The sequence below is a fragment of the Arvicanthis niloticus genome, chromosome 22, assembly GCF_011762505.2.
Source record: "Arvicanthis niloticus isolate mArvNil1 chromosome 22, mArvNil1.pat.X, whole genome shotgun sequence".
NCBI lineage: Eukaryota > Metazoa > Chordata > Mammalia > Rodentia > Muridae > Arvicanthis > Arvicanthis niloticus.
The window spans coordinates 16,834,508-16,978,686 of record NC_133429.1 but is presented as its reverse complement, the minus strand read 5'-3'; the positions used below and the strand labels follow the sequence as shown (position 1 = coordinate 16,978,686).

The following is a 144,179-nucleotide window of genomic DNA, read 5'->3' as shown; positions in this document are numbered from 1 at the left end:
CCGTTTAAAGCTAGTAGAGCAAGGGGCTCCCATTTAGTCATCAGTCTGAGAGGAATCATGGGTAGGTGTAAAACACAAGCATCTAGATGTATTTTCTCAAGACTGGTTAGGACAGGGCTCTCAGTAATAGAAAGCAAAACCAACCAACCAGCCAACCAACTAACCAACCAACCAGCCAGCCAGCCAACCAACTAACCAGCCAACCAACCAACTAACTAGCCAACAAACCAACTAACCAGCCAACCAACTAACCAACCAGCCAGCCAGCCAACCAACTAACCAACCAACCAACCAGCCAGCCAGCCAACCAACTAACCAGCCAACCAACCAACCAGCCAACCAACCACCAACCAACCATCCAGCCAACCAGCTAACCAACCAACTAACCAGCCAACCAACCAACTAACCAGCCAACCAACCAGCCAAACAAACAAGCAACCCAAGAACCTTGTTATTATTTTTGACCTTAATGGAGGAGAACAGGTATGGCCGAGCACAGTGTGTACATCTTTGGCTCCAACACTTGGGGCATAGAGGCAGGCTAACCTCTATGAGTCTGAGGCCAGCCTGGGCTACATAGTGTCTCAAACCAAAAAAAAAAAAAAAAAGGTCATTGACTTACATACATTTTAACATAGAGATCTTAAGTATAATTGTATACATCCACGTATCTACCTTCTCTGAATGAAGAATATTTATATTCCCATCACTTCAAAATATCCTGAGTATTATTTTTTATTCCAGTGGGGACAGTGTCATGATTCTGCCAAGCAGATTCTTGAACTCCAGAATGCCTTGATCAAATGCTGCAACACTTTTATTTGATTGGTTAAACATAAATCAGTAGGATATGTGGATTTCTTCATCATGCAGGAAAAGGGAAGGCCTCTTCTAGTTTATTTGATGCAAAAAAAATTTTTTTAACCAGTGTTATAGGAAAAATAAAAGTATTGCGTTAAAACTAACTGGGTTCATAGGAAATTATATAATCCATTCTGTGCCTCAGTTTCCCTGGCTGGATGGCAATGGGCTGAAGCAGAGAGGCTTGATTCTCCATCCCAATTCCTCTAGCTTTCTGAGGAGGACATACTTGACCTTGTGGAAATGTGATCAGAATTTTTGCTGTCACCTTAGGAACAAATGTGGCCATTTAAATTTCCCTTTGGCTCTCACTTGTTCCTGGACTGAATTAGGAGGGCCCAAAGGAGGCCCATGCCACCTGTCCAGCTTCCCTCCTTTCTCCAGAGCTCAGGACAGAGTGTTTCACCCATTCCTAACAACCTTCTGCACTCTCATTCTCGGGGGCCCAGGGACTGATGTGGGTTTGGCCCTGCACACTGTTGAAGTGATCCACGTCAACATATGGTCCTTTCTCCGAGGGCTTACTGAACCCCTTGCCACCGGGCATCCTCCTGGGAATCTGTTCTTCAGAGGATCGCAATCGATGGTCATCCTTTATTGATTTTTATTTTTGAAGTAAAGTTAATAATTATGTTTTACTGCTTTTTAGCTTACAGATAGTTGGTATCATCTCGTTGTACTCCTGCACAGGAACCACTGTACCGTTATTACCTTCCCCTCTCCTGCCTTCCTCCATCCTCTTCTGCATCACCTAGCCCTCCTCCCAATAGTATCTCTTCTGCTTTCTTTTCCCTTGCCCTCCAGTTAACATTCTGCTTATGAAAGAAAACATGATACCTTGCCTGTTGCTCCATCATCCTCCCTTCCCTCCTCTTCTTTCTTTAGCTTTCTTTTAGTTCACCTGTCACATCTGGGGAAGGGTATACTGGCCCTCAGCCTTTCCCTGGGCCTTCTGAGCTTCTCGAGAAGCTTTCTTTCCAGATTTTCTCATTATCCAAATTCTGACTGTCTGAATCCAGGGGCTAGACAGTTTTAGGTATGTGTTTCTGGAGACAGTCTATCCTTCCTAATTACCCATTACTGTCTCTTACCCTAAACTCCAAGATCAAAGATATATAATAGATTGTCCAGACCCAGGTAGCTTCCGAGAGTGAGGGATACCCACGTTTGTGTGTGTGTGTGTGTGTGTGTGTGTGTGTGTGTGTGTGTGTGAATGATGCCTTCCACATCTGTGGTGCCCATCCCGCTGCGAGCTCTCTCTGGGTCCACATCTGTTTTTTTCATCCTTGTGTCTACCCAGCACTGTGTACCACACCTGGCACTGGGTGAATTAGAAACAGAAGAATGGGAAGAAGACTTATCTGCAGGGCCTGGACTGGATAAAGGGTCTTGTTGTGTATAACCCAGCCCTTACTAGAAAGTGCCCTGCTGAATTAATAACAGGCAGGTCTCCTGGTTAGTTGTCTATGTCGTTTGCTGTAGTTTTTATTTAGACTTCCAAGAAAAGTGTATGTTCAGAAATCGGGTTTGTTTATTGGTATTGAGACAAACTTGGCTCTGATTTTCAGATCAGTGTCAGACCGAGAAGGGCTGGCAACAGCTCGAAAGACTTTCCTCTGGAGCACTTTCTTGTCAGAGCCGATCAGTTCTAAAGCCACTGTAGTCCTCTATGGAAGATTTCAGTTGACAAGCTTCTCACAGTTGCCCTGGATAAACCATTTTGAGTCGTGCATGTTCGTTGGTTTGAAAGTCTTTCTTCCCCTGGAACAGCTGCATATGCACTGTTTGTCTGTAACCTTTTGAAATCAAGGATGTTTTTGCTGGAGTTTAAAACAATAGAAGAGATGGCTAAAGACCAGCTTGGGGTTGTTTGTCTGGTTGGTTTTGGCAGAGGAAAACTAGTTATATTAACTAGTTTCATCTGGGTTTTGCCAAGGAGCCCTTTGCTGGGGGCAAGTCTGGCTTAACCAGAGTGTCTGATCATCTGATCAAGCAGCTAATCCCCCAGCTCAGCCACCATGTTCTTAATTATCAGGAAAAAAGTGACCAAAATAATAACAAAACAAGCCTCAAGATTTACCCCAGGCCTGGCTCACTAGTAAGTGTGTGGATTGACTGGGAGACTGGACTGCCCACACCTGTAGCTTGTCATCCTATAAATGATGTCACGGACACTCAGAATAGAGTATTCACCTAAGGAATACTGTAAACAAAAATAATAATAATAATAAAATAAGGGGTGGGGGAGGGGGTGTTGATGTCGAATGCCTATCTAACACTTGAAGTAATGCCTTGCTGGTAGGCTTCATTGAACCAGGACTGGAGTGTTCTCATCAGAATACAGAAGATTTGCCTTCTGAGGCTGAAATACAAGCGCAATGTATTGGGATTTGCTTTTAGAAATGAAGGAGATTAGAGTGGAAGGGGGAGGGGGTATGCATGTGTGCTTGCCTAGGTAGACAGTGACTAGGTAGAGGAGATGCTTGAGTCTTAAGAGAATCGGAGCAGGATGTGACCTTAGAAAAGGTGACCAACCAAAACAACTCCTCTGCATAGCGGGGCAAACCTGCCTGGGTGGGAGTGGAGTCGTCCTTCTGTACCTAGGGTGGTGCCTGAGGAAATGTTGTTTACTGAGTTTCTCCACCCGGAAGAATCATTGTTTCAATATAGGAAGTCAGGAGAGAGCCTGGATTTACTCTGTCATTTTCAGGAAAGGAGAAAGCTCAGATTCCCAGTAATGCCCTCGAGTCCCATCACAAGCATATAAAGCACCCAGGCAGCAAGTGCTGTTCACTGAGGCGATGCACTGACTTAGTTTCCTTGTATGATCGTGGACATGAACACTTAGAATCCAGGACTCAGGAGTGTTGTTGAAGAAGACATCGCTGCCAGCATCCATCTCTGTTCTCCAAGCTTCACCCTCAGAGGTTGTTTAGACCAGAGGCCATTAGATTCTGACTGTCTCTATCTGTCTATCTCTCCTCAACCCCACTTTCTTCCTCCTTTTATTCTCTTTTTAAAAATATCTTTTAGAACTGTGACTTCAAATGCTCCTAGGTAGGAGTACGTGCTCACACCTGGACTGCATGTCCAGTGCCTTAGAGATGGCCTTGGGCAGACACCCTTCATCTTTGATGGCTGAGGCAAAAGCCATCAATGGGGTCAGCTAGCCACTTGGTACCCCTAGGTTTTGCTGAATTCACTTAATTCATCACTTTAGTTTTTCTGAATTTGTGATGCATGCATAGAGTAGTGTACATAATATTGAAATTGTCTTAAAGTTAGTTATTTTAATCAAATTATGTATGTGTGTGCATACACATATAAGTATACATATATGCATATATAAATATGCATATATATAATATTTATGTATATGTGAACAAATAGCCAAGATGCTGGAATCAGGAATTAAGTAGGATGATACAAATGCTCTGTAGAAGGCTGAGAGTTGGGTTAGGATATACGTCAGTTGGGAAAATGCCTGCCTAGCACACATGAAGCCTAGGGTTTCATTCCTAGCACCACATTAACTAGGCATGGTAGCTCAGGTCTGCAATCCTGATGCTCTGAAAGTGAAGGCAGGAAGAGCAGATGTTCAAAATCCTACTGGGCTTCGTATTTACTCCAAAACCCGCCTGGGCTACCTGAGACCCTATTGTAAAAACAAACAAACAAACAGACAAACAAACCCCACCAGATCAGAATGATCGAAGCAGCACAATCACCACCAACAACAAAATAATAGACCTAGCATTTTGTCCTTAAAGAGCAGAAATTGTCCTGGGAGTGTGGCTCAATAGTTAAAATGCTAGACTTACAACCAAGAAAACCTGATTTGATCCCCAGGTCCCACATAAAAAGATTAGGTGTGGCTGCACTTGCTTGTAATCTCAGTGCAGGGGAGGCTGAGACAGGCCAATCCCTGGGGCTCACTGACCAACCAGTCCTCAGTCCAGGAAGTGGACACTGTTGCCGAGAATGACCTGAGGTTGCCCTCTGGTCTCTGGCCTGTGCGCATGTGCGGACACACAGAAACTTTAAGACCTTTTTGTAGAAGATTATAAGTTTGCTATGGGATTAGACTCTCTCACTTTTTAAAAGAGGATCATTTTCTTGAGGAAGGAGGAAATATAACACAAATCCAGAATGTGGCTGCTATTTTTATAGCTAATATATTCATCCTGTAAGAAGAAACAGCATCAAGTTGTGTGTGGTGTTTCAGAAAGGGTGAAACCCCATGGATGGCAGATCCCTGCATAGGCGTTCAAGGAGGTGAAACCACTCGGGATGTTTGACGCTGGTGTCATCTCGTTCATTAGACGCTTTGGATGAAGTGAGTGGATGGGCCGTTGGCAGCAGAACATTGTTCTCTTAATGAATTTGGATGACTAATTTTTGAAAGGTTTTAAGAATAAGACACTGGAGAAGGCTTAGGTTTTGAAATCACACACACACTGTGTATTTTGCAGCAGTCTTCTTAGAAATAACAATGTCTACTTGCCAGGCAGTGGTGACGTACACCTTTAATTCCAGAACTCGGGAGGCAAAGGCAGGCAGATCTCTGAGTTTGGGGCCAGCCTGGTCTATATAACAAGTTCCAGGCATGTGCCAGGGAAGCCAGGGTTACACAGAGAAACCCTGTCTTGGAGAAAACAAAAACCCAACCAAACAAAACGGCATCTACCGAGATTACCAAGTTATTTTAAACATGTCCCATTAACTGTCCTAATTCACTTACTGTTGCTTCTCTATGTGCCACTCGTGGTTTTAAATAGAAATTCACGAAGAATTGAGTGGCCTCTGATTTACTTTTACCTCAGTGCCATTGGGGTCTTTACTTTCTGTTAAAAAGCATTTTGTTAGAAGTCATTTACCATTGGAAGGAATTCTCTGCTTCAGAAACAATTGCCAGGTCACATCTGGTGAGATGTGCTGTCCATGCTGGGACATGGAAGAGAAACTCGTGCATGTGCCGGGGAAGTGGATGGTGATGGTTTCCACCTTCCTGACTTCAGATGCGACCAAGCCTACACACATGTCCACCACATGAGCAGGCGACGACACACTGAAAACTCAAGCTGCACTGCCAAAGAGCATCCGCAAAACAGACTGAGGTCCGAGCATCCGTACCTGGAATTTGCATTTCCTGAACTATGAAGGGGCTTTGCTTTGAGCATAATACCAGAACTGAATAGTCAGTGCCTCAGCATCTGGAAGCACCCAGCTCCTGGCACAGATAACCACTCTGTGAGGGGATCACTGTGCTTCTCAAAAGTCCAAACACAGTGTCTCCAGCCACCTCTTGTTCATAAACACCAGGGGCACGTAACCATTTTCTGTGAGAGAACTGTGAAGCAACACCAGAGATCAGCTAATGTCTGCTCTACCTGTTTCAGTCTTGACGCTGGCAAGTGTTTTACTTAAGCAAAAGTAAAAGAATTATACTACTCCTAAACCTCCTGGAACTACTGGAAAAATATTGGTGTTCTGGGGTGCTATATAAAATCATTTTCATCTTAATCATATACTTCTAAACACAGACAAGATCAGCCAGCTGATATTTTTTTTTCTGTACCTTTTTATTTAGGTACCATTAAGAACCAAGAGCTTTAAAATAGTTGCAGTGGAGTTAGTCCCAGGAGAACAGTTGCTGCTATTCTAGGAGAGCTGGTGTTTGTCTGAGACGGGCTTCTGGTTATTCCATTGATGTTGATGATAGTGGTGGCGATGGTTGTGGTATGGTGTGTGTGTGTGCACGTGTGCGTGTGCACGAGGGGGTCGGGGAATGGATCGGTAGATACTTGGCCATTGAGAAATTGCCTTAACTTCTATGGAGAAGACAAGAGAGTTCTAATCTTCCCTGGTAGACATGGCCTTTCCCCTTTGCCAGGTCTTCTGTGGAGGAATCTGGGAGGATGTGGTCAAAGATTCCTAGGGCTTAGTCCATTCCCTAGAAAACTGTGGTAATGCATCATATGTTTGAGAAGCAGATCCCCATGCTTTGGTGATGGCAGTTAAGAACATGGAGATTAACAACCTGTCTGTTGGCTGTGACACCCAGAGAGGACAGGGGTAGTCGTGTTCATATAGAGACAGGACCCAGGAGAAAGGAGAGGACATAGAACTGTCTCCAGGAGTCTCTAGCTGTACATGTTAGAGGTGGCCAGACCAGGTGCATCTTGCCAGGAGAAGAGGAAGACACCCAGATGGCTGGCTGGCTGGCTGTCTGTCTCTCTCTCTCTCTCTCTCTCTCTCTCTCTCTCTCTCTCTCTCTCTCTCTGTGTGTGTGTGTGTGTGTATCTGTCTCTGTCTCTCTCTGTCTCTCTCTTTCTATCTGTCTGTCTGTCTGTCTGTCTCTCTCTCTCTCTCTCTCTCTCTCTCTCTCTCTCTGTCTCTGTCTCTCTCTGTCTCTCTCTCAGGAAATGCCTGACTGTCTCTGCATCAGATCTAGGATATCCCGCACAGCTGTGCAGGCTTCCCATACCCAGAATCCCTTGAGGTCCTTTAAAGAGGAAGGGACTGTGTGACAACTCATACCTAACCACACCTGGGACCCCTTCCTTCCTAGGCTTGCACCATGTTTCCTGACCCTGCTCAGCCTGTGCTGTGCATGCACAGGAGAAAGAGGGGGCAGATGAACAGGGAGAGATCACTTGTAAGCAGGGTGCCATCCATGGGGAAGGAACAGCAATGGGACTCAGTGCCTGGACTTTTAGCTGGAGTAGCTGACAGGACCACTTTCACACACTCCTGCTCACAACTACCCCCTCCCCGCTTCCCCACCTCTCCCCCCACCATGTTTCCACTGGGTGGTGCTGTAAGAATTCCTACCTCTTTGCCGCAGGAGTTTCCCCCTTCCCAGAAAGCCGCCTCTGCAACATAATAGAAGGAAGTCCTGATTTAGAACGGTTTTACAGTTTCAACACAATGAGAGAGCTGGAGGATGCTCTGGCAGGAAGTGCCCCAGTTGCTGGATGTGGAAAAACCACCATCATAGTGTGTCCTGCAGAAGTGTTCTCAGCGTGCATGCAGGGTTTGTGTTTTTACCTCTACCATTTGCCTCTGTAGCACAAAAAGTTTTCAAGTTTATCTGAAAGATTCCAGTTTTCTGTCTCCCAGAAGTAGCCTTGGAAGATTGCCTTGATTTTTTTTTTTTAAACATCTTCAAGTATCAAAGTGAATAAACCATCCCTAATCTTAAATCAAGCATAGATGTCCCAATGTTCCCCCTGAATGCACAAGATTGAACTTATTAACATTATAAGCTTGAAAATCTGGGAAAGGATTTGCCATTCCAGCCAAGCTCTCTGAAATACAGAGTGTTGTTGGGGGTTTGGGGGGGGCGTGCCCTCTGCTTTACATTGAAGCTCAAATTTAAGGGACAGCTGGCAAGATTTCATTAAGTTAAATTGTTTGTATCTGTGTGATGGAAAGTCACCAAGGCCGCCCTGGGTGCCAGGTCCTTTCCAAGGCCTGCCATACACAGGCCAGTGGCTCCCAGGCTGCCCCTCTCCACAGAGGGAACAATTCTCATGATTCATTTCTGAGTACCACGAACACATTCATGTTGGGGGATGGGTTTCCGTTTCCATCTTCAGGTTCCGTAGTCCTTGTGTCAACACACGGCAAATAAAAGAATCAATCCCTCCATGTCTGAGCTCTGGAATTCACAGAGGCTCATGTCCCAAGTTTTCATTAAGAGCCAACCTTGAGGTAGGTCTGGTGGCACAGGCCTGAAATCCCAGCTACTCAGAAGGCTGTGTCAGGTACCTTGCAAGTTCAAGGTCAACTCAGAATCCATAGAGAATTCAGGATCAGCCTGCATCTTACTCAGATTCTGACTCAAAAATTTAAAAAGTGAACAGAGCTAGGTTATAGCCCACCTATCAACAGTTGTTGGTCCAGTGTGACTCCTAGGTTCAATCCCCCATTAAGAAAATCCTCTTGGGTGAAACTGGCATGTCTATCTGTCTTTCTCTCTGTCTGTGTCCCTCCCATCAATCAATCTGTCTGCCTGTCTATTTCTATCTCTGTTCACTAAGGGAATTGGCCAAAAGAAATGTGGCAGAATATCTCATACTAATTTAATTTAATTTTAGTTTTTGAGACAGGATCTCTGTGTAGCATAGGCTGTCTCAGAACTCACTCTGTAGACCAGGCTAGAACTGAGATTTGCCTGCCTCTGCTTCCACGTGCCACTATGCTGAGCTCAGATTCATCAAACAGAACCCAGTCCGAGGGCCTGGAGTCACAGAGTGGTGAACTTGGAAATGGAGGACACTTCCTGACTTTATCCTGCTGAGAATGTCACTTTGCCTTTTGACTTAACTCCCACCCTGGCAGCAGAGAGGTGTAGGAAACAAACCTCTATTCCAGTGGTTCTCAGCCTTCCAAATGCTGCGACCTTTTAATACGGTTCCTCACGCTGTGGCCACCAGCAACCACAAAATCATTTTTGTTGCTACTTTCATAATGCTTTTGCTACCGTTAAGAATCGTAATGTAAATATTTGTGTTTTCTGATGGTCTTAGACCCCTGGTAAAGAGGTCGCCGGCCACATGTTGAGAACCGCTGCTTCAGTGTGACAATGTGCATTGTGATTAGGGACCTGGACTTGGGAACAGAGATTCCTGGGTTGGGGTCTGTTTGTTCTTATTGCTGGGTCCACACACATCTGTCTTCATGTTTTTAAGTCATGGCTTCACGGTGGCTGGAGATGGCTGAGAGTATAAACTCTCAGTGAACTAAACTCAATGCTTGGTGCATTGAGTTGAATTTAAAGGGAAGGCTCCTGTAAGGGTGGAAATTTGGGTGTTAGTCTTGTTCTGGAGAAGTCCCTGAAATCTCAGCATTGGCAGAGGTGGAGAATGTGGCTAGGGGTTTCTCAGACTAGGACTCTTTTTTTTTTTTTTTTTTTTTAAATGATTTGTTTATTTTTATTTTATGTACCTTGGTGTTTTCCCTGCTTGTGCGTCTATGTGTTGGTGTCAGATCACTTGTAACTGGAGTTAGAGACAGGTCTGAGCTGCCATTGTGGGTGCTGGGAATTGAACCTGGATCCTCTGCAAGAGCAGCCAGTGCTCTTAACCGCTGAGCCATCTCTGTAGCGCCCCAGACCAGGAGTCTTGATTTGGAACTTAGAGATTGCCCGGAGAGCTTTACAAACCTATTGACATGATATGTTCAAACATACACATGTTTATATCTATATGAATAGACATGTATAGAATATTTTTTCCCCAGGGAGTTCTCAAAACGGTTCATGGGTCAAATACACAAGGAAGATCCTTCCCTGTGGTTGGGATGATGTGTGTATTCACATTTATTTTAGATGCGTGATTCTATGTTTTAGGTGGAATATACAAGCTTGTTGCTGTTTAACAGTTTTGAGCCATAAGAACAACACTTTCATGTCCTCCCACCTAGTGATCTTGGTGCTGCAAGAAAACATGACGTGGAATAGCTTCATGAGGAGACTGTTTTTGTTTTTGTTTTGTTTTTTGTTTTTTGTTTTTTTTTTTTGATGAGGTGCACATTTACAGCTTCCTTTTCTGTTGTGCATCAAAGCCTGGCAAGTTAAAATTCAGCAGGCACTCCGTAAATCTGTTTACCCAGAATGACTTCTGTTGTGTCTGGCGTTATGAAATCATCTTGAATTTTCGCTGGAGACTCGATTGAATTCGTGGGATCGATTGCTTGGGAGAAGCCCAGATCCTACAGGAGCATCCTAACCCATAAGCTCACGGGGGTGTTCTTTCAGAGAGCTGCCGCCGTCGCGTGGAGGGTTAAAATCGAGCTGACACATAGACCGAATGAAACCAGAGCTGCAGTTACTAAGTGGGACAGATGTGGGAGGGCCAGGTTTCCTGTGGCCCATTTTCCAGTTTCCTGCCTGCAACCTGCAGAAGAGGAAGCCCAGTGTTAGCGAAGGCCGAGAACCCTCCTCGCATGGGGGCTGTGCAGCCAGCCAGAAATGAGAGTCGTGCAGAGAGGTCGGACAATAAAAACAATCGCATAGAAAGTCAATGCTCAGGTTTTCTTCCAGAAACGTCTGGAAAGGAACAGCCCTTCTGTTTAAAGAAAAACATGCTCTACATCCCTGAGGCAGGGGTGGGGGTGGGGCGCCTGTACCCACCTCGCGGGAAACCGCTGTGCTTTATGGCTTTACAGCTCAGCTTTCAAGACGTGGTCGGGTTTTGTTAATACAGTTGGTTACCTGGAGTGATTTCCCCCCAAGCACCGTGGTTTTCTACTCTGTCTCCTAGACTTATTGATGCACAGAGAGGTAGCCTTAGATAGCCCAGGGGCCACAGCCTCTGGTTGGAAATATAGGCGACTAGTTGGTTTCTTTCTTTGCTCTTTGATCTAGCTGTCCCGGTAACATTGTGGTCTGATGTTTTCAAGTAAGAGAGTAAACAGAGGTCTGCGTGTTGAAGATACCTTGCGTGCTCTGTTTGCGTGGTTGGCTACCTAGAGAGCCGAAGGGAACGGTGCACAGAGCGCTCAGATGATTAGAAGACACTGGAAAAGGTGGAGAATGCTGTATTTCTCCCAAGAGAGTGATTGCTAAATGTCTGGAATCTTTAGCTTTTGTGAGGCATCCATAAAGCCAAAACACTTCAATCCCACCAGAAAGAATTCAAGATTTAAAAAAACAAAACAAAACAAAACAAAACCAAAAAAACATGGGAGCGCTATCCACCTGTTTAGTGAGTGCCTGTTTCCCATCCTGGGCTGTGTTGGAATTGCAGGGGATGCTAGTGGAATTCTAAGAATACTTAGCCCGTTTGTGCAAGCCTTGCTTCCTATACGGCAATATCATAAGATATGATACGAGCTTTGCTGCAGCTGGATAGCAAGCAAAATTCTGAGCTTTCCACCGGGCTATCCCAATTAGAATTGACTTGCGTCTTTGAGGTACACAGAAGGTGTGTGCTTCTGGGACACCAGATATTTATTTATCTGCTAGGTGGCGCACCTTTTCTCCAGGCCCAGAAAGAACAAGTTGTACCTTGAGGAAGCTTTGGGACGTTGCCAGGTTAGAGATCAAAGAACCACGTGAGGCCATCTAGAGAGGTCTGAAAAGATGGGATAAGATAGGGTGGGGTTGTGCCCTGCTGGGGTGGGGTGGGAAGTGGATGAATTTGCGGATGTTGGAGGAAGTAGAATGGTCCATAGACACCGTCCCAACAGAGGCAATGTAGCCATCTACTTAGTTTTCCAAAGAAAACACGCTTGTATGTGAGCCACCGGCAAGCCAATCGAGTCGCTTCTGATTTACCCACAGATGACTTCGTTCCAGGAGAGTTGGGCAGTTTGTGTACACAATGAGTTACAATTCTGTCTGGCCGTCAGGTCACTAATTTCTCCTGAAAAATCGTCTCCTCAGGTGGAAGATTCAGTTTGAAAACGTGGCGAACTGCCTTGCATGGCCTTAAAGGATAAATCACTAGCTCGAGCAGACCTCACTTCTCTTTGCTCTTCTCTTGTTCATTTTGAAAACATGAATCTGTAGATTGTTTACAGAACAAATGAAAGCACAGGCATTGCTTATCTGACGGGAAGAACTTTGAGGAACACAGACCCTTTGAAAGATGCCGTACATTTGTTTTTCACTTGTGACAGCCAGCAATGACTAAACTGTTTCTTGAAAATAAATCATAATAATCTTAGGTTCATCTCAGAAAAAAATACACACCAGAGGTTCTCAACCTGCAGGTCATGACCCCTTTGGGGACTAAATGACCCTTTTGCTAAGGCCATCAGAAAACACATATATTTATATTATGATTCACAAGAGTAGCAAAATTATAGTTATGAAGTAGCAATGAAATAATGTTACGGTTGGGGGTTAGCACAACACAAGGAACTGTTGCAGCATTGGGAAGGTTGAGAACCAACCAACCACTGTCTTGAAGATAAAAAGACTTCAGAATTTTCTGCTGTTGTGTGTTCATGTACTTAGCAAGTTACCCTTGCATGCCTAAAAGTTGCCTGTCCTGGGTTCCGGCAGATCCCAGCTGTCTTCCTGTTCCTTGGTTTCAGTGGGTTTGTGGGTTTTGCCCGTCCCCTTGGACAGCAATGAAATGCTCTGAACCCTTGGACAAGGAGCTGCATCCAGGAGAGAGGTCAGCAAAAGCATGGGTTTTTCCCCCTCATTTCTGGATCCACACACATTTTAACCAAAAGACGCCATGCTTACTGAGCCTCTCCTTTGTGTGCCCTTCACACAGGAATATCCTTTGTTTTCAGACAGTAGGTGTGATGATGCACGCCTTTAATCCAAGCACTTAGGAGGCAGAAGCAGGTGGACCTCTGTGGGTTCCAGTACAGCTAGGGCTACATAGTGAGACTCTGTCTCTAATCAAAGCTGGAAGAAAGAAAATCAGAGGGTCCATTTACCTGCTTAGCTGCCACCTCTGTGCAATCCCAGAAGCAAAGCTGACTGTGCAAAGAGAGCATCAGGTGTCAATCAGTAGGAGAGAAAAAAAGAAAGAGAGAACAGGCAAGTGAAGTTTTGGATTTCTAAGAAGCAGCTCAAACCTCTGGCTCTGGGTGAAGAGTCTGCAGCCAGCTCACAGGAGGATATCTGGCGCCACCTTGTGGCAGATGGAAGGTAGAGTGTCCTCTAATAAGAGGACCCGAGTTTCTGAGAGGGAGGGGAGGATGCCAGGGAGATGGGAACTCTGGAAGTCCAAAGACCACTTCTCAAGTAGGCAGTCTCCTGGTGTGTGGGAGATGGTAGCAAGAGCAGCCAGTCTGTTCCATCTACAGCATCTTTCGCTTTGTGGTTCTGTCCTTAGGTTTTTTTTTTTTTTTTTTTTTTTAAAACAAGAGAGAAGATTGAGAAGAACAGAAAACTGTCTCCTGTTTACATATGTAAAAAGCTGAGCATTGAGAACACAGAGGCAGGAGATGCTCGCTTGGAGTCTATGAAAGCATCCCTACTCCACAGTGCCAATGGCCTCCTTCCACTTTGCTCTGTCTGTCGTCCTAACCAGCTGGCTTGGTTATGTCATCCACAGACAGAGATTTGTTATTCTACATCCTCCTCCGCCTAACTCAGTAGCTCTTTCCACTTGACTCCCTGGCCTTCTCCTGGAACACAAGATCCATGGGAGCAAAAGCATCCCAGGGGCAGTGTGAACAGCAGGGGTCGCTCTCTGCTGATCTGTCCAACTTGGAGGCCTCGGGAATTATTGTCTTATGCTAGCAGGGAAGGATGGGTGCTATGTTGCCTATAAGGATATCAGACAATAGTCTTAACAATGTATACAGTTACATTCCCAGTTACCTTGTAAGCCAACACAAATGTCGTTCAACATTCACCTGGACATCGGTAACTGTGTTGAAGCCATTGCCTAATGACAAAGACCACAGTACATACAGCATCTGAATGATGCCTTTGAACTGGGGGGAGGCCATCTGATGTCACAGCAGCAACTGTGAAGAGCTGTCCTCGTATAAGAAGTAACAACAGTACTTGCTCTGTCCCAGATGTAGTATATTAGCGACTTTGTAATATTTAACAATAACCCTGCAAAGCAAGGACTTTTATGCTCCGTTCCACCATCCCCATTAAACCCACCTACACCATCACTTTACCTCTGAGGACATACATGTACAGAAAGGTGAATGGCAACCCTAAAATCCTATAGGCAGGCAGAGCAGATGCTCAGATATGAACCCAAAGATGCTCCAGAATCTTCTCACCTGCCAAGCAGTCTTCTCAGTGCACATGGGTACTCCTTAAAGGTGTAGAAAAGGAACCCTGCTCCAGTCAAGCCGGCACAGCATGTAGAATCTGGAGGAGACCCCTCTGGCCTGTGGAATTCTGATTTTTATGGAAGCTAATTTATAGCTTTGTCCACTATAGAGAGCTGGCTGTGAAATACTTCTGGTCCATAGACACCCAGCCCCGTTCTACAATGCTTCTTTGTTCCCCACCCACCCTCATCTTTTGGTCTCCATTTGCTTATTCATTTCATTATTCCTCATCTGTAAATGTCCCATTATTCATATTTTAATGCCATCATAAAATCTACCTAGTTCCTTTGTCCTAATAGACATAGTAAGTAGACAATAGGCTTACTAGACAGTAGTGAGTAGAAGAATATCTTTGACCTGTGTTCACTGTAGATCCGTCTGGAAACTATGATTTTTTTTATCCTTGTTTGAAAATTCCATTTTTAAACAAAGAAATGCCTTCATTTTCACCATCTCAGCAAGACCTTCTCTGATCCCTGTCCCTCTGCCCAAGCCCTCATGCACATCCTGCTCCTCCTGTCCCCTCGTCCAGCTTCAGTGACTTTCCATAACCCCCATCTTCTGACACACTGTAACTTAATTCATCACGCGTTTTGTTGTTCACAGCCTGTCTCTTCCACTGGCATGTGAGGCTCAATACGGACATAAGTCCTTTTGTTTACTGATGTATTCCAAATAGCTAGACAGCATCTTGGCATAAGATAGATATGGGGAGGAGGGGAAAGAGAGAGAGAGAGAAGAAGAAGAAGAAGAAAGCAAAGCAAAGGAAGCAAGAGCTAGAGAATGTAGAGATTGATGTTTCCAGTTGGTTATAGTATAATATATAATATAATATATGTTATAATAATATATAATACTATACTATATATTATATACATCTTATTTTAAAAATCTACATTGATGTTCTCAGTATCATAGCTTTTAATTAATTTTTATTACATTTATTCTTGTTCTCTCTCTCTCTCTCTCTCTCTGTGTGTGTGTGTGTGTGTGTGTGTGTGTGTATTCACGTGTGCACGCACACACACCTTGCATGGACACATATGTATCTGGGAACACCAGTTATGTCATACATGTGGAGGTCAGAGGGCCATTCGTTGGATTTGATTCTCTCCTTTCACTCTGTGGATCTTGGCGATAGAAATCAGGATGCCAGGATGTGGAGAAAAGTGCCTTTATCTGCCTTGCTGTCTTGTTGGCGTGGTCTCATTTTGTTTTGTGAGATGTGGACAGGTTTCAGCAACCATCATCTGTCACGTGTGACGCTAGCTGTTAATCTGAATGGGCTGGGAGAGGATTGGCTTTTGCTTCTGAATTTCATATTCCTCTTCAAGAGCTGCCTGTCCTGAGCCTTTTGTACCCAGCTTTGCCTTTTACGTGGAAGGGAAGATGACAGTAAAAAGGGTAATAAAGAAAGATAGGCTGTCAACACGGGCCAGTCTGTCAGTCTGCTTCCTGCCTCTTTAAGGGAGGTTTTCTTTTTCAGATCTGATGAGCCATTTTATTTTATTTTAATCATTTAATTGACATGGTAATTGTATGTATTTATGAGGTGTGATGTGATGTTTGGATACTTGTGTACTGTGTACAAGCAAATCAACAACATTAGTACATTCGGTACATAAACATTTACAGTCCCTGCATGATGAGACTCAACCTGGTAAGACAGTCTAGCAGACAGTGTGCTTGCAGGCAAGACTGGAGACTGGAGTTTCATCCCTGAGAACCGACTACATGCAGCTTTCCTCTGACTTCCGTTTATGGGCTCCTATGCTATGATGTGCATATGCCCCTCCCCTCATAATAATTATTTTAAAGGATGGCATTAAAATACCTGATAAAACCCCCATCCATCCAAAACAAGATCTGGGCAGGGCAAGAGAAGCATGTTCTAATTAGCAAACAAACAATAACAGAGTGTGTTGTGGATGCTTTTATAAAGGGACTTTGAATGTAGTCAATACTAGAGGCTGGAAGGGTGGGAGGGTTGGATGGAGGGGGGGGTTCAACAGCAGAAACCAATGTACACGGGGTGGGGGGAGCAAGTTCTGTTTTAAAAACCTATACTTAACAATAACCTATTGTTTATCTTATGAAGATCTAGAAGACAGAGGTCCGAGGCTCCAAAAATAAAGAGAGGAAAGAACCCACCATCCCGATTTCATGGGTGCCCTTTGTGCGTGTTGACACGTCCCAAAGCAACAAAACTCAAAGTGGGGTAGAGAAGAACATTAAGAGCCCAGACTACCAGGGGAATGGATGTGGGTGCATTTGTCCCGTTTCTAGCGTTGCTCTCAAGTGTTCTAGTCATTGGAAGCCAGCAGGTCTGGGCCACCAGCCAAATGCATGTCAGCTGATGACACATTGTAACTTAAAGCCGGGCTCACTACCAGGACATTGTATCAATTCGGTATTACAATTGGATACAGTCTCATAGATACAATGTATCCATATAAACACTTGCTGCAAAGACGGAGCCGCAGCCTGCCCAAGTGGCAAGGCTTTTGGGAATTCTTCCTCCTGGTTAAGTCACACAGTAAACTGAGGGAAGCACAGCAGTCACAGTTATTAGAACACACCCTCAGGTACATGAGTTATTACTTCTCTCTTTCTGGACATTCTAAATGACAAGTATTGACAGGTATTGGGGATGGAGGTGGGGTGACGTGCTGGATGGTTGTATATGAAAACAAGTTACAAAATTTGGCGCAGCTGTAATTAAAATGAACAGTAGAAATGGAGTCAAAGGAGCATAGTTTGTGCCCTGAGCCTGATCTTGGCTCCATGGCTCCATGTAATACCACTTGATGTGAGGGCAGGGGGTCAGAACCACCTTCTGCTTCTGTGACCCACTCCTCCCACAGGATGGCTTCTACCGTGGGACTGTGAGCTGGCTCGAGGAGAAATATGTCTGATAGTCACCATTGAGTATGTGTTACTTGGGCTTCTGACACAAAGTAGAACTTAGTGTGACTCAGTCATCAAAACTGGGGCATCGAGTAGGATAGTGCAGTGGCTGGTGTGAGCTTGGAGGACGAGCAAGTCTGCGCTGGGTGGACCGCTTTCCACACATGAGGCCTGAGCCCTTAGTCACCTCCAGGGAGCACAGTTGCTCACAGCAACACTGAGTGATCCGTGCTGTAGCTTGCCACCTCACAGACTGGACTCTGTCCTAAGAGTTGTTGGGTGACTCTGAGGTCCTTATCTCCCACCCTGGTCTTCTGTGGGTCCATTCCCTCTGTTTCAGAATGTTCCAGAAATGTGGGAGTCCCTGAAGCTGAGTGCCCCATCCCCACCAAAGAGCTGTTCTCTTTCTGCCCTTTCATGCCTCCTTGAGCTCCTGAGGGCATCCTAATAAAGGGAGGAACAAATATGTGTGATGTTGTAGCAGTCAGCTTTTGCTGTGGTGATGCTATGTAACAAACGGTCCCAAGAGTCCTTGGCTGATTGTAGCATTTATTTTACTTCTGCTTCTTCAGACTGAATCTGTGCCAGGCTTTGATAAAACTGAGGTCAATTCTATGTATCTCATCACTTCAACCCAGTATTTCACTGACTAGATCAAGATGCATAGATAAGCCCAACTCTCAGGGTGCTGAGGATGTACGGACCGCCTCAGTGCAGTGCTGTCTGGCCCCTTAAAGGTGGGAAGCCCGGAAGAGAGAGGTAGGCTGAGTACTTCCCTCTCTGCAGAACTCCAAACTGGCTGGCATCTCTCTGCCTCTCCAGGAAGGCTCCTCTGAGTGACCACTACATTTCAAAGATATTTTAAAAACTCATTGCCAGAAGGTTTGGCTGGAGACACCCATGAATTTGAAACGTGTGTGGCTTATTCGAGCTCATTAGGGGCTGGAGCCAAATGCTTGCACGTCCTGCCAGGAGCCCTTTCAGAGCTCAGGAGTTGCTGGTGTGGTCTGAAGTCAGCAGTAACAGGGCTGACTCTTACAGACCCAGTGACCCACTGTGGTAAAGGGTGATCTCTTTTTCAGATACCTTCTTTAAAGAGTTATAAATAAAACACCCCGTGGGGTTTTGTAGCATGCACTTAGTCTGGATTGTCTTTAACAGAGACACCCGGGTGGCACCCACAGTTCTCAGAGAAACAATAGGACTCTTTCTTCTGGCTGGGCCTGTGAGGAAACAGGAAGAGATTGCTTGTTAGGGGTGACTAGGGGTTTTCATACTGCAATGGGGGGAGGGGGGTTGCTGTCAGAATCCCAAAGCTCCTTCTTGTGGTGGTGTGGTGGAACCCAGGGCTCACGCTGGCCAAGTGCTCGATTTGAGCAATATTTTGGCCCTGTGAGACCAGTCTGAAGATGCAGAAAGATGTCAGGCAGTTTGAGATCTATCAGAAGGGAATTTTCCTAGCCTGCTTTTCTCTGGCTCCTAGGCCACCTAGAAGAACAATGAGAACAGGTGCTGAGGGGGACTCACTGTAGAAAACTCTACTGGTGGCCATTATTCTGTCTTCCAGGCATCTTTCTCACTGTCCTCATTGTTGTTACCCTGGGCTGTTCCAAACGGACCCCAATGTCTCCTTGCCCTAGATGGAGTTTCCTCATCCTGTCAAGCTTGATGACATTCTCACAGCTTGGCTTTTGTATGTCTTGACATAGAACCCCCAAACTCCTCCTAGACTCAGCACCCAAATCTCAGCTCCATTTGCCCAGATCAAAACACCCGCAGTGTTCACTCTAACTTGTAGGAAGGCTTTTCCTAATTACATGGGCGTTAGTAAAATAAATGGATAAAGCTGGCTAGCTGGCTGGGTGGGTCTGAAGGTGCCTGCCAGCAAATCTGACTTCCTGAGTTCAATCCCCAGAACTCGATGGAAGAAAAGAATGGACAGCTGCAAGTTGTCCTCTGACCTTCACGCACAAGCCATGCTTTGTACGGGTGCACACATACTCAATACATAAGTGTAATAGAACAAAGGGGGTAGTTTCTTATGAATATACTCAAGTGATCAAAATTCAGATCAGACAGTTCAGTGATCCCACCTGAACTGCGTCTGTATGGAGAAGCGGAGTCCACCAGGGTCTAAGAAGTAGCGAGCAGCATGTTAGGAGGAAGGAGAAGCAGAGTTCACGCTACAGGCAAAGATGAAGGATAACATTGTCTTATGGGCTTTCCTCTCCTGGTGGGAAAGCCACTTCCTGCTGGCGTGCTTGAGACGGTGAGGTTTGGGTGACTACATGACAAGTGCTTGGGAAACTGAAGTTCTCTTCCTTCAGTTGGCAACAACTGATTCTTTAAACCAGCATCTACTGACTGGATATCTGCTCCACGCAAGCACTTGTCCTGGGTTCTGAAATCATTGGCAGTGCAAAGAGTAACTGACTTCCCCTCCCTGCAAAGCAAGGCTGGCTCTATAGGGTGAAAGGACACTTCAACCAAGGGATGCTATGGCTTCATGACCCCAGACCCCCGAGTGACGTCACTTGGCTCTAGCAGGCGCTCATGGCCACACCTCAGCAAGGATGACTGACCAAGATGCAGTTGAGGTGATGGGCGGAAATAGATGAAGCTAGCCAATGGAAACTTACTACATTCCTTTAGTCAGTTTATTCTACGTAGCTCCCTGCGAATTTCAGGACCTCCAGGGCACCGCCATTGTGTTCCTGGATCGCAGCTGCTCATAACTGTGCAACCAGAAAGCCTGTGTGTGACTAGGCAGTCCATTGGGATGGGGTGCAAAGTACTCCCTCTTAAGCTCTGTGGAACAGAGCCATAGAGAAGAGCCCTGCACAGCCCCTGGCCTGCAGACCCACGTTCTGACCTGCCTGCCTCCTCCCCTCCACCCCAGGTATGGAGAGTGCAATCACGCTGTGGCAGTTCCTTTTGCACTTGCTGCTGGACCAGAAACATGAGCACCTCATCTGCTGGACATCTAACGATGGCGAGTTCAAGCTCCTCAAGGCGGAAGAAGTGGCCAAGCTGTGGGGCCTCCGCAAGAACAAGACAAACATGAACTACGACAAGCTGAGCAGAGCACTGAGATACTATTATGACAAGGTAAAGCAAGCCTTAGCATCATTGGGGGTGTGGGGGGGAGACAGGGGGGATCCTATGTGGAGTGGTAGGGTGGTGAGGGGGTCTCCTCTTAGTTCATTGAGGAAGGCAGATGAGCCTGTGCTGTGCATCCAATCAGAAGACAGAAGCGGTGACCTGGAGGCAGCTCAGTTAGTGAAGAGCTTGTCCTGCAGGCACAGGATCTGAATTTAATCTCTGGAACCCATGACAAAGGCATGGTGTGGTAGAATATGCTTGCTCTTGGTATCCCAGAGAAAGACAAGTGGAGACAGGAGGATCCCTGGGGCTCACCAGCCAGCCAGCCTTGCCTAACTGTCAAGTTCTGGACCACATAGAGACCGTGTTTAAAAAAAAAAAAAGGCTGATATGTGGGACCTGGTGAACGATGATTCAGGTTGTCCCCTGGCTTCTCTATGCACATGCCTACACATGAACATGTGTACAAACAACTCACAGAAAACACAAGAAGACAGGGGCAATCTATACCTTTAATTTTGAGAAAAACCAGCTGAGGATTTCCCGCCCAGTGGGAACCCTTGGGGGCTCGGTTCTTGCACCCTCCCCGCTTCATATGTAATTTGCTGAAGACGGGCATCTACTCGTGTCAGGCTGTCAGCAGGGCTAAGATGTCCACTGGCTCTGGGGACAATAAGAATTACAGTCTGAGCCGGGCATGGTGGTGCATGCCTTTAATCCCAGCACTCGGGAAGCAGGTGAATCGCTGTGTTTGAGGTCAGCCTGGTCTATAGAGTGAGTTTCAGGATGGCCAGAGCTACCCTGAGAAACATTAAAAGCTAAAAAAAAAAAAAAAAAAAAAAAAAAAAAACAAAACAAAAAAAAAACCCAAAAAACAAAACAAACAAAAAAGAATTACAGTCTACAAAGTCTGTCCATTCTTTCTGGTCAGGAGTTCAGTCAGAAGGACTTTTCCAGGGGAATGGTAGTTTGGGGGTGCAGTATTTCAATACTTGTGTGCTGGGGATTGTGTCCTGGGGCCTTGTGTATGCTAGGCAAGTTCTCTAACACTGAGTTACACTTCCAGCCCTGGACACAATATTACTATCAAGGATCTGGCACCTCAACATCCCTTTCTGTGAAATGGGAAGCATAGCAATACCACAGTCAGGGTCCCTGTGAGGATTTGCTGAGCCGATTCTGTGCCTGGTGTGTGACATTTGGCTTGTTAGTAACTTCTTGAATTAGAAGCAAAGCCAGTCTCATTTTTACATCATGGAGGTGAGGGACAGAGTGTTATAACTAAAAAAAAAAAAAAAAAGTGTGTTTATTTTATGTATATGGTGTTTCACGTGCATGTGTATGTGTAACGTGCATGCAGTACCCATGGAGGCCAGAAGAGGGCGTTGGATCCACTGAGACTGGAATTACAGCAGTTGTGAGCGGCCATGTGGGAGCTGGGAATTGAACTGGGTCTTCTGGAGGAGCAGCCAGTGCTCTTAATCATTAACCTGTCTCTCCGTCTCCTAGAGTGGTTTTAAAGGTGAATCACAGCAAGGACAACTGGCATGAGCTTATTTCATGTCTTGCCAATGAGTTAGAATGCTTGGTAGGGCAAAATTCATTCTATTTAGGATAAATATATCAGACCCGTAATTATTGTCCATTTCCGTTTGAACCCATGCTTGCTGACTATTCAACCTGACGGACAAAAAGGCACAGAATCCTAGAAACCGAAGTGAGCTCTTGTTCTGGGCTCACTACTCTCATGGAAAGGTGAATTTTAAAGTGATTTAAATATTAGTTCCGGATCTATATTTAGTGCCTTCTGTCTGCAAACCTCTTTGGAATTGAGGACAGAAGGATTACACGTTTCAGGAAGTGAAGACATCATTAATTATAAAGGGCTCCTTTCTAGGCTCCTAATTGTATGTGATTATGTCATTGGAGTGCTAAAGGTGCTTCCCATTAACACAGCAATTAATTAATCCCAACTTAATGCGGTCCTACGACGATGTAAAGGCACTTCTCAGCTAATTGCACTGTCCGGAAGCCAAGCAGATGGCGTCTTGCTTTGCATTTTTCCCCAAGTTCTGTGTTCTGCCATGAGAACTGGGGGCCCGGCAGGAGAAAACAGTTTGTCTTGCCTGCTGGCAGAGAGCCTGGAAACATGGCCTTTCTATTGTTTTAAATCAAGGTGTCAAAGAAAAGAGGGCTTGCCTCTGTGCCTGGGACTAGAGTCACCTCTTTAAGTCTTGGGCATAAAGCCCGAGCATGAAGGGACCTGTGTCCTGGGCTGGGGATTGATTGTGGCTGACAGCCTTTGTTTAGACAAGCATGCGTTCTCTAGAGCAAGCAGCTTCAGGCTGGAGAGACGGACAGTAAAGTGCCTTTCCCACAAGCAGAGGGCCCTGATCTCATGGAACCTCTGGAGAAATGCTGGACATGATGGTTCATGATTATAATTCTAGCACTGAGAAGGCAGAGACAGGTACATCCTTAGGGCTCACTGACCAGCTAGCCGAATAGGCGAGCTCCAGGCCAAAGAGAGACCCTGTCACAAAGGATGTTCCTGTTACAAAGGTGTTCCTAAGGGTGACATCTGAAGTCCTCTGGCCTCTACATGCATGCACATGCTTGTACACACACACACACACACACACGTGCATATGCACTCGTTCACATATATATGCACACACAGAAGCACACATACACAGAAGTACAATATACATATTCATAAGCATACCTACATATGCATACATGTACACACAAAAGTGCAGTTCACATACATTGACAAGTACACACGTATGCACACAAACACATGTATAAGCAAGCACAATATACATACATACAAACACACACACACACCTATACACAAGTATAATTCATATATACACAAACACATACACGCACACACACATTTTTTTTTTTTTTAAAGGCAGTGTTGCAGCTGTTGGTCTGTTAGGTGTCTAGGACCCTGTCCTGTCCTGGGGACTTCCTGTTGTATCTTTAAGCTAGATGACAGTCCCATTAGACAGGTTCTGCACCAGCCCTCCTATACAAAGCAGAATATTCAGATTTGGTTGGGAGACCACTCAAGCCCATGCAGCCAGTGGGTGGCAGGGCCCAGGGACCCACCTGCCCTGTGCTGTTCTTTAAGACACAAACCTTCACTTCTGCCTTGGAACCTCTGAGGTCAGGTGGGATGCCCATGTGCTGTTCTAAGCTCAGGAGTTTTTATTATCAAAGGTCTTAATACTGAAACAAGTCCAAACAGATGTCACTATAGACTCTGCATTCGCCTGTTTTCTGTTGCTATGACACAACACACCAGGCTGAGTGTATAAAGAAAGGAGTTCTGGAGATTCAGAAGCACAGCAGTGGCTCTGGTAAGGGTCCCCTTGGTGGCTGTGTCGTAACAGGAGGATGGCGTCATGGCTGAAGCATGTGTGAGGAGACTGAGGTGGGGCTCGCTGTTTTCCAAACAACAGTCCACTCTCATAAGATCTATTCTTGCAAGAGCATCTCTCCTACACCCTCAGTGACATGACACATGATCATGTGACACAGTCTCCAACTCTAAAAGGTGCAGCATTGCCACACTGAGGACTTGGGAACTCTGGGGACATGCTCCAGTCATGGCTGACCACAGAGTCTCAATACAGTTAGAAAAGGAAAGAAGAAGGGGGAGGAGGGAAGAAAAGGGGAGGATGATGAAAGGGAGGAGAGAAGGGAGGAACAGGAGAGCCAGGAGGGAAATGTAGGAAGAAAGCGGCCACTGCGGTATTAAGATCATTTATTTTGCATTTTTTTTGGTTTTGTTTTTGGTTTTTTTTTTCTGGTCAACGCTTCCAGCTTTGCCAGATGCACTCTGGTGAGCTCCTGCATTCATTAAACTGGTTTAAACTATTTTAACTCTTAACAACATTAGGCTGGCAATCATGGTTGACATAAATGTCCGACCTCTCACTGGAAGGGCAGCTTGGATCAGAGCCTCTATGGATATGAAGCCCTTGGGTCACGTGGGCCTGGGCGCGGTGATGTCCTGCCCTGGTTCACTGGTCCCTGCCACTTCTCAGTGTGACAGTCATTGACATGCTCTTCTTCCCCCTCCTCCCTCACCCTCAGCCTGTGAGTGGGATAACTCTGTGGCTGTCTTACTCTGCAAGCCATGGTAATTTTGTCTGCTGTCTTCTCTGGCCTTCTCTTGCACGCGTCCTTTCCCTGGTGGCTGAAAATGCGCATCCTTTGGTTTGTCCTAATAGGGAAGTTTCTCTGCCAGAACAGACAAGCCTGAGAGAAGCATTATTTTTATATGGTATATGTTGTATTTTTAGCTTGTTCCAGCATATTAAAAGTGGGCAGAGGAGAAATGTGTTAAAAAAAAAAAAAAAAAAAAACTATACTAGAAGACATTGAGGTAAAATATGTGTTCATGACATCTGGCAGGATGAAGGGCCCCTCAAAACATGTACCCTCCAGCCCACAGATTGTAACAGAGAGGTGGGCATGGTATGGCCTTTGGACTAGATGTCTGGGTTAGAATCCAGCTGCCGGAGAAGCAATCACTCTGGGCCTTAGCCTCCTTTTAAAATGTATTTATTTATTGAATACATTTGTATGCATTCATGTTTTGTGCGCATGCCTGTGGGTGCATGGGGAAGCCAGAGGTCAGCGTCAGGTCTCTGAGACAGGCTCTCTCGGTGAGCATCAGGAATCCTCCTGACTCTACCTCTCCAGCACTGAGATTGCAAACACACACCAGAGATCAGACCTGAGGTTGGTCCTCTTGCTTACAGCAGAAGCACTTTACTGACTGAGCCATCTCTCCAGCATCCCCGCATCCCATTTCATTCTGTGAACTGAGGATTGGTCCCAGCACCCTCACATGCTAGGCAAGTACACTCTCCTTTTTATGGACATTGAAGATGCCAGCAGAATCAATTCGAGGGCCCAAGGTGAATCGTCTCAGGGGCACCTGTACCCCTTTGACATGGTGCCCACTACTTGAAAAATATGATGAAGCCTTGACCAGAATCATAATGTGGGTGATCATATTTCTCTACCACTGGTTTTAAAACTTTGGGTGAATGCAGAGAAGGAAAATCAACCTTTGTCCCAACCTTTACAATGAGCATGTGGGGAAGGGAAGATGGTCCCCTTTGCCCTGCTGTATAAATGTCTGAGCGTGGCCAGCAACTTTTGCCAGTTAACTTTTTCTATACAGTTAGGCTGTTCTGAAAATTCTCCCACCTTTCCTGAGTCAGAGCCAGCACACTTTCCCCGCGCACTCAGAGGGAATGAGCCATCCATCTCCTCATGCCCTTTAGAATCAAGATTTTGGAATCAGGACCAAGGAGGTTGGAGGGCGGCCTTTCACTTCCACTACCACAAAGCACTCAGTCTTAGCAGTGCCTCCCCTTCCTGGATCACATGAGGATCTGGAGTTGAGGATGCATGCCCAGGTACCCAGCAGGGGTCAGCCCCTTGTGGCGTACATGCTCAGGAGTACGCGCCATTTTACCATTCATGTTTGTGAATCTTAATGTGTTGGGTGACAGAGGCTGGTTATTTAGAGGTCTTCCTCCCTCCCAGAACCACACGTTACTAGTATTATTGATTGTCGAGATTGAGTCTAGCCATGCAGCTCAACAAGGAACATAATGCTATGACAGGGATGACACTAGATTCAATGGCACGTGTGTCACACCGTGTCTATGACAGCAAGGGCTTTAAGAGGTGACTGGGCTGAGAGGAAAACCATGCCTGATGGCTCAGATTCTGGGGTGGTCACAGCATCCACCCTCACATCTCTGTATTCCCACATGGACACATGGGAAAGTCTGAGGTGGGGGCCGTCGGGGTTTGCAGTAATGAGCTCCAGCAAAAGCCCATCCGAAGCTTTTGAAGAGGCTACTGGGCAGACCCTAGTCCTAGGGGACACCCAGTTCAGGGAGCAGCATGCTTTACTTCTGGGAAGGCTGGGGGGGGGGGGTCCTGGGGGATAGGGCAGATAGGTAATGGCTGAGGGATCCCTGGTCAGAAACTCTTAGGCATTGAGGGACCACTGAGGAGTCTTAGGCAGTGGAAGGCAGAGGTGGTAGAGTGACCAGGGCTCTGGGTGGTACTCACCTTCTTGGGATAGCTTGCCTTCCCTGGTGTCGAATGACTCTCTGGATGAGCTTCTCAGCTCAGCTCAGATGAGTTGATGAAGGGTTTAATAGGTTCCCCACCCCCAATTAGTTTTAAACCATCACAGCAGAAAGGCAGACTAATGATGTCATCATAACGATGTCTTTCGGAGATTTTGTTAGTAAGCTGACATTTTACTCCTTCACGGTACTGAGCATGCGTGGTTTTAAATCAAGGAAGGAAGGAGAGACTGATGAACAGTCAGTGTAGCTGCCCTCCCACTCCATGGACCACAGGGCACTGCTGCTTTCATTAACTTAAAAATATGAATTTATTTCATGTGTATGGGTGTTTGATGTGCATGTATGTCTGTATACCATGTGCATACCTGGACCCCGAAGCGGGCGTCAGTCCCTGGGACTGGAGTTACAGACGGTTTTGAGCTGCCATGTAGGTGCTGGGAATTAACCCCTTTCCTCTGGAAAAGCAAAGACAAGACTTTTAAGCACTGACCGCCTCCCCAGCTCCCTGCATTCACTACATAACAACTCTTGGGTGCTTACAGCTCGACATGGACAAGATCCTTCTCTGTCACCTCTGTTCCCATGTCCTCAAGTCCCTCAGCCATTTAGTTGAAAATGTCCCTCCTCCTCCTTGCACGGTTTGGCAACTCTGGGGCTGGGGACAGACATGTAAATCATTCCCACACCCCAGATTATGGAAAGTGCTACAGTGATGTGGTGCTGGGCCTTCTGGAGGAGGGAAGAAGGGGGAGTAGAGATGGAGAGAAGATTTCTGGGGGGTCAAGATACTTGTTGACCAGGGGCTCCTGGGCTGGACCTGAGTTCAGCTGGTGCCAGGCTGGGAGACATCAGGAAGGAACACCAAGCGGAGACCAGCGATGTGGGCAGATGGGAGGTATGAGCATTTGACCTTTCCAAGAGCAGAGTATTTATTTAGGGAAAGAGGCTGAGACGAGACCAGGAGAGAAGCGTAGAGCAGCAATTGGCACTTTCTCTCGAGAGCCAGTAAAGCATGGGAAGCAAGAAGGAGCCATGATTCGATTTGAATTTTTGGAAAAATAAAACTCCGCATCCCCTGTGCTTCTTAACATCGGTGGCTTCGTGCTCAGATGCCACCGCTCTGATCCTTTTGGCCAGTTATTGAGAAAGCATAGTCCACACTGAGTGGATTGGTCACATCATGACATCAGAACTGAGGCCTGCAGCCCACCCCCCACTCCCACTCCCAGCAACCCCAGAGACAGGGAAGGAAAGTGTCACTACCTTGCCCTCCTGCAGGTGCAGTTGCTCATGGGAAGCTGATGACATCATCGACCTAGGTTGCTACAGAGACCAATCCGGAAGCTTACTTAATCCCTTACCCTTTTCCACCAACAGACCTATTGTCTCTGCCTTTGGCTGTGAGCATTCCTCCCAGGGGAGCCTGGAATCTTTGCCAGCTCCCTTCTCAGCCACAGACGAAACTGGCAATGGGATGAACGGTCCTTCCGTCTCCACGGCAACATGCCAGCTGATCCTCGCGGGGGTGCCTTGGGATCCTTACCTAATTGGAGGGAAATTAGGGGAGAGCAGTCAAGACAGAGTCACCAGCACCAAATCCCAGGAAGTTGAACGCATCACCTTCTTAGCTTAATTGGGTAATATTTTTTTTAAATCGGGTATGCAATCGCACTGAGAAAATGTGAGTATTAATAATGTGTACCTGAAGTCAGCTGTCTGTGCCGAAAAGCCTCGGCTCTGGTGGGATCCTTTAATACCCCCAAAATTAAATTTCTGAGAAGATAAAATGATATCTCTTCAGAGTGGAGAAAGAATGAGTCCAGCAGGTGCTCCTACCCTGGAACTTCCTCGAATGCCCATCTGAGCTGTTGTCATAGTGCTCTGTGTATGGTTGGGAACCTTTCTGCCTGGCCCTAGAGAGTCTTGGGCCCTCTGCTGGGTGTCTTTTTGTATCATGTCAGCTGTTCAGATTGTTAGAGGACAGCAGATGGCACCTGGGCTCTTGTCCAGAGGCCAAGGGTGTAAGTAAGCAGGACTTCCCTGCATGAACTTGGCCCTGGAGGCTGCCTGGAGACCTGTTTGGTAGCTGAACATCCCCGTGGAGGGCTTCTAAGCTGGCCACCTTGCCCCAGGAGATGGCAGCCAGCATAAGGTGGCAGGCCGTGGGAGTGCAAGGGGTCGGAGGCGTTATTTGGGGGTGCTTCCTGTCTTGCACATGCTTCCAAGCTGGTGTCCCCCGTAGCCCTCCAGATTCCTCCAAATAGGGTGGTTGCTAAGAAACGGGATGCGGCAGTCTTGAGAGCACAGTTAATGTGTTGATGGGGCTGCTGCGTGGTACTCAGATGCCGAGGCTCCCACAGCCCTGCCAAATCGCTGCATCAGGCACTTGCCCTTGCCCACACCGAGTCCCCCTTGGCAGGCACCAGCATTCCTGCTCCGGGATCTTAGCTGCAGGGAAAATTTAAGGATTGTGTAGACAAACTGACAAAAACCGCCAACATTCACATCACACCTCCCACCACCCACCAGCCGCCAGCTGCTCCTCTAGGCGGCCTCTTCCCACCAGCTCAGCTCTTACCCCAGATGGTGACGCCAGGAGGGAAGGAAGCTCACGTGTATGGGGCATGCTGTGTAGGGCTGTGTGCTAGGCACTGAACATTTGTTAACTCCTAAGGCATCTGGCCTCATGGCCAGTGATGGACCCATTCTAGAGACAAAGATGCTGAGTCTTAGGCACATGGGTGTTAAACTGCACACCCAAGATGAAGCAGCTGCTTAGGATCAAGCATTCATCCTAGAAGTTTGACCTTGGCTGTGTAGTTTGTGCAGATCGCTGGGAGCCCAGGCTGGAGTTTTCATCCTTCATCATTATCTCTTATATAGGCCAAGAGAAGGAGAGGCCCCAACATTGACTGCTCTAGTGGTCAATGGAAAGACTGTTCTGAGCTTTGAGTGTTAGGTGGTAAGGTGCTCTGAGCTGGCTGTGGATAGGGGGTGGGGCAGGGGGGGTGGTTGGTTGGTCGCACCAGAAAACGCACACGGTTCCTGAAGGAAACCAGGCTGAGGGCTGGAGAGGAGACAGAGACACAGAGACAGACAGAAAGAAGACAGGCGGGTACACCCCTCCTGTCTGGTTTTGTACCACCGTAACCACCCAGTGGCCCCAGGGAAAACCCCAAACTCTCCTTACTATCTGGCCTCCCTCTACTGGTTCTGAACATTCCTGCCTTTCAGCTTCATCCTTAGCCCTGCCTACCTTGCCTACCTGCTTCAGGCCACATCTACTGCTGACTTTGTACCTTGTCAGCCCCTGCTTCGAGTCTGCCTTCCCTGTTCTGTGCCCCCTCCTATTTTACTGCCACCTCCACCCCTTCCCCATGGTTTTTCTTAACACCACTGTAGTTAGTCTCCGAAGTGCCTGCTGTGGTAGCTTCCTGTAACTGTAGAATTGTAGAATGTATGCATGAGGAGTTAGCATAGGAGGAAATCTGTCACTGTGAAATGCCAGCACTGGAAAGGCCCAAAGAAACCACCTTGCCTGCTGTCTGCACCTCGAACAAGCAAGGATCCCAAAAGGAGAGAGAGTACTTTTTATTAGTTTTCTTTTCTTTTTCTTTCTTTCTTTCTTTCTTTCTTTCTTTCTTTCTTTCTTTCTTTCTTTCTTTCTTCTTCTTCTTCTTCTTCTTCTTCTTCTTCTTCTTCTTCTTCTTCTCCTTCTCCTTCTCCTTCTCCTTCTCCTTCTCCTTCTCCTTCTCCTTCTCCTTCTCCTTCTCCTTCTCCTTCCCCTTCCCCTTCCCCTTCCCCTTCCTCCTCCTCCTCCTCCTCTTCTTCTTCCTCTTCTTCCTTCTTCTTCTTTTTGGCTAGGTGCTTGTCCTTAGTGTGCTTTCAATGGCTGTTATAAAGCACCATGACCAAAAGCAACTTGAGGAGAAAAGGGTTTATTTCTGTCATGAAGGGAAGGCTGGGCAGGCAGGAACCAGGATGCAGGAGCTGATGCAGAGGCTATGGAGGAGCTCTGCCTACTGGCTTGCTTCCCATGGCTTGCTCAGCCTGCTTGCCTGTACCACTCAGGACTTTCTGCCCACGGGTAGCACCGCCCACAGTGGGTGGGGCCCTCCCACATCAATCACTAATCAAGAAAATGCCTTGCAGATTTTCAACAGGCAATCTGATGGAGGCGGTTTCTCAATTAAGGTTCCTTTGTCCCAGACAACTCTAGTTTGTGTCAAATAGACAAAAAAATAAAATCAGAATAGTGCCAGAGACTGAGCCCAAGGTTCTGTCTCCAATATAGGATGTCAAAAATCCATACGGCAAAGACAGGGTTGGAGTGTATTTCTGTCCACCTGTGGTCCTGATATCCCCATGCCGACTGGCATCATTAGAGTTGGCCACTCAAAATGGAGAACCATTGTAATTCCCCAACCCAGCCCGGGAAGGTTTATGCTGGCGGAACAGTCTTATGGTTCAATTTATTGAGGACAAACACTCTTGGAGAAATGCTTCAGGGAGTCAGGGTAAAATTAGAGCTGAACCCAGGAAGAAGCAGCTGCAGAGAGAGTAGAGGAGAAAGATGCCTTCAGCATCCAGCTTGAGTCTCTCAGGAAAGGGTGTCCTGCCAGACCAGCAAGAAGAAGAGTTTCCCATTTGTAGCACCCTCAGGGTGCCACGGTGGCTCAGGCAAGTCTGAGGAGCCCTCTCTCTGTCAAGTGACCACATTTGGTAAGCTGATTCACACTGCAGTTTGCCAATGGCAAAAAACAAAGAAATCTTAACCCAAACCACAAGAAAACTTCTTGTGGAGCAAGGCCAACTCGGAGCCAAACTTAGGGTGTGTTATTCTTAGAAGTTTGGGGTGGTGTGTGTGTACATGCATGTGTGGGTGTGCTCCAAACTTAAGATTTAGACAATGGGTGTTCCAGCTCGGCCTAGCCTGGTGCCTAGACCAACATTCAGTGCAGAAGGCATGCTAGGAGCTTCATGGAGGCCATGGTTCTGCTGAGCAGAGGCAGCTTTAAGAGCTGCTGTAACAGATAACACCAGACTTGGTACCTCAAAGTAACAGAATTTTTATTGTCCCCCAGGAAGCCAAAAATCTGAAGCTAGGTGATAGCTGGGCCCCTGGATGGCTTCAAGGAAGATACTCTGCCTCTCTCCCTGGTAGCTCCCAGCAGTCCTTGATGTTCCATTGCTGTATCCCCCATTCTCTACCTCTGTCTTTACGTGTCTTTCTTGAGTGCCCCTCCCTGTGCTCTTCTTACAGGACACTAGTCATCCTCGTACCTCCTGCTTACCCTGAATCTCAACATCTCTTGGCCAATTTCATCTGCAGAGATCTTATTTCCAAATAAGGCCACATTCTGAGCTTCAGAGGAGGCATGAGTTCTGGGGGAAAATACCGTCCAACCACACTGTGGGAGTAGAGAATGCTGCCTTGTTAAAAGTAGCTCAGGTGGATGGGGTCAAAGAGCCTTTTAGAAGTGCTCCTTGGGGGCAAATGTGATGCAACCTTACCTGAAACATTTAGAGCTGACTCCCAAAAACCCATCTGCAGCTTAGAGCCCCTGCCAGCCCACAGGCCCCAGGCTGAGAAGAGGCAGGGCTTACGTTGTTCATATACATTAACACTGGGAGGCTTACCGGACTCACACTGGCTCTGTTTTTGCAGAGCCTGGACACTTCCAAAGCAAAGTGTCTCTTGGGGTTTGTGGGTAGTTTGCTGGTTAACGGACAGGGTGCACTGAGCATGGGTCCTGTGGGCATTATATTCTAACTTTGGAGAGGGGACACTTCAGGATCTATGTCAGGAGAATGAGTCAGCCTCCAGTCTGGACATGACCTCAGAGGATGAACTTCTGTGGGGTGTTGGCTGGGAAGCCAATGACTTGGAGACATGCCACCCCTGCTGCTGGAGACTGTGGGAACTCAGCTCAAAGCTTTGGGTCCCCCGTCTGTAAAATGGGTGTGTAAGTGGCGTGAGGCTTCCTCATAGGCTTTAGAGTGAGTTGCCAGCTAAGGAATTCTGATTGCCCCACAGCAGAATAATAGAACAGTGTGTTATGATGATCACTGTTGGCTATGCAGAACCCAGCAGTGTCCAGTCTTGTTTCAAGGACTCTATGAGCTGAGTATAGACACATATGAGCCTCTAAGAGCCAACCATCTCATGAGCTATTTTTCTTTCTGTTTTAGAGATGGCAATCCGAGGCCTATGGAAGTTAAATAACGTTCCCCGGCAATACTAAGTAGAAAGACTGGGACTTGAACCCAGTTCTGTCATCCCAGTGTTATTTCATATAATGCCGGTCCATTGGTGCTGGTCTTTGTTGTGTGAACTGCTGATTCCACACCAAGCCATGTGTAGTTTGTTTTCTGTCACTCTTCTTAGGTGGCATACCACTTACAGGTTGGCTGTTGATGGCTAGTCAAGGTCGGGATTATAGGGTCCAAGTGCTTCATGCCAGGGTGTCCCATCAAAGCAGGTACCTCCTTGCCCCAGGGATGGGCAAAATGGTCACGAATGTTTGTGGTTATAAGAAGTGAGCCTTCTTACAAGGAAACAGAAGGAGCCTTTCTTCAGAAAGGACCTTATTTCCTTAGCAAGGACCCACCCAGTTCCTGGGCCCTCCTCAGCCAACCCCACTGCTGTTCTGGAATGTAAAAACTCTGGATTCTGGTGTGCTAGTAACCACCTGTGGACCAGAGCAGTTGCCTTCTGGAAGGCGATGTGGTCACTGAACAGAAGTGTCTCAGGCCTATCTCAGACAGTCCAGTTTAGACTTCAGGTACAGTTCACAAGCCACGTGACTTGAGGTCAGTTTCAATTTGACAAGTAACATGTAGTAATTACATACCGTGTAGAAAATGCAAATTGAAGAAAATACTATAACCACTATTATGTTTTATTATCCATCTTAATTAATTTCTTTCTCTTTTAAACATGAATTTATATATATGCATATATTATGTATATATGTATACATGTGTATGTATATACGTATGTATACATATATACATATGTGTATATTATGTATATATGTGTATGTATACATATACATATGTATACATATATATGTGTATGTATACATATGTATATATATATATAGTAAAATTCCATTGAGATGATGGAATATCCCATGCATACTATAATTTTTCACCTAAGGTATATGTAAAGACATAAGGAAGTCAGAACACTATTGTTCTCTGAAATAATGACAGCACACTCCATTCTATGGCTGCCCTAATATTTAATGCACTTCTCTATGGCGGAGGATTGGACCAAACCTCCCTCCCTGTCTACACAGTGACTCCTGACAGCTCCATCTTTGAAGCAGCTGGGTGGTGTGTCCCTTGTAAGGTGGCTGTGTTCGCGGCACACAGTGGCTTGCACGGGTGCTGGCTGTGGTCCGTTAGCCTTCTTTCCCACGGCTCAGTTCGTATGAAATGGTTACTATGAGAAGATGCCCCATGGAAACCCATCATCCCATGTCTGCCAGCACTCAGGCTCCTGGTTCCCTATGCCAGGGATCTTGGTGACAGGCCCTGGGGCCAGCAGCCTCTAGCCATCCTCCTTTGGAGCCAGAGTCACCATCAGGAAGGCAGGCTATGCCTCCTTGTCTGGCAGCACAATTTCTACTTCAAGAGGTATGAAGCAGCAGTTGGCATCATCTGGGTGTCTGGTTCTCATCTGTCCCTCTGCACAGGATCTGATGTGCAGTGCCTCTGTCACAGGCTGTGATCCCTATCTCTGGGAATCCCGAGAGTCCTCAGTTTATCAGTGGCTCCCTGAAGGCCACTGCTCTTGTCCCTTCCCCTGCCCCCAGCCCTGGGAATTAATTGGGTCCTGTGAGGTTTTCTTCTTGGTCAAATGTCAGATGCTGGCTACGTTCAGCATTACACACCACAAACCTCACATCTCTTCCTCGTCTGGATCTAAATCAAGCATCGTGTTTGCCCCGCTTGGTTGAGATATACAAACCAGCTATAATCTGCCTGCTGAGCCATGGGTCATTTAACTCAGAACTGTGAAAAAAAAAATCTGGAATATGTATAAGCCACCTAGGAGGTTCATGTTGTCTATTAAACTGTCATCCAGGCCAAGAGCAGGTAGCGCTAATGGATTAATACTGGCTAAATGGGGATAGAAAATAAGGACAATAATTTAAAGCTGATAAATGACACAGGCTTTTCGTGTGTGGATTTATTGGGTATCTGGTTACAAGCTTTAGCTGGGCTGGGCAGTCCCATTCTACAGATAAGAACTTAATCCGAGCACAGCCTTGAAATACTATCAAATAGATATTTCTGGGAAAGGTCCTCCTATATTGTCCCGTTTCCCAGCACAAGGCTGAGAAAAGCCCCAGCTGGTGCAGGAAGCGTCTGCACAACTTTCCCTGCAGGCTGTGTGAATGACTGACATACATGTCTCAGGGCTGAGCTCAGGGCAAGGGCGTGGCAAGGTCAGAGGGCAAAAGGCTGCAATTCTAGGGAGTCTTCAGAGGATGGAGTGTTAGCGAGCTGGACCAGGGAGAAGGATGAGAAGCCCATTGAGAAAATGAGAGTTGGCTAAGAAGTTAGCCTGAGCACATGAAAGTCGGACATTCAGCCGAGATCAACACTCAAGTGCCAGCCAGGAAAGCATGTTCCACACATACATGATGAGGATTTACGGAGTCGACAAACCGGTGAGACAGAAGTTCTAGAAGCTCTCAAAGGAGGTGTAATATTGTAGGGGCGTGCATGTATCTATGTAGATAGCATCTATGTAGAAGGTTTTTAGCTTAAATAAGCTGTCATGGTTTGAATATGCTTGGCCCAGAGAGTGGCAGTATTTGGAAGTGTGACCCTGTTGGAGAAGGTGTGGCCTTGTTGAGGTAGGTGTGTCACCTCAGGCTTTAAGACCCTATTCCTAGCTGCCTGGAAGTCAGTCTTCCACTAGCAGCCTTCAGATTAAAATGGAGAAATCTGAGCTCTGCCTACATCATGACCCCTAGATGCTGCCTTGCTCCTGCCTTGAGGATACTGGACTGAACCTCTGAACCTGGAAGCCAGCCCCCATTAAATGTTGTCTTTATAAGAGTTGCCTTGGTTGTGGTGTCTGTTCACAGCAGTCAAACCCTACCTAAGACATAAGCCATGGGGTGCTGGGTATGGTGGTACATGACTTTAATTGTAGCCCTCAAGAGGCAGAGACAGGCTGATCTCTCTTGAGTTCCAGGCCTGTGCCATCTACACAGCGAGTTCCAGACCAGCTTAAGACACAGTCTCAAAAAAATGTTGGAAGCAGGGGGTGTGTGTGGGGGGGTGGAAAGACTGTAAGAGCTAGCGTTTGGAGAACATCGTTGCCAAAGTGTCTCCTGGTCATGGCCGATACACTCAGTACCTCACCCCAGCTGTAGCTACCTGTACAAGATCGGCCTGTCAACAATTCCTCATGAAAGAGAAAAGGATCACGAGGCCTCACCCATCCCTGAGGGACTGTTGCTAGTTACCATTGGCTGGGGAAAAGGGTGTTGCATTCTTCAGTGGTATAACCTCTGATATGCTACCCATCCCCAGTTACTAACCTCCCGCCCATCGCTCAGGCAGGCAATCCTGTTACACTCGGTAGACTAGGTAGATCACACACGTATACGTATACAAGGCCTGACAGTGGGAGAAGGGTTTCAATAGGAGAAAGAGGGAGGATGAGAGGGTAAGAGGGAAAGGGGTGGACTGAAATTCATTATATACATGTATGAAGCTGTCAAGTAATTTAAATACATAGTTATAAAAATCTTGGGGCTAAGCATGTGACCATATATATTCAAATTCATATACTATACAAATGCTTAGTGAGCTTATTTGAGTATTATCCTAATATAACTAGGAATGCAAATTCAATCCCCAAAGCATGTTACCTAGTACTGTGTGTGCATATACATGCGCGCGCGCGCGCACACACACACACACACACACACACACACACACACACACACACACACAGTAGATGTGTATATGTATATATGCATATGTATTCAAGTCATAAAAGTTTAGGAAAATTTTCATCTGTCTGCTACACTTAGACATGATTTTGAGAATTCAGCAGATACAGAAGAAAAGGCGTGCCTGTGTTGAACACCTATACATTTCTTGTCAGTACCCAGTATACCGACCGTGTCTGTAATATTAACATTCTGTTAGGGATAGAAGGAATATGGAGATGGTTTAAAGTCTACGGGAAGGTGTGCACAGGCCATCTGTGAATTCCGTGTCACTTTATATAAGAGACTTGTGCATCAGAAGGGTGCAGATGCCAACTCCCCACAGACAGTGAGCTACGAGAGGGCCATATTTGGGATTACTTACACAGCCCTGTCCTCTTCAAAGAGAGGAGCCAGTGTCCACACGGACATATTTAAGCAGTTACTGACACACCTGATCTTGCAGGTGAGCCTTTGGCCTGTCAGGGTTGCAGACAGTTCTGGGGAAACGGAAGTCAGTTTATTTGTGATATTTTTCTTTCTATCATGGTGAACTATCTCAGGGAGGTGGGAAGTGAGTTGGGAGAGGTGTCTGCTCTGACACCCTGTCAGACTGCTCACACTTGAGGTTTCTGCACCGCTTGTGTGATAGTGTCATGTGACAGTGAGGGTGTCATGTGACAGTGATGATATCATGTGACAGAGTATCATGTGATAGTGAAGGTGTCATGTGACAGTAAGGGTGTCATGTGACAATGAGGGCATCAGGCGACAGTGAGGGTTTCATGTGACAGTGAAGGTGCCATGTGACAGTGGGGTCATTTCCAACCCCAACCTTCATTTTCAGGGAATCACTGTTGTGTGTCTGCTGTAGGGTAGTCTTACTCTCCTTTCTCTGAAGCTGTCCTTGTCCTTGCTGCCTGAGGCTCACTGGAAAGGGTGCAGAGTTGGTCTTGCTCAGTCCACATTTCATGGGAGATTACACAGTGGCTGCTTCCCCACATAGAAAGGAGGCAGATGTGCACAACTTTCTCCTTCAAACCACAGAAAGTTACTTGGCTCAACTGCATCAGTGTCTGTCAGATTACCAGGCAACAGGGAGTAATAAATACTTGTGAGTCTGGTATTGAAAAGGTAAAAAACCCAGACTCTTTTAAGATATCTCCATCACTTACCATAATAAGAGCCCTCCTTACCCAAGTGCTGCTCTGCCTTGGTCCTGGCTTAAGTAGCCTTCTACCCTGGCCAAGAGCCAGATGTTTCCAAGTTCGGCTTTCTGACAGTGTGTAATTTACAGACCATGGACCTCAGTTTCCACATCTGTCACATGGAGCAATAACCTCACAGATGATTAAATGAGTTACTAGCTCTTAGCACAGTGCCCAGCAAATACATGCTCAACAAGCCCTAGCTATTCTGGTTGCCTACACTACGTTCCTGCCGACTTAGTAGGAGATGTTCTTTTGGAATGGTAGAGAGGTCAGCAAATATTCACGGTCCCTCTTATTCCCAGGATCTGCCCTGGAAGGAAAGAGCGCTGCTGTTTTAGCTGTTCCATGGCCCACCTTCCTTTTCATGGTCTACCTGTGGCTATCTGTATGCGGCTTTCCTTGCTAGTGTCTGTCGTGTAAGCAGACATCCCTCGGGCTGTGTTGAGCCCATGACATGCTGGGAAGCATCTCTCTGATGCTCGTACCCTGCCCTTCCTTCCTCACCCCTGCCTGCTTCCCTATAAGTCTTCAGCCCTTGCAGAACTTACTCCTGGCTAAGGAGCCAGGTGGAACCCACAAGCTATTTCCAACAGTCATCCTTCCTCCTTGTGGCTTCTTATCCAATCAGGGCCACCCCCAGTGCTGGTGAACTTTCCTCAAAAGCCCTTTTAAAGCCCTGCCATGGGGCTTCTGGGGCATCAATTGACACAGCCTTCCCAATGCTGATTGGAATATGTGCACATGCACATGTGTACATGGGTAGTGTGTGTGTGTGTATACACAGGTAGGTGCATGTCCATATAAGGAGGCCAGAGGTTGACTTAAGGTGTCTTCTTCTATTGCTTCCCACCTAGTTTTTTGAGGCAGTGTCTCTCAGAACCTGCAACTTGCCAATTTGGCTAGACTGGTTGGCCCGTGAGCTCCAGAGATTCTCCTGTCTCTGCCTCCTCCCCTCACACTGAGGTCACATGTGCCTCCATGCCTGGGTTTTTACACAGGTGCTGGGGATCTGAACTCAGGTCCCCATGCTTGCCCAGCGAACCCTTTACCCAGTGAGCCTCTCCCCAGCCAGTCCCAACCCTTGCTTCCACTTCTTTTATCTGCACGGCAGAGTTGAGCATGTAAGGGTATTACCATGAAGCAACAGGACACGCCCCCTGCCTTCTAATGAGCATGCGCAGAGAGCTCTTCTTGTGCTCTTCATAGAAAACAGCTTTACTGAGACATATTCTCCATGCTGTTCACCTGACCCATGAACGCTGTTACAGCTCAGTGGTCAGTGGAGAAGGCTTGTGCCCAGAGTGACCATTGCTGTGGTCAGTTCAAAGCGCACGCTGAAAGAAGCCATCTACTCCCTCCCCGACCTCCTCAGACCTGGGTAACTGTAATCTACATTCTGATTAAAGGGTCCTTTTCCTTTCCTTCCCCTTCCCTTCCCTCCCACTCTGCTTCCCTCCCTCCTTCCTTCTGCCTCTTTCTTGGTTTCTTTTCCTTTTTAGCTTTCTGGGACAGTTTAACTGTGCAGCCAGGCTGGTCTCAAACCTCCCATCCTTCCACCTCAGCCTCCTGAGTGCCAGGATTACAGGTGCCACCACAGCAGCCTATGATGAGTATTTTCCGTTCCACACATTTCATATAAATAGACGATACGATATCGTCTTTAAAGTCACTTAGCACAGTGACTCCTCTCCCTGTTGTAGCATGTCTCTGCCCTTCTTTTTTGGTGTTGCATAATACTCCATTCTAAGTCTGTGTCACAGTTTCCTGTCCTTTGTCAGCAGGAAGGCACATGAGTCAGGGCCCGGCAGCTCTCCATTTGTGACTGGCTTTTAAACCCCAACCAGTTTTTTTTTTTTTTTTTTTTTTTTTTTTTATTATGTCTGCATGCCTGTGTGAGTATGTTCCCTATGTGTGGGTGTCCAAGGAAGAGGGCATCAGATCCTCTGGAATTGGAGTTACAGGCAGTTGTGAGCCACCCAACATGAATGCTAGCAACCTAACTCAGGTTTTCCCAAAGAGCAATCTATGCCCTTAACCGCTAAGCAGTCTTGTTAGACCCTAAAACTGTCATTTTTATAACGTCCCTAATTACTTGTTGGCTAACTCACAAATATAGTAATCATCTCTCTGATCCAGTCATTAAAAAAAAAAAAATTAGTTTGTGGGACTGGTCAGTTGAAGCCAACAGTTTATCTGTTCCTTCTGTGTAATTACTCAGGCTTAACAAATTCACTCAATTTAGGTAAGTATTCAAAGTGGTTGAGAAGGGAAAAAAAGTCTTCAGCCGAATAGTATTCCAAGCTATAAATAAGATAAAATGTATAGGATATAAATATAAAGACCCAGCAGTTTTAGCAGAGGAAGCTCCATGGTACACACTCCTTTATGAAATAGGAATGGCTTCGGATTATCCAGGTCCTGGACTCCCTTATTTAATCTTTTCCTGTGGGGAGTTGGTTTTCCTGGCACAGTCTCTACCCAGGCCTGGTGCTCTTTTCAGCAGAGATGTTGTTCCCCAGAAGCAAGTGGAACCTTTTTTGCTTTCCCCCATGCCTCTGAAGATTTGCCAACATGAGGTAAGGTCAGCTAGAGTCACCATGGGACCAGAGTCACGGGATTTGGTGGGGCGAGTTGCAGCCCAGAACCCTAGCACACCCTGAGCCATGGGAGTGTTCAACCAGGTTCAGTCTGACTTGTTCTGTGGCACAGGCATCCGTGTGCTTTGCTGGACAAGGTCTCTTTCTGGGGCTCATGTGGTGGGATTTCCTTACACGCCTCTTGTGAAATCCCGCCCCAAGGAATGTCTTCTTGAAAATCTCAGTAACATGGCAACTAGGTTCACTCTTGTTATAGTAATGGATAGAAAAAAAAACGTAGTAAGGTAGCAAGCAAAAACCTAACATGGTCATATTTACAGCAAGCCATAAGCACCCAAGGAGGGTCAGAATTTACAGAGCTCCCTCTATCAGGGGGTACTGTGCTTTCTTCCAGCCTGTGGGGAAGTGTGGAAAGGCTCTGGCTTTAGTTCCAGTAGATCTTGGCAGTCTGTGGCTATGGCTCCTGCTCCATGCTTGTGTTGGCAGTGGAAGGATGTTACCCTCCTCCCTCCATGGAGGCTGCTGTGGGATTTATACACCAGATGGCTGGACTTGTAGGGCACTCAGTCCATAAAGTGCTTCTCCCTCAAATGATTGATTTTTACAAGGTTTAGGAGGAAGAGTTTGTAAGGAAACGTATAGGGTTCTTTCTCATAGAATAATGCTGGCTTTTTGAGCCAGAGGGAAGCCATCTTTTTTTTACTTAGGACTTTGAGTCAACCACAGGGTGAGACCGGCAGCAAGCATTTGCCAGACAGACATGGAACTGGGTAGGTTCTACGGGGACTACTCTCCCAGCTTAATTAGCCGTCCACATAAAACCCACTCTCTCATGGGCTGAGAAAAACTTTTGCCTTCATAGCGATTTTCATTTTCCATTTATATCCTGAGGCCGCTGGAGAGTTGAGGCCTTAACTGAAGAGCCAGGAGCAGACACCAGCAACTAAGAATATGAACCAAATGCCATAAATATCCTAGCAGGCAATTTCTTTTTCTCCAGCGGCTTTCTTGCCAGAAATGGCTGCCTGACTGAAGAAAACGTTGCATTCCTGGGTGGCAGTAACTTAACATTTCCCTGATGCTTCCCAGCAGAGGGCTTTCCTGTTAGTATTTCATTGTACTGTCTCCGTTCCCAGAGGCAGGTAAGACAGTGCCGTGTTGGGGTGAAGGAAATCCTACCTTACCACTTCTTGCTCAACCTTGGCCACGTGAGACACTGCAGTGCTGAAAGTTTATCTCCTAATTCTTAGGCTTTTTGTTTTTTCGCATGTGTTATGTGGCATGCACCCATGTGTGTGGGTGTACGGGGTGTGTGGTTGCCCACGTGTGCATGTGTGTGTAGAGCCACAAGACTGGCATCAGGTCTCTTCTTCAGTTACTTTCCTCTTTACTTCCTGAGACAGGAACGCTTGCTGAACACAGAGCTCATGGATTCAGGACGATCTAGCTAGCCATCCTAGCCATCCTAGACTTGACATCATCTAGCTTGTCCTAGAGATACCCTTTCCCCTTTCACATGGGTGCTCTTGATCCAAAGTTTGGGCCCCATGCTTGCAATCTATTCACTAGGCCATCTCCCCAGCTCTCTCCCCTAATTGCAAAACAAAAATGACAAAACCTGCTTGTAGGATTACTGTGCAAATTACATGCACTAAGGTCTGAATCATTCCAGCCACGCAGTAAGTGCTAGCTCAGTGGTAGCTTTTGCTATTACGAAATTATCACAGATAATAGATGAGAGCGTTGCCATAGGCTAGGGACCTCACTGCTCCTCCTGGCCAACAGGACCAGAGTGTAAATGTGAGCCTTCAGTCTCTGACTTCATTCCTCGTAGGCACCCTGTGGGCGTGAGGAATATGGTGGTGCTTCGGTTGCCAACATTTGTCACTCTGGTGTACCCTCCTTCCGTGTCTCTGGCTCACCCGTTTCAAATGTCTGTTTTTGCATCCACAGAACATCATCAAGAAGGTGATTGGGCAGAAGTTTGTGTACAAGTTCGTCTCTTTCCCGGATATCCTAAAAATGGATCCTCACGCAGTGGAGATCAGCCGGGAGAGCCTCCTGCTGCAGGACAGTGACTGTAAGATGTCCCCAGAAGGCCGGGAGGTCCACAAGCATGGCTTGTCCTCCCTCAAAAGCACGAGCCGCAACGAATACATCCACTCAGGCCTATACTCGGCCTTCACCATCAACTCCCTGCAGAACAGTCCAGAGGCCTTCAAGGCCATCAAGACAGAGAAGCTGGAGGAGCCATGTGATGACAGCCCCCCTGTGGAAGAAGTCAGGACTGTGATCAGGTTTGTGACCAATAAAACCGACAAGCACATCACCAGGCCTGTGGTGTCCCTGCCTTCCACATCCGAGGCCGCAGCGGCATCCGCTTTCCTGGCCTCGTCTGTCTCAGCCAAGATCTCCTCTTTAATGTTGCCAAATGCTGCCAGCGTTTCGTCTGCGTCACCCTCTTCATCTCGGTCCCCATCCCTGTCCCCCAACTCTCCCCTCCCTTCCGAACATAGAAGCCTCTTCCTGGAGGCAGCCTGCCATGACTCGGATTCTCTGGAGCCCCTAAATCTGTCATCGGGCTCCAAAACCAAGTCTCCATCTCTTCCCCCAAAAGGCAAAAAACCCAAAGGCTTGGAAATCTCTGCACCCCAACTGCTGCTCTCCGGCACCGACATCGGCTCCATCGCCCTCAACAGCCCAGCTCTCCCCTCAGGATCTCTAACCCCAGCCTTCTTCACGGCACAGGTAAACACTATTCCCTTGATCCTAGTCGGAAGCAGGAAGAACCACCTGTTCTCCTTGAGAGATATCCCTTGGCCAGTGTCCCAACATCACTATGTACACTGAGAGGCGCCCACGAGGCAAGGCTTGGTATCCTGGTAACAAGAGGGACAGTTGCTTTTTGTGACCAGAGTAACCAGGCTCTGAGGGTGGGGAGACCTCCAGGGGCATGGCACTTGAGGGGGCATTTAGGCCTTAGGAGATTTTTAAGGCATATTTTTTTTGGAGGCACTCATAAACCATGTGCTTCCTGATAAGAAAATTTATGTTCACGGATTGTCAGTGTGGAGCTGTGTGGGTCAGGTTGACCTTTAATAAGAAACATAAGGGTGACATGCAGAAGGAAAGTCCCCACCAAAAGCAGGGTTGCTATGGGGAAGCTCGGGTCCCATGAGGAAAGAAGGGAAAACTCATGGTGCATTTAAGTCTTAGCTGCTATGGGCCTCTGGAAAAGGTGGCCTTTTCCCCTTCACAAGTGTCATAGTGGTGTCTGGTTCAGCTTCAGGGCAGATGTTAGGTCCCAGATCAAAGCAGATGCAAGCTAGTGGTAGAAGTTAGCACTGTTAGGCTAGATTCTGCTTCTGCCTCCCTAGCTTCCTAGGTATGGGAGAGTGGGCAGCTCCTTTCTAGGTGATGCTGTATAGTTAACAATACATTAGGATGGTGGACATGCTACCCTACCCAGGCAGCTCCAACAAACTGGCAGGCACCATCATCCTCGGACAACTGCCATACATCACCTACCTTGCCACCATGTCATAGCCCGCCCTGGTGTGGATACTGTTGCCATTACAACTGCCTGGCTGTGGTGACTGGGGTTCAGAGGTAAAGTACCTTGACCCGAATCTAAAGCTGTAAGTAGGAAAATGAGTTTGCATCCATATCCACTTTGAGCTAAAAAGTCTCTGCCGTCCCTCAGGGAGAAGACCCAGCTGCTCTCACCCTGACAGCAGCCCATGGGGGTCTGCAGACCAGCGGCCAGCAACTCCTTGCTACTTTGCTTTGCAAGGCATCCCAGGGGTCACGTGACAGCTTATTTTTGTAAAGTGGCTGTAAGAACAGCATTCATTACTGAAGAGAGAGGCCCAGGACTCCTGTGATAGGTTGGAATGGGCACAGGCGCTCCCAAATTAGCATTCCCTAACAAAGCAAGGCTGCCTGGCAACAGGCAAGAAATCTGCCTCTCAAGTAGCAGCTCACACTGCAGCTCAGGCAAGTAAGAAGAGTTAAAGCTGCCAGGAGGAGAGTCTGGGCTTTAGTGTTTATGACTGTTAGGTTGAGACTGGTCTAAAGTCAGGCCAAGGTCATCCCCAGTTTCGGCATCCGTGTTCTCTATGAGTCTGTATCTGCATCCTCTTCTCTGAGCAGAGTGGGGCTGACACCAACCCTGTCTATCTCAAGGAAAATTGCTACCTTGGCTTTGGTCCTAGTTACTGTGAACTCAGTGGGGGTTGGGGGTGACAGGGCAGGGGATAGGAGGGGAGGGCCCTTGACCTGAGGAGTAGAGGGATCCCAACATGTGGACAAAGAGTTAATTCCCAGAGATAGAACCTACCAGAATGGCCTAAAACCCTGGAGAGAATGCTTAGGAAGCCTGGCTTCTGGAACTGAGGCTCAGGCACTGGGGGGGGGGGGGGGGGGGGGGGGGAGGGAGAGGAGTAGTCAAGCTGAGAGGATACCACTTGCATTGAATGACTATCAGGAACTAAAAAATGGAGCTTAGGCTTTCTGGGGGGGGGGGGGGGAGGGACGGAGGGACAGAGAGTCAAAAAGAGACAGACAGAGAGAGACAGAGAGAGAGAACAACAGAATTTGGAAAGAGGTGTCATACAGGTAGTAAAAGAGGTTCCTTGGGGACATAGTGTAACCTCAGAACCTAAATGCCACCAGAGACTGCATGCTCCTGAAATGTGCACCCTGCTCCTCCTGTGGCTGTTGATGGCTGACAGAGAGGGAGAGAAGGGCAGAGATCTGGTAAAATTCAGTCATACATGCCTCCTTTCAGTCATCAGTGGTTTAACTAGACCAGACAGGCCACTTATGGGTTAATCGTGACAGGCTTCCTGTTCTACAGGATTAGGCTGTGCTTGAAGTCAGTATAAGACTTAGATCACTACTAAAGTTTCCCCAACAGGTTGATCCAGGGGTCCCCCAGAAGCTTACCCATCCACCCTTACTTAGCTCTCCCATTCACCCTCAGTGCTCCCTCCTGGGAGGGTGAGGTTCAGAAACAGAATAAGCATCCCTGGTGAAGGCATCATAAGGGAGTGCTCACTTCCTGCCTCATGGGCTTCCCTGCCTCCCTTAGCACTTCCCCTTAAGCATGGAAAGAATCCTTTCTCCTGTAGGGCACGCTTTGTGAAGTGGCACACAGCATTTGGTCTTCTGTGAGAACACTCTAAACCTTTCCGCTGAGGGTGAGCGTCCTTTACAAGAGAGGAAGTATGTGCTCTACCAACCCAGTCCCCTGGCATGTCACATGACCGCTGTCCTTTCCCACATGTGTCATGGGGTCCACATTCAGATTTGAAAATTTCATCTTCAACTTGATGGGCAGAAAAAACAACAACAACAACAACACCAGCATGAGTGTGTCGCTCCTGCAGTACCAGAGCTGCCTCCTGTCAGGAACACCGGCAAAGCCTCTGACAGGAGCTGTAAAGAGCCGGGGACATCACTTTTGGTGTTAAGTTTATAATAAATAGTGTCCAGGCAGGGACTTCTCCAACAAGGGGCTGGAAAACTCAAACAGAAGTCAACTAGGTACAGAGAAATGATGACGTCAGAGCAAATGATGTCAGAGCTCAGTTACAGAGGTCCCATCTGAATGTTGCTGAAAAGCAAGGCGCTTGCTGTCCCTGTTGGCACAAGCTACCGAATGGAAGGCAGAGGGGGAAGGAGCTGGGGTATGAAGCCCTCCTGGCCTCTAGCCAGGCACCTTGGCAGCCGAGGTGCCAGCTGAAACTTCTGACTCCTCTGCATGCTGGTTTCATCTGTCTCTCTTCCTGCCATGTTCCATCTGTGTTCTGTCGCTCCTGTCCCCGCAAGGTGAAGTTAATTTGGAATCCAAGGCATTGTATTTCTCATTTCTGCCAAGACTCCTGTTCGTCTCACCTGTGCTGTGCACGATGCTGAAATCTGAGATGATTTAGCACCGGGCACCATCAGAGTCTGAGTATGCATGCCTCAGGCTGTTTGCTCAGCAGTAGCCTGGGATTAGTGGCTGAGTGGAGACAGCCTGCTCGGTTTGAGATGCTGAAGCCTACTTCCTTTATTATGGGGTGGTGAGACAGCTTTGAGGCCAAGGCAGAAAAGTGGGGGGTCTGGAGCAGTGTAGGAGAACCAGAGTGTGGGCATCCTGTCCCCCACACCCCACTTCTGGGGTGGTTTCCATCTTTCTGTCTCTTGCCATTATCATCAGAAGCAAAACATCCCCCCCCCCCCACCTTCCCTCCAGGGTTGTTCAACTTCCTTCTTATTCTGTTGACATTTCCCCAGCCAGGCCTCCAGCTCTGTTCATAATGACCTTTCCTACAGGCAGAGAACTTCCTTGTAGGTCTTTGCAGTAGAAGATATGATGGTTCTTGGCTCCCAAGTTGTGGGTTGCCCCAGATAAACAATTTAAGGAGTGCCTTCTCTCCTTGTGCCCTGGGGTCCCCTGCTGCCCCTCTCCTAGCTTCTATTGACTGCCCATGGTTCGTCCATCTCTTCTGGTCTGCCCTCCATCACTCTCAGTACTTCTTTAGATGTGTGAGACTCTCCTTACCTCATTCCTTCGGACTGGAGCTGGACAAAACTCTTGGAGGATTCTATTCCTTTAGTGAAGTCTTTAAAATTGTGTTTTTATCGAATTAAGACAACTCTGTGGCTTTCTAGAGATTCTGTGACTTCCGAGATATATATAACGTTTACTAATTTTGTGCATGATGGTGGCACATGTGGGCCGTGGCGCATGTGTGGAGGGCAGAGGACAACTTGTAGGAGTTGGTTCTCTCCTTCTGCCATGCGAGTCCCAGAGATCAAACTCTGACTTGGTGGCAAGTGCCTGTACTCCTGGCCCAGCTGTTGAAAATGTTTAACTCTGGAGTGCCATTATTCTGGAGTCTGTTGGCCTCTATACCACTTTTAAGGTATATGTGTTAGGGTTTTTTCCTTTACTTTTCCTGAAGTCTGGATGATTTCCTAGTGTCTTCAGCACCCACTCAAAACATCAGCTCATTGCCAGTGAGCAGGCCACACCCATTGTCTTCTCTGCCTCCTTTCTAATCGGTTTGCTTGGAGCTAGTCACTGAACACCCAGGCACTTGCTTGCTGCTCCGGGGATACTAAGATTAGTATTTAGACATGGTTCTTGTTCTCATGAGCTTACAGCTGCTGCCCAGAAGGTAAAGAATAGGCGCCAAATATAAATTCTGGTCATGAAAACTGCCCGAGAAGTTGAGACATGGTTTGATAGGAAATTAACAACTTCTAGAGGCATAAGGCAAGTGGAACACGGACTCCTCGCGAGAGTTAATAAATGACCACTGAACATAAATTTTTACAAGACATAAAAAAGGGACATGAGAAGTGACCCATTTTACAACCTTAGGACCTATCCCCGATGAAGTGCATACATGCATGCACACCAGACAGTTATGTCCTGCAGAGGAGACCCGAGCAGCACAAGCAGGTATATTTGGCTTAGTTCCTGAAACCTGACAGGAGCACCCCCTCCCCACCTCACCCGTGTAAGCCGCTGTGGTTGGCGCTAGGGATACAAGCCTGGGTGGTAGAGTCCCTGGGAGCTAGGAGGCACAAATGGAATGCTAAGGAAGAAAGGATGAACTTGTCCAGAGGAGTGAAATGTCGGGAGGAGCTATGGAAAGGGCAATCACAGTTGAGTAAGGAGCTGAGGGGCAGCAGAGGTCTTTCTGACAGACAGGATTGAAGCACCATGGGCTGGGAAGAGCACGAGGCAAGGATGAGAAACAGCTGTAGAAGAAGAGTTGGAGTTTAGTCAGATGGGGGTTGGGTGGGATTAAGGCAGCAGTGGGCTGAGGCAGGAGGAAACACTGGAAGGGCATGTGGGACAGTATGAACTGTGTGGTAGAAAGTCACCCTAATAGCTTGGATATAGAAGGGGCCACTGTATTCAGCTAGGATACCTTGTAACACTTCAGCTAATCGGACAGCGAAGATGCCGGGCTGTAACAGACACAGCCAGAGGAGCTGGATCTGAGAGAAATTTAGAGACCATCAGCCATAGGGCATGGTGACTAACTTGAGGGTTGAGTGAGAGCCAGTAGATGAACACGAGGATGATGGGAAGGTGCAGGAGAAAAGGGTATATGCTTGGACCATGGTAAATCAGGGAAAGCCATGATACATTCAGCCACCAACATGAGGGAAGGTTAAAACCCTGGGCACCATGGCTGGGGAGTGAGGGAGGTTGAGTGTGGAAAGATTGAGGAGTTGTAAATCTATGAGTCTCTAATGTGATTAGCCCAGGACACATAATGCCAAGCAGGAGGGTTGACAGTGAAGTGACGAGATGTGTAACAAATTATAGGGGATTTAGCATTGTGGCTGAGGCCTCTCTCCTGACCCCCTAAAAACGAATGGATTTTTGAATAAAGTGTTTTAGAGTGACTATGTACTGGATAGGGGATGTGAGGCAGATGGATTTGTCCAGTGACTTATAGAATGTCTCTAGTGGTAAGCTGATTGGATTTAAATGCCGCCCAGATGAAAGTGGAGAGATACGTTGAAAATGAGTCCAAGGAAGGTACTATTTCTTCTGTCTTGGTGCCTGGGATGCTGAGTGGTAGGTAGGGCCATGTGTGCAGAAATCGTGTCTTATCTTGTTCTTGTTTCTGCAAATATTTTCGGTCTCCATCAGTATAAATGTTGAGATACACAGCTGATGGTACTTGCTGACAAAATTGGGAAGTCTTAAGAAGAGGTGGATATGAAAAACGAGTTCAGTTTTGAACATGCAGGAGAAGATGAATAAACAAATAAAATAAAAGGAGGAGGACATGGTTACTCCTGACGGATGGAGAAGATTTTTGTTGTAGATGTAGAGAAAGCAGGCAGAAGGAAAACTCTAGGCTGAACCTGCCGGCAGACCAAACAGGACCATGAGAGGAGAGACAGGGAGGGGGAGCAACAGACAGGACCAAGAGACCAGTTAAAATATGTGGTCTGTTAGAATGACTGAGTTAGAATAGGAATCAGAGGCAGGAGGTAAAGGGGAGGGAAGAAGGGAAGCGAAGCCCAGCCCCTCAGAGGGAGGGGCTTAGGGTAAGGGGCGGAGCGAGAAGTGCTGGGAGGAGCCACAGGTACTGAGTGAGACTTGTCCTGGGTTTGAGACCTAACAGAAGTCAGACTCCTGAGAGGGGAGGTCACTGGGCTGAAGGTCATCAAGCACTGGGGGGCTGAGAACAACGAACAAATTCTCCAATGGCCATGAAAAGAGGAATCAGAAGAATGCGCACAGTATGTGGCAGAGCGTGTTTAATGTTAAGGGGAGAATGGAGTTCCATAGTATTTTAATGATTCAGCAAAATAAAAGAAATCCCATCGGTGTGAGGGGAAGGCCAGGCGTCTGCTTCCGGGAGGTGGCATTTCTGATGGGCAGAGAGAGACAGGAGAGGAAAAGGTTGGTGCAGACAAAGGGCCATGGGCCACAGCACACAGCTGCCACACATCTGGATGAGGTCAGCTGCTCTTGTTAGAGGTCACATGCATACGCTCTCTAGGAGACCCAGAATTAAGTGGAGTTGAATGGGGAGGAAGAGAAAGGAGAGCCTAGTGGGAAAGCCCTTCTCCTTGCAAACGAATGCCCACTGACAGGGGGCATGTCTTTCACTGACATCAGGAACAACTATGGCCATTTGTTAATTCCCTGGCTCCCAGCAAAGTCTGAGCTATGCAGGTGGTCCTCCCTCCAGGAGGTCACGCAGAGGCACCTCGGAGGCTCTGCATTGTCCTGAGATAACCCAGGCAAGGCTCTTTTGGAAGCTTCCAATTCGAAGTTCCCAAACAGTCCTTCCTTTAAGGCCGCAGGATCTCCGAGGAGCACAGCAGTTGGAGGGAGAGTTAATGAGGTCATTTCACAATGTTTATTGGCATATATTATAGAAGACATTTCAAACGTATTAACCATGAGAAATGGAAGGCCACTGCATTCTAGGTCCATCCGGTATTCCTCAGAAACAAATGGTGTGCACCTCAAATCCAGAGGGGATGTAAATTGTAGACTATGGAAACAGAAACCCTGTACTTTACATACTGCCCAGACATGTGAGTTTGTGGCCTTGGATAAGAAAAAGGTAGCTGTCCTTTATGGTTTAGAAGACCATGCAGACTTTGAGAAGACCCTGAAAGCCCTGACACTGGTTATTATATATTAGTAACACTGTGGTTTGAACCTGGCTCTGCAGTATCTCAAATCACCCGGGTCTGTGAACTGGGGCCCAACCCACCAGACCTTTTTAGTACCTAGATGAGAATTCTCTCCTGAATGGATAAAGTCCATTTAATGAATATGTCAGGTACATTTTATATTCATTACTGATTTACAAATGACCAGAGTCACTTAGACTTGACATTTCTATGTATTGGTCATATATATGTTATATACTTTTATAATATACTATATATAAGTATTTATTACACCTAGTATGCTATAATATGTAAAAGATAAAAATATATAAAATGTGTATTATATTACTATATGAAATTAATATAATTAACATATAGTAATATATTAAGAGTGGTAGGTGAATTAGCTGTCTTCCCACAACCCTGCAATAATAGCATGCATTTTCATTTCCCCATTTAACAGATTAAGACTGAGGCCTGATCAGAGGTTGCTCGTCCGAGGTTGTCTAGCTAGTGAGTAGAGGTTCTGAATACAGGAATCCTGACAGAGCGCATGCTTAGCCATTCATTTTAACAGTGAGGCCAGCTGGCCTGCACACTTGTGAAATTGCCCCCAACTTTAAAAAAAAAAAAAAAATGGGAGTACTGACTCAAAACAAAACACGTATTTATCCTAGTAACCTCGTAGGCCATTTTAATATGTAGAAGGAAATGCCGGGGAACCAAAGACTCAAAGAACTGGGTTTAAATTTGTTTACCATTCAGCACTTTGGTTGGAAGACCACTGGATGTTTGTCTCTCTCCCGCTGAACAGAGCAAACCTTTCAATTTCGGTTTAAGCCCAAATGCTCTGGATAATTACCGAGGCTGCCGGGGCCAGTTCTAGGAAAGAATAACACGGCCGCATCCAGCATGATGCAATCTTTAATGCTGGCGCCTTTGCTGTGTTCTTACACAAAGAGTCTTATTGAGGGGCTCCTTCTGGTCACCAGAGGTGCAGACACCCTGGGCCAGGGAGCTTGCCTCTGCTGAGAATAAAAGCTGTGCAGATTTACTGACTTGGGTGGGTTGTTTCTCCTGCCCTTTAGCTGGCTTGTGGGCCAGGCCTCCTGCCGAGTGTGGGCAAGCAAATGCCAGTCCCATCACTTCTAAGAAACACTGAGTTCTGGCTCTACAACCCTGCTTTCCATTGCCAGGGCGATGAGTTCTTCCCAGCCCCACGTCCAGAGTGAAGTCCGCAAAATCAGCTCAGGGCTTCTGAACAAGTGGCCGCCATCCATGCTAAAATAGAATTTCAATTATTACAGGGCTGTTGGTAATGGAGCGAGATGACCTTTTTACAAATGTGTGCCCGTGGCGTGGGGGCTGTACACTTTGTACACGGTTTGATCAGAAATGAAGCCCCTTCCAGGGATCCTGTTCTGTCTGTACATCTGTCTACTGGGAGCAGGGGGAAGGGGTTGAAGGAACTGTTTGACAAGCTGCTACAGACCTGACTTCTCCAACCAGAATGTTTAGGCAGGGTAGCTCGCCTAAGAATTGCACATCAAATTAGTCCCGAGGAGAATTAAATGATCCCTACTCATGTAGACAGCACTGACGTTGCCCAGTTTTCCCCGAGAAGCCAAAGCTAGGTTCACTGTCTGTGGCCCACACACCTAACCACTCTGCTGCTTTTGGTCACGGCTGGTGTTAGGTGAACCCCTGTCAAGACCTGCCTGTTGCCTTGTCTTCTAGACACCAAGTGGACTGCTTCTGACCCCGAGTCCGCTACTTCCCAGCATACATTTCTGGAGCAGCCTTAGTCCAGTCGCCCCACTGAGTCCTGCCAGGCTGCAAGGGCCAAACACACTTTTCCAGGTAAGTGCGGATGAGCTTCTAAATACGAGTCATCCAAAGGATGCCTTTTCTCTAAATTCCACACCGGCTCTGACGGTGCCTTCTGCCCCTGAGCTACTAAGTTCAAGTTTCGAAGGGGAATTCACAAGGATTGAGTTTGCACAGCCTTTTAGAGGCAGACATTTACACGGAGACAGCAGAAAAGAAAGCACTTATATTAGGAATCCAAACATGAATTCTTTAAGTGTTCCGGACACATCCACGAGACTAGGAAAACTGGAAACTGACTGCAGAGACGATTTAAAATTAAAATATGATTTTTATAAAAGCCCAAGACTTTAAAATAGGAACCCAACTAGTCAATATATTCCCATGAAAAAACACTGAGAAATAAAAAACGGTGGACAGTTTTTCCAAACTGGAGTAGAACCGTTACCCGCATCAATCTATAGATTATAACCAAGCTCGAATTTTGTAACAAAATACTGTGCGGCATATAGTTAAAGAATAACGAGGAGCTCTGAGTTTAGGTGAGTACATCCCTCATGCATCCTTCTTCTGGAATCTTCCAGAAGCCTTACTCACTATCCCGTGGAGATCAGTATTTCCTGAGTCTCAATGGTACTCACCAACTCAAGGTGTTACTGTCTTGAGGGTGGGAGTACAGGCAGGGCAGGAATAAAGCAAAGGTGGATACCTTGCCAGCTCCGTGCTCCTCTCTGTCCAACTTGGTCCTACTCAGCCTGCTTCCTCTGACCTAGGATAGCTCACTCCAAACTGGCTGTCACTCCTTTATTCCCACTGCCCTTAACATTTTATATTACAACTGCCCATTGATCTGGCCAGCTTCACTAGAGAGTGGAACCCCAAAAGACAAGAACCATATCCTGTTCACTGTGCTGTATCTCCCACCTTCTAGCACAAACGTCAGTCGTTACTGATGGCCTAGCAACAAGATGCCAAAGCACACATATCAATAAAAATTGTTATGAGCTTCAGTCTGTCCTCTAAGGTGGTCCCGTTGCTTACCTAGTTATTTGCCGAGCACCTCTCTGCAAGAACACAATGTATACACAATAAGATTTAGGATCTCACTGGAAGGATGGAGGAGCTTCAGAGGTTCAGATTGCTATCATGTGCTTCTGGTTTCCTGGCAGGCTTGGAGTAGGGTGTCATGATATGACTACTCCCTGGAGTAATCGAGTTTCCTTCTCTTCCTGGCCCTAAGTCCCATCGCAGCTCAGTTCTGGTCAGACACAGTGAACACGTTGGTTGTTACCATTTTAACCCAAAGTGGTACAGTCTAGAAGAAGCACAGCAGGAGCGGGTTGTATGGATACATCAGCCCCTTGGGGGTAGGACCACACTACTATAGCATCTAACGTGGAACTTCTGCAGAGCTCAGTGAATATTAGCTTCTCATTTCTATGGTTTTGGGGAGTTCTGCCATCTGACTGGTACGGAGGTTAAAGATCTTCTAGGAAAGCCACAAGGAACCAGTTTGTTTCTATTCCAGTATTCCCAATAGTAAAGATAGTTCATTCCACAGCAGACTGACAGCCAGGATCTATGGAAGATGTCCATACCACATAGCCAGCGGTTCTTCGAAGTCAGCATGTATCAGGGTCGCATGGATAGTGTGTCAAGTAAAGATGCCAGGCCCACCCTGAGGCTTCTGATTCATGGGGTCTTGAGCATGGTCTGATAAAACGTTTACATTTCTAATAATGTTCTAGTGTAGGAACTACATTCTGAGAAGAGCTGCAGACAAGCGGTTCCTAATACATTTAGAATTTTGCAGACTACTGCATACAAAGGCCATCTGCAAAGAGATTCTATTTTAACAGATCTGTAAACAGATCTGTTTTCGATCCAAGAGCCATTTAAAAAGCAGCCAGGGAGGTCAGAAGGGGGCTACAACTTAGCCTGGATGGCTGACAGGTTGCACAGCCTAGAGGTCTCAAGTTATGGCTGGATCCGCGAGCAAAGGGAAGCAACTCCATACCTTTTAAAATAAGAAGGCTCTTTTCATAAAAAAGGGCAATGGGGCATGTAAAAGTTGGAGGCGGCAGTTTTAAAAATGGAAATCAACAAACACCCTAAGAGGAACAAGGCTAATGATGAAAAATATTAAGACATCGAAATGGACTTCTCAGAATGCAGATTAGCACTGAGCCCCTTCAAAATGAATACAAACAATAAGCCACATTTACGTACACTGGGTGTTGGTGAATGAAAGAGAATGTGACCTACATCACATTTTGAGCAGAGTGGGCATGTTACCTGTGTGAGTTTTGGAAAAGCAAACTGAAATCCTTAGGGAGAGAATTGGTGGAGCTAAGGCATTGCTGCATAGATCTCCTGAGACAATTTGTCTGTCTGTCTGTCCGTCCGTCCATCTTAGAGGGAGAGTGGTTGGCACAGAGTCATACACTGTAGATCTGGCTAACTTGGAACTCACTTTGTAGCCCAGGCTGACCTTAAAACTCACAGTAGTCCTCCTGCCTCGGCCTCCTGAATGTTGGGATGACTGACAGGTCTGTACCAGCCTACTTAAGACCATGTTTATACCAGATTAGAACAGATATGGCAGAATTTCAGCAAAGGAGAGAGAAGGCAAGGCACTAACCTTTCTGGAAGAGGTATGCTTTCTATTTGCAAAATGTTTCAGTAAAGAGAGAGAGGTGCCAAAGATACTGGCCGAGCATGAATCTAGAGCCTTTTCTACAAATACACTGGGATCTACAAATACACAGGCAGGTGCGTGTGGAAACAGGGTAGAAGAGACTTGGCCTCCAACTGAGAACGCGCTCTATATAACTTTTTAGCTTGGCACACTTTTATAGCTGTGCTGAGAGAAAACCCAATAAACATTCCATGTATGGGGGGAACCCAAGCTAATCAAGTATGGCAAATAAGTGTAGGCACAGTGGGCAGCAATCCATCTTCACACACGGAAGAAGCTGATACTAAAGACGATTCTTTCATATCATAGGCACCAATAAAATGGAGGGAGGGAGGGAAGAAGAGAGAGAGAGGCAGAGACAGAGACAGAGAAACAGAGAGAGAGAGAGAGAGAGAGAGAGAGAGACAGAGAGAGAGAGAGAGAGAGAGAGAATGTGTGACCTTAAACAAAAGCTCAAGCCTGGTTCTTCTGCAGTTCATCTGAAGTCACCTTAAGAGTGGGGACAAGGACAAGGGCCTTGGTGTAGAAAGGTTTAAGTGCATGCAGATAGATTTGGGAACTCAACAGAAACAAAGTCCCACAAAATGTGAAGACCCCAAAGCTCTAGGAAAGACAAGAAACCCCTAGGAGCCTGGCAGTTGAGTACAGCCGGGGATAAGACTTGCTTTTGCTTAGGATCCATGACCTTGAGCTAGTCAGAACCTCTCTGGGTTGCTTTTCTCACTTACAAAGTGGTGATAACAAAGCTTACTTTATAATCCTAGTGAGCCAACCAAACAGAGGCCCCTGAGAAGCAAAGGCGTTGAGTGTGTTACCGAAATAGTTTAGGGGGGAAAAAAAGTATTTGCTCATTCTACAAATATTTATTGTACTTCCAGCATGTGCCAGGCTCTGCAGTTTGATATTTAGTGCTCAGGTTTAATATTTAACTTTCCTGAACTAAACAGGGATTAAGCCACCAGAGTACCTGGGGGATCAGCTGGCCACACTGCATGTCTGGCAATGTGGAACGGGAACTCTGAGTGGGCAGTCACAGATTACAAGGATGCTTTTGCTCACTGTTCTTCGTAGGGGATCACAACTCAAGTATTTGTTCCAGCTATGAAATTCAGTGCTTTCGTTCTGCCAGCTACCATCTTAGTTACCAACACAGAAATCTCACTGTTTGCTTGTGCAAGGGTGACCTAATGCATTGATATTAGATCAGAGGAAAGTACTTTCCCACCTCCTGGAAAGGTTAAGATCATCTTTCTTTTAGAAAAATGTACAGAGGCCAGGACAACAGATCTCCAGGAGCTGGGATAGTTTTGAGCCATGCGACATGGGTGCTGGAATCCGGCTCAGGTCCTCTGTCAACAGAGCAGTCAACACTGTTAACTGCTGAGCTGTGTGTCCAGCTCCCCAGTCCTCAGTTTGAATAGGAACTGACAGACATCTCTGTTGTGCTAAAGGAACCTGGCAGCAAATTTCAAAATTTGACACTGCTGACCCATATGTAAAGAATCTTGGTTTCCAGTTTCACCCCTCGATAGTTAAAGCAAATCAGGAAACTAGCTTAAAACCTTTAAAAAAAATAGCAGTAGAATAAACTTTACTGCAACATGTGAAGGACAGGTTAGAGCCTTAGGCACACAGGACAGGGGCATTTTCTGGGCCTCTCTCTGTTGTTCTAGGTAACCACTGTAAAGCAGCTCAGCAGCCAACTCCCATCACTGGGCTCAGAGAACAACTTCCATTGGTCTGTCTATACATTAAAGGGATGCAAGCTCCTCAATGGCTTTGTCACAGTTACTAAATGCTTCTTGTCCCTTCCAGTTCCCCACACTGCTCAACGGTCACATGCCTCTGCCGCTCCCCAGTCTGGATAGAGCTCCATCCCCAGTCCTGTTGTCCTCCGGCTCCCAGAAATCATGATGATGGCCACCACCACTGTCAGCCACTAAGGACTCAGAACTGATTGACGCCAGTTTGTCCCCATGGGCTAGTTTACCTGTGTCATGAGAAGGACATTGTGAAACCGGGTTAATTTGGTTTGCACTTTTCGTAACACGGATAATCTAGATGTATGTTAGCATTTTAAAAAAAAGTTTTGGATATATATATATATATATATATATATATATATATATATATTCAGCTCTCTATGAAAGTCTGCTTTGCATTAAGTGGATTTTAATGTTTGTGTTTTTTTATCCTGTTAGCTCTGGAGTGTTGAACACTGACAGTGAAGAGCCTTTCTTAATGTTCTCAATGTAACTAATAAGGATGTGAAGCTTTTTATCGCTTTAATTCTACATATGCTGAACTCTGCTTGTATACATGATATAACCAGCTGTGCCTTCCTTTGCATTTAGTTTTATGTACATGAATTTATGTATTTCTAGTATTGAGAGGAAATGTTTGAAGGACACATTAGCATCAAACAGCTCTCTGTAGAGTGTTATTTTCTCACGTAGACACCATCAAAGTGTGCTTCCATCACGGTAAGAACTGCCTTAGGACCTCTTTTGAACTGAAATCTGGTAAATGTAATGTCTAAGTAATGTTTTTTTTTTTTATATAAGAATGAACGAAGCCATATTTAGACAATAAACATCCTTTAAAGAACATGTTCCAAAGTGCATTTTTTTTTTTTTTTTAAGAAGAACTTTGAGAAGCCAGCCGCTTAGCCATTTACAGAAGCCTTTCTACTCCTAGCAGAAGTTTGGGATGCTAAGACTATGTTCAGTCCACGCCAGCCAAACTCTCAAGGGGACTTCCCAGGTCTGTGTTTCACTTTAAGAGACTAGCCCTGCCCTCCTCGTTCCCTACAGCCACAACCATCTGGCATCTTTATCACTACTGGGAGTTAAGGTTTCTTTAGATTCCTGGCATGACAATTAATATTTAAAGCCTAATGTTTTTTAGGGCTGAGGACATAGCTCAGTAGAATGTGTGCCCTGCACGTGTTGAGGCTGTGGATACTCTCCCCAGTAATCTGTCTCCCCGTCTCTCCCAAAAGGAGTGGTTGGGAAACAAACTAAGCATGTTTTGGAAGATGCTTGCAGACAGTGAATTCAAACAAATGTTTATATAACACCAGCTATGTATAGATAAGCTTCCTGTGTATAGATATAATTTGATGGATTAAACCAAATGCACTACTAAGAACTGGAGAAACTGAAGGCCTTGCTTCTAAAGATGAGCACCCAAGAGACATCCCTTTCTGTATTAAAGAATAAAGGGAATCGGATGAAGGAAAACTCTTCAGGAATCTCAGTCTGAACCGGATGCAGCAGCTCCTTGGATGCTCTGCAGGAAAGGCTTCAAGTGATGTGGGCTGGGGCTGTGAAGGCAGCACACCTGTGCTTAAGGGCAAGTCCTAAGCCTATGGGGTCAAAGTACTTTCAAGTCAAGATCAGGGGAGCTGAAACAATACTCATTTACAAGTATTTAAAAAATTGTGCCTCAACAGACTAGATAAGTAAATAAAGGATTATAAGGGGGTTAAAAAATAAAGCTTGTGCAAAAAATTTTTGAATTTTACACAATCTAAAATTATGTTTAGCTATGTACTACTGAAATTGACTGTCTTTCTAAGAGGTGTGTGTCTTTACTAAGGGGAGATAAAGCCTCTGACTGTAAAGCCATGAAGACAGTTCCAAGCCCATAAATAAACACCCTGCCACTCCCTCACGGCAAAGAATAAATGTGTGCTAAAATAAAAAGGAGCTGGTTCAGGGGACTGTAATTACTGAACACAGAGTCAGAGCCAGGAGGAGGGGCTTTGAGAGTGCTGGCTTCCAGCTGTTCTCTGGTCAAGACAGGCACACAGGACCAGGTGGGAGAAGCCGGGAGCTGCCTGGGGCCACAGCATTCACTGAGGGCAGAGTAGGAGTGGTTCAGAACTTAAGGAAACATAAGGCCGACTGTTTAAAAATGGTGGATGAGGATGCTTTTGATAGGCAAGATTCTTAGGAAGAAACAAAGAATTAATGTGCAGGGATCTCAACAAAATGACCTTCTGTAGACTTTTAAACTATAAATGCTGGTTGAAAATGTCCACATGACTGTAAGTCTGCTTGTTGGTTCCTTTTCTTCCAGCTACAGTGATTATCCTGTATTCTAGATTAGAAATGGGAAAACACTGTATGTCCTTGGTGTGTCCAAATGCTGAAGTGAGAACTGAAGGATGGAGAGTGACAGCGTCACCGTCTTCTGTGTTAGCAGGGTTAATTCAGCCGGAAAACGGGCACCAAAGAGCTTTCTTTCCTATGCTTGCTCATCAGTGGTCAACCCTGCTGCTGAGGCTGGAGCTCTAGAACCTCCATCCCTGCACAGCTCTCCTTCAGCTGCAGAGCCTCCTGCACTGCCACACGGAAGTTGTTTTTACAGTAATATTGTTTCACTGAATAAATACTTTGTAATAAAAAAGTGTTTAAGAGGCAAGTGGGTTTGTTCACTTCCATTTACTTACAGGGACTCAAATATCGTTTTTTCTGTGTCAACAAGTTGGGTAAGTACAGTTTCCTATCTCTGTATATGGCACATCGAGTGCTTTACGTATAAATAAGGATTACAGTGCAGAAGAGTACTTGCCTAGCATATGTGAGACTCTAAAGCCCAATACAGCAGATGCGAGTGTGCACACGTGCACACACAGACACACACAGACACACACACACACACACACACACACACACCACCACACAGGTCCTGTCAGCTGCTTTGTACAGAGGTGAGAAAATGAGGAAAAGGAGAGAAACTAAGTTTTCCTTTTAACCATTTTGTTGTAATAGTAATATTTGTCTTAAATCAACAAATACAACTATTTCTCTATCTAGTTCACAGGAACATATAAACTAAAGACTTGTTGGCAAAGGTTATTCTTTGTTTTACTCCCAATGAGCTCAGTGCAGTCACCAGGTGGGTTGGTTCACAAGATTGGGGTACGAGTGCGTGTGTGCGTGCGTGCGTAGGAAGGAAGAAATAGCAGATAAGCAGAGACCCAGACTGATGTTCAGTGTCACTACAGTTTCAAAAGGGACACAAATTCACAGCTATCTAGGATACAACATATTTGTAGGTGTGGTGGTAAATTATTCACTTACTGAAGAAACATCTGAAAGCCAACTGTTCTCCAGGAAGCACTGCAGAAATGCTACTTCTACCCAAGAAGATGTGATGCCCGCGCCCTTTGTTTTAATATTCAGGCATGGCATCTCTGCATCTAGACTCTCTTGTTTGGCCCCATTGCAATATAGGGCTGATGCTGAGTTCTGGTACCCTCTCCCAGATGACTCTGAAAGCTAGCTCCATTTTCATTTCATTGCATCACATGACAGGTTCGGTTACTGATGGGAACCATTTCTAAACCATGTCACACGCGCTCAGCACTGCTCAAAGCTCCACGTCCAGAGCACTCACACCGCCCCACGAGGGAAGTACTACACATAATTTTACAAGTAAGAAAACTGAGACCTACTGTAGTTAAATAACTGACTCAAAGAAACAGCTGGAGTCCAGAGCTCCAAGTCTAAGCACACAGCCCTCTGAGGGAAGTACTATTATATATAATTTTACAAGGGAACTGAGACCAACTCTAGTTAAGTAACTGACTCAAAGATCAGCTAATCAGCTTTCAAAATTATACTTTGATTTCAGAGGCCGTGATGCTGGTCAATATGCTTAAAAGATAAGTCTTTTAAGTCTAAGAACTAGCAATCTACGTTTTTACACTGTACCGGGCACACATCACTGTTGCCCAGGAGATTCCCAGTAATTATAGTGTGTCCTGCCTGGGCTTCTCCTGTATTGACTTTATTCCCAGTCCTGCATGAGATCTCTCACTATCTCTTCGTGTGTGTGTGTGTGTGTGTGTGTGTGTGTGTGTGTGTGTGGCCGGTGGCGGGGGTGGGGGGGGTGGGGGGGAGAGGGAGGGTAGAGGTAGAACAACTTGATTATGAGTTAGTTCTTAGGTTTCTAACATAATTCACTGCCGCACTCATCTTTAGTTCAAAGAGAAGAGACAAGGGCAGGTAATTAAGTGGCGAGTTTTACTTACAAACAAGGGTTTCTTCACTCTGTGTCTTCATCAACAGATACTACTGTTTCTTTATCTAGTCCAAGACATAGTAATCCTTTCCTTCACAGGGCTTATTGAGTGATGGTAAAAAAATGATTAAGTATTATTATATTCTGAAGTACAGAGACAATAGATAGGAGGGCGGTAAAACCGGAGGACTCATAAGCCAATCTAGTGGGGTAGGGTACAGAGAAGGACTTCTAGAAGAAAGAGCTGAGACTCAAACGTAGGCAAGAGAAAAGAAAACATTTGGGTAACTCAGGATCAAAGACTAAATCGTGGTACAAGACATCAATGTGGAATAATTAGTAGCAATAAAGCATAAGTTTAAAAGGAAGGGTGTGTGTGGTGGTGGTGGTGGTGGGGGGGGGGGGGGTGTTGTGGTTCCAGGTAGCTAAGAAGTCCAGAAAGAATGGCTGGCGGGGTCTGGATGAGCCAAATGGCTAGAATGCTTCCAAGGCAATCTTTCTAATGAGTTCCAATGTTTCCAGAAAAAAGCAAAAGACACATGAACACCATTCCACAATGATCCTGTAGCCCACGCCATCACCATTTCACTGAGTCATTATGTAATAGCCCAAGGGAAACTGAAAGATACTGTAGTAAGAACTGTCACGAGAGCTACAGAAGGGGCTGGAGAATGTCTACTTCTTCACTAGCACTGTTCTAGGGATTCAGTCTTGTGGGAGTCAAGTCTGTGCTAAGACTCCATGTCCTGGTCACAGACCAGCAGAGCATCTTTCAGCTGCTGAGCTTTCTTCACAGAGGTGTGAGGAGCAGGCGCTCAGCAGCTCTGTCTTCCTGCCGCTCCCACATATCCCAGCAACCCTGCATCTACACTGCACTAGGGACAACACCACAGTTGCTATGAAAAGACTTGTCTGTCTGTCTGTCTGTCTTTCTCACAAGTGTACACTTTAGTCTGTCAAGTAGTAGCTTTGAAAGAATGTTAGTTTACCAATAAATTAATTTCTCTTAGGGAGAAGCCAGGAATGAAAAGACCTTCCAATCACCATAGGTCAAGATCTTACATTCTTTTCACATTGCAGTAGTTTTATAACTGGTAATTTATTCTTCCCATTTTGGATGGACAGATGTCGTCAGTAGTTTCCTTAGGTCAGAAGTGAAAACTCTAGATGAGAAATGATGGTAACAAACTTCCTGACATCCAAGTCCAGGGCCTGAACTTAGCTTTAGAAAACATTCCAGAAGGAAAACATGCATTTTGTTGTGTAAAGGAACACATTAGAAAATTTTAATTCTACCAAGCTTTTGAGCTTGTATTGCCACATAACATTTTGATATGAATGGACATGTAAATCAAAGAAAGAGTTGATTTAACAATCTAGATTAGAATACTTAAAAACTAGAGCCACTGACAGAATAATAAAAAAGAGATGACATTTGGGAATAAATCTCTTAAAACCACATAAACTTAAAATAATATATATCAATTATGAATAATATATTAATAAAATATTAATATGTATTATCAAAACTACACACACACACACACACACACACACAAACACACGAGAAAGAAATGAAGGAAATCAAAATGGTTTACTATAAAAAGTAACTAAATACACAACAGTACGGTGTTAGGAGAATTAAGACGACGTCTTGAGCCACTTCACGTAACTGGAGAGGTGGATATGCCCTATACTCCATCTCAGATGCCAGCACCGCTAACACTAAATCGAGATAGATGCTGCAAGCACAGAGTACAGGCCAAACCCATTATGAATTCAGGCAAAAATTCTCAACAAAAGACTAGCAAACTGGATAGCATGTTTACAGAATTACAACTTAAACATCCCTAATATAAAATCTAAAGGGCGATGGCACCTGAAACTTTTAGAGTAACAATGATCCAAACATTTTTAGATTTTGTAGCATTTCAGAGTTCTTAGTTTTGAAGCGGGGATTTTCAGCTACCAGAGGCTATGCAAATATTCCAAACTGGGGGCAAAGAAACTTCCTTGAAATATGAGATACTTTTGGTCCTAAATGTTTTCATTAAAAAAGATGCTTAAACTTTAATTCATCTTTCCAGAAAGGCAGCGCTGATGTAACATACAAAAATCAATCAAGGTAATGAACGAAGAAAACAGCATGATCATCACAAATGACAGCAAAAACATTTTAGAAGATAAAGCCCCCCGCCCCCCATAAAAATACACACTAAACTAGGAATGGAGGAAGCTAAGTCCTTAAACATAAGGGCTGTGTACACACCCACTGCTAGTTACACAGGGGTGGGGTGAGGGATGGTGTATGTATGAACTGCTGAAAGCTTTTTCCCCCAAGACCAGCAACACAAGTTACGGGTCTTTATTCACTACTCAGTAATACTGGAGGTCTAAAGACCAATTATGAAAGGAAAAAAAAAAAAAAAAAAAAAAAAGTAAAGGACAGAGAAGAGAAGAAAGAAATGGCATCCAAATTATAAATGAAAAAGCCAAACTATTTCTTTCTGCAGATGATGTAATTTTATATGTAGAAGATCACGAGCAACTTAAAACCTTGTGAGATTTTTGTTTGTTTGTTTGTGATTCATTTTATGTAACTTGGTAACAAAACAAAAGAAAACAAAACCCAACCAAACAAAAGACACTCGGCATAGGTAATCATTAGTAAATGTCAATACAACCTACAGTGAACTACATCTTCATCCCTATGAGAAGAAACATTTTCTTCTCAAATGGTACTGACAATACCAGGTACTGAAGGATAAAGAATTCTCATGCATCACTAGGAATGTGATGGTGCAGCTGCTGTGGAAAATAATTCAGAATGTGAAATACAGGCTGAGGTCTGAGCAGCACTTTTACTGCTAGGGTATACACTCCAAAGAGACGGAGGTGGGGACTGAAGCATGTGTGTAGACATGTGTAATGTTCACTGCAGCAGTATTTACACTGGTCAGTCACAATGGAGCATCAGTCAGCCATGAAGGGAAACTCTGAAAATATTATGTTGGAAGAAATAATTGAAACATAAAGTATAAATCTGGTAATGGTTGCAAGGACAGAAAGTATCTAGGATAGGAAAATTCATAGATACGGAGAGTAAATTAATAGTTCTGAGAAGGCTGGCAGGAGAAATGGAACATTTTAACTAATGAGTTCAATTTCTGAAATAGGAAGACAATTCTGGAAAGAAATCAAGGTAACTGTTATGAATGCAGTTAATATCATAAAGAGGTAAAAACAATATGAATGGTCGTGAGTCTAAAAGATAGATTATAATATGGTATTAAATATTCTTTCAAATTAAGCTGATAAAATGCCCTAGTGAAGGACCCTGGATATGCTGAGTGGATACAGCACCTCTTACCTTCAGAATTCTTGTCAGTTTAAGGGGCTTGTGAGAGCTCCAGGTTCAGTCTTTCCAAGTGTTAAGTCTCTTCTCTGCAGTTTCCAGGATCAGGATGAGGCTGAAATGTTAACAACAAAAACAACCTACACATGCCTATTTGTTTGCTAAATTTCTTAACAGAAAGTCCTTAGACCCCCCCCCCCCAGAAAGAATTTTAAATAATGCCTGCATGTATCTCTTTACTTTTTATATGCAAGAATCAAGCTTACTGACAACTAAGGCCAATTTGCAAATCAAATCAACAAATCTGATACTTCATAAGAAAAATATCTCAGGAGATCACATAAGACACTCGCCAAACAGTCGCACAGACATAAAGCTGCTGTCACTTTCAGCACAGTGACATCTTGTTACTTGATAATGATATCATGAAAGGAAGATGACCCCAAATGTGCACAGCTTTCCTTCCCAATAAAGAACAGTGACTCCACAAAAATCACATTTTATATAACACAGAGATTTAGTTATTATAAATTTCAAAACAAATGAAGGAATTTTCACATAATATTTATAACCTTCAAAGTACAATATTAATACATGTCTGTCAGTTAGAAATAACAGCAGTTAGGCTACAGGGCTTAACATAAAACCAGCTGACAACTGTGAAAAGCAGCAGTGGTCTGATATTCACCATTACACATGAATCTGTTTCTTCCAGAACTTTCTTTTAAAAAAAAAATTAAAATTTCAGTATTGTGAAATATTAAAATAACATCCCCAAACATGCCACAATCACTATTCACAAATAAAGTTAAAAATGAAATTTACAAAAACTCACTTAATACTGTTAAATAACAAACAATAAACTACAGGATTTCCTGAACAGAAATGAGAGGACCCTGAATGTTTACAGTGAATGGCAGGACAAAAATTAAGTTATAACTATTTTCATGATATAAGGCAAAAACTTACATGACCATTTCAGAATATACCAATTAAGATTTATAGTTGTAAGATGCATTAACCAATAGTCCTTAACAATGAATGCAAGTGCCTAAGACACTGTTACCAACACCAAGTGTTTGTGATGTTCAAGGAGATGCATGATTCCAGTGACACTGCTGGTGTCTCTGAGGAGCAGACAACACCCACGAATGCTAACGCAGGCCTCTGGGCTCCTCTCTCTCATTTCTAATTCATCATGGCTCCATTTGAGGAGAGAGTACAGCTTTCAGCTGATTCCAAGTGAATGCTACTGAAACACACACAGCCCCCAAATCAAAGAAACGGCTCCTCAAAATGAAGTATCATCTAATAAAAGAAATGTGCTTAAGACAAACAGCAGCAAGGCCTTTCCTGTTTGGATGACTTATGCGGTTAAATTTTAACTGAAAGCACAGTGTAAGAGAGTTAATCAAGTGTAGGAACACACAAATATGCAGTAGACATTTCAAGAGAAGGAATAGGTAAAAAATAAATAACTCGGTGTTTTAGTTTATTGGTGTCTGATGTGGGAACCCAAAATGTCTGCTCTCCATTTGCCTGAATCAACCCCGCATTACATGCTTCCAAAACACACTGTGCAGTTTGCCTCTCAGCTACGCTAGTGGCCAATGCTCCTAAGAAATTATGTGTAGCACGAACTTCAAGTGTTCACGATGGCTCACTATTTTACTGCTAAGCAAAGCTAAATATACATCCCAGGAAACACTGCAGTTTAATTTTTTTTTTAAAAAAACAAACAAACAAACAAACAACAACAAAATGCAGCAGTCAAACAATTTGTGAGGAGAACCAGATGCGTTCACATACACTAAAGCCACTGCAGCTTCTTTAGGCGTTCAACTGTTGTGTTAAATAAACAGACAGTAGTTATTTAGCAGCACTGATTCCGTAATAAATAATGCACTGTGTTTCTCAGTCCTGCACAAATCTGCAGCTACAGTTACATTGATAGCTGTAACCTACTGGCTCTACTGGCAGAGAAGACCTTAAAACCAACTGTACAAAAAAAAAAAAATTGTCACACTGTGACAACAAATATAAAAACAATCTGTAGGTCTGAAATAAAAAGACTCCACTGGGAAGAGGACAGTGCAGACACACGGAGATCCCAAGTCCAGCACAAGAAATGACCGCCTTCAGCTCTGAGTCCATGGCTGATAAGAAAGGCTGGGGCTGGGCTTGAGACCAAGTTACCAGACTTAAAAGAGCATGCTCTGTCTTCTGTTCTTCCCATGTCCTAAAATATAAAGTCATCTTATGAGGCAGTTCAAGGTTCAGTTTTTTTATCCCACATACAGTATTTGGTGAGTCTAGGAAACTAACGTTCCCACCAGCAAACGCTAACATTCCACGGTAAGAGTGATCAGCACTGTCTTAAGTGACCTTTGTGTTGATGGGGTCAGTCTACAGCTTCTAGGCTTCCAAGTGATGAAGCTGACGACTAGGCAAGCACAAGAGGTGTCTTCTGCCTCGGGCACCAGGGGTGGCGTGTGCAGAGGTCAAGCCAGGTCACTTGTGAAAGGTCTCTGTGCCATCTGCAGCTTTCAGGATCCCTGACTTGACTGAATCACATTTCTCTGTGAAGATTTACTGAGCTGCCCACATCATACAGAACAGCAAGTATGTGCAATTCTAAACACACAGAGTTGTGGGGTGCACTGTACAGTTTTGTTTTTACATCAATAATTTGACTGATCAATTTATAAACCCAAACCTTGGTTCCACGCAAAAAAAATTCATGATCGACATGTGAAATGGTTTATGACAAACACACCTGTCTCTGGATAGGAAGAATTTCGAAAACCCGGGTCCTTTTGCAACTGAATCTCTTTCAAACTGAATATTGATACGCCTAAAATGAACAGACAGAAATCACCAGATATTAATGACATATCTAGATCAACTGTAATTATTCAAAAGGTGCATAATGATTCAACAGCAAACATACATACTGTGCCCCACAGAAACATTTCCCATCTGTCCCTACGTTCTAAACAGAAAACCAAATTCTATGCAAGAAGTTTTGTGGATTTTTCTGATGGGTTTTGCTACTGACTGTTCCGTGACTCTCAGTTAACAAGCACTACCTAGTGAAAGGGAATGGGGAGGTAGTAATAGCTTTCATAGCTGAGTTCCCAAACACTGTCTCTCCCCCCAACCCCCGCTCAGCCCACTTTAAACACTGGACTAATTTAAGACAGCATGGACAAAATTAAAGAGTTACCGCAGGCCTGGGAAATTTTCTACTCTAGTGATTTTGATAATAGACTCACTAATTTCTTAGGGCTAGGACAGCTACAGGGCTAGGACAGCTACAGCAACCACAAGAAAGGGAAACTTTCTTTGTATCTTCTCAGGAAGGAAATCACTTTCATGAGGAAACCATCTTGTTACTCTGACTGTGCTTCACTCATCTTTACAGAAAGCCGTGTGTGTGTGTGTGTGTGTGTGTACACTCACTATTCTGACTAGGCTGACCAGTGAGCTCTTGGGATCCCCACCCTGCCAAGTCCTGTGGTTACAGTTGTGCAGGTCACAGGAAGCTTGGGGACCTGAACTCAAGTCTGTATGCTGCTTGGCAGACACTTTACTCATGGCACCACCTATCCAATCTAGAAAACCACTTTTAACAGAGAAATTGAGCCACATTAGGGCTACGGATGATGTTGCCAGCATATTCTAATTTAAATTAAGGAAGATTAATGATTCACACTCAAATATGACTGATTTCTTAGTGAGTAGAGACAATGTACTCAATTTACAAGACATGAAGAAGAAAAACAAGCAAGAAAAACTTCCTTGGAAAAATTACGATCTGATTACAAAAAAGGACTAAAATCTTAGGTATAAAAATCAATAACCACTTCTTTTTAAACTCATAACCCTCCCGATACTCAATCCTAGACAAATGAATAGAAGGAACAAACATGAGGGCTTCTTACTTTCTGGTAAAGCATGTATTCTCGGTCCTAGACTGCGGAAGTACACATGTTTCATGGCCTCTTCTGCTGGAACCCTTTTCTTAGATTCATACTGTGAAAAAGCAAAAAGCACTTCATTAACCTTCTGTCTAATTACTGTAAAGAGGTGGAAAAAGATAAATTAGTATTTAGAACTATTTTAAAAAAATTCCTGATAACTCAATTTGACAGTTTTCTAACATTACTTTAGAGGACTGTGGACATGCAAAGTATGAGAATAATTCTATCTCAATTCCACAGTTCCTAACTGAGCCTCCTAATAAAAAAGTAGATCCCTTTCCTAAATGATACAACATAGATTTGCTCAAGATATCCATGCTTCCAACTCCAACAGACAGATCACGAATCACGGCTGTTCTAGGTTGAGGCCAATTCCCCAATTCCCAGACTCTCTTTGTGTTGTTCTGGTTCTACAATGAATGTTCTGGTCAGTGAGACTTGGGAAAAGCCTGTTCCTTCGAGATGTAAGAGAGTTAATACAGCCATTGCCACCCTGTCATCTCTTCCTGCTCTGGAGAAAACCGAAGAGTGCTATTTGAAAATGCAGCGGCTCTGGACTGCAAAAACCACCCTGAGCTGGCTCAAGTATTCTCAAAAGATCATAGTCATCTTATTGTTGCTAACAGGATTTAAGGGGTTACTACTGACTCGATTTTTCCTATGAGGAAAGAGACACTTAATGATCCATTTAACTTTAGAAAATAAGATGTGACTTACCTGAAGAAATTTTGTTATCAATTCAATTCCTTCAGAATCTAACCTAGAAACAAAAATAAAAAAATAAAAAAATAAAACAAATCAAAACAAGTGTCCACTTACTCTTTTATGATAGAAACTTTCCAGATAAAATTATTTTCCAAATGCTTCCATTTGCCAAATCTAAGTGCCCCAAAATAGCTATCTTTACTGCTTTCAAAGACCCAAATCTGTTTATTCCTAAAAAACTCATCTTGTCATTTGCTTGAGAACAAAGCACGAATGGGCTGCCATTTACAATTTCAATATTCAAGAAAAATCTTTAACACTATAGAAATTTTGAAGTTAGCACTCTATCCCCAAAGTAACCTCTATTATGAGGAAAGTTTAAACAGGGTACAAATATTCAGTGTGCAGGCACGCCAAAATATCACTGTCATAGCATATAGGTAAAAACACTGAGACAATGACCCCAAAATATATCAATGGGGTTCAAAAATAGAGACAAGCCATCAAGAAAATTATATAAAACAATCTGCTAAGCAATGGGAACTATAAAGTATTAAGTTCAGAAAAACCTCAGTAATAGGGCTATGAGACCAATGACATAACCAGTGCAGCCCCTAGGCAGGAGGCTGTCTGGGTCTCTGTGGATCTATCTACGTATGCTCTGGAATTCTAATATATGCATTGAATAAACTTGGACATCAAACGAGTGCACTGAGTCACAAGAGTCTGGCCCGCCCTTCCCACGTAAGAAACAAATACCTGGGTGCATGATTAATGAGGGGCTGTGGCTTGTATTTTGGGAAGTTGTAGTTCTTGAATTCATCATTTGAAGAAACACCTGGCCAAGTTTCCTGAGACGGAGTTCCTGAATTAGAAGAATAAATTCATGATAAGCATTTAAATTATATATGTGCAAACATATATCAACAGGCATAGTAAGAACTATCCTTAAGAACATAATACTTTTATTAAATGATTTAACTTTTTCAATTGAAATTAAAATAGTGTGTGTGTGTGTGTGTGTGTATACGTACATACATACTTAGGGATACTACATACATATATGTGGACTGAGGCCCATGCAAGTATGTCCTAACTAGGATAAAATCCCCTTTCTATCCACATGACATCACCTACACTAGGAATAGTTCTTAACAATATGTATAAGGTCAGCTCTTCTCTCATGAAACCTTTGTGAAAGGAAGCTAAATGAGTTAGCTTGGAAGATCCCCCCAACCCAGCTGCAGTTCTTATCAGAAGAGCTACGGCTTCGTGTACACACATATGCTTTACAGACGCAGACGCAGTCCTAATTTAACTAGTCAACTGCAGGCGTGAATCATGGGAAAAGACTTCTTTCTTACCTAGTAGTCGAAATATTAAGTGCAGCTCATCTTCCACAGTCGACCCTGGAAACAGTGGTCTTCCTGAAGCCATTTCAAAGAAAATACAGCCAACTCCCCTTTAAAATGGATCATTTAAAGAGAGAGAGAGAGAACATCAATTTATTTACACATTGGTTAGCACAAAATATTTGTTCTTAAGATTGCCTTTCTGGAGCATTTTAGATCAGGCTCCCAAAAAATTTTCTGTGCAGATACTTTTGAATCCAATGTATTCAAATTTATTAAATTTACAATCTTGACTTACATGCTACTAATCCTTTTCCCCACTTTTTTTTTTTTTTTGGTTTTTTGAGACAGGGTTTCTCTGTGTATCCCTGGCTGTCCTGGAACTCACTCTGTAGACCAGGCTAGCCTCGAACTCAGAAATCCACCTGCCTCTGCCTCCCAAGTGCTGGGATTAAAGGCGTGCGCCACCACTGCCTGGCCTCCTTTTCCCCACTTAAAACTTCTAGCTTTCTTTTATGTAAGATTCTCAAAGAATAAAACAACACTAGTGATGGAGCGCTGACTATTGCTATGGTAATCTGGGAGGTAACCGTGGCTACGGCAGCTCACGGATAAGTGAATGAATGATTTGTATAGAGAAGTGAATGAGTGATTTACACAGAGAAGTGAACGAGTGATTCAGAAAGAAGTGAATGAATGATTCACTCAGAGAGAAGTGAATGAGTGATTCTCTCAGAGAGAAGTGGGTAAGTGATTTGTGACTGATGCAGGAAGCAGTGACTACAGCAGAGTGCTAGGGACTGTGTGTAAGGGTGGGAAGAGGAGGATGAGGCTCAGATATCAGGCATTGTCATTTAGGAACTATATGGTACAGGCAAGGTTACGATGCAGTACTTCCCAAGGGCCCACAGCCAGGAAAACTGCACAGAACTGAAAACAGCACACAGGAAATAAAATGGCACATGGTTATAAGAAGCAATATGATGGTCCCTCAAACATTTTAAAATACAGTTGCTATCTCACTTTTGGGTACATAGCAAGAGAGCCCCACACAGCATCTTGAAACACTTAAGTACATCCCTGTTAAAGTAGCATCGCTTACAGTGGTGAAAGATGGAAGAGACTCAAACACCTACCATTGCTGAACAAGTAAACAAAGTGTGGTGTGCACGCACAAGGACCCAAGGAGACAAACTACAGACAGTGCTAATGGATGGTGAAGATACCATGGTAACCGAGAAGAGATGAGTAAGTCAGTAACAGACAGACAGATACAGCAGGATCTCACTTGCATGAGGTACTTGTGACAGGTAAATTCAGAAACAAGAAGTGGTGTGCTGGTTACTAGGGACCAAATAAAAATGTTAAAATGGTTTGTCTAACAAGTAAAATTTCAGAGTTTTAAAACAATTTAAAATAGTCTGTGGATGCCCTCAGAGGTTCTGGGAATACCAAGCTTGATTTCCAGTACCCATGTCAAGTGGCCCAGAAAAAGAAAAAAAAAAAATTAAAAGAGTTAAAAAGTTTCGAAGTTCTAAAGATGGATGGTGGAGACAGTTGTACAACAATGAGGAGATGAAGGTGGTAGACTTGATATTTAAATTTAAATAGTTTTATTTCCAAGCCTCAATTCTTACTCACTGCTCAAAGGCATATTAACTCTTTGAAATAACTCTTTAAAAATAAATATTTGTCAGTATGTCCTGTTAACAGCTATACACTCTCAAAACTGCAAATGGCAATGGTGTATTTACCACATGTCGATCTGTGTGGAGTATTCTGAGGAACCAAGAAGTACATCAGGTGGTCGATACCACAGCGTGACAACTTCATTTGAGTAGGTCTTTGTGGGAACTGACTTGGCTCTGGCTAGTCCTTTATGGAGAAAAGAAAACAAAAGAATTAAATATACTGAGATCCATTAATATTCTGAAGGTCTTAGCCCCTACTGTCACCATGACTCATTCAAAGAGATGCCAACTCTATAGCATCCTGCAACTTCAAAAAAGTAGTTTACAATTTTTGTTGAGTGTATGTAGTCCTGGGCCAAGTCAATATTATATACAATTAAACTGAACACAGTAATTATACAAGAGAGACTAAGCTAGTGCAGTGTCTGTCTGAGTTCATCTAAACTTAAGATATTTTCTGTTGAGTCATGAGGCCAGAATTATTTCTGACTGGAATTAACCCAAAATAGTTCACTGACACTGAGGCACAGTTTTCTTGCTACAGTTATAAGCTATCTATCATCTTTTAAAGTCCAATCACATTTATTTGCTATACTATTTTTTTAAAAATTCAAATCTCAAAAATCACTGGTATAGGACCACTTGGATTTTACTGGAAATTTCCTTGAACCTATTTGGAGATTTCCCTGGAATAAAATTCAGCAGTCTTTGTCCTTTTTTAATGACATAAGTGAAATGAATAACTTCAGAAAAAGAGGCCTTGATACTTTGGGATAATACCAACTGCTGTAAACAAAAGTGTGCCTTGACAACCTCGTGTGGACTCCACTGTGTCCAAAAAGATAGAGCGACTCACAACCTTCTTGCTTGGCACTGGTGGAGAGTTGGCTCCCCATCGTCTCTAGACTGCGGTCACTGAGTTTACATCTAAAGAAACATAACCTTATTTTTACCATACATTTTGTTTCAAGTAACGAGGGTACTTAGGCTAAGATTTTTGTTATATAAGACTTTATGTATCTTATTAAAAATACTGAAGAAGAAAAATGTCATAAACAGTATTTCAACACATCATTAAATTGGTGTAATGCAGACATTTTATTAATTACAAATTGTTACCCTAGCATTCCAGCTTGATATAGTCATGTCCAACAAATTATTTTTCCACACATTTTAGCAATTAGCAAGGTGTAGGGCAGCTCTCTGATTCCTCTTCCCTGGTTTTTTGAGTCACTATACTATAGTGACCGTAGTTTTTTTGTGTGTGAATTCTACTGACTATAATATTAGAATTCTCAGAGGACTAGAGAGTAAGTGAAAGAGGCAGAGATGTAGTTCCCTGACATGGCTTGCATATCATATTTAATTAAGACTCTGACTTTGATCCCCAGCACAACCAAGGGGGGAAAAAAGGAAGAATCAACCAACAGTGGAAATATTCAAAATTAAAGAACAGTCATTACTGGAATGTATATATGTATTTGCTATGCAACAACAACAACAACATGCCATGGACCAGAAACATGATGACTGTGCTGTGAAATTTGCTTTGTGGAGGTTAAAAGCAAAAATTTAAAGTATTAGATTCAAAGTATTGCCAGATAAAAATGTTCTGTGGTCTTTAACACCCTTTGCATAATTCCATGAGAGCTGCATGAGAAGCAACCTGGCAAAGAAATGGACGGGGAGCAGGGGCAATAATAAGAGAAATAACATGCACGACGCTCAAGAAGTAGTTATGTAATTTATATAAGCAGACAAAGTTAACCTGTAGCGTGTGCTTCGATCTCAGGTAGGCAACGACAAATCCCTTTCAAACAAACGACAAAGTACTAAATAAACAAATGTCCATGAATAGCCAGGGCAAATCCAGTATTCAGTAAGAATGAGTTTTTAACTTGTTACTAACAGGACACTTGGGGAAAAAATCTCATATTTGTAAAATGTAGCAGACAGTCCTAATGCAAAGCTAACATCACTTATTAAAATAATTCAAATTCTAAGTATACAATTCAAAAATCAAAGCTACTCTAAAAATGTTCTTCCAATAGAAAAAGAGTTTACTTCCTAGAATCAAAAAGCATGTTACTGCACTTTATTTTCAAGTCCCATAAAATCAGATTAGCCAAAGGGAAATACAATTGCTAGTTAAATCCTCAAGCAGATAATAAAAGCAGTCAAATGGTGGTTGGCAGATGGGGGTGTGTGTGGGGGGGGGTCACCTTTCAGAGGCAGCTTCCAGGCCTCAGGGTCTGGCATAAGCATTTCAAAATTAAGAACCCCAAGTGCTTTTAGTTACTTGCATCATTGATATTTACCATATTTGTAAGCTAAACGTGAGAAAACTTAAAGCTATTTATTTACAGATTAAAAACAAGACACAATCAGGTGCAAAGACCCTGTCCTATAATCGTGTAATTCAAGAGACCTCGGCAGGGTGCTCATGGGTTTGAGGACAACATGGGTGCACAGTGAGACCTTAACTCAAAACCAGAAACACTCCCGACCTCCAATGCTTACCATCACAACAGGCTGTCTGCAATACTATCTTTATAAAAAGTGATTTTCCAAGGCAAAAAAAAAAAAAAAAAAAAAAAAAAAATCTTAGATTCCTATTAATTATTTTAAATTTCATGTTAATAAAGGACAACTGGATACCATTTTCTTTGATATACATGGTATATACAGGACATCACATCAAATTTGTAATTGCTCACATACATATGACAAGAATAAACGGCACAGAGACCAAGAGAGAAAGGAGGACTCTGTACATGGCCCCCACATGCCACCTGATCCATCTATAACACCTGCACCTAAGGCTCAGGGAACATTTCCACAGAGGAGTCAGAAAGACTGAAAGAGCTGGAGGAACAGGAAATCTGCTGAGAGGACACCTCCCAGAAATGTCAGGGAAGATACACCCATGGAATAGCAACAAAGAACTGCCTAACTCAGGCCTGAAGGACAACAATTCATTTTTTAAAAAAAACAAATGTCAAAGTCTAAATAATCACTCTATTGGTGACTTAAAAAACCGGTGTTTTTTTTTTTTTTTTTTTTAAAAAAAGGACCCTCTAATAATCTTTCTCTTTAGATTACCATTGTTTCTGTGTGAGGTCAATGTCTTCATTTTATCACAAGAAATACTGTAATGACTTATACTTTAGGCTGAAGACTTAGGAAAATAGACTTTACTGCAGCACCAAGTATCCAAGTATAACTGACACTTCCCCTGACGATGTTAGCAGTGAAGACTACACATGTTCTGCCCTGAGCTCCTCGAACACACCAAGGAACCAGCCATGCTACTTCTTACTGGTATTCCTTGGGGCAAAGAGTGACCCAGGAAGAAGCAAGGAGCAACACTGTGATTCTGAGCGTGAATTTATCTTTAGAGAGCCTGGAAAGTCTTGGAAGCTCTAGAAGTCTAAGCATGCTAGGAACACATGCATGTTAAAGTTCATCACTAATAAACCAGTCACCTAAATTCCATCACGCATCTCTGAGCTACAGAGAACAACAGTGGACGTATTTATGAATATCTTATCTCTCCATACCAAAGTCAGCCAGCTTTAGTTCCCCTCTCTCATTAATGAGGAGGTTCTGTGGTTTCAAGTCCCGGTGCAATACTTTTCTTCTATGGCAATATGCCAAACCACGGAGAATTTGGTACAGGAACAGCTACAGAAACAAATGAAAAGCAGTCTTAAAGATAATGTAATGGGTCTTGCTATAAAAAAAAAAAATCAAGTAATTAAAGCCAATGAATGTGACATCTCTTCCTCGTACAGCTATTTTCTGAATTTGATTGCTCACTGTTCAATTTAAAACATCAACTAGTTTTTAACCTAATGAGAATCAGGAAAATAAATACTACACATAAAACTTAGAATAAAAGCAGTTCATTGGTTGGAGACCTATAGTTTGATTATAGGATTCTGTTGTAACAACCAACCAAACCCTGCCACTGATTTCCTCTTTCCAACACACGCATGCACACACGCACATGCACACGCACACTTCCCTGATCTGGGGCAGCATCAACTTAAAAGGGCAACACATTTAATGGTTTTCTGAAGAGTCAATCTATCAGAAGAGAAAGATGCTGTGTAGCTCTGGCAAGCCATTTGCTATAGAAATAAGCGGTTCCTCACCCACCTCCTGAGCGCCTCCTACTCACTCTTCAAACTCCACTGTGATTCAGAAAGGGACCCTGGCACTATTGTACTCTGAATGATGAGAAAAGGGACTAGCTTTTGTGTATTTTAGAAGAAGGAAAGCGTTTTGAGTCTTTGTGGTTAGAAAAAAAAAAAAAAAAGAGTCTGCATACAGAAGATGCAGTGTCTTTAGGTCACTGCGCAGGATTCAGAGAGGCCTGAATGAGTTCTCAGAAGCAGTTTCCAGAGTTGCCATTGCTATGTTCTGAAAACTCCAGAATTATGATCTCAGTATCTGTCACACTCCTTGGGAAACGGTAAGTAATTTTATCAGACAAGAGAATGCTTTCCACCTTACAACCGCCATATGGACCTAACTTAAAAAGCACAGACTTTGCAAACCTTTATCAAATTATGACAGCTAGACTCTACTTTCTTGCTATAAGTAGAGAAAACAAAATTAGCAGAACAAAAATATACAAATGTTATTCATAACATATTATAAAATATGATGACATATTAAAAAAAAAAAAAACCCTCATAGAATGCATAGAAATCCATTCAAAGTCCCGGTGTTAGCAATGAATTGGCTCAGAACAATGAATTAGTTCAGAGCACTCTGTTAGTAACAAAGTGGCTTTCCTCTACTTCCACCAAACTACCATTTAAAGAGAAAAAGTTAAATTTACTATCTACAGAATTAGAAATGTCTCAACCACACATGACACACACTGCCTCCTTCCTAAATAGGTTTCCCGGAACTGTTAATTTTGCATAAACAATTCTCTTTGATAAATTTAGGGTATGCCAGTCAGGCCAAAGACATCTACTGTGAAAATTCAGCCATGTTAAATGCTCTTACTTAAGTCACTTTTGAGTTTCATCCGATACTGTCTGTCTTAGCAAGCCTCTCCAGCGTTACTTGAATTCTTAGCTAGCCAATGCTAAGAAAACGTACTGATATTCTTCTGATCACACACATCTATTTCTAGCACAGCTATGAAGAGACCTGTAAGTCTCGGGCCTTGTAAGTGTCTGACCTTGTCCAACTGATTATCTTAAACACTACTTTAAATATATCAGTGAAGTGGATCCTCAGCAGGGTCTTTCACAGCGTGTACCCATGATTTGTATTTATTTTAAGGGCTTTTTATCCTGAATAGACTTGGATATCCATCCTACATATATATAAAGGAATGAATTGTTGTCCAAGAAAATGTCAAAAATGTAAAAGACCTTTAAAGTGGAGCAGCACTCCAAATGATCTGGTTTTTAACAGCTCTAGTACAGTCAACAGACACTGAGTAAATATGCTTGGACAACAGTAGCCTAAAAACGCCAATGGGAAATTACATATGAGGCCAGTCTAGTTGCTTGGGCACTACAGTCCAGCTGTGCTTTACATAAGGCTTAGAAGTACATGGAAAACAAACCTTGACGTTGTGCATGCTCATGATGTTCCCACAGTCATCCATGTACTGCTTCAGGTCTTTGTCCTGAAAAGATACGGCACTTTACCACATGACACGATTCTGGGAAGGCATGGCTGGTTAACTTCAGAGGTTTTTTAGTATTTATTCTATATTGGAGGTGCACACATATGTGCCATGGACAACCCCAGGGAGTTGATTCTATTCTATGTAAGTTCCAGGTATAGAACACAAGTCATCAGTCATGGTGGTCAACACCTTTATCCATGGGGCCATCTGCCCAGCCCAATGGTGTTCAATTTTTAAAACTAAGTTGCTTTTCAAGGAAACATACAGAATTCATTACACCACATTTAAACACCAATAGTTAAACAACAATGTCCTTGAGGCTGTTAAAAGGTCCATCTTTCTATTATATTAAAGCAAAACAGAATGCTAAATTGTATTAAATGCTTACCAGGTACTCAAAGACCAGAGTCAAAGATTTGTCTGTGTGAACAATGTCATGCAACGTTACTATATTTGCATGTTTTAAATCCTTTAACAGTGAAACTGAAAAACAAAAAAGAAAGGGAACTTTTAGTCTGCGGTAGCCAATCTATAAGAACCCGAAGTTTTAAACCAAAGTTGACTGTGTTTAAGATAAAGCCCAAAGTTTAAAGCAGACAGCGAGGGTGCAGGCCTGATGGTGGAGGCAGCAAGGTTCTGATTCCTTCTTTGGTTGTGTGGTGTAGGTCTGAGACTGTACTTCCTGAAACCATCCCCGAAAGTACAACCCAGCCTCTCCTAACTTCATGTCCGCTGTTGAAGCGCTGACACTTACTGCGATACAGAGCACAGGGTGCCTTTTATTCGATGATTTTTGTGCTTTTTGTTTTGCTCTTTTTCCCCTTCCTGTTTGTTCTTAATTTCATCTTATTATTTTTATGTCTACTGGTATTTTAATGAGAGACAGAAAACCACAGTGTGGAAAAAGTGGGGAGGTGCTGGGAGGCGATGGGGGGGGAGGGACCATAGTCAGAATATACTGCATGTGCTGTGTATATTTTCAATTAAAAATCTGACTGTTAAAAACAAAATGGTCATGTTTATATGCTATTTGTTTCTTATATTTAGTAAAATTTATTGATGTAGCTAATTTATAGTTGCCATGGTCTCTCTACAACAACACAGAAATTTTTCCTAGGTCAATATTTATCTGTCAGAGATTTTTAACAGCTTTGTAAGTTTTTCACTATAAGTTACACAATAATACAATTGACTACTTCCTTTCTGTTGAGTATTTTGGTTTTAAAAACTAACATTTGCAAGATCCAAAAAAATGACTTCCAGTCACCGATTGTGTCTATACCCAATCACGTCTTACAAACAGTACTCTTAATACAGTTTGGAGCAAAAGCTCTATGTAACACTGTACCTTCTCTTATGGCTGTACAGGGCGCACCTTCCTCGTGTTCCAGGCGGATCTCTTTTAATGCCACCAAATTCTCTGTCAATTTACTTCTTCCTTTATATACTGTTGCATATGTGCCCTATAAAATATATTTTGAAGAACATGTTTAAGATGTGACAGCTGCCAGCAAGGTACTGCATGCCTTTCTTCAAGCACTTTGGGGACAGAGGGACTTGGAAGCCGAACTAGACAACACAGTGAGTTACAGGACAGCTGGGGATACGTGGTGGGACTCTGCTCAAAAAAGAATAAAGAGCCTTAACCTCAATTTCTAACTTCCAAGCATATTAAAGTCTGTCTTATAAAAAAAATCATCTTATTTGGTTTTTCTTACAGCAATGACTTAGTTCCATGCATACAATATCCATACCCTACCATACTATGGTGGTTCCAAAATAGAAAAATACATTTCCTATATATACTCTTGTGTTATTTCAGATTAACAACTGGATCAATGGATTTAATACCAAAGGCACTTAGGTAAAGATATATAAAAACCACAGGGCATGGAGCACTTTCAGTGAAAATGCAATGATAATGTTTTCTCACAAAAACCCAATCCACACCTTCACGCTTCTCAAAATCTGTGCACCTTAGCTCTCCTTAAAAAGCTCCCTGAAGGCTTGCCTGCTGGTTCCTGCCCTTGCTTACTGTGGCTCACAGGCCATTTATAAATTAACAGCAGTACAGGCCAAGACATAAGCTCAGGAAGCCAGAGCCTTGAGAATTTTCTCACCTTTGGTGAAGCACCTTCATTCCTACAGCCAGTCTTTGAAACTCATAAAACTTCCAAGCTGCCAGAGACTCTGTGAGTAGACAGTAGACACCTATCCCATTACTCACAGAGCACACAGCATTTGTGCTTCCTCAAAAGATTACACGTCTACTAAAAATATTAATTCCATCTTACCTGATGGAAGGTTTCAAGGACTAAGACAATTGTTCCATCTCGTTGTGTGGTCATTTCAGAGTCAGGTATATAATCTTTTAGGTAATAGCGGTCATTTCAGAGTTCAGTATATAATATTTTAGGTAATAGCAGTCATTTCAGAATCAGGTATATAATATCTTAGGTAATAGCGGTCATTTCAGAATTTGGTATATAATCATTTAAGTAACAGAGATCATTTCAGAGTTCAGTACATATTTTAGGTAATAGCGGTCATTTCAGAATCAGGTATATACTCTGCCAGGTAATAGCGGTCATTTCAGAATTTGGTATATAATCATTTAGGTAATGGTAATCATTTCAGAATTCAGTATATAATATTTTAGGTAATAGCGATCATTTCAGAATCCGGTATATAATTGTTTAGGTAATAGTGATCATTTCAAAATCCAGTATGTAACCTTTTAAGTAATAGCGGTCATTTCAGAATCAGGTATATAATATTTTAGGTAATAGCAGTCATTTCAGAATTTGGTATATAATCTTTTGGGCAATAGTGGTCATTTCAGAGTTAGGTACATAATCTTTTAGGTAACAGCGGTCATTTCAGAGTTCAGTATATAATATTTTAGGTAATAGCGATCATTTCAGAATCAGGTATATAATTGTTTAGGTAATAGTGATCATTTCAAAATCCAGTATGTAACCTTTTAAGTAATAGCGGTCATTTCAGAATCAGGTATATAATATTTTAGGTAATAGCAGTCATTTCAGAATTTGGTATATAATCTTTTGGGCAATAGTGGTCATTTCAGAGTTAGGTACATAATCTTTTAGGTAACAGCGATCATTTCAGAGTTCAGTATATAATATTTTAGGTATATAGTCTTTTAGGTAACAGAGGTCATTTCAGAATCAGGTATATACTCTGCTAGGTAATAGCGGTCATTTCAGAGTTCAGTATATAATATTTTAGGCAATAGCAGTCATTTCAGAATCAGGTATATAATATCTTAGGTAATAGCAGTCATTTCAGAATCAGGTATATAATATCTTAGGTAATAGCGGTCATTTCAGAATTTGGTATATAATCATTTAGGTAACAGAGATCATTTCAGAGTTCAGTACATATTTTAGGTAATAGCAGTCATTTCAGAATCAGGTATATAATATTTTAGGTAATAGCGGTCATTTCAAAATCAGGTATATAATATTTTAGGTAATAGTCATTTCAGAGTTAGGTATATAGTCTTTTAGGTAATAGCAGTCATTTCAGAATCAGGTATATAATATTTTAGGTAACAGCAGTCATTTCAGAGTTAGGTATATAATCTTTTAGGTAATAGTGGTCATTTCAGAGTTCGGTATATAATATTTTAGGTAATAGTGGTCATTTCAGAATTTGGTATATAATCTTTTAGGCAATGGTGATCATTTCAGAATTCAGTATATAATATTTTAGGTAAATAGCGGTCATTTCAGAGTTGGGTATATAGTTTTTTAGGCAATAGTGATCATTTCGGAATCAGGTATATAATGTTTTAGGTAATGTCTACAGCCTTTACTTTTCTAAGTTGGCAAGAATTATGGCCTAATTTAGTTCAGATAATAAGAAAATGTCTTACTTTTTAAATAAGGGTATACTTACCTCTCCAAGCTTTTCCAATTTGATGTAGGTTTCCATTTTCCCAAACCCAATTTCTGACTGAAAGCAAACAATTAGAAATTTAGCATCTCTTCTTAAAACTTTACTTCTTCTTTATCTTCTAACTCTATCTAACAAGTATAAAATTGTTGAACAGTTGTCAAGTTTAAAATACAATACATTTGATGTTAAAACATCAAAGTTTACAATTAAAATAGTCTATACATAAACTGGCTGATTTTTTTTGTTAATGAACATTTAAACCTCTAAAACTTTTAAGTATCACAGGCATTTAAACCCTGACGAGTCTGCAGAAGTCTCCACAAGAACTATTCTCAGAGTTTCATTATAATTATGATACACAGATGTCATGCTATAAAACAGATTACAACACTGCTTAATTTAGTTTTAGCAAACCAAAATTTTTAGTCACAGGTGGTATTACTGATGATTTTGTGGGGTGGTTTTTTTCACTCTTAATGTTTTTTTTTACGTATACGGTATTTTTAAGGGAAATAAATCTGGAAAACTCAAGTTTTAGAATCATTCTATCTACCTTATGTATGACTTGGTATTAATGATGATGAAAAAAGATGGGTAAAATTACAACAGAAATACGTTCCAAATACAAGTGAAGCTTTAAATTTCAATTTAAAAAAATGCAATAAACATTTAAGGATTATATAAAGTACTATAACTACAGAAGGTATCTGACCTGTGACAGCTGGATTCTAGACTATTTTTTATGTAAAAAGTTTAAGTAAAAAGCTAATTACCAAGATCATAGAAACGATATCAAAATGTTTTATACATAGGTATCCTTAGAGTTAAGATATTTTCATTTAAATGGCAGTGAATTTTTCTTGTTCCTTTTTACAGAGAGAACAACACTGTATTGAGAATAAATTCAAAGTAGAATGAACAAAACAGTATAAACATCATTGAAATATTTTAAAATACCATCATCAACAATGGAAGGCACATGGAAAAATGTTAAGTGTAAGCTGAACTTTTTCCCCTCAGGAATAGTGATGTCTTTTATCACTCATCTTGTTACAGTGAATAAATGCTACCATATCCTCTGGAAACATTCAATACATTTGGTCCACTAGTGATTATGACAAAAATATTCAGGTCTGCTGGAAGGATTACATAAGGTACTGTCAACAAAATGAGGGCTATATAAATGTTTTAGAGATAACTATAATACCAAGTACATATGGAATAAAATGTAACAGATGTATCAAAAGTTCATATTAGAGTCGCTCTTTTGAGATGAAATATAGGGACATTATTAGTATATACCAAACACATGAATACATGTTAATGTACACAAGTTCACAAACACACATGCACATTTAAATACACATATACACACAAAATAACTATAGTCAACAATAATTGTATATGTCAAAAGAGCTAGTATAATAATTCCTCACAAAGAAATAAAGAGTTGGTGATAAGTATGCTGCTTACTTTAATCAAAGCACACTGTATCCAAGCACTGAAATGACACACTGTGCCCTATAAATATGCAGATTCTGCCAATTAAAAATAAACATATATCTAGAAGAGAAAGTGAATAGTAAATTGTAATTATTAAAGTTATATTTGAATAAGCAGTTAGTCTATAAAAATAAATAGCATTACTGAGTTCTATTCACGAGATTGGCCAGGAAACTCAGACAGAAAGACTTACACCAGTCAAGTGGCTGTCAGATCCTGATTCAAAGAGTCAGATACACAAGTCTAAGACCCTCACAGAATTTTCAACTTAGTGGACTCAATTTTAAATGTAATTTTTAGAAAAATGTGCTTGCATTTGCATCTGTTGAACATGGCAGATTAATAACAGTCAGCAGCTTGTTGACACTCTCCTACAGAAATCAACAGAGCACAGAAGACACAGCTCATTCATCCCACATTTGCCAAGGACAATGCCAGGTGCTGAGCACACGGAGAAGACAGACCCCATTCCTGCTTTCTGGAGTTAACAATGCACGCCCAGTCTACCCTGGATTATTTTAGGACATAAAAAAACTAACAAGCTCATAGAGACTATTAGAAATGGCTCTAGAAGCCTTACATTTTAAAACAGTATCAAGACTCCGTAATTTGGTCATTATACAAATATTTTTATGGTAATTCACTCTAAGAAAATAATTTATTTTGTGACTTCATTACTTCAAGAAAATAACTTTTCACAGTCTAATCAAATCCCTATTTAGATGACCCTTACAACAAAGGCATACAAATATTAAAAATATTATACATAAAATAAATGAAAACTTATAGTAAGCCAACCTTCTAATAGCGTAACTTGTAAGTTAGGTAGCAAGCACTATGGGAGATTTGTAGCTTACTTTGGATCTAGTCACGTGACCAAAACCCATACAGGAATGCTGACAGAAGCCGACATGACAGAGCCTAAGACCAAGCTTAGAAACCATGGACATGAGGATGATAAAGTGTAGCACTCAGGAAGGACAGTGCAGGTATACAACTGCGCACCATACAATGAGAACAGACGGACAATGGCTACATACAACAAAACGGATGGGCTCAGACTTAACACTGAACAACACGAGACAACTACAGAAGCACATTTACGTATGTTCATACATGCTGTGATTTTATAACACTAGTACAGCAGCTTTATATAATATACAAATGTCTTGCATATTGCTATAAGCACATTTTATAACATATATTCACAACTACATAAAGTTCAAAGATCAAGTGATAGTATGTAGGAAACAGATTCAGGTACTATAGAACAGGTTTGTAATCCCAGCCATTAAGGAGGCTGAGCAAAGTGGGATGTGAGACCAGTCTGATATACACAGTCAATTCCAGACTAGCAAAACCCTCTCACAATGAAAATAAAGTATTAAATACTTCAGAAACAAATATGAACATGTTTGTGAATAAGAAGGCTCAGATAAAAAAAAAAATCACACTACAAAGAGTATAATTGATACAGAAATTATACAGTAGTATAATTGATTGATGACCATGTGTGTAAAACTACCTTTGTTATCAGAGAGCAGGAAGTATAGGTAAGCTGAGGAGTGAGGAGTAGTAAGAGAAAAGTAGTGGGAAAGTGTGTAAAGCTTTCATTTCTTCATCTGGGGACCGGCCACACAATACGACACCACCACAAACACACTCGGCTGTACACTAGAGTCTGCGCACTCTGCTGACACTCGGCTGTACACTAGAGTCTGCGCACTCTGCTGACACTCGGCTGTACACTAGAGTCTGCGCACTCTGCTGACACTCGGCTGTACACTAGAGTCTGCGCACTCTGCTGACACTCGGCTGTACACTAGAGTCTGCATCATCCCCCGGCTCACATCTAGCACACATGGTACACATATACCCAGCAGATACATTCAAAAGTAAGACATAACTCAAGTTCTGTTCCAGTCCACCCTTTAAGTATGAACAATGATGAAATGTACACAGTAATGTGCTAAAACTAAGTGAGTGACTTGAAATGTACATATAAAAAATAAACTTCAGGGCTGGGGTACAACCAAATGGTAGCATACTCGCCTGGCACATGCAAAAGTTATGAAAGGGCAAAAAAGAGAGGAAGAAAGAAAAGGAAGGGTGAGAAGGAGGAAGAGATGAAGGGAAAAGATTAAAGGACGAGGAGGAAAAGGAGTTACAACCCAGAAAAGCAAGCCAGCCGTGGTCGTGGCCCAGCTGAGGTCAGAACTTACTAAGGAAGCTCTGCGGGACCTGCGGCTCATGGGCTGGTCAAACGGCGGGCTGCTGATCTGCAGCTTCTCCAGGTAGCCGTCAGGTATCCGGATGTCTGCAGGCAGTGACAGCCGCTTATTCAAGTCCTGTGCAGAAAAGGGAGCAGGGCCTCAGACTTGGGAAGACAGGGGCCCAGAGGCGGGCCCAGCCGCATTATTCTTTAGTGATAAACCACTGAAGCTGGCTTGCAGTTACAAAGTTACTTAAGGCAAAAATACTTATTATAATCAAAGGCAGATAATATGGCTTGATACAAATAGGTTTTAAAAGACTCAATAGTTTCTTTAGCAAATTTAAGTGGAACTTCACTTTGAAATTATTCTACATGCAGAAATAAGCGTCTGCCACAGAATGTGATCTCTTACATAACTGGAAACAATGTGCAGGACTCAGTTCTCTCCTTCCGCCACCTGGGCTCCAGAGACTGAACTCAGGTTGCCAGGCTTGCTGGCAAGTGCTGTTACCTACTGAGCCATCTCTTTAGCTCCTGAAAATTTTATTTTAAAGCATGTTCAATATCTTTGCAGAAAGCTTTTTAACTTACAAGGTATACTGAAATAATAACAGTCGTAACAAAACTTCTGCCCTTAAAACTATAACACACATCTTTAAAGAAATGAATTGTTTGGGTTGTGTTTAGTATTTCTTTATGTGCATAAATCTTTTGTCAGCATGTATATGTGTGAACCATCTCTATCCTGCACCCTCAGAGGCCAGAAGGGAGCATCGGGTCCCCTGGAATCAGAGAACTGAACCTAGGTTCTTCTGCAGAAGCAGCAATGCGCCGAGCTGCTGAGCCATCTCTCCAGTCCCCAGCTCTTCTTTTACATTTATTATAAATGTATCATAAGGGTATATAGATATAATGTACCATAAAGGAGAAACTAACCAAGTAAGAAAACAAGCTGGTTCTAGTTTATTTATAACTTTTAAAGCAAATATATATATATATGGCTGGAGAGATGGCTCAGCAGTTAAGAGCACTGACCACTCTTCCAGAGGTCCTGAGTTCAATTCCCAGCAACCATATGGTGGCTCACGACCATCTGTAATGGGATTCAATGACCTCTTCTGGTGTGTCTGAAGACAGCTACAGTGTACTCATATAAATGAAATAAATAAATCTAGGGGGAAAACATATATATGAGTACTTAAAAAAAGTATGATTAAGAAAATGATTTCTGCAGAATGTGAACTTCAATTAGTGTACAGTTGCCTTGGGATAATAATTTGGAAAAAATAAACATTCAGACCACAGCTTACTAAGGCAAAGAAACAGCTCTTGTTTGAGTTCCATCTGTCTTCATGACGTTTCAAACGCACATTCCATGCGCCTTTACAAACACCAATATGCATACAATGGTTGTGTTTCCATTTTCTTAAATGGTTACCTCCATTGAGATCCGCCTATGTATACGATTTCTGAGGCAAACACCTGTAGGTGACTGGACTTCATCAGATGATGTCCCAGAAGCTTGGTCACTCTCACCATCTGATCCCATTTTCAGATTTTCATGAACAATATCTATATCAGAAAAGGAGGCACTGTTTACCTTTAAAGGATAAATCTTACTATCCAGTACACTTCACTATCATTACAAGTAAAATACAGACAGTCAACAAACAGAAATCACAATGTTGAAAGTCATCTGTGTTCTGGATACACAGGCATGCAAGCAGTTAACAGATCAAAACATCAATGTCTTACAAGAGAAATAAGAAATCTCAGGCCAGGTGTGCTGGTTGGTTTTTAATCAACTTGACACAAGCTACAGCCAACTGGGAAGAAGGAAATGTCAACTCAGAGAACATTACCATCAGACTGCCCTACAGGCAAGCTTGTGAGAATTTTCTTGATTAATGACTGACGTGAGAGAACCCAGACACTGTGGGTCCTTACTTGTATAAGAAGGCAGGTAGAACAAGCCAATAAGAAAGGTTCCTCTCCATGGTCTCTGCCTCAGTTCCTGGATCCAGGTTCCTGCCCTGCTTGAGTTCCTGCCCAGGCTTCCCTCAGAGATGTGCTGTGACACAGATGTGTAAGCCAAATAACCCCTTTGTCCCCAAGGTGATTGTGGTGTTTCTTACAGCAATACATGTTTTGGGGAAAGATTGTAGCAATGCTTGAAACTTTTGAGCTGGAAACGCCATTAGCGCTGGAAGCTTAATGATGATCAGTGGAAGCTACAAGGTAAGACACTGGGAGCAACACAAGATGGTGGAGGGGAAGACGCTGGGAGCAACACAAGATGGTGGAGTCTCAGAGGGAAGCAGACACTCTACCAGGCTTTTCTTATATTCTGAACTGAGAGTCTGTGGCTTCTGTCAGCTGAGAGTGAAAAGCAGCTGTGATCATGAAGAGACCTCAGCATCATGGAGGTGAAATCTGGGTCACCACAATAAGCTGTGGTCCAGAGGGAGCCGAAGCTTCGCCTCCAGGCCGGCGCCCAGTCTTGGTGATGTGTAATCGTCTCTCACGTGTTACTGGTTTTGGCAGTATGAAAGCTGCAGGATTGAAGGCGTAGCTGAGGCTTCCGTAGCTGAGGCTTAGCGCTCTGAGAGGCCACAGAGAGGCCATTGGTGGATGTGTAGTCTCAGCTGTGGTGTAAACCCCAGGATTGAGGACTCCTGGAGAGAGGCTGAGGCACCACGTGGAGAGGCACGGAAGAGCAGCTAGCTGTTGCCATGCTGAATGTATAGCCTAGTTACAATGAAAATACTAGAGAATCCAGGACTGTGGGAAAACCACCAAAGATACCAGGTGTGGAGTAGATCAACCTGAGCCTGTGAGATTAGCTGCTTGTGCTGTGGACAGCACAACAAGAAAGGTGGCAGAGCTACCCAAGTGCACGGGAGCCCAAGAGTGAATGAGTCCCAGAGGCTGAACACTTAGCTACAAGCTTTGATTTATACTGTTTTTGTTGTTGTTGTTGTTTTGTTTTGTTTTTATTTTTTTGGTTTTTGGTTTTTCGAGACAGGGTTTCTCTGTGTAGTCCTGGCTGTCCTGGAACTCACTCTGTAGACCAGGCTGGCCTCGAACTCAGAAATCCGCCTGCCTCTGCCTCCCAAGTGCTGGGATTAAAGGCGTGCGCCACCACCGGCCGGCTTGATTTACACTGTTAAAGGCTGGATTTCCTCTCATCTTATTGGAACTGTGTTGTGCCTTTTCCCTCTTGGAACAAGAAGTGTGTAACTCTTCTATTTTACAGCAGTTCAAATTGAGAGACCTTGGACTTTTAAGATACTTTAAAGACAAACTTTTTAAAAGGTGTTTGAATAGTTTAAAAAAAAAAAAACTATGGAACTTTTAAAGATATAGTATGTTTTAGAGTTATATAATAGCTATATTAGCACACTATCTTGGGGGAACACATGAAAGGAAAGGTTAGGGTTTAATAGTGACGTGTCTGTCAAGGTGACAAGGGGTTAACTGAACTGATTAGTTTTTTGCCAACTTGACTCAAGTTAGAGTCACTTGGAAAAGTCAGTTAAGAAAATGCCTCTATCACACTGCTCTGTAGGCAAAACATGTGGAGAATTTTTTTTTTTTTTTTTTTTGGTTAATAATTGATATTAAGGACCCAGCTGACTATGGATTCCAGGCGGCCCTCAGTTGTCTGAAAAGGCAAGATGAACAAGCCGTGTGTAGCAAGAGAGTAAGTAGCATTCCTCCACGGCCTCGGCTTCAATTGCTGTCTCCAGGTTCCTGCCCTGCTTAAGCTCCTCCCTTGGTTTCCCCCTCAGTGATGGACTGTAACAGGAAATGTTGAAGTCAAAACACAAAACCAAAAAAGAAAAAAATACCCTCTCTCCAAATTGCTTTTATTCATGGTGTTTCTCGTAGCACTACAGAGCAAACTATGGTATCTAGCATGGTGGCACAAGCATTTAACACCAGCACTAGGGAGACAGAGGTAGGAGGGGGAAATCTCTGTTTTCAAACTATGAAGAATTTTACAAGAAAAATAATTCAAGCTATTATCAAGAATTGAATAAAATTATATACTTGACACAGTTCTTGAGAATTACTCTAACTTTGCTCATTTTCCAGATTCTAGGAGACTTAAGAAAGTAACCTACTTTTAGACCAGGTAGATTAGGCACACAGCTGGACTAGAAACCTCGTCTTTTGCTTCTTACGACTATTCTCTCATTAGATATATCATTAGGTCAACAAGAAAATGGAGCTAACTCAGAATAGTCTTTAAAATATTTAAAAAGCTGCTACCCACCAGTAGCAAGACGGATGTGGTGGCACACGCCTGTAACTCTGGAACTAAGGCAGCAGGATGGAACAGAAGATGTCAGTTGAGACTACAGTGAGATGCTGTCTTGAGCTGAATATCTACGACAAAACTAAGTTTGTACTCTCTGAGAGTGAGTGCACAAGTTCAAGACCTGCCTGGACAAACTGGCAAGGCCATGTAAGCTCAGTGACTCAGCATTTCTGAGGCATGCCTTCATGAGGCAGCAGGTTCAGTTCCTCAAAACTAACAAGCAACCAACAAGCAAACAAAACCAACCAGCCTGTCCTACAAGGACTGCCAACCAAAGTATCACTCTCAGATAGGCATAAACACTAAGTACCATTTGACTCAATCAGGAGACTAATCAGGTAACAATCGCACCTGCTTCTGTCTTCCTCGGGTGACAAGTGAGGTGAGAGAGTGGAGGTGGATGTCAGAACTCACTAACTTATTAGTGGGGTAAAGGACTTTGATGAAACATGAAGCATATCATGAACTAGAGAATACTTCTTATTCAAGTTTTATGCCACTTACATTACATAATACACTATAAATTTGATCAACATTACTATCATTTTCAATGTTACTTTCTTTTTTTTTTTTTTTTTCCCCCCTTTTTGGCTTTTTCGAGTCAGGGTTTCTCTGTATAGCCTTGGCTGTCCTGGAACTCACTCTGTAGGACCAGGCTGGCCTTGAACTCAGAAATCCGCTTGCCTCTGCCTCCCAAGTGCTAGGATTAAAGGCGTGCGCCACCACTGCCTGGTTCAATGTTACTTTCTTAACTCAAGACCAAGAGTCTCAAGAACAGATGTTTTTACATTGCTCCTGAACTAAAAATGTTTCCTACATTTTTAACAGCTTACTACACACAGAAAAAGAATATGCAACAGACTCCAGTACATAAAACCTAAAACATAACTAACTCTTGACTACACAGCCAACAAAATTACAAGCTAAGACCTGGTTTCTTGAAGATAAATACTCCCTCATGACTGACTTCAAATTATTGGCACAGTATTACTAGACAGGTGACAGGGTCCAGAAATATGCAATGGCACACCATTACACAGTGTTGTCACTGTTGACACAAATAACATTATCTCAGAGAGTAGATAGCAGGAAACCAATTGTGGGTAAGGACTCTGGAGTATTCATTACCTTTGGTTTTTAATTTAGCTTACCTTTGTACATGTACAATGTAAACTATAAAAGTAGCTATGTTTAACAATTGTAACACTCATCTCTCATGAACCAGCTTAAGACAGCTCCAGCGCACCATTTTCTGTGCTATGCTAGCAGGCATAAAGGCATGTTTCTCACTGATGAAGCTACACTATAGAGAGGCTCATGGTCTTAAAATTAGGGAAATGAACCAGGTAGTAAGCTACTATGGCAAGAAATAAAGCAAACAGTGGAATACGACATTCAGGAGCTGTAGTTAATAGCCAATCTAATGGGACAACAAAATGGCTATATTTAAAATGATTTCTAAAATCAAAACATCATACAACACTATCAAAAAAGACAAGAGACGTAAGAAACACAAATATTTGAAGGTATCCTTCCTGGATATTTCAAAAGCACATAAAGGTGAAAGAATAACCAGTCAGGTGACATCGACTTCTTGTACTGTCAGTATATGGTACAACCTGTAGAACTGCCGAAGCAGAATCCTCTCTGCGTGAACAGACATGCAAGCATCTTTCTCTATGGCGTTAGCACCCCTCATCTCTCTGTTACCCTTCAGGTCCTCACCTGGTCTCTATATGACTAGAGGAAATCTGATAATGACAGTGGCTGGCTTTCTTCATACAATAACACTCAGTATGCATGTCCTATGAGCAGATTGTCAAACACAACAGACAAATAAGCACATTACCTAATCTGCTTCCATTCCTGGGCATTGCCATAAAGGAACCAAGGCTTCCGCCAATAACACTGTGGGGTCTCCGCAATGGGGGCTTCTTGAAGGAGCCTGTGTACTGATGAAGGAAGGAATGCATGCTGTGAGACGTTGGCGGCCTGCCATTCTTCACAATGGGCTCTGTGGTTCATGGCATCCAAGAATCATTCCACAGCCGTCCCAAGAGTCAGGATCACAAGAGAAGGGTTAAGAAAACAGAACAAAACACAGGCTGTAACAGAGATCGTTTACATGTAAGCTCACTTCTTCAGCAATTCATTCAAAGTGCAATAGATAGAAGGAATTTCTATGAAAACACATTTATAGAAAATACCTTAACATTTCAGGTTGGTACCATGACCAAAACTGGTTAACAGTTACTAATATGCCCCACCAGGTTTCTTAGTATCAAATTACTCACATCTTAAAATTATTTGCAAACTAGTCCTTCATGACTACCATGGGTGGGTCGCACACAGGGTTAAATACGCTGTAGAATATAATACACAAGATTCTTACCAAAAGGCATCTAATCTATACCTCTATCACTAGACTTTCAGAAAGGGATGTCAATTAGTGAATATAACAGAAAAACTTAAGTGTACATCAGTATGGAAGCTTAGATTATCGCTTCAAATATGGTATTCTGTTATATAAAGAATCTTTAAACAAACGAAGACCCATTACCAAGCAGAAATATCTAATAGTATAATACTTCATAATACTTTTAGAGACAAATTAATTAATTAATTAATTTTGACAGTTTTAATCTTTTTTGACAGTTTTAAAAGATCAAAGACTCAGGGTTGGGACTATGGCTTAGTGTCACAGTGCTGGCCTAGCACGTGTAAGCCCCATGTCAAATTCCCACGCTACAAAAACTAAATAAATAAATACATAGATAAAATAAAAACTTATAATTTTTTGAGTTATCTTTCATAGATGGTATTTTAGGAATACTTTCTTATTCTTCCATTTATAAATTTTCAATTTATATTTAAATAAAGCAGTTCTAAGTTAGGGGCCAGTGTGTGTAAGGTGGCCAAGATTAACAATTTTAAGCTTATTTTTACATTCTGATCACCAATTCAGTTAGTAAAATTCAAGACTTTTCCTTTCTGGATTCGACCCACCAGTCAACATGCACACATCACAGCTGCACGGTATACTGTGAATTACAATCACGGCACAGCGCCTTCTTAGTGGGACACGGTTATTGAAATTACAAAAATCTCTCAAATTCTAGTTGGGAGAATACTATAGATAACCAAAAGTACCATGTGCATTTAATTTTTCTAATATATTTACAACCCTGTAAGTGTGTATGTCTCCATTTTGTTATAGTACACAATACACATGTCTATATATTACATAAGCATAATAGATCTCTTGACCATGCATGCAATCAAACTAGAGACAGGAGATCAAAAATTGGTCTGAGGCAGTTTACTCAGAGAAATAACAAACTACTTCAGTTATTCCTTAAACTAGAATGTTCACTGTTTCAAACTAGACAAATCACAAATCGTGTTTGCTTTGTAAGCGGATTATGTTACATGTAAGACTTTTAAATAGTACACTCTCCATACATTCTTGCAGAGTCCTTTGACACAGGCTCTATCTCTGTGTGCAACCTAGCTTACGTAGTTCTTATGCTAAACACAAAATGGGAAAAACAATCCTAAACTCTCTAAGAGGGAAACTGTGTTTAGTACAGCTAGTAGGCACTGACATGATAGATAAAAAAAAAAAAAAAAAAGACTTAACATTCCTGTGAAAATTACTGATGAAATCCATATGACACAGCAAGAATAAGCAGCAACGAACTATGGTAGTTCAGGGTGAAAGAAAAGTCTGTCTATGTATGACTTCAGACCGCTCTGATGAGGAAGACAGTGCTCTTAGTCTTTCTTTTTAAAGTCTGTCACAAAGAAACAACTTACACTATTTTCAAAATATTGGACATTTTTAACATCTTATCACTTGTTACAAACTAGTCAGGTTTTAAGATAATTACCAAAATATTCCAGAAAACATTCAATTAGTCTAAATTATTAATTAGCTCTAAAATGTCAGTGTATAGTCCATGACTCGGTTTTAATAAAAATGTTTGTCTGGTAATCAAATACTCAGAGGAATGCACTCCAAAAGCCACCTACCATGATGGACACTGTGCCTCTTTATCTCTGAACATCACTGGCAAACACGATGGCCAGAATTTCTAGCACAAAAATAAGCAAGCTGAAGTCAACCATTATCACCACCAAGAATTCAACAGGGATCTATGAGAATAGCAGGGTTCTGTTCCGTGTGCCTAGCACATTCTCTTAGAAGAGGAATAACTATTACAAAATCATCTTCAAGATTTGAGACAAATGTAACTTTTGCCCCCTATACAGAATGATAACCAAATCATTGACTTGAATTCCTTACTGAGCTCATTTTTCTCTGCTCTTGTCAAAAAACCATCAAGGAAAACATTAGAAAACCAAGACAGACCATGAGAACAGATGCAAGGTCGCCATGGCTCTGCTAACAAGATGGACAGTGTTCAGCAAACAACGGTTTGTCGGAGGAAGAAAGGCAAGGTCTGTGAAAGCTGTGTAGGATAAACTGACTTCTCCGAGAGGGTGAAGCAGTACTTCAGTGTGTACGTAGTGCATCCGCAGTCCCAGATCACGACTGCTAACCTGCACAACGAGCTGCACCCTCAGCCCACAAGCCTTGCCCGACAATGAAGCGAGCCATCAGGCTTTGACTGCAGACTGCCAGAGATCTCGAACCAGATCTTCAAGCTCAAGCAAGGGAACTTCTCAGACACCGAAAACCATAGCTCATTATTGGCTGTTTCTATCTCCTTCCTGATCACTAGGACATTCTTAGGTTTATTTTGGCTTTGAGTATATAACAATGTTCTAAAACTTTCACCAAGTTTACATTTTAGTTCAATGTAATAAACTCTTTAAATTGTTACATTAAAATTTGTGCACTACTACTTTGTATTGTAAAAAGCATTGTCAGATAAAACATAATGATTTTGTCTCTGATATAAGAGTTCTCAATACTATGGACACACGGTGGTACATAAAATAAGAAAATAGCAAATTCCCTCATCTGATGATCCTTGTAATCTATAGAGATAGTCACTATATATCTAGAATGCTTTAAGATTATACAATAAAGCTACAAACAGGAATTTTACCACCTTACTATCCTGTGTTAACAGTATATCTAATACAAATATTTAAATGATAATTTACCAATAGTTATTTAACAATTAGTATAATTTTATAGCATATGTAAGAACTTGAGAAGCAGTAAAAACATGAAGGCCCTCCTGGGAGTAGGGGACCAGGTATGCTGCAGACTGGGAGGAGAGCAGAACGTGACTCTAGCCAAGCACATTCAGGTCAGTCTTCTGTTTCCAAGAAACCAAAGACTTAGATCAACAAAAATCCCATCTCCAGCGTATCTGAAGATTTAAGTGTATTTATAATGTCATTAAGTCTCTCCCCACAGACACTTACCGTTGTCTTTGCTACTGCTCTCCTCTATGGTCATCTGTTCAGCCAGCTCCGACAGCGACTCATCAATAGTCTGGCTTCCCCTGAGCGTAAGGGACAGTCTCCTCTTAAACTTTTTCATCCTATCAGTTGGATGTGGCTTGAAAAATTCTGAAGTTAAAGAACAAATTAAAAAATTAGTTTTAAGTATTTTACTGCTGAAGAAAATGTCACCCTGGGCTTAGAATTTATCTTCAAAATATGAATCTATTAAGGGATTCTCATTTCTAGCAAACATCATAGAATCTAAACTTTTTGTTTAAAAATATAGTCTGATTTGTGCTCTATTTAGTTGGTATCAACAGGGGGCAAACTTTTTATGGAACAGTGAGACCTTAAGAATGACGGGATCAGAGGGGATGAAGTCCCTAGACTGTGCCCTCTGCAAACTCTGAAGGTGACTGTTACTGTGATGCTTAGGTCCTGGAAACAAGTCTCAACCAGCATCCAGAACCAATCAGATCCATGGCCTATCCCATTTTCACGGTAGTAAAACATTCAAAGACCTTCCCTGAGCAGACCATTAAACACCAAACAACAGAACTTAGGGGTAAGATTAATATTAACTTTTTCTTTCAATTCAAACATTTCTGAAATTAGGATGCATGTTACAATTTACAAGACATCAAATGTAACCAGCAGTAATCTTTTCCTGTCTTACTAGTCAGTGGAGCCTTACTAACTGAAAAACAAGGCACTTGCCCCACTAAGCAACTCAATCATTTACCTTAGTGTCTTTTCTAATTGCTCTTTATGACCTACATGTAATAAGCAAGCTTACCAGAGCACCTTGCAAGCTATCCTAAATAAAAAACAATTTACATTCAGCCTTTACAATATCCCGATGCTAAAATAAATCTAGCTGTTTATGTTTTCCATCTGTGTTTTGCTCAATTTCTCATTCTAATGGTATACTCTAGATTTGCTGAACAAGTGACTCACAGAAAGTTTTTATTGCTCAAAGTCTGGCAAACACAAATATAAATTTATAACTGATAACTTCATATTTGATCACTTCCCAGTTATGTATTTACTTTAATTTAGAAAGAAATCACCATAATAAAACATGAAACAACACACATTAAAAGGCAAGTATTGCAACTACAGTCTAATACAGCTTCTCTTCATCTCCAAGCTCCAATCTTAAAACATACTGTTTAGGGGGTCTAAAAAGCAGCCGTGGCCCAGCCTGGGTTAGTCCTGATACTGAAACAGACAAGTCTGTGCTGCGTGTCTCGTAACTTATCGCCCAGTTTACCGTTCATCCTTCTTCTCAGCTGTGTCTAGCCTGTGACTAACCCCATCTACTTGCTGTGCTGCTCATTTTTTCAGTTATAGAACCCCCATCTGATTCTTTCTATAGATTCCAGTTCCCCGGTGAGATTCTCAGCTTCAGCATCGATTTTCATGAACATACTAATCACCGTATTTTAAAGTTCCTGTCTATAACCCCCATAGTCTTTATAACTCGTTGATCTGTTTCTCCTGCTGACTTTTTTCTCTTTTTGCTGTGTGGGTAGCAGTATTTTACAGACTATCAAGATACTATGTGAATGATGAGGTGAAAACTGGAGGAATGCAGAGGTTCCAGATGTGGCTATCTTCCTCCACAGAGGCTTTATTTATTTTCCCTAGCTGGATATCCAAGCAGATGCAGGTCAGCAGTTGAACACAATCCAATGAAGGACAGAAACTACTGGAGACTGAATGAACCTCAGACACTGAGACTTTGACCTACTTCTGCATTACTGGCCCGTCTACATTAAGGTCCTTCAAGGAACTCCAACTGTAAATCTAGGGCAGAATAACAGCAGCGGAGGCTGTTAAGTTAAATATACAATAATTACATATATAAGTATATAAAATATTAAAAATAAAATATACAAAAATAAATAAAGGCAGGGTAGTGGAGGCTCTGTACTGTCCCCAATTGCTTTTTGCTCTTTTCTTATGCCCTGTTCAGCCTTTATCTTTTCATTGTGCATAGTTTAAAGGTTGTTAATTAACTCACCAACACCAGAAATATGGTGTTTCTGCCCCTGGCCTCCTGAATCCTACTCAAGTTTGGACAGGCTTATATACTTTCAAAATGGCCTCATTCCCCCGTCCTTCTAGTATTTTCAGCAGGACTTCAGTTCACTTAAAGTTATTCCATCAAAGGCAAAATGAAGGCTTTGGTGTGTATTAGCCAAGGTAATATATAGATATCAATGGGAAGCAGCCCAGTATGCGAAACTTGATTCCATAGAAACACGCTAACTGTGAGTCATGGCCTAAACGTGCCAACTGTAGGCACATCCTAAATGTCATCTCTCTGCTTCGCTTCTGTAGCTGCACCTTTAGAACAGCTCTCCCATGACAGAAACTAATTCAGGACATCTGTTTCTACATCTTAGATATTTAAGGTAAAGTACATTACTTTCAACTACCATTTAGTTTCTCTCAAACTTTATGCTAGGCTAGGCAAGGCTCACACTATAGTCTTAGCACCTGAGAGGTTGGCTAATGCTAGCTCCAGCTCAGTACAGGCCTCACAGTGAATTCCCAGATAGACTGGAGCTACAGAGTGTGGCCTTGTCAGAAGTCAAATGACAGAAACAAGAACAACAAAAGAGCCAGCACTACAGAAGCCTTTCTTTCTAAGGTTAAAGCAGTGCCAGGCCTAACTACGCAGGGTTGGGAACTCAACCCTACATGGTCTGAGGAAAACCTCATGTGTGGGAGAAAATCTATAAGCCCTTGGAATACTGCATGTGTGATGAGTGTCTCTATATACTGAGACTAAGTCACACCAATAATTATTTTCAGTGCTGAGAATCAAACCTCGTGCATGCTAGGCACCACTCAAAGTCAGCCCTTAAACCAGACCAAAAGCCTATCAACATTTCAGCTGCCACTGTCTCTAACATAGTCATAGGGTCCCTTGTGTCTGTCCAACCAGATAGTAGATATTGCAGAACATGACATTTTTTCAAGTTTGCTGGCCACAAATCTTGCCTATTGTTCTTGAATGACAAAGACTAAAATAATAGCATATAGCATAGATCAATTATATATAAATGCTGTATTATAATATAGTGCTGAGTTTGTCTACCCGAAATCTAGGCCGATGTGGCTAACAAGCACCTACCCAATGAGAGTGCTTAGTCCAAATGGAGTTATGCTGCAAACGCGAAATATAAATTTGGCATGAAAACAAGGCTTTAAAAGTATCTTCATAATGGTAGACAAAAATCATAAAACAAACAAACAACCCCCCCAAAACAACAACTGGAATAAAAGTCCCAGGGCCTGGGGAAAGGGTAGAAAGTGGGAAATATTAATAGATATAGAATTCCTGTTTTCCAAGAAAAAGAACTCTAGCAATAGGAAACATGCGAACACAGAACATTAAACAGATCTTGGTAGGTTTAAGTAGATCCAAGAGGATCTACTTCTTATTGTAGCGCATTTGAGTAAGAGTACACAGCAGGGAAGGATCCACTTACCCATCATCTACAAGAGTACAATTTAATATTTAGTTTGTCAAACAATGAAGAAAATTCTAGTAAATAAAATAAAAAGCTGAGCACAAGGGACATTTGGAACCCTGTCACACAAGTACACACACGAATACCAGGATCCTGAAAGTTCTAGAAGGACAGCAAAAATGGAGACAAATAGATGTTGACCTCAAACTTCCCAACTCTGATAACAAAGACATGAATACACGAAGCTTAATAAGAATACAAACAGATACTTTATTAATAAGAATACACCGAGATACTTTATTGAAACTATAGAAATCCCAAGGAAAGAAATCTTGAAGCAGCCAGAGTGAAACTCTTTAATCTACACAAGGATTCCTCAACATGATTAAAGGCTGATGATATATTAGATATATTAGAAATTACAAGGCTAGGAACAGTCTATTTAAATATTAGAGGGAAAAATAAAATGTTAACCAAGGATATTCTATTCCACAAAACTGTACTTTGGAAATGAAAGAGAAATTAAGGCATTTGTTCCCAACAGACCTGCCTAACAAAAAAACAAAACAAAACAAACAAACAAGCAAAAAAAGAAAAAGGAAAAGGAAGGCTTCCAGGGCAAAGTAAAAGGAGGATTATAATAAACTGAAAATGTCACCAGCCAACTTACAACAAGGAAAGCACACAAAAAGAAGCAGGACTTGAAAACACTGCACAGTTAGTGCATAAGACCTGACAGACATATGCAGGGTTCTTCATTTAACAACAGTGCACACTAACTCTTCTCAAGTGTGCACAGAACACACTGCAGACCAGACCACAGACCACAAAACAAACTAAAAGCATGGTTTTCCTTTTTTAGTATTAGACCCAGGGACATGTATGTATATGCTAGGCGGGGGCTCTTTTCCTGAGATATATTCCTGGCACAAGTGTGTGCATGTGTGTCTTTTTCTGAATCTAATAAAATAAAACTAAGTATCAAACAAGGAAACCTTACAAATATGTGAAAACACAATAAAACAATCCTAATTAATACGCTACCGAAAAACTCACAACCACAGACTATACCTTGAGACAAATGAAAACACTAATACAATACACCAAAATTTACAGTGCAGAGCTAAGTGTCAAGAAAACTTCTAGCTGTACTGTCTACATGAAAAAGAAAGCCTCAAATTAGTATTCAAATGGTACCTTTTATAGAATTAGAAAGCAAAGATCCAATTAAACCCAAAACTAATTAAAAGAAGAATACAATAAGAACAGAGTGGAGACACACAAAACAGAATTCAGTTCTTTGAAAATGTTACACCAATGAGAGAGTGAGATGGCTCATGTCCGTCCGGGACCTGCTGCTGAGCCAAGTGACTGATTTAACCCTCCAAACACACACAGTGCAGGAAAGACAGACTCTCAGGGTTGTCCTTACCTCCACACACAAGCCATGGTATTTAAGTGCCACACACAAATAAATAAACACCATTTTTAAAATTGAGAATATTACTACCAATTTAAGTAAGAAGATAAGAAAATTCTATGAATTGTGGACCAGAAAGTGAGTAACCTAATAAAGTAAACAAATATCCCAGGATTATGTAAAATGCCCACTTACTCTTGAAAAAGTACAATTTAAGTAGATTTCTAACATCCAAGGAGAACAAATTAATACAACAACAAAAAAAAGTTCAGACAAGTTATATTTACTGGTGAGAGATTCTTTCTCAACAAAAAGGATAGATGGCTCTTGAGGAACAATGCCCAACCATGCCCACACATGTGCACATACAGCACATACATACATTCACACACACAAAAAAAAAACAGTTATAATAGTAATTTAAAAAGTAATAAAAAGATAGATCCTTAGGAGTTATCCAATGAGATAACAGGCATATGCTAAGAGCTAAAAAATACTGTTGAATAAAGCTCAGAAAGATGGATGTAAATTAAAATATAACCCCTTTTCATGAACTAGAAGATAAGTCTATTAAAACTATTACTTAAGGGGGATCTACATATTCAATATGGCCCAATCAAAAGTCCAATTGTGTTTTTTCAAAAAATAGAACATTCCCTAAAATGTACGTATGGCATTCCAAGGACCCTGAATAATCATGATGATCTTAAAATATTAGGAAACTAGAGGGCGCCTATTCTCCTTACTACAGTGTGTTGAAACACTACAGTAATCAAACACTCTAATACATGCACCAGAAGGAACACATACACCTAAGCAGTAGAACTAAGAGCCCAGACCAACCATCAGGACAATCTTTCCAACAACTGTGCTGGGAAATCAGTCACTCTAATGGAATTCAGTGAAGCTGAACTCTTATGCCATATGCAAGAGTTACCTCAAAATAGACAGAATAAAATAGGCAAACCTAAACCTCAGCATTAAAACCATATAACAAAAAACCAAAACATTCTTGGGGCTGATGAGATGGCTCAGCTTGTAAGGGCACATGACACCAAGCCAGGGCTGATGACCTGAATTTGCTCTCCAGAGCTCATATGATAAAAGGAAAGAACTAAGTCCAGTGAGTTGTCCTTTGACACATGCACCAGGCCATGTGCCCCACCCCCCACCCCCAGTGCCCAAAGGTCTTCAAAGATTACAAACTATTGCCAGTGTTTTTGGTTATCCTCCAAAAACATGAGATAAGACCTTATGGCTGAAGATAGCAACCATACAGAGAACGCAAGCTGGTGCTGTCTGGGGAGCTTCATTTCTTCTGGCCAGCTTTCATGTTATGCATGCTCTCAGAGCCGAAAAGTAATCATCAGTACTGCCCAGAGGACTGAAGCGTGTGGATTACAATAACCAGTCTGGCAGGACATGTGCACTGATCCAATACTGGCATGAATATCATGGGAGTAACCAACCACTCTGTTTAGATTTAAGACCTGCTCTACAAGCTGAAACCCATACCTGGAAGAATCTGTGACTAGACAGATCACAGACCCTGGGAGAGAATCTACTACTACTATTTTGCTAAGCGGACACAGTATTAAACCAACTCCTAATGACCTATCATTATACACGTTGATTGAAACATCTCAACCTATCAGAGAAGCCTGTTTTCAGCAGATGTCCACAACCAGCCAAGTAAGTAGAGTAGGTTATAAGGAATAAGAGACTGCAGAATGTCCAGTCCTGAAGAATTTCCATACTGTCCTCCCGCCCTCACAGGCTAAGGGATCATTGTGGGAGAGGGGGCAGAAAGAGTGTAAGAGCCAGGAGAGGTAGATGACTAGAAGGAAAGTGCCTTCTGGTCACAGCAGAGTAGCTACGCATCTGGTGCCAATGGTGGAGAACCAAGATCCAGTGGGAAGAGGGAAGCAGCATGCAGGGCTACCCCTAGTCAAGAGTAAGTCTTAGCTATCAGGAGAAGGGTCAGTTTTCTCTAAAAGCATAGCCCCCAATAAGTTAAATAAATCACAACCCCAAATCCTCAGGATTTTAAAAGATAACATTTTTAGTTCTACAAAAAGTTTATTATTTTCTTTAAGCAAATTTTCAAATATACTGTTTACTAGTCAATAGGTTAAAATTTTAAATATAATTAAAATCTGACTTTAAAAATCTTCAAAATGTAGATACTTTCTCATCATGATTAATCAATTGATTGGCATGTGATAAGTCCCCACAAAGGGGATTCTATTTTAAACAGATGCTTAGTTTCAGTGACTTCAGAAAATAATCTACTAGAAAAGTCATCTGACGCTTTTGATCATCATAGTCTCATGTGCCAGAACCACAAGAGTGATTGTAGCTATTTAAGGTGGTGCCCCACCCCAACACACAGCTAGAAACAAAGGGGGAAAAAGCCCACTAAAAAGGAAGCACATGAACAGAGAACATCGAAATATCATTTTATAAATGAAACAAATTTTCCATTTAATTACGTACTCCAGCTACACCTATTTTGCCAAATCCTCTTTGACTTAAAAAAAAAAAAAAAGTGACTTTAGGAGCTAGAGAGGTGGCTCAATGGTTAGGAGCTCAGGCTACTCTTCCAGAGGACCTGGGTTCAGTTCCCACCCAGCACCCACATGGCTTCCGATCACAACCATCCAAGGGTACTAGGCACACCTATGGTACATAGATGCAGAAAGAACACCAATGCACATAAAAATAAAATTAATTTTTAAAAAGTAATTTTAAAATCATAAAACCAGCAGTTTACCGAAAGATAAAAATCACCTTGAGAATACTTGTTCTCATGACTATGTCTTATAGTTTGAAATCAATCACCACTTATGGTGCATGGAGAAGCACTGCTGTCTGATAGAGATGTAAATCCCTCTGCCACTGAGGACCTAATGCACTCCACTGCTGATGAATTACTATAACTTCCAGACCTGGAAACCACTTGGGTGTGTGTAGAAGGTTGGGGGGGGGGAGGGGGTTCAAATAAAAAAGTAGCAGTGATGAAGGCATATCAAAGAACACAGGACTAACCTGTGGGCCCCGTGCAGAGCAAGGGCAGGGGCAAGCCTGAGGAAAAGCATGCCGGAAAAAAACTAAGACACTCTATCCCTGCCCAGGATTGATATTCTTATTGAAACAGAGCCTTAGATTGATAATACTTTCATACAACTAAAAATAAAGATATCGTTTAGATCACAAGTTCTCAATATGTGGATTATAATTTACAACAGTAGCAAAATCACAGTTAGCAATAAAGTAGCAATGAATGAAAATAATTTTACGGCCGGGCAGTGGTGGTGCACGCCTTTAATCCCAGCACTTGGGAGGCAGAGGCAGGCAGATTTCTGAGTTCGAGGCCAGCCTGGTCTACAGAGTGAGTTCCAGGACAGCCAAGGCTACAAAGAGAAACCCTGTCTCGAAAAACAAAAAACAAACAAATGAAAATAATTTTATGGCTGGGGTTCACCACACATGAGGAACTGTATTAAAGGGTCATAGCATGAGGAAGGGTGAGAACCACTGACTTAGTAGATAAATGTATATATACAATGTTTATATTGACTGAAAAAGACTAAAAGATAATTTTGTAACATGTAACCCTATGTCATGAGCCATGAATTGTGACTACCATAATTCTGTGCAAATTATCAAAAACAGTGGTAATAAGTTTATAAAATATTGGGAATAGATGGGCATAATTAAAACTCTGAAGGGAATAACAACATACTTTAATAATCAAGGTCAAAAGGACAGGCTTATGTTCCTCTAGCCTGCTGCTAAGTAACTATCATTTCAGGCTACTGACTTAATAGTGGTTTTTTTTTTCTTTAAGATTTGATTTTGTCATTATTTTTAATTATGCGTATTCCCTGTGTCTGTTGAGTGGCCATGTGCACGTGCTGGTAGAGGCCAGCGATATCAGCCCCCGTTTGTAGAGTTACACAGATAGTTGGGATAGGGAAGGCAGTACTCTGTTACAGGACTGGGGATGGCAAAAGGATATTGCTCAAACATATCAAACTTTCAAAGAAGTTCTCCTTTTAATCCTAAAATCCCAAAATATGTGATTCAAGTTATCTAGTTAGATGAACAGATCAACAAGAGAAATAAAAGCAGGAACTGAGAAGTAATTTCTCTAGTTTGGTTGTTAAATGTTCCCCAAAGGCCCAGCAATTAAAGAGCCACCGGTAGGGGGCAGAACTGAGAAGATGTGGGGCCTGGTAAGAGAAACCTAAGTGTCTGAGGATGTGCTAGCAAAGGGATGGCACCGACCATTCTTCTGCTCTCTCTGTGTTCACACTTGGCTGTGAGGTAGTCTTCCTCCAAGTGCTCCGGTCAGGATGGACGGCCTCACCATAAGCACTAAAATAAGGGGGCAGCCAATAATGGACTGAGACCACCAAAACTGTGAGCCAACATAAACCTGAGATAGCTAAAATATTCTGCAACAGTACCGGGAAGCTAGCAGAGTAATTACAAATTTGTTTCAGTTATAGTTAGATGGACGTACTCATCTTAGAGGAGAGTCCAACAGAAAAGGCCTGAAAAACAATATAGATCATTATGGAGAGATCAGCAAGGGCATGTGTGCTAAGATGTAATTATTACAACTTCAAGACCTGGAAACCACTTGGGGAGGGAGGTGTTCCAAATCAAAAAGTACCAGATATATCAAAGAATACAAGGTTAATTTGTGGGTCCAGTGCTGAGGAACGGAAAGGGTAAGCTTGATGACTTGCTTGAAAGTAAAAGCATAACAGGTGAAAATCTAAGAAAGTATACTGTATCCGACAGACTGATTTGACTCCTCTCTGGAATACCTTACGTGAACTGGTGAGGAACTGTCAGTAAGAAGGAGCAGCTTTGATAGCAGGAGCCCTGAGGTGGCAAGGCCCAGCCACGCCTTGGGGATGCGGATTCTGGAGGGCTTTTATATAATTGATGGCATCAGGATTTGGTTTCAACCTCTAAGGAAGTTTAGATGGCAGCTTTTAAAGTAGGATCCCCATCCCGTTAGCAGATACCTTCTGCCCTTCACAACGATTTACAAGCATGCTCGTTAGTTAATATTCACTGTGCACTTTGTGTATATCGATCTTATATTAAGGACTAGGTAGAGAAGAAACAAAACAAGCACACCGACCCAGCATCTGCCCTTGCAATAAGAAGTTCAGAAGAGCAAACAACAGAAGTAGGAAAATGAGATGCTCAGACACCCCTGGGCCCACAGGAAAGGCGACCTGGCAGAATAACAGAAGACAAGCCTCCAAACTGCAGAGCCTCAGTAACTACAATATGAAGACGGCCTCGTATCTATCGTTCCTGCACTCGGGTTGGTAACGGCCTATTGTTTTGACAAGTATGAGTCAGGCTTTGATAAAGACAAGTATCACACCTATAATTTAAGGGGTTTTTTTTTTTTCTATATTCTATTCCATTTATATATTTGTGTATATGTGTGTGAGTGTGTGAACAGGCACATGTGTGGAGGTCAGAGGACAACTTGCAGTAGTTCTCTCCTTCTACCACGATCTCTGGGACTGAACTCGGCATCAGACTGGGTGGCAAGCACCTTTACCTACTGAGCCATCTCATCAGCCCCAAGAATTTAATGTAAATTGCTAACCAGGAACTGGAGAGTTGAAAAGGAAAAGGGGAAGAGACAGATTATTATGGAAGAAGGAATCGCACAGAGCTGAAAGAAATAAAGAGGAAGGAGCTGGAATTATTACAACTCGGAGCTTTGAAACAGAAACCCTATGAACTGAACTCTGAAAGGAGTGAGCTGTTAGCAGGACACTAGAGACCAAGAGCTCAAGCCCAGGGGCTCAGCAATGGCCACATGCAGCTCTCTGAGCAGCACATGACTCGGTGATGCTCACTGTAACTAAGCTTACATGAGGATGGTCTATAGACATGCAGAAGCTGCACACTGGAACCAGTCGCCACTCTGTTCCTGCCAGGGTAGCTCTGTAGCTGCCAGAGAGACGACTAAGTAGACAAGGCTCTCTTGAGTCTTCTAACCCCCTACTTCTCCCAGGTACACTTTCTCTTGGCACAACGTAACAAGGGATGGAGCAAAGGAGAAAGTTTCCAAACAGTCTTTAGGACTCCTGCTCTAAGCCATACAAATTCAGCATGTTATCAGAGGCTACTAAAAAATGGATTAATTGCCAGAACCACTTGCTTGATTTTATTTCTTCATTTTTGATGTACTTGCAGTAATGGTTTGCAAATATTTAGTTATAAAAATCTAGTTAAAAATATTTGGTATTGTTCTTATGAATTCTGAAGTAACTATGTAAATACTAAATACTAAAATAAGAGCAAACACTTTTTAAAAAGTTTGAAAAAAACAACCTTTTATGGACCTTATAAAACAAAATCAGAAATTCAAAATCAGAACTGGAAAAACTGAGTAGGCTCTAATTTAACATCTACATAGAAACCTTAAATTCCCTGACCAAAGAAAAAGATTAATGAGGATTAGTGAAAGGTATTGCATTACTTTCATACTTCAGTCATTTTTCCCCTTTAATCTAAGCCTTATTCATCTTTTTATTCTCACTGGCTGAAAGGTTGTCATTCTTTGTTAATATTTAATGTTTGTCATTTTAAACATAGCTCTGCACGCATTTTTTTAATCTTATTTCCTTTCCTTCCTATTTTTAATGTTTTCTGCTCTTCTTCTTGTTCTCTAAATATGTCCTTCAGGAGTCAAGCACACATCTTCGGCATAATAGTATTTTCTTTGGTACCAGGAAAACTTAACCAAGTAAAACAACAGTTTGGATACTATGATTAATTTGTTCAATTAATCAGATTATGAGATCCTGAATTTATTACTAACCCCTAAAGAAATGTGAGTTATACTTAATGAATTAGGCAGATTTAGGGTTAGTTATTCTATAATTAAATAATTAATAGGGAAAGTGATATATAACATCACTTGGAAACTGATCACCATGTTCACAGGTTCTAGGCTATCCTGGACTAAAGAATACTTTTCTGTCTCAAAAAAGAAGCAAAGAAAAACGAGATTAGCCGGGCAGTGGTGGTGCACGCCTTTAATCCCAGCACTTGGGAGGCAGAGGCAGGCGGGTTTCTGAGTTCAAGGCCAGCCTGGTCTACAGAGTGAGTTCCAGGACAGCCAGGACTACACAGAGAAACCCTGTCTCGAAAAACCAACCAAACAAACAAACAAAAAAAATGAGATTAACCCTTTGTAGTGAGTAGAGGAATAGTCTGAGAACAAGAGATCTAGGCTTATCAACAAGGAGCATGAGTGTAAGAATATGTGTGGTCACAGCTGGGCTAAAGTGCTCAGTGGCTAACTTTGCTGAGCAAATGTGAAGATCTTAGTTTGCATCCCCAGCAGGACATGAGAGCCAGCTGCACAGCAGGCATCTGTAATGTAACCCAGGGATGAGCAACCAGACAGGCGGGACAAAACTGTAAGCTTCAGGTTTCATGAGAGATCTCCTCTCCAGAAGTGTGAGAGCAATTGAGGAAGTAACCAAGCACCAGCTTCTGGTCTAAACACACACACACACACAGACACACACACACACACACACACAAAGAAACAATGGTTAGTTATCAGAAAAAGGGTTGTTGCTCCTCTGCATAATATTCTAGGGAAAGGGAAGGTTTAGAACAGCCCTAGGTCTATTTTACCTGCTGCATCTACAGAAGCTCCAGGAAGATTTTAAGTGTGTGTGTGTGTGTGTGTGTGTGTGTGTGTGTGTGTGTGTAGAATAGGTAAGAACAGAACTCTCTATTCAACATGTAATAGCAGGCTCAGAATTATGTTCCCTTTACACTAAAGGAAAACTAGAAGATCCAGTGTGAGAGCTGCCTGTGTAAGAAATCGCTGAAATGTCACGCTCTTTTTATGTGGCTATCTATTCCCAAGCTAGAACCGGGAAGTGACAAGAACACTCCTTCTTTCAAAGGTAAGAAAAGAGGTTACCCTGAGGTCAGGAGCTTCTCATGTGGCTCTGCATTGAAATTGTGTTAACTTGCTCTGCTCTAAGATGAAAGCAATCACGACCAGATCAGTGTGCCCAGCAGCTGGTTAGTCAGCTGCTCAGAGTGGGCAGCTTTGGAGCCCTCTCTGGGCACTGTGCCTCAGAGTCTGAGTGCAAGCCAACCCCAGAACCACTTAGTCCTAAAGGGTGTTTTCCACTCCTCAACTTATTAAGAAAAATAAACAAATACAAAATAGCCTCCTTTTATATTCCAGTTATGGAAGTATTTTATGCTTTAATATGAACTCAGAAATGAAATATTTTGATATTTATCTATGAAGCCTTTATACTCGGTTAAGAGTACAAGGTTCTACCCTAGAAAAATCAGCTGAAGGAAACAAGAGGAAGCTTAGCTCCCCTTCAGTCCTAAAACCATTCAGAAGGCTGATGGAAAGGAATATAAAAGTCCCTAACTCCTAGGTAACTACGAAGTCCTTAAAAAACAAAAGGACAACAAAATCAACATGAATACTTGCTAGAAACCGTAATGTGTACTGTACTAACTATAAAAATCAACGTAGTATTCCAGTTCTGCTATAAAATCTATGTTAAAGTTCTCAAAAGAAGTACTTCAGTCTTACTATTAATTTTTTTAAGTTAGAATTATTTTTAATACAGGATAGAAGGTATAGTCACTAAAACTAAGAATTTAGTGAGAAACTAACTTAGGACCAGCCTATTAATTTAGTTGGTAGCTCAGGAAAACACTGTGTGTGTGTGTGTGTGTGTGTGTGTGTGTGTGTGTGTGTGTGTCTACATGCGTGCACATCCTAAACCTTTTAAGACAAATAATAAAGTATTCAAATGTGCTTAGCTGTCCTTTCCTAGATGAAACCCTGGGTCCCCAATAAGAATTCCTTATTAGTAATATAATAAATACAATAAAGAAACCACACACCAACAAATACACACCATTTCTAGCTGATTCAAAAGTGAAGGGAAGCCCGGGCAGTGGTGGCACACACCTTTAATTCCAGCACTTGGGGGGCAGAGGCAGGTGAATTTCTGAGTTGAAATTTCTGTAGATCAGGCCAGCCTGGTCTACAGAGTGAGTTCCAGGACAGCCAAGGCTACACAGAGAAACCCTGTCTTGAAAAACCAAAAGAGTGATGGGAACACTTGGAAACAGGCATAAAGCAGCCAATCCCAAGCTTTCTTGGGTATTTCGATCCTTTGCAGACTTTCAGATGTCTTCCTTACATCCGATTCCAGAACTTTTTCACAAGAATTACTCTGTATGCACTAACACTTTATCAGTTTAGGTAGTACTTGATCTGGGCATAGAAATATCATCATAAGTAGAGCTGACTAATAACTAACGGGAAAAAATGAAGGTCAAACTAGACAGAAGACTCTTCAAGGGTTAGCATTAAATTCATCACAGCCAGCAGTCTTACAGAGGAATAGCCACATACTAACTAGGAGACTGGTCAAGGAGCTTCTAATACACCTCACTCACAGAAGTATTTCTATTCCCCTAATTTATTTATACGTGAATGATGTAGGAACAAGAACAATTGTGTGTGTCCTCACCTTCCACCATGTGTCTCAGAGACTCAGCTCAGGCCAGCAGGCTTGACAGCAAGCATCTCATCACCCCTGAGCTAGCCCACCAGCACTTACTCAATTTGAAAACAATACCCCCAGTTATCACTGCACTTTGTCACTGATGTTATCTAAAATACTCAATTAAAAAAGTTAAGCATGTAACCAATCTCTTAGTTGAAGAATAAGTATATTTTAAACTTTCTACTACAATGCTAATGAACAAGTCATAAAAGATCTCTGCAATTTTAAATGATATAGTGGAAAAAAGGGGTAAAGAGGGAAAAGGGAGCCAAATTCAATATTCCCTGAAGTTGTAATGTGCCTATTTGTCCATCATCTGTAATATAATAAAGATATTATTTCACACAAGGACTTCCTTTCCAAAAAAAAAAAACAAACAAATTAACTTATGAATCTCAAGAACTTTATGATTATAACAGATATCTTTGAAATATGATATTTATTAGGATTTACTGTTCATCTTATGTAGTAATAAAAATACTGTAAGTCTGACCTGATATTACAAAATCGATTTGTCTTTATCATGTTGTTTGATATAAGTGCTTTTGAAACAGCGTGATTCAAATGTGATCAGAATATAAGTCAAAGGGCACCCAAGCACATGGAAAACGAAAACGCGAGCATGACCCCAAAGTTCTCCAGAACTCATGAATAGTACGACCATGAGTTTAATTTACCCACATATCAGAAGAGAACCCTTCATTTAGTTAGGTGCAGTAACAATACTCAGTTAGATAGAAGACCTCAAAAGTGTGTGAATCATGAAAATCCCTCCCCAAGAGTCAATCTCTTTTTTTGTGGTTTTAATTGCTTTCAAAAACATGTTTTGTTGTTGTTGTTTTAAGCAAAAGGAAAACATGACCTTTTCCCCATACAGACTTAATCTTTTTTTTTAGCCTCGGCACAGAACTGTAATGGCATCTCTTGCTGCAGGCATCTCCTTCCAGCTAAGCTTAACCTAGAGCCCTGCTGTGCATTGCATATGACACGATTTTACACCTTCTGTGCAAGCACTGCTTTACTTCCCCATATCCTCAGTGACACAAAATACAGAGAAAGGTTTCTACTCTTTTTCCTTCTTTTCTGTAAGCAGAAGAATTAAACTCAAAGATGCTCTGGATCTGGAATGAAATAATATTAATGGCGTACTATCTTGACACTTGACCCAGAGCAGTGTACCAAAGACAACCAAAGGCAGTCTCAGAACTGAACTAGATGCAATGCCCTGCGAATTAATCAGACAACCTGCAGGCTATTCTAGAACCTTTAAGCAGATATATTATGAGAGAAATAAGCAGAACAATTTGAAAGCATTTTTCCTAAACTATGTCTATTTGTTCCTGAATCGGAACAGAAGAAAAAAAATGCTATTTAAAATTTGCATTCACTCTAAAAATTTCATTTACAAGTTTCTGGGAAATTATTTGTATCTAGAGCCATTAACAGACAGTTTTTTTCTCAGAAAGTGAGAATGAAGTTGAGGTACTCTAAATACTGTTTTAGACTTCACAATGACAACGGAAGACAAAGTTTCCCCAGTACCACTGTGTTAATGAAAAAGGCTATATTCTGAGGAAAGAAAAGACCACTGGGATCAGGAGGAGGTGACCACACATTGAAAAGGCACAGAGAAACAGGTGGGATACTGAAACATTGTGAACAGTCCCAGCTCCAACCTGGGCTCCCAGTGCGTAGAAGCCAATGCTACAACCACAAAGTCTAGTGTTTGAGACTAGCTACCACAGACACTTGAACACAAGGTGACAATCATACGTCAGGAAGGCAGCCACAGCATCTGGGTGGGAGCAGTAGCAAAAGAAGTATGGATGGGGAAGGGTGAGACTTGAACCAGCTCTAATATTTAAGCAGCAGAGATCTCAGGCTGTGGAGGATGAGGTGTTGGTCAGCCTGCCCTCTGTGGCAAGGAGCAAATCCCATAAGCAGTCCAGTACAGTGGAGGTGGAGGCGGCTCTGAGCTTGGCCTCCAGAACTGCCTTACTGACAGTTTGCTGCTGGGTAGGACAGGCAACATAGAGGCCATATTTGATGGATTCCTCACTTTCCTCAGCTTCCTTCCTCCTGCACAGTGGTCTGCTGCTGGCAGTATCTGGAAGCAGTGGGCCGGCAGAACCTAGACCCTCCAGTACAGAACCTGTGCTCCTCATGTCACCAACTCTGTAACAGACTTGCCACCACACAGGCTGGATGTGTGGACCCCCATTATACAACCGGAGGGCCTCTGGAGTAAGCGAGAATCTGCCTGCCAACAGGCCAAACAGCTCCTTTGGGCCAGCAGTGAGGCACTATACACAAAGAGAGGAATTATCTACAGTGGGTGCAGCCCCTTGATGGCCTGGCCCTCAGACCACACAGCACCAACCTCTATGTACAGTGAGAACAATGTGGGAAAACAACAGACTCCATGGACAACCCAAATCTGCTCCCAGCCCCCAGCCATGGCTTATTTCAATATTAGAGGATCTTAAAGAAAAAGTCTAATTACTTGTCTTCTTTTTTCCACTATATTTTTAGTATTTAAAATTTGTTTATATAGTGTTTGTATTTATTTCTGGGAATGTCATGATATATTTTATCATTCTTTTCCATCCCCACTTCCCCACCACCCAATTTCATGTTCTTGTTCTCTTAAAACAGAACAACAGAACAACAAAACATGGAGAAGGGTTTGTGTTGGTCAACTTTGGCTGAAGAAGAGGCCTGCCTCGGGTGGGGTGTGTGTAGCTGCTAAACTCAGGGTTAAATCCTCTGAAGAAAATAGATTTCTCTGTCCCAACTACATTCTACTTAGTGATAGTATCTGAGCTGCATTAACATTGTCTTCTGCTTCCTCAAGTGTGTTCCTTGTTCTTTGTCTTCTTTTACTTAACTGTATGGCTGCACCCTTCCCTGCCCCTCCTCAGATCAGTTTTATAATCAATTTTTAATATCAGACCTTACTTTGGATCCTTTTTGTCATTTTTTTTTTCGGACAGTTATAGGTAGAATGCTAGTCCCCTTTAATGTAGTTTTATCGTATTTCTGTATCAAGTTTTTCTTTCCTCCCCCCTCCCCCCTCAGACCCTCCACCCTCAGACAGGGTTTCTCTGCGTAGCCCTGGCTGTCCTGGAACTCACTCTGTAGACCAGGCTGGCCTCAAACTCAAAAATCCACCTGCCTCTGCCTCCCAAGTGCTGGGATTAAAGGTGTGCGCCACCACTGCCCAGCCAGGATTCTTTTTGTTGTTACTATAATACTGGTTTGTTTTCTCCTTTCTGAAGAGAACTGAGGTTTGGGCCCTTCTGAAGGATGCTATCTAAGACCTGTCTTAATTATTTTTCTAGTGCTGTGAAGAGACACCATGACCAAGGCAACTTATAAAGGAAAGCATTTAGTTAGGGGTGTGCTTATAGTTTCAAAGGGTGAGTCCAGGACTTCCATGGCAGAAAACATGGCAGAAAACATGGCAGCAGGCAGGCATGGCACTAGAGCAGTAGCTGATCACAAGCAGCAGACACAGAGAAACAAGAGATACAGAGACGGGGGGGGGGGGCGGGGGGGAGACGCAGAGATTGTGACTGGGCTTAACAGGAGCTTTTGAAACTTTGAAGTCCACCCTCAGTGACACACCCCCTTCAGTAAGGCCACACCTCCTAATCCTTCCCCAAACAGTCCAACTAACTAGGGACCAAGCATTCAAATATGAGCCGAGGAGGGCCATTCTCATTCAAAAACCATGACATGGTTGCAATATAAAATGGAAAAGATCTTAATTTCGACATATGGATAAATCACAACACAGAAGGATAAAAATAAAAAAAGCAAGGCAAGTTTACTCCTACAAAGATTCATGACTCTTTAATAACTGAATCCAGGAGTAGAGAAACAGATAAACTGTTAAGAATTCTAAAGTTCAGTTTAAAGAAGACTCATAAACCAATACATGAAGTAAAGATGTAAATATAAGATTCAAGTGATAAATGAGAAATTCAACAAAGAGGAAGATTCTAGAGGGACAATATGAAATCCTTAAAACTAAAGTTCAATAAATCAATCCAAGACTCAAATCAACTACCAAGAGACTAGACCTCTTAGAAGAAAGAGTTTCAAGGATGGACAAAAAGGCCAAGGAATTTTAACACAGAAGTATAAAAAGAGAGAGAGAGAGGGTAGAAGAGAGAGAGGGTAGAATAGGGAGAAGGAGACAGAAGCAGATGGGGAAAGAAAGGGAAGAGAAAGAGAGAGAGTGCACGAGTGCACATTAAGAGAGAACAAGAAAGTTAAGTGGTCAGAAATGGCCACAGCACTAAAGACCAAGACTCTTAGGACAGTACTAAGAGGCCACACCTATGAATCAGTAGAGAGGAACGGTGAGCTAAGACCAGACTAGCGATGCAGTAACTCTAGTCAATGAAATTACAACAGAAAATGTCAGAAATCTCAAGAATGAAACAGATATCCGAATACAAAAAAGCATCTAAACTCCCATGTCCTATTGTAGTTAAAACACCAAGAGTACAGAACAAAGGAAGAACAAGAACGCTGAAAGCCACAAGGAAGGAGTGTTGGATGACATAAAGGCAAACAATCAGAAGAACAGATTCAGCAGAAATCCCAAAGGCCAGGAGAGCATGGACCATGTCATGAAGCAAAACTGTCACCCAAGGTTACCATATCAAATAAAGCCAACCTTTAAAATCAAATAGACCTTTTGTGAGAGTAAAGCAATTCACAGTCACTAAGCCAGCACTGGGGAGAGCTCAGAAAACAATAACTTGTACTGGCAGAGTATGTGAAATGGGGTGGGGGAAGTCATGAACTATTAATAAAGTTAGCCAGCCAAGTTTTAGGGTGAAGAACAAAGAAATTAGTACAAACTTGATCTAACAACTCTAAATGAAAACTTAAAAGTAAGCCCAAGTAACTATACTACTATCCAACTAGGCCAAGTTCAAAGCCCAACTAAGTCAGAAGATACAATGACTGCAAATATATATGCACTGAATACCCAAGTCCATAAAATGAAATTACTGGACAGAGGAACATATAGGTCCAGGTAATGTAAGTGACCTCAATATTCTACTCTCCTCAAGAGACAGGTCAAGCCAGAGTGGGAAAAAACAAACAAACAAAAAAGAAAACAAAACCAAAAATTTCAGTTAAACTATATCACATACCAAAAACTTAACAGAGCACCTATGGGATACTCCACACAAAAGCTGAAGCATACACATTCTTCCCAGGAGTCCATGGAATTTCTCCAAAATACACCCTATCTTAGGCTATAATACAAGTCTTACTATCAAGGAACTGCAATGCTTTCTTGCCATCAGACGGTAAGGGAACAAGAACAGAGATCAGTAACAAAGTAACTCTACAATCATCTGAAGAAATGAACAATAAGTGTCTGAATGATCCCAAAGGGCAATGACAAAATCAAGAGGGAAATTAAAATGTCCCAACAATCTAGGCCAGGCATGGTGGTGCACACCTTTAATCTCAGACTCAGGAGGCAGAGGCAGAGGCAGGCGGATCTCAAGTTCAAGGCCAGCAAGTTTTACATAGAGAGTTCCAGGACAGCTAGGCCTACTATGCAGAGAAACCTTGTCTGGAAAAAAAAAAAAAAAAAAAAAAAAAAAAATATATATATATATATATATATATATATATATATATTCATTCATTCATAAATGAGGACAGGGGGAGAGCTAGGGACAGGATGACCAAGGAACACTGTATTCGTGTATGAAAACATCATCATGAAACCCATTATAGGGTGTGTGAAAATGGCTCAGAGGGTTCAAAAACAAACAAACAAACTCGCTCTCAAGCCTGACAGCCTGAATTAGAGATTCCAACCAGAGCAGAAAAGTAACAACTGGTGCCCCAAACTGTCCTCACAGACATGGCACTCACCACTCCAGCAAACTCTCCCAAACTCACAAAATAAACAGAAAATTTTCAAAAGAAATCTGTTATTTCATACAATACATGTTAATACTTTTTAGCTTAAATTTAGAAGCTTTAATGGTCATCAATTTTTTCCTTCAAGTATCTACAGATTTTTTTTTTAAAAAGACATTTCAAATATAATTTGATATCTCAAAGACTGTCGGGTCTGGTCTTTTATCAGTTTTCTCTGATGTAAGTCAAGGTGATAAAATATGATTTAAACAGCAAAGAGGTGAACGAATGAGCTTTCCTCTTACAATTTTTCAGTAGTCACTTTAAGAAAAATGATCTCTATGAGAGTGCTAGAAGTTAGTCCTATCAACCAAATGATGTCTACTCCCTTCTCAGTGTATCCTGTACCAGGAAAGCAGCAAGTGGTATTATATGCCAGAATGTTCAAGACATTTACATATATATACTATTTCTTCAACCATTAATGGTTAACAACATTTTTTAAATTATCCTCATTTTATATATAAGACACTTACCAAGTAAAGAGTTAGAGTTAAAAGCCTAGAGCAAGTTACAACAAGAAGCCACTTGAAGGCCAAGATTTTAAAACGCTTGTCCATGTTCTCAAGCATTGCATAGTATGATCCAGAACAGGACAGTAGAGACTAGAATAAGCACATACCTTTGCTCAATGAACAAGCATGCACTGGTTGGGCCCTTCATATCCTTTTCTTTCTGTTAGAAGTTATAAAATTCAGCACAGTTCAGGCATAGTGGTGGCACATGGGAGACAGAAGAAGGTAGCTCTCTGTGAGTTGAACAGCCTGGTCTCACAGTGACTTACAGGCAAGACAGGGGTATATATCAAGAGACTCTGTCTCAAAAATTAAAAAAAAAAAAAAAGTTGGGCTTAAGAGATGGCTCAGTGGTTAAGAGCAGACTGCTCTTCCAAAGGTCCCGAGTTCAATTCTCAGCAACCACATGGTAACTTACAACCATCTGTAATGGGATCTGATGCCCTCTGAAGATATCTACAGTGTACTCATATAAATAAAGTAAGTAAATCTTTTTAAAAAGTAAATAATAAAATAAATTTAAAAGTCCATAAGTATAGAAATTAGCAGAAAAGAATGCATCAGGTAGTTTCTTTGCTTTTTCAAGTTTATTTACTTAGGACTAGTGTCCCTTATACTATGAACTCAGCCTCAAATGCATCTATACAGTACCACTTCCTGTTTCTAATTATTAACCATATATTCTGAGCACCTTGGAGATAAAAGATATTTTGCTAGAAGGATTATATAAGTACTAGACAAAAAACACAAAAAAGGGAGATAACTTTAAACAAAATAAAAATCCCTTTTCTGAAGAAACCTGTAAACAAGATTTACAGTACAATCACTGTTTAGTATATTTTATAAATATAACCAAATTAGCATGTATTAGTCAGGGATCGCTAGAAAAACAGGACTTATAGAAAGAATCTCTCTACATATAGAAAGGATTAGGATCCTGTAGGTATCCAGCAGGTATTACCTGCTGTTTAGCTAGTCCAACAATGGCAGATTATGAACAGAAAATCCAAGAATCCACTAGCTGCCCTGACCATGAATCTGGATGTCTCAGCTGGTCTTCAGTAGATGTTGTAATCCCAAAGAAGTAGGCGCTAATGCCAGTGAAAGAATGTACTTGGTGTGAGTGTGAGAGCAAGCAGCAAGAGCTTCCTTCTTCCATGGCCTCATATAGGATTCTAGCAGAAGGTGTGGCCCAGCTTAAAGGTTGTCTTCCTGCCTCAAAGTGGATCTTCCCTCACAGGTATTCCCTCCATTGGGGCTTTAGCTCTATATGTAGTCAAGTTGACAACAAAGAATAGCCATCACATAGTCCAAAATACATGTGACAAAATTGTGCATTAATTATTTTACTGCCATAAAAACCTCATGGATTGCTATTGCTCTTCCCATTGTACACAAGGAAATACATCCCAAGTCCAAGAATGTGACTGAGATTAATTACAGTAACAGGAGATTTTACCATGCCCAAACAGAGTCTATACAGAACTCAATGTATTTGTTCAATAGCAGTCGATTCCAAAAGTAAAATTTAGTGAAGACTACGAAAGGACAGAAAAGGCCCGTATGCATGTGCAACCCAAGGTCAAGGGTGACTCTGACTTCATTTTGCTCCTAATCAGTGGTTCTCAACCTTTCCAATGCTTCAACCTTTAATACAGTTTCTCGTGTTGTGGTGACCTTCAACCATAAAAATTATGCTACTTCATAACTGAAATTTGCTACTATTATGAATTGTAATGGAAATGTCTGTGTTCTCTATGGTCTTAGGTGACCCTTGTTGAAAGGATCAATTGACCCAGAAAGGGGTCATGCCCCACAGGTTGGGAACTGTTGTTCTAAAGCAAGACTAGAAAATCTTTGTGGGGGGAGGGATCAAGCAATTTTCATAATAATTCTAAGAATTTATTGGCTTTCCCTTGCTTCTCCCACAAGAACACAGTAGGATTTTCCACAAGGTATGTTCCATAAACTGTTTCAATAGACTGAATGCAAAAGTACACACTGAGAGACGACAATTCAGCTGGTTTTAGATTTCAGTGAGTTTTCCATGTAAGTAAATAATGAAACTCTTCTCATATTATTTTAGAAGTTATTTTTCTCTTAAAATATTTATGAGCTTTTAATATTTGCTATTTTCCAGTAAATTATATTCCCTTATTATTCAAATTTTCTGTTTTTATTTATAATAGGCAGATACAACCCACATAAACAAAGCTCCTAAGGGTCTTCAATAACTGTGTAAGAGTGACTCCTGACAACACATTGCCATAGCTGTCCATTAGTGTATCACTGACCCTTCGGTAGAGAAGCTGCCTCTTATACTGGATGGTAATTAACACAGAGATCCGTAGCTGGACAACATGCAGCCAGTTAGAGATGCTGGAGCACTCAGCCCTGAGTGTGACATGTGGATCCCTCCTCTCAAGGCTCAGGGATCTATGGAAAAGGAAGGACAGAAAGACTGTAAGATGCTTCCAGACACAGCAGGGCTGATGCATGCAGGAACTCACACACAGAGACTATGACAACATGTGCGTGACCCACATTAGACTAGACAAACACCCAGCAAGGAGAAGAGGAAGTGGACACAATCTCCTACTCCCAACCAAGAGGCTACTTGCGCTTGATCCCTTCAGGGAGAGGGGAAATCAGCTTCCTTCCGTAGAAGTGGACACTGGGCATACTGACCACACCACACCACTGGGCATACCGACCACACCTCAGGGCAAGGGCACATTCAGCAATAGTCGGCCAAAGAACCTGCTTTTGTTTTGTTCTGCTTTGGTGTATTTTTTTTTGGGGGGCGGGGGGGGCTCTTTGTTATTTTTAGAAAGAGAAAGACTATGAAGTGGTGTGGTCTAGGTAGGATCTGGAAAACAGTTGGGGAGGGGAAATAAAGTTCATAAATTTTTAAATGAATTTTTTAATTAGTAAAAATTTTAAAAATGGTTTAAGAATATATATATGGGGTTTCTTTGGGGTTTTTGTTGTTGTTGTTGTTTTTCAAGACAGGGTTTCTCTGTGTAGCCCTGGCTGTCCTAGAACTCTGTCCATCAGGCTGGTCTCAAACTCTTGAGACCTGTCTGCTTCTGCCTCTCGGGTGCTGAAATTAAAGGCGTGTGCCACCACTGCCTGGCTTAAGAGTATATATAAAGTCCCCACTTCTCTAAAGCTGTTTCCAACCAATCTTCAAATCCAAAATCTGGTCTTCTGGACTGATTTATTCATCAGGATTTATGGGCTGTATAAATGAAAGCTTTTACAATATTATAAACTACTTAAGGATGGAAACATTTAAAAATAAATCCTTGTGCCCCCCTCTAGCTACTCAACCAAAAAAAAAAAAAAAAAGAATCAGGTTGTCAAGCCAGACCTTTTCTCCTTATATATACACATATATATCTATACACTTTTTTTGGTAGTGCTAAGTGTCAAACCTGGGGCCTTCTGTGTAGGAACACAGTCCAGGAATGGAGTTGTGTGAGGAGAGTTCTGAGTGCTTGTGAGAAACTCTTAAGAAACCAAGACAAGAGCCTTGTGACCTCAGTTTCTTCAAAACACGGAATTGTTCTTAGAATGTATTTTCATTTCCTCGGGGTGTGATAGGACTGAGTGTATTTCAGATCACTCATTATTGCTTGCTGTTGTTATTAAGTGTTTAAACTATCCCTTACATGCTTCTATGGGAAACATGATTTTGCCACACGCTTGTGATTGGATACACCTTGATGGCAAGAGAACTTTACTCAGGTGACCCTTCTTAGCCCTAAGAGTATAGACCTGCCTGAGGCTCTGAATAAAGTTGGCCAGCGCATGAGACTTTAGTCCGCCTCACTTACTGGCTTCACTCTCCCTGGTCCCACCAGCTAGCAGGGACACTTGTACACTCTAGGTAAGCAGTAGGCTCTCCATTTCTGGCTCTCTTTTTACCTGTTATTTTAAGACATAGCCTTACTAAGTTGCCCAGGCTGGCCTTGCTTTCCTTCTATAAACCTCTAAGCTTTGAACTTGTGATACTCCTGGCTCAGCCTCCTAAATAGCTGGTAATACTGGCCTGTGATACCAGGCCCTGTTCACTGCACAATGTCTAAATCCATGATATAGTCTATTTTCTAATTAGCATAAGTTTTCTTAGAGTATATATCACATTAAGACAAGGAAAGTATGTCAGTCTACAAAGCTGATAAGACTGCTTATGATTATAATGTTATAAGCACATCCTATAAAATCTAGCCAATTGCCTATCCTTTTAATTACCTCGTAAGAGACTGGAGAAACGGCTCAGTGGTTAAGAGCACATACTGCTCTTCCAGAGCCCTGAGTTTATTCTTAGCACCTATGTCAGGTGGTTCATAACCAAGTGTAATCCTGGTTCTAGGGGATCTGCCACCTCAAGCCTCTGCAGGCACCTAGACTCGCGTACACATACCTACACACCAACACACACAGGTAAACATAATTTAAAATACATAGTGAGATCTAGGCCAGCCAAAGCTACAAAGTGAGATACTGTCTCAAAAAAAATAATAATAATAATGAATAATGCATCTTTTAAGGATAGATTTAATCACTTCTAAACTCTAACAGTAAGAAATTAAAGAGAGCCTAATTTTAATAAGGACAATTAAGCAATACTACATACTTACATATTTTAAAGGCCATATTACAGCTACCATGAAAATAAGGCATTAATTCCAAGCCAGATCAAATCCCAGCCAGAGAGGGGAAACCAACACGAAGCCCTGCCCCCAGCCAAGGCTCCTTTTGACAACAGAAAGTGGCTGGGAGAGGAGACTCAGTTTTCTCTAAGAGTCACCCTGAGGTCACCTCGCTCTAGTGGAGCACCTCACATCCTATATATGGGCAGTACAAACTGGACTTGATCGGTCAAGAAAAGAGAAAAGGAAGAGGACCAAAGGTCAGGTGGATAGGGAAGGGGGAGGAATCTGGAAGGAGTTAGGGAAGGGGATAAGTTTGATCAAAACATGCTCTATGAAACTTAATTTAAAAAATTAATAAAACACAAATCCACATTTTTCAATGAACAATACTATATATTTTCTTTTATATGTTGTTAAGGTACATCTCACAAAAACTATTTTCGAGATACTTATGTTGGTTTCAGTGGGAGGGAACAAAGAAAGCCGTGTAGGCAACTTTCTGCCTGTTGTCTCTAAGACACATCTGAACTGAACAACTGTGCATGGTATTTGGTCACTCTATAATTTATGACACAATAGTGATTTGTTATTTTCTAGACTAACCGTTTATTAAAGCCTAAGTGAGATAAACTGCTGAGGAGTGGCCAACCCTCCTCAGCAACAGGAAGCCTTGGCATCACACTTCAACTGCTGGCTTTCTCCAGTCTTCTGGGAACGCTTTTCGATCGGAAAAGATCACTCGGAATATTCTAAAGAAACTGGACTGCTCTTCCAAAGACTGTGTCAGTTGCCCCCAAAACCACACAACGGCATTCACTCGGGGATATCTGTGTATGATTTGGGGTGGGGCAGGGCAAGTAAAATCTTCCACATTACTTGCTGAGCAGAAAATCAGAAGTTGTTCACATACTAATCTTAAATCAGAGAGGGAGAGAACATAACAAGACAGCAGTTAACGGGTGCACTCCTCACAAGGCCTAGAGCAAAGGTCAAGTCAGTAAGAAGAAAATCTGTACCTGGCTAAATTCAACAGCCACAACTCTTTGTTCCTCTGTTTCTAGTTTTAATTTATTTGTACCCTGTCGTACTTTCTTAGGAAACTTCTGAAGGTTAAATAGAGAAAAGTGAAGTAGTGGGTCAGATTAGTATAAAATAAAGCAAAAAGATGCCCAAATTTTTTCAAATTTCAATACACAATTTTCAATATATAAAGTTTCCTATGAGGATACAAGAAAACATTTGATGATAATGTCTGTAATCCCAGAACTCAGGAAGCACAGCAGGAACATCAAAGTTTCTAGGCCAGCCTGGAAACAAGATAATAAAAGGGTAACCTGGACTACACAAGAAGACTCTTTCCCAGATAGATGGATGGGTGGGTGGGTGGGTGGGTGATGGATGAATGAATGGATGGATGGAGTAATACATCAATCAAAGCTCCAATCAAGATACTTCTGGCTGGCTGAACTTTCTATTACGTAGAATAAATTAATTCAGCTTAGTAATTGTCTCCATGAGCCTAGAATTGTTTCTCACTACCAGTTCAGTGTTGACCTTCAAAATCTGAGAAGTTAACATATCCCTCCCATGGTGAAATGCTAGTTACAAACAACTCTGGCACTAACGGTGAAAAGTTTTACAGAATACAAGAAATTTGTAGCAGCAGAACTTGAGAGTAGGTTGTAGAGTAAGTCTAACCTAACAACTGATTCTTGACTCCTTCACTGGGACACTGAGGAGAGCAAAGAACGATGCTGAGAAAACTGTGCTCTCTTCCCCCTTTAAGAAAAGAACTAACAACAACGTCAGAAGAATGTGGGATCAAATAAGAATTATGTTTTATGGCAGTATATACATTTGATGCTCAACTTTGAGACTATATAGTAGAAGTTGTTGAATTATATATATACACACACATATATGTATGTGTGTATATATATATATATATATATATATATATATGTCAGCCATGAAACGTGTATGCTGCAGACATGAACACAAAAGCACATAAAAAGGAAAAGGAAGCCATACTGAATGAATAACTGCCCTACCCTACGCTATCTAGTCTGTCTAATCACAACAGGCTGCCTGGACAATAACCAAATTTCCTACCTACTACCAATGTATTTCTCAGAATGTGACCCCATCATGCTAACTGAGGCGTGGCTATGTTAGAATGTCTTATTTGGGTTTCTATTGCTACAACAAAAACACCATGATCAAGAAGCAAGCTGGGAAGGAACGGGTTTATTTGGCTCACACTTCCAGATCGTAGTCCATCATTGGAGGAAGTCAGGATAGGAACTCAAACAGAGCAGGAATCTGAAGGCAGGAGCTGATGGAGAGATCATGGAGGAGTGCTGTTTACTGGCTTGCTTCCCACGGCTTGCTAAGTCTACTTTCTTATAGAAATGAAGACTGTCTGTCCAGGGATGGCACCACCCACAATGGGCCCTTCCCCACCCCCCCCCCACCCCCACCCCCCCACCCCCACCCCCCGTTGATATAGAGAAACTGCCTTACAGCTGGATCTCGGAGAAGCACTTCCTCAAGTGAGGCTCGTTCCTCTCTGATGACTCTAATGTGTCAGGCTGACACACAAAACCAGCCAGTACACAGACTTCCCTGACTTCTGCTCTACTTAAGCTTTCTCTCTATCTGCACACTTCCCCCTACCTCCAACTACACATGACCTTTCACCCAAACCACAACTGAGTACATGTGTGCAAGCACACTCACACACATACCAAGACACCCTCACATACTTAACCTTAAAAATGAAGCCCTAGAGAAGGAATTCCCTCAGCAAACCTAAACTAGCACCTTCAACCTCTGCTTCCCTGTTTGAGTGCTTGACCTCTCCTTCATCATGCTGAGTACATATGTATACACGGACACACACGTGGGGTGAAGGTGAAGGACAACTTCAGGTATCATTCCTTCAGGTGCTGCACACCTTGCTTTTAGACACAGGGTCTCTCACTGGACTGGTTCTTACCAAGCAGACAAAGCTGGGTAGCCAGTGAATCCCAGAGGTCTGCTTGCCTCCACCTCACTAGGTTAGGATTACAAAGGTGCACTATCACACCATGCCTAGCCTTTTTTTTTTTTTTTTTTTTAAACATAGGTTCTGGGTATCAAACTCAGGTACTCAAGTTTGCAAGGCAGGCAAGCACTACTGAGCTATGCCCCCAACCCTTCATCATTCTTAAAAACATTTTTGGAGGAGGCAAGAGATGTTTCAGCAGTTATGAACACTGGCAGCTCTTCCAGGGGACCATGGTTTAACCCCAGCATCCACATGGCAGCTCACAACCATCACTAATATTAGTTCCAGGAGACACTTCCCTCTTCTGTCCACCCTGAGCACTGCACACAGCACACAGACATGCAGGCAGGTAAAACATCAATACATATAAAATAAGAGGCTTTAAAAGCACTTTTCCTAACATCCTATCAAACTATCAGTTTTGTACTCTCATTCTCTCTGCATTATTAGCTAGACACACACACACACATACACACACACACACATACACACACACCAGTATAACTATTAAATACTAGAACTTTTAAAGCTCACAGATTTTTCTTAGTTTCCTTCTTAGACAAATGCATCCAGGCACATGGTCTGAAAAGTAGCTATGTAACAACTCAGTATTTTTTCCTCTGATTTTCTGGCTACAAACTCATAGTCAATTGCCTACTTGCGTGTCAAAAGTACCAGGTTAATGTTAGACCTCATTGCTGAGGGGGAAAAGTTTAGTATCAAAGCACCCACCAAAAGGGCGAGTTGTCTTTACAGATGGGACCAAAAAAATGACTTTTTATAGACACATTTTCAAGTTTGTACTGGTTCAGAATGGGTGCTAACAATCCAAACTGTCTACACTAAAGTCACAGGCTACAGGAACCACCACCGGGAGTCATCTGTCTGCAGTAAAATGACTTCACTATTCCAGGAAACTTCTAGTGGGAAGATAAGAGTTTCAAATAACTTCATTGTTCATTTCAGGAACTCCCCCTCTCCTCCCCCCCAAAAAAAAACCTCACATAAACAACATCAGACTATTCAAAGTTTCAGTAGATAGCAGTAAATGATTGTTCGAGCTGTTTGGCTACCTCACCCCAAAGTGCTTGCCTTGCTGCCTGTGTCAATCAAAACTTAAACTTTATCTTGTAATCCTTATGCTAATTCCAATCAAGCCTAGTATTGAAATTGTAAACCAGCCTCCCAACAGTCAACACTCCAGTTTTGCTGCCTCTGCCAATCATTTCACCATGTTGCCCCCCACCATCCCATCCCCCACTCCACCCCACCCACAGACACACCCAGCTCTGTAAAGAGGGTACTCCTTTACTGGTATAAGTAATAAACTCAACAGCCTATTTTTGGTACCATTCTCCAGATGCAAACATTCCTACAGCACGACTCAACAACTTCCCAAACGTCTATTAAGAATTAAGTTCAGCAGTACTAGATTCATTACAAGCCCTGTTGGAAAATATGAATACCTTTGTAGAAGGTTATGCTAGATTATCACCCTACATTAGACAGCATTCAACCACACAACTAGCTTCAATGTCCTAATAAAAGAGTTAATTGGTCCACTGATTAAATCCCTGATTATCAAATATACTAACAATATCACAATGGATATAATAAGTGAGGACTTATAAGATAGGAAAAAAAATCTGAGAAACACAATACGGAAAACTTGAATACAAAAATAATCACCAATAGTAGTAATCAACAGAAGAAAACTACTAGGAGTTGCAGTACAATTTAACAGTGAAGGAAGCTGTAAAACCATTTATAAAACATGATTCACAACTGAGAGAGCTTCCCCCTTAAGTCTTCTACAGAATGTTAGCAACTCCTACCCAACAGGGTAAACGGAACCAGATGTGGTGAGCTATGCCTGTATTAACACTTGGGATGCTGAGGCAGGAGGACTGCCATGATTAGATCTTATCTCAGACACAAAACACAGGGTAGAGAGACTGACTCAATGGTCATCCTGCTTTTGCAGACGAGCCAAGTTCAATCTCCAGCACCCATGTCAAGTGGCTCAACCTGTAACTACAGCTTCAGGTGTACCCAAGCCTCTGGCCTCCTGGGGCACCTGCACTCGTGTGTATATCCTCTCTACCTGCCCCCACACAGTCACATAATTTAAAATTCAATCTTAAAAAAAAAAAAGAGTAAATGCATGAACATTTAAAATGCTTCAAGGGGTTTGGAAAGATGACTCTTCAGTAAAGGCGCTTGGCAGCAAGCCTGATAACCTGAGCTAGTTCCTGGGGATTCTCAGGATGGATGGAGAGAACAGTCTCCCAGGTGTCCTCTGACTTCCACACATGTCCCTCTTTCCCCTACCACCACAAACACACAGATGTAATAGTAATAATAAAAAAATGTAAATGCCAAGGACAATAAAGTACTAAATGAAGTATTTAGAACTTAAAAATCTAAATTTGTAAACAGACGCTGTCCCACTGTTGGCTAAGAGGCTATACGGACAGCTAAAGCCTGCAGGCAGAGGGGCAACCACTTACTTTAAGGGTGTGGCCCTGGTAGGTCCACCTTGCCCCAGGCGGTGGACAACACCGGTGTTTAAATAAGCAGCAGGAATAGGACTCAGTGGGTTATTTAGGAGACAGAGACATAGAGAGACACACACATAGAGAAACAGGAAACTGACAGGGGAAGAGGTAGGTGGGTGAGTATGAGCAAACTATATTCTGTGTGCTTTTCAAACTCCTAAAAAATAAAAAGTAATGAACTTAAAGAAAACAAAAACGTCACTACAGAGGGCAAAAACAGAGAATTTACTTAAAAACTGGTTGTGATGAAAGATTTCCTAACTGTATTTATATATCAAATATAAAAGGAAAAAACTACCATATAAAAGTACATGAAAACAAAAGTGTCACTTTTTCAAAAGTCCATAAACAATCTTTAAAAAGCAAACAAACCAACTAAGGCTCAGATCACACATACAGGGCTCATCTACAGAACAGAACCAGAAAAGGAAAGGCAAAGACCCAGAAGAGAACTGAAGATCAGAAAGGTTCCTGGGTGGGGCAGGGGACATAAAGGGAAATAAAGTATTCCACATCACTGATAAGATGAAACACATGGCAGTCTGAGCTCCACCAGTTCCCATCTGCCAACCAGGAAATTCCGGAAGTCCAGCTACAGACAGATCAGGACTCCAGCACTCACAAAATGGCAACAGGGCAATCTCTATCGGAGAGATGCAAGTACTTATGATTTTTAAATAAGCTCTGTAGAGTCCCTGTGGATCTACGGAAAAATTACAAACATAGGGCACAGAGTTCTCCTGCACCACACATACAACTTTCTGCTACTCACATCTTACACTGGAATGGTATCTTTGTCACATCTAATGAACCAATGCTAATACATTATCAGTAACTGAAGTCCACCATTTAACTCCATTTCCTTAGTTGTGATCCAATGCACTCTTTCTGTTCTAGGATCCATCCAGTTTATACTGTACTGCAGCAAACACACGTCCTCAGGTTACTCCTGGCTATGGCGGTGTCTGACTTCCCTGTTTATGATGACACGAACCCTGGGCCAGCACCAGGTGAGCACTGTGAGGAATATTCCTCAATTGGAATCTGACTCATGTTTTCTTACAATTAAACTACGGTTATAATCTGCAGGACAGGAAAAAAAAATCACGAAAACCAAGTATATTCTAACCACAAAATATTATCAACCCATTTATAATTGTTGAAGCTAACTCTGACCACCTGACTAAGGTAGTGTTTCTCAGGTTTGTACTACACAAGTTACTCTTCCCCCAATTTTTATAATGCACTCTTTAGAAAGAAATTGCTGTGTGTAGTTTACACTTAAGAAGTTAGGAATTGCCGGGCAATGGTGGTGCACGCCTTTAATCCCAGCACTTAGGAGGCAGTGGCAGGGGGATTTCTGAGTTCGAGGCCAGCCTGGTCTACAAAGTGAGTTCCAGGACAGCCAGGTCTATACAGAGAAGTCCTGTCTGGAAAAACCTAAAAAAGAAGTAAGGAATCAGGCGGGATGTAGTGGCACATGCCATTGGTCCCAGCCCTTGGGAGACAGAGGCAGGTGAACCTCCCAGTTAGAGGACAGCCTGGTCTATAGAGTGAGTTCCAGAACAGCCAGAGCTACGAGAAGAAACCCTCTCTTGAAAAACAAACCAAACCAAACCCAGAAGTAAGAAACTGTTATACAGACATGGCTTCATTTATGAACTGGAATTCTGCACAAGAGATTTATATCAGTATAAACTCACAATATTACTTTATATTCTGGTTAACTGCATACTAATTTATTTTGGTCCCCCATTATTCTGGTACTGGCCACTGTGCATTCTTCCAGCAAGAAGCTGACAAATAACTCAGGGTATTTAAGTATTTCTTACATGGCCAGCACTATAAGGTGACTGAGGTCACCTGAAATTTTCACTTCTTCCCCCAGTTCAAGGACTCAGCCATTTCTTCAGGAAGGTCTGGCTCCTTTAACTAGATAGGCATTAACAACTGAGAGCAACTGTGAGCAGAGTGTGCTCATTCCTACCGAGGCTGGGGCCACTGTTTCTTATACCATTCAACTGACAGGGCAAGAAACTCATGGGATTCTTTCTCAGACACTTTCACTGATGTGTGTGTGTGTGTGTGTGTGTGTGTGTGTAGGGGGGAGACAGACAGAGACAGACAGACAGAGGGTAAAAACAGCATTCTTTATATGGACTACAACCCTTTGAAGCTACATTTGAACATCGACACATACACAGTTGCTTACCTTAGGAAACCTAAGAATCATGCAGTACAAAGGATGAAATCACAGTACAGCTACAGAATGGAATACTACAGGGATATTATTTAAAAAAAATACCTAACTATGCAAAGATCTCCAGCATAAATTATTCATTTGTTTATATCGTGTGTCATAAACATTCCTCATAAACTTGAATGCAGCAGAGGTATTTCAAGTCAAACTCAAGTTGAATTCAAAACACTGACATGTACACAGATGGTATGTTAGCTTATTCTCAGACCCTGCATACAGTTTAACTGAGTCACTATTGAATGGATGGCATTGCTGGAGCGTCTGCATCAGCAGGGAGGTAATCATGCACAGTCGCAGTCCTTGTAGTCTTTATCATAAGGTAGGCCACTTAGAGTTGAATAAAAGCACTCATCATGTCTGTAGTTTTGTAAATCTATTGTTTATATCTTTCCCCCAAGACCTCACCCCAAAATGGTAACGGCAATTTCTAACAGGGAAACATGATTTTAATGGAAGATAAAAGGTGGCAATGTTTGCAAATTAAATACTCTTTTTCAAGTGTTCCTGAGACAGTAAGCTAATCTCATCTCTGAGGTGGAGTAAACTAAAGCAAACGTGGTATTGCCAGTATGAACTGCAACCACTGTAGCACTTCTGAATAGCAACATATCACAATACAGTATCTATTCAGACACCAAGTGGACTGTCAGCAGCTGTTCATAAAACCTTCCCAAAAACTTCACTGTAGAAAATGTCCTGGTGCATGTGGTGGTACCGGCCTTTAATCCCAGCACTTGGGAGGCAGAGGCAAGAGGATCTCTGTGAATTCAAGGCCACCCTGATCTACAGAGCTAGTTCCAGGACAAGCCAGGGCTACACAAAGAAACCCCGTGTCCAACAAAAATAAAACACAACAAAACAAAATGTTTAACTTGTAGTTTACTTCAATAATTGAATAAAATCTATGCTCCTTACTGGGTGTGGTGGTTTAAACTAGAACTGTCTCCCACAGGCTCAGGTATTTAAACACTTGGTCTAGTGCTGGTGGCACTGTTCAGGGAGGTTATGGAGCCTTTATGAAGCGCAGCCTTGCTAGAGGAGGTATGTCACTGGAGATGGGCTTCCACAGTTGATCATTTTGCCCCCACTTCTAGTTTGCTCTCTGCTTTCTATGTGTGACTGACGGTGTGATCTCTCAGCTTCCTCATCTGGCCTCCCCCACCATTATGGACTCTCCTTCTGGAACCCCCAAATAAAGTCTTCCTTCCGGATACTGCCTTGGTATTTTATCACAGCAACAACAACAAAATAACAAATACACTCTCTTTTGTCTCTCTTTAACTTCATCTATACAATACCCTCACAAGCTACCTTTCCTTCTTCCTACTCACAATAGCCAAGAGTTATGTAGAAGAACAACACTTTTTTTATGTGTATGCTGACACACATGCGTGAGAGTGAACATGTACTTGAGTGATGTTCCTGTGGAGGTCAGAGGGCAATCTTGGTATAGTTCATCAGGTGCCATCACCTATTTGTCATTTGTTTATTGTTGAGGCCAAGTGTCTTGCTAGCCTGCAGCTTGCCAACAGGCCTAGATATCTATCTATTTATCTATTATTTATCTAGATATCTATCTATTATCTATCTACTTATCTATCTACCATCTATCTATCATATATCTCTGTATCTATATATGTATCTATATATCTATGTATGTATGTATATATGTATGTATCTATCTATCTCTATCTATCTATCTATCTATCTATCTATCTATCTATCTATCTATGAAGATGGAGTCTCTCCCTGGTCTGGAGTTTCCCAGCAGCCTTGCCTGGCCAATTCAGAGGCCCAGGAATCCACCTGTCACTCTAAGTGTATGGCATCATGCCACCTTTATTACATGGGCTCTGGGGACTGAACTTGTATAAGTGCTTTAGCAGCAAAACCACCTTCGCTTGCATGCTCCTGTACCCCAGGAAGTGCTTCTTTCCCCTAAGTAAACCAGCATTTTACTGAGGTACTCTTTAAATAGTAATGCCTAGAAAATAAGTAAAAGGAAGCAGACAGACTCCAATCCTGAAGCAGCTCTTACTGATGGAAGACACACTTAGAATACAAATTTTATAATAAAAAGACAGTTTTGAAAATAAAATTACAGATCAACATCCTAGGGAGCTAAAGGAAAACTGCAGTTTACCTTGCATAAACGTCCACGCCACCCTTCAGTCTACATTTTTGTCTGCCATTTATAAATGGAGAATAAAAAAACCTATATAAGAACATCAAAAGGTTATGTGGAATGAGTGTCTTAACATAGCAGATTGGAAGATAGAAGGTGGCAATAATTATAAAAGGTGAAATAAATAAAAAGTAGATGGATTACCAAAATTAATTGTCTCCAGTCAAAAATAAAATTATATGCCACAGTTTGAAACAAAATAAAAGTAGTTTTCAAAAAAAAAAAAAATTCTAGGATTGAAGAAGAAAAAAAATTTAGCATCGCTGCACTGAACACAGAAGATACCTTACTAAAAGCCAATTTATGAAAAGCAAATGTGTGTGATGTGTTTGTATGGGTTCCTGGATGCATGGTGGGTGCCATGGTCATTTGTGGAGGTCAGATGACCTCAGGAGTCACCTTTTACCTGTGTGACACAGGGAAGAAGCAGACTAGCTGACTGCAGGCTTTCTGGGACTCCTGTTTGCAGCTCCTACTTCACCCCAGTAATACTGAGATCCCAGAAGCAAGCTATAGTGCCAGGCTTCACATGGAGTCTGAGGATTCATGCTCAGGTTCTCACACTTACTGGGCATGTGCTCTACTCAATAAGCCAAAACAAAAATCACTTTATATATTAATAGGTTAGATTTTTGCATCACTGTCACAGAATACTTGACATAGACAACTTAGGAGAGTAAAGAGTTAAATTCATGGTTTCAGAAGTTTATTTAGATCACAACAGGAAGGGTGTAATGGAGCAGCTCACACCAAGGCAGACCAGAAGCTGAGTACACACTTAACAGGAAGTGGTCAGGGCAAATCATAGTACTCAAAATTATGCCTCCAGTGGCCTACTTCTTCCAACTAGGCACGACTTACCATAGTTCCACTACTGCCCAATAGCCTAAATCTATCAATGGATTAAATCCATTCATTAGGTCAAAGCCTTCATTATCTAACCACCTCTGGACACACTCATACAGACACACCCCTGGGTGTCTTTACTAATGTTCTAGTAGTTCTCAATATAATCAAGATCAACTGTAACAATCAATGTCACTAATATGCCTTATCACTAGTGATATTGGTACAGTAGGTAATACAAGAAAAAGACTAAAAGCTTTCATTTGAGAAAGCCACTTCTGGATATTTAGATGCCCTAAGAAATGGGGGAGTGGGGAGAACAAATGAAATATAAAATGTAAGCATTAGTCAAACACTATGAAATAACTAAACCTTTTTGATAGATCAATGTATAAACTAAAAAGCACAGCCTTAGAATTCTCTGCTACCTTAAAAAATGTTAAATTACAAAAATTATCTAATATAAAACTATTTGTGAAAAGAAGACAACTGGGAATATCTGAAGTTGATGAGCACTGGGGGAATTCAGACCATGTAGTTTCTACAGTATTTTGCATTTTATAATTAATTTTCAGAAGTATAGTAATTAAGACCATACAGAGAGCCACAGAAAGACACAGTAAGAAACAAACTTAAGAGAGCAGAAGTGTCCACTACGTGAAGTCAAAAAAAGATAAACAGAACAAATATTTCATACATTAAACAAGAGTCCTAACTCTTTCTCCCAAAGCTGGCAAAACTGGAAAGTTTTGAGTAAATAAATGACTGAAAGATGTAGTTTAAATCATTTTATCATTATTCTAAATTTAATTTGTATATTAACAGTAGTTCTTTCCCTTAGCATGATGCTAAATTCCAGACTCACCAAGAATTACATAAAACACTAGAAATCCAAGCCAGGTATTTTGATTCAGTTGTTCCAGAAGAGAGCTGGAGATTGCCCTCAAGATATAGGCAGATATAGCCAGGCAGGGAGGGAGGGAAGCAGGCAGGCTGGCAAACAGACAGACACAAATACACACACACACACACACACACACACAAACACATTCCATACACTGGACTTTCTGTTTCTAATCAAGAATATTTTTGAGGTTCAAGTTAAATCCACTGGCCTTGAACCAAAGATAATTAATAGAAATAAAAATAACAGCATGCATCCAAGCAGGTTTCATGACAAAGAATAGAAAGAAAGGTCAATTTGTCTTTAAATTAGTTTCATAAGTAATTATTCTATTTTGCTTTTTAAAAGCCTTGAGAGTAGCACACAAGAGTTGTTAACAAGAATAAATACTATCTCAAATGTTTGGATGCCAAACAAGGGGAAACCCACAAGACTAAGGAAGGGGAAGTGATTGCAAGGAAATTTGCCTGGCCCTAAAGAAAGACATATTCCAAAATGTGCTTACATGAGGTTAATGCCTTCTTTATTCCTAGACTGCTGGATATGAAGCAGTGATGAGCCTGGTGTGGTACACCCAGCCCTTGAGAGGCAGAGGCAGGTGGATCTCTGTGAATTTGAGAATAGTCTGGTCTGCAGAGTTCTAAGAGAGCCGGGGCTACAGAGAATCCTTGTCTTGAAGAAAGAAAGAAAGAAAGAAAGAAAGAAAGAAAGAAAGAAAGAAAGAAAGAAAGAAAGAAAGAAAGAAAGAGGGAGGGGAGTAAGAGAAACAACATGAATATCCTAGATGATTTAGTCCTACATTCCACACACACACACACACACACACACACACACACACACACACACACACAAAACCAGAGTGATTTTATGCTGGGCAAGAGCAGTGAGGCATTTTAGAAAAATCCAAGAGGTATGAAGTTTTAAAATCCCATTCTATTTTGATTCTTTTGTCCTTATAAATCACTAATCAACCTGAACCGATCCAATCTCTATTATATTATCAAATACAGTGCTCATTCCATTATTTCTGAAGTAATACATGTAATAATTTTGACCTAAAAAACATGACAGAAAAATTAACGAATCAAGGCCATGTACTAAGTTGGGATATTTGAAAAGCTCTAAATCTCATAAACCAAAAGTTCACTTTTAAATATTACATTTTTAACATGATGTTACCAGACCATAACCACTGGTTTATAAAACAAATGTATTAATTATAACAGACCTACACCAACACAGGTATAATTTAAGATTCAGCTTTAATAGTCCTTAATTTTAAAAGTGGAACATTTTAAATTTAATTATACTAGAAAACAAATATATTTGTTGCAGGAACAATATTAAAGTCTCATTCAATCCTGCAACCCAACTCAGTACATCGTAAGTATACTCAAGTCCCGCACTATATACATAGCTAAAGAACTAGATCTCATCAGAAATCAAAGTTTTTCAGTTAAACAAAATTACTAGTACTGACCACTGGTTTTAGACCTTTAGAAATAAGTATTTTATGGGAAAATATGCTAGTTTTGTTTAGTTTGCCTAAAAGACAACCATTTTGAGGGTCACAAACCTTTTCTCTTCATTTTCTCTAACAAGTCAGTACAGCTCACACGTAATTAAAGTCTCAAAATGCCAAATTACTACCCCTCTAAAATGGCCTATAATTGATTTCTAGATTACTCTCACACAAACACTGCCAACTAGGTATTCTCCAATATTCAAAACCTGAAATTACTCTATTGTTTCCAGGCCAACAACTCCGATGGTACTTTACCATCAGGGACATGTTCCCTAATCGCTCCCCCCCCCCCCCCCCCCCCCCCCCAGTCCACTGAACTAAACAATGTATCAGGGTGGTGCAACCTAATCCTCCCAGTCCACTGAACAATGTATCAGAGTGGTGTTCCCTAGGTCCGTTGTTGTCGTCCTGTCCCCCCGCCCCCCGCCCCCCCCCCCAAGTCCACTAAACTGGACAATGTATCAGGGTGGTGTTCCCTAGTCCCCCACACACACCAGTCCACTAAACTGAACAATGTATCAGTGTGGTGTTCCCTAGTCTCCCGGGCCCCCAGTCCACTAAACTGAACAATGTATCAGTGTGGTGTTCCCTAGTTCCCCCCTCCCCCAGGCCACTGAACTGAACAATGTATCAGGGTGGTGTTCCCTAGTTCCCCACCCCCAGTCCACTAAACTGAACAATGTATCAGTGTGGTGTTCCCTAGTTCCCCCCTCCCCCAGGCCACTGAACTAAACAATGTATCAGGGTGGTGTTCCCTAGTCCACCCCACCCCCAACCACTGAATTGAACAATGTATCAGTGTGGTGTTCCCTAGTCCCCCAGTCCACTGAACTGAACAATGTATAAACGGGGTGTGCAGATGAGATCACGGAAAAGGAAAACAGAGCAGGAAGTCAAAAGGAGAGTCTTAAACATTCCCTACAACAGAACGAAGTCAGCACTACAGCAGACAAATGTTCCGAATAACGTAATCGCCACAACCCTGTCAGACCAGAATAAAGATGTCAGAGGAAATGGCATTTTGGCCTCAAAACTGAGACGTTCTCTCCAAGTTTCCCAGCATAATATCAACACCCATGTTTCCTCATTGTTGAGCGCTCTAATTTACATTGCCATTTTCCTTTACTTTTTTTTTTTTTTTCTTTTTTTTTTTTTTTTTTTCGTTTTTCGAGACAGGGTTTCTCTGTGTAGCCCTGGCTGTCCTCGAACTCAGAAATCCACCTGCCTCTGCCTCCCAAGTGCTGGGATTAAAGGCGTGCGCCACCACCGCCCGGTGTTCCTTTACTTTTATTAGCGAACATTAACATGTGCTAAAAACAACTATCAGTCATCAATGAAAAATACTGCATTATAGATATGCTTTGAGAAAAACAAAATGACCACATAATCTAGGATATAATGAAAAGATACCTTTGAATATTTTCTTCATTATTCACACACACAGAAAACTGAAAATTCTTGAACACATAGCAACAAGTACAAAAAAAAAAAAAACATGCTATGAAAAGAGAGAGGGCTAGAGAGAAAGACCTGTCACAAAAGGCTTCCCTAAGCACGTGGCCCTGAGTTCAGGTTTCTAGAACCCATGTGAAGAGCTCTGCATGGTGGCCTTGTCTACAGCCCAGTGCTGGAGAGGCAGAGACAGAGCAGGGTGCTCTACCTGTCCAGTCTTGGTGACAAACTTAACTCAAGTTCAACTGAGAGAATCTTTGAAACATAAAAAGAAAAAAAAAAAAAAAAGAAAGAAGAAAAAAACTAATAAAGGTAGAGAACAGCACACCCCTTAGTGACCTCTGACTTCTGTACATATGAGCATACACACACACTTAACATACACACATACACATAACACACACATACACTTCAAAACACAAAGCCTTTATTTTGTTTTGTTTTTGAGACAAAATCCCACTGTATAGCTCAGAATGGCTTTAAAGTTGCTTGTAATCCTCCTGCCTCATCCTCCTCAGCACTGAGACTGCAGGTATGTGCCAACATGACCAGCTAAATGATTCTTACTCTTAGGCTTTATAGGAGGGGGATTTCTTTTCACCTTAATGAAACACCTTTCAGGAAACATTTTCTGTTTTTTAAATTGAGTAAGAAATATATGTTAACAATACTAATTTATAGTTTTTCTATCCCAAAGATCAATTTTCAACATAAAAAATATTATAGTTCTATTCTCAGTGGATATCTGACTAAAAGGATGCAAAGTTTCTACCTTGCTTACAGTAAGCTATATCAAGATTTAAAAAAATAGGTGGTGTGTGTGTTTGTTGAAGTTTTCACTTTAATGGTATCATGGATTGGTTCCCAAATATTCCCAGGAGCTCAAGGGTTAAAAGCAGTTCTCAATGCAACAGTGTTCAGACAGTAGACTGTCTGGAAGATGACTGGGACATGAAGGAATTGATCTCATAGATAGATTAAGGTATTTATAAATTAATAACCTAGAGAGTGGCTGGGAGGCAGTGGAAACTTCACTTCAGGAGGAAGGTCTAGGTAAGGAAGCAGGTTCTGGAAGGAGATCATCTATCCCAGGCTCCTCCTTCTGGCTCCCTTCGCTCCCCTGACAACAGGAGATTATCTGCTTTGCTCGACAGCATGTATGCGCCTCACCATGATGTTCTGCCTGACCACAGGCCCAGAAACCATGGAGCCAAATAACCACAAACTGAAACTCTGAAACAAGTGTCAGAATAACTGACTCCTCCCGTAGGGTGATTATTTTTCCTCAGGTATACTGTTGCAGGAGTATAGAGCTGGCCAACACAGATGGCATATGCTCAAATAATGAAAGCATTATAATTTAAATGACATAAATTCAATAATTCTAATACATGTAAAATCAACGTAAATGAACATAGACATTTTGAAAAGAAAGCAAATGTACGTAAAACATCCATAAAAGAAACCTGGGTGGGGAGGACTGGGGAACAATCTGCACACAGGCTGCTTGTGCCTTCCTCTGACTTACCGTAACTGCTTCTGTTAGCTAGCGGCGAGCTGTTCAGCATTCCATCCTGGTAGAGACACTAGGAGCACAGCATTTTTGAATGCTTAAACTGGATCTTGGGTCACTATAGTGGTAGGACCCTGGGGAAAATTACTTAACCTAAGGTCTTTGCTTCCTTATTAGGAAAAAAAGGTTTATCTAATACAATAGGTTTCCTGTGAGGATTTAATAACAAAACAATAGTGTCTAGCACAGCACCAGGCACAACTGAGGATCTTTCTCCCAGTTTACGTTATATACAGAACATCTGAGCAGCTTGAGATTCAAGTGTTGAGACACTCACCTACCAGTACAATGGTTTTTGGAGGTGATCTGAGTGATCTAATTAGATTTAACCAAGGTCCAGACGGCAGGCCTTTATAATACTGGTTATACCCTTATAAGAAGAAAAACCTCGCTCCCATGTTCTCTTGTCTATCCCCCCTCAGCTCCCCCACCCCCTTTTTTCTCTCATCCTTCCTCTCCACCTGAAGGCACCAAACAAAAGGCCAGAAAACCACAGTTAAGACAGGCATCTACAAACAAAGGGAGCCCTCACCAAAATTTAACCAAGTTGGCACTGTGACCTCAGACTTCAGGAATCCGGAACAGTGAGGAAAAAGCTGTTTTAAAAAGCCACTCAATGTGTGATGTTTGATTATAGAAGATGAAGTGGATTAAGATAAGGTTTATCAAAATATGTTTTTAAAGATTCTTTGGAAAATAAGATCATTTTCACTAAATCTTAATTAGCTCCCCCAAGCCTAGCTCCAAACTATTTAACCAGTAGGTTACGGGTCTCAACACATGAATTTGGGGGCCATGCAATCACTCAGTATACAATATAAACTACGAGAAAGAAAAATAATTAAATATTAATTGTGGCCTCTGCTAGGCAAGCTGTCCTGATACACTGTGGATCTGATCTGTAAATCAACCTCTTAAAAACAAGTGTTTAGGATGGCATGTTAATGTAGACCGTAAAACACCAGATTTACTGGTAGATGTTTATTGATTTTCAAGTTGGCCAGCAGAGAGAGCAAAACATGTCAGAATGAGAAAGTTATGCCCAAAACAGTTTTTTTTCAGGCTCTTCACAATTCCTTTTTCTAGGTCACTATTTTACAGACATCAAAAGTAAACACGCATGCATGCAGGCGCACACACACACTCACGTGCAGGCCCACACACACACACACCAACTGATTATACTGTGAGCAAAAGGACAACAAATCCACTAAAAACAAGAAGAATCCTTAAAAGCCAGTCAAATCAGTCCTCTCTCCAAATAGTTCAAAGAAACTGGCAACATTACAGGTTGAATTCGTTAGTGAGCTATGGAATGAGTCTTCTAGCATTTACAAGTGCTATGGAAAGCACATTTTAAATACCATTACATCAGCACTAAAAATCAAAAATGTCATAATCGTTTTATAAAAGTACTTCAAATATATTATTAAAAAGCTTGAGCAAAAATACTCTTTAAATTCAAAATAATCCAAAATGGTTCTTCCTTTGCATGCACAAAAGGAGAGATTGTTTCTAAAATAACCTAGAGACTACTTCTATAAGTAGAGTTTAACATATAATGGTCTTTTCCCACCAACAGAGAAATACATTTATGCAGTAAATATCCACTCTGGAAGTAGAAAGCCCATGTAGAAGAATGTCAGAACATGAAGTTATAATTATACAAAGACTAAAGAACAACAATAAAGATTCTAAATGTAACATCTTGTAAATATCGAAGACTATGAGACAGTAACAAGGGAAACAGGCAAAGAAATGCTGTGTTCAGACAGCTTTTTGGTAACAGAAAAGCATTACGGTCTTCCCTTTTTGAATAGCTTCCTCAGTTGCCACAATCCTTTTCTGTACTGTTCACAATAAGGTACCCCACTGCTTTTCAGTTCCTAGCTCCATTTCACCAAGGAAGGAAAGGAAACAGTTTTGCTGGAAGTTGAAGGTTGAAAACAAGCCTTGCCATAGCCAAGCAAATGATCTTATACCCCACACCTTCCCATCACAATTGCAGGACTACACAGTATCTTGAAAACTAAATGTATCAAAACAGACATTAAAATCCCTGCAGTCAACATGGCTTACAGCTATAATCTGTGGAACAGGACAACAAGATTTTCTGTCTTCTAGTTTTTGTAGAACTAATGGCATATAAACCATTAGCATCATTAAAGTTAACACACACTGAAGTAAGTCCTCCAATTTCATCTTTCCTTACTGTGCACTTATCTCTTTTGTTCTTTTGATAACCAACCTGTATAGGACAGGTTACACTATGTCACACATTTAATGCTGAAAGTTACTTCCTTAGGCCTGAATCCAAAGATGGGAATAAACTACAAATCTGGCAAAACCCTATTTTAGAAATACAAAAACTACGATATTAACAAGACTTTAATTCCACATTTTTCCTGGCTGTAAAAGTATGTGAAAATTTAGAAAAATAGAGGTTAAAAAATAAACGACCCACAATTCATAAACACTTATTGGGCATACATTTTCTTGAAGTGACACAAAATTTTATTATCTAAGTAGGTACTAATAAGGGTGGAGAAAAAATAGTTTTTGATAAGTATATTAAGCATCAATTAATAATGAGACCCTGTTAATTTCACAAAGGTCTCTAAAACATTGACAGGGAGAGAGGAAGTTAAAAAAATGCAGACTAATCCCTAGCTGAAATGTCTAAAATTTTAGTGTCAATACTTTGAAGACAGCATGTTGCAAGATATGAATGTCTTTATAACATTACTGCACCTACAATAAATGGATTTTACTTTGACTTTCTTCTTATTCATATTTTCATTAACAGTCTTATTTCCATTGTAAAAATAGTTGAAACCCCTATGTTTCCATTAAAAATTTTAAAATATGTATGATTGTTATTTATTATTAATCAACTGTTATGTTGTTATTATTATTATGTTATGATTATTATTATGTCCATGATGTGTGTAGTGTACACATGTGGAACCCACAGGACAATTTTGTGGTGTTCTTGCTTTCCATCTTTGCTTTCCATCTTCGGGACTGAATCCAGGCCCTGAGACAAGAACCCTTACCAACTGAGCCATCTTGCTGGCACTTGCATTGGAATTTTAAAGCAGCTTCAATTCAAAGGCTCAGCAATAGTTCTTTGAAGCGCAGCATTCAAACAGTTAATGCTTCTGGCCTCTGAGATGGCTTGCCAGATAAAAGAACAGCACTCTTCACAGTCCTGTATCCACCTCATAACATTAAAATTCAAAATTAAAATTAAAGACGTCCTAAGTCATATTGTTTTCTTTTGTTTGAACCCACTGTTTATGGAATTATGCAGATGTTGGAACAACCAAAAACTGAAATGACTTCATTAACCAGGTGACACTGTGTTTAATACATAAGCCAACTCCTTCCGTTCACAAAAGAACAAAATAAAACCAATTACATTACCACTAGCAATTTTTTTCTCATAAAATTTAGTTTAGACATATTTCTTGATTCAAAGGTTAATTCAACTGATTAGAGGTCTTCTTCTATTCCGTGGTTAACAAAATCAATCTCAAACAGTCACTCAAATCTATTACTTGATATTCTTGCACAAATGCCGTTAAAAAGAAACCCAACAAAGGATCAGGAAAAAAAAAGAAAGAAACAGTAAAGTTGGGAGGCAAGAATTGTCTCCCTTTAAGTCAAGCATTTCCTGTGAAGTGACAGAAGGTCTGCTACCAGAAATACACTTTGCTGGCCAAAGGAATGGTGAAGACTCAAAACAAAATTTGCAACTTGTGTCTTGAGAATCAATTTGGCTTAGGAAGCGATAAAGCAGGGCCACTGATTCGCCTTCAATGGCCACATTAACATAAGGGAAAGGCGCCACGGATTTCAGCTAAATGCTTTTGCCATTTTTGAAGAAGAAAAGCTAATTGTTAATGGCCATGTGACACAGAAGATCCCAGAAAGGAAAGGGTGGGAGGAAAAAAGAGAAGAGTTCAAGGCAGTTCAGGGTCAGAACAAGTCAGGCATCCTGTCATTAGCAAACGTTCCCCTAGCTGAAGGCAAAATACCGCTTACCCCAGAAGGAGTGGGTGAAAAGTAGGAGAGAAAACGAGTGGGGAACCACAGGGGAAGGCGATGTGGCAGTGCGGGGGTGGTGTGGGGAAGAAAACTGGGGCCACCCAGCTGAGATGGGGAGCAGAAGCACCGGACAGAAACACCGAGAAAAGCAACTGAGGCTGAGACAACGGTGGAACCCCCACCGCCCTCCTCTTCCCGGCTTCTCTGGGTTTCCCACAGTCCCTCCGCCTCCGGTTGGAGCGACACTCAGGGGTGTGACCCGCCAGCAAGAGGGCTGCCCGGAGCTTTGTGTCGACCCGCTCCCCCACGCGAGGGCTCCTCCCCCGCGGAGCTGCCCACCCACCCGCGCGCAGCCTCCCGCGTCTCCAAGGAGCCCGCAGCGCCGCGTCCTCGCCCACTCCAGCCGCCCGGCGCCCGCGTCTCCACCCCGGCCCCGGGGACCTTTGTGTCTCAGGGGGGGACTTTCCGCCTCTTCCCCTCCCGCCGCCCCGCGGGGCCACCAGCCTCCCAGGAAGCCCCGATCGGCTGCGAACTCCGGCGGCAGCGACGGGAGCCCCTCCCCCCAGGGCCCCCCAACCAGCTCCGCACTCCCGCAGCCCACGGCGCGCGCGGACATGCGACCGACAAGATCCCTACCCGAGCCGCCCGCTGACAGGCGTCACGATCCCTGTCCGGCCCCGCCACCAACTCACCAGCAAGTGCGGAGACCGCGGGCTCCGGGCGGGCGCGCAGAGCGAGCGGATGCAGGTCCGGTGGCGGCGGACGCGCCGAGGCGCCTCAGGCTCAGGCCTCCCCCCTCGCGCCTTCCGCTCCGCGAGGGCCGCCGGCCGCCTCACGCGTGGCTGAGCCCCCTGCTCAACATGGCTCCCGGGCCGCGGAGCCTCGCGGACGGCCCAGTACTCCCGGCCGCGGAGCCGGGGCGGAGCGAGGCGGCGGGGCGCGGGCTGCTGGACCGCGGGGCGCTGGGGAGACCGCAGCCGCCGCTCTCGTTCGTCTGAGTGCGCGTTGCTTTCTCTCGCTCGGAGGCTGCGGCTTGACGCCTCCGCCTGTTCCCCGGAGCGAGCGAGAGCGGGGGTTAAAAATAAAAAGAAAAAAAAAAAGAAAAGGGAAAAAAAAAAAGACTTTTATTGAACGATCCAACCAGCGGCGGCGGAGAAAAGCGACCGGCTACGGGAGCTTCCCCACCCCCGCCTGCACGGCTCGCCTGGGGCAGCGCGACCCCTGCCGGCGGCGGCAGTGGCGGCGGCAGGGAGGGGCGGGGCCTTATTGGGTGGGGCTTATGGCCGGGGCGTGGTCTGGGAGGGGCTGGGGTATTCCCAGGAAACTCGCGCCCCAAGCCTCGCTTCAAACACTGAGGGAGAGCAGAGAGACCCTGTCGGTGGACAGAACGTTGCACTGTGCCTGTCCACCGCGATCGGTGAGGAACCGATCACCATAATTCAGTCCCTGACTGTCCCCCCTCGCAACAATAAAACTCTGCTTGAAATATTCCAGGCGCTACAGTACACAGGATGCCTGCCGCGGTACACAGTGCTTTCTAGTTGATGTCAAATGACCCACAGAGAAATATCTGGGTGGATTGCTGCAACTTTTCTTCTGTTCTGTGACTGGATGTGCGTTGCTAGTGCAGTTATCGCCCACGCACGAAGCTTTGATTTCAACCACAGTGTTTTTAAATGTATTACACTGTTGACTCTAGGTTCAGTGGTCAAAAAGCAAAACAACAACAACAAAAAAACAAACAAACAAAAAAAAAAACCCTAAAATGGTCACAATAAAACTGTATTGCGAGAGGGCCAATACTATGTTATAGGACACAGAAAGAGATATTGTTGCAGTGAGTTAGATTCTGTTGCTTGAAGGAGGCGGGCCAAATAGGTTGGCCCAGTTTCTGGAAGTCTTTTTACTTTCTTCTTTAACGGTTAGGAACAGCTGAATATGTAGACAAACTAAAGTGATGCTGGCCCATCTCTTTCCACAAGTAGGGTTAGAAGCATAAAGCAAAAGCGGACATAAGTCCCAGAGGGAGATATTGAGAGAACTGAAAGAAGACAATGGGGCCCGGATGTGGACACCCTAACCAAGAAAAAGTTAACCATATAAAAAGACCCATAGGGTGAAGGTTGATTTTGTTGTTGTTGTTGTTTGTTTTTCCGCTCTCGACACCAAGAAGTGTACGTTTTAAATCCAATTTCAAATCTCATTATTTCCTAAGGACTTCTGAATAGTATCTTTTCAGATACCTTCTTTCTATTACTTTGTTGGACAAAACTGAATGTATTTTCCACCAACTTGCAAGGTTCATACGTGTCAACCAGTTTTCTCCTGTGACTCCAAAATTACCAGAATTATAAGTTAACAATGATTATTCTCTACAAACACTGTAACACTTGTTTACCATATAAGAATGACCATATTTACGATGCCTCCCTTTTAAAATGACTATGCACTTTTAAACAGCAGTTAATGATTTTTTTTTACATGTGGCTAATTCAAGCAATTTTATAACGTGGTAAGAGCTAGCATCATTTTCAGAGTTCTTTGTAAGTTAAAAAAATATATTTTTAGACATGACCCACTTTTATACCAAACATTTTCACAAGCGTGTCTTATATTCAAAAGCAATTGTATGGTTTTTTTGTTCTCTTAATAAATATTCAAAATAGTAAAAGGGAATCTACATAATTGCAGCCTGAGTTTCAGCATCTGAAATTCTTCCTTCACATCACTGGACT

At 42.4% G+C, this 144,179-nt stretch overlaps 2 protein-coding genes across 5 annotated transcripts in view; one reads left to right on the top strand and one right to left on the bottom strand.

Annotated features, from left to right (window-relative positions):
• Elk3 (ETS transcription factor ELK3) overlaps nucleotides 1-57,828 on the top strand; it is a 63,562-nt gene extending 5,734 nt beyond the window's left edge. The window contains exons 2-6 of one of the 2 annotated variants that reach the window (XR_013106306.1): nucleotides 20,438-20,646; nucleotides 42,498-42,841; nucleotides 43,162-43,292; nucleotides 52,434-52,556; nucleotides 57,037-57,828. Coding sequence is in view for 1 of the 2 variants with exons in the window: in XM_076920003.1 (XP_076776118.1) it covers nucleotides 20,440-20,646; nucleotides 42,498-43,292; nucleotides 52,434-52,556; nucleotides 57,037-57,135 (1,224 nt within the window). In the remaining variant the exon portion in view is untranslated. Of the gene's footprint in view, nucleotides 1-20,437; nucleotides 20,647-42,497; nucleotides 43,293-52,433; nucleotides 52,557-57,036 lie in introns of both variants that reach the window. The other variant, XM_076920003.1, reaches the window with a different exon arrangement.
• Nucleotides 57,829-65,092: 7,264 nt separating this feature from the next.
• On the bottom strand, nucleotides 65,093-142,278 carry Cdk17 (cyclin dependent kinase 17). 3 transcript variants are annotated; one of them, XM_076920002.1, is made up of 18 exons: nucleotides 142,137-142,271; nucleotides 118,676-118,817; nucleotides 95,363-95,509; nucleotides 91,812-91,976; nucleotides 87,077-87,210; nucleotides 85,646-85,771; nucleotides 81,921-81,977; nucleotides 79,348-79,462; nucleotides 78,388-78,482; nucleotides 77,934-77,996; nucleotides 75,901-76,024; nucleotides 72,404-72,524; nucleotides 70,662-70,759; nucleotides 70,057-70,162; nucleotides 69,310-69,352; nucleotides 68,554-68,644; nucleotides 67,386-67,463; nucleotides 65,093-66,848 (listed from the first exon to the last, which is right to left on the bottom strand). In XM_076920002.1, the coding sequence occupies exons 3-18, from the start codon at nucleotides 95,478-95,480 to the stop codon at nucleotides 66,811-66,813; spliced, it is 1,572 nt and encodes a 523-aa protein (XP_076776117.1). In that variant the 5' UTR covers nucleotides 95,481-95,509; nucleotides 118,676-118,817; nucleotides 142,137-142,271; the 3' UTR covers nucleotides 65,093-66,810. The 3 variants fall into 3 exon arrangements, with proteins under 3 accessions (XP_076776117.1, XP_076776114.1, XP_076776115.1); XM_076919999.1 differs by lacking the exon at nucleotides 118,676-118,817 and having other exon boundaries at nucleotides 142,137-142,278; XM_076920000.1 differs by lacking the exon at nucleotides 118,676-118,817 and having other exon boundaries at nucleotides 142,081-142,140.
• Nucleotides 142,279-144,179: the final 1,901 nt, after the last annotated feature.

Coding starts and splice junctions, on each gene's coding strand:
- Cdk17 (XM_076919999.1), bottom strand. CDS start 95,480: ATGAAAAAGTTTAAGAGGAGACTGTCCCTTACGCTCAGGGGAAGCCAG. Junction 85,772..87,076: donor ATAGGCGGATCTCAATGGAG/GTAACCATTTAA, acceptor TTTTCTGCACAG/GACTTGAATAAGCGGCTGTC. Junction 70,163..70,661: donor CTTAATATTTCGACTACTAG/GTAAGAAAGAAG, acceptor CTTCTAATTCAG/GAACTCCGTCTCAGGAAACT.